This window comes from Gossypium hirsutum, chromosome D12, assembly GCF_007990345.1.
Source record: "Gossypium hirsutum isolate 1008001.06 chromosome D12, Gossypium_hirsutum_v2.1, whole genome shotgun sequence".
Classification (NCBI taxonomy): domain Eukaryota; kingdom Viridiplantae; phylum Streptophyta; class Magnoliopsida; order Malvales; family Malvaceae; genus Gossypium; species Gossypium hirsutum.
Genome location: NC_053448.1, coordinates 26,415,456 through 26,559,634, shown reverse-complemented (window position 1 = coordinate 26,559,634; position 144,179 = coordinate 26,415,456). Strand labels below are relative to the sequence as shown.

General features: G+C 34.7%; 4 protein-coding genes, 1 long non-coding RNA gene and 1 pseudogene across 5 annotated transcripts; 3 read left to right on the top strand and 3 right to left on the bottom strand.

The window, feature by feature from the left end:
- Window positions 1–692: 692 nt before the first annotated feature.
- On the top strand, window positions 693–2,630 carry LOC107945340 (receptor-like protein 44). Its single transcript, XM_016879298.2, has 2 exons — window positions 693–1,975; window positions 2,213–2,630. The coding sequence occupies exon 1, from the start codon at window positions 1,080–1,082 to the stop codon at window positions 1,881–1,883; it is 804 nt and encodes a 267-aa protein (XP_016734787.1). The 5' UTR covers window positions 693–1,079; the 3' UTR covers window positions 1,884–1,975; window positions 2,213–2,630.
- Window positions 2,631–38,777: 36,147 nt separating this feature from the next.
- Window positions 38,778–40,580, bottom strand: LOC107919436 (uncharacterized). The gene is made up of 2 exons (XM_041107971.1): window positions 39,900–40,580; window positions 38,778–39,806 (listed from the first exon to the last, which is right to left on the bottom strand). The coding sequence occupies exons 1-2, from the start codon at window positions 40,578–40,580 to the stop codon at window positions 38,778–38,780; spliced, it is 1,710 nt and encodes a 569-aa protein (XP_040963905.1).
- An 876-nt stretch (window positions 40,581–41,456) lies between these two features.
- On the bottom strand, window positions 41,457–42,743 carry LOC107941167 (uncharacterized). The gene is made up of 2 exons (XM_016874712.2): window positions 42,342–42,743; window positions 41,457–42,221 (listed from the first exon to the last, which is right to left on the bottom strand). Exons 1-2 carry the CDS (start codon window positions 42,741–42,743, stop codon window positions 41,457–41,459), a joined length of 1,167 nt encoding a protein of 388 aa, XP_016730201.2.
- A 17,387-nt stretch (window positions 42,744–60,130) lies between these two features.
- Window positions 60,131–63,133, top strand: LOC107945339 (pentatricopeptide repeat-containing protein At3g49740-like; annotated as a pseudogene).
- A 19,981-nt stretch (window positions 63,134–83,114) lies between these two features.
- Window positions 83,115–85,954, bottom strand: LOC107945338 (pentatricopeptide repeat-containing protein At3g49710). The gene has a single exon (XM_016879297.2). The coding sequence runs from the start codon at window positions 85,482–85,484 to the stop codon at window positions 83,328–83,330; it is 2,157 nt and encodes a 718-aa protein (XP_016734786.2). The 5' UTR covers window positions 85,485–85,954; the 3' UTR covers window positions 83,115–83,327.
- A 47,302-nt stretch (window positions 85,955–133,256) lies between these two features.
- LOC121224087 (uncharacterized) lies at window positions 133,257–136,790 on the top strand. The gene is made up of 3 exons (XR_005921568.1): window positions 133,257–136,218; window positions 136,321–136,383; window positions 136,465–136,790. It is a non-coding gene; the product is annotated as an uncharacterized lncRNA (long non-coding RNA).
- The last annotated feature ends 7,389 nt before the right edge of the window (window positions 136,791–144,179 follow it).

Below are 144,179 nucleotides of genomic sequence, written 5' to 3'. Positions count from 1 at the left end.
ATTATAATTAACTGGTTGCAGATAAATTGATTACACACTCACTCCTTTATCTTTCACCAAATATATCTTCATTTAACTATTTTTTCAACCCACAATTATCAATTTTATATTTAAACATAATTTTAAATTAGGTGGAGCTTCAGCACCATCAATTCACTTATATGATTCGATTATGATAAGCTTGATAACTACAAATTAGTGGTGTAAGAAAAATGGTGAGCGATCTTTACCAACCAAACTTTTTCCTTTCCCTGTTACAAGATCCCTACAACACTCATTTTAAATATGAGTTGGGTTGAATTGGTACAATTACAATTAAGAAAATATTATAAGTAGAAGTATATCTTATATAAAAATATTCAAGTGCAGGTGTTCTCCGAAAAAATAAACAATTGATCATGAAATGTGCTTTATTCTTATGATTAATGATCAAACTCTTAATCACATGATTAAAAGACGAGATAAATAACTACAACACTATAGTTAATAATTAAAAATACTAGACTTTGAATCTTTTAACTTCTTATTTACATGTTTTGGGTTTAAAATTGTTTTTATAGAAAATTTTAAATGGGTACCAGACTTGAACCCCTAATTCAAAGAAGTCATAAAATTTGACATTTGTCGTATGAATATTATAATATTTAAGCACAATGGCTTTATAATCTGTGTTGTCATTATCCTTAGGCCTCAGTTGCGCAGCTCTGTCAGCCCCACCCTCTCACTCTCTCTCTCCCTCTGGCTTTGGCCTCAATATTTTATTAAACACTCTTTCACTTTCACCAAGCCCTTCCTCAACCTCTCTCTCCTTTTTGATTTCTAACCTGCGCCTATAAATTATCAACACAGCAACAGGGAATTTTATGCAAACACCACTGCTTCTTCTTCTTCTCTCTCTGTTCTTCCCTGTTTCTATCATTTTCTTTGCTTTTACCGTCTATATGATTGTACCATTACAATAGTGAACAACACAAGGAGTAGGTGAAAATCCAACAAAAAAAGGAGGAGGAATCCTCCTTCAACACCAAGTTTATATTATTTTTCACCCAAGATTTGCTGTTTCTTTTGGTTTCTGTTTAATGGGTCTGCTAATTGTGTTGCTCCTAACGTGCGCCGCACTTCCATGGGCTTCATCAGATCCGAGCGACGAGGCGTGTTTGACTCACTTGAGCCAAACTTTGAAAGACCCACTGAAGAACCTGCAAAACTGGACCAAATCCACCTTCGTAAACCCTTGTAGCGGCTTCACTTCCTATCTGCCCGGTGCCACTTGTAACAATGGTCGAATCTACAAGCTTTCCCTCACCAACCTCTCCCTCCAAGGCTCCATCTCTCCTTTTCTGTCCAACTGTACCAATCTTCAATCGCTTGACTTATCTTCAAACTCCATCTCCGGTACCATCCCCCAAGATTTACAGTATTTAGTCAACCTGGCAGTGCTCAATCTCTCATCAAACCGTCTCGAAGGAGAGATCCCACCGCAGCTTACCTTGTGCGCTTATCTAAACGTCATTGATCTTCATGACAATTTACTTACCGGTCAGATTCCTCAAGAATTAGGCCTTCTAGCACGTTTGTCGGCATTTGATGTTTCTTACAACAAGCTCTCAGGGCCAATACCAGCTTCTTTAGGGAACAGGAGTGGGGCTTTGCCAAGGTTCAATGCTACTTCTTTTGAAGGAAATAAGAATCTTTATGGGTACCCTTTGCCACCTATGAAAACCAAAGGGTTGTCTGTTTTAGCCATTGTTGGAATCGGATTGGGAAGTGGACTTGCTAGTTTGGTGCTAAGTTTTACTGGCGTTTGTATTTGGTTGAAGATTACAGAGGAAAAAATGGCTGCCGAAGAAGGCAAAGTTAGTCAATATATGCCTGATTATTGAAACCTTAACCTGGGTTTAACTTGTTATTCAACATCATTCAACTCAAATGCTTCCAAAAAAAAAAAAAAACTCGAAAAATTCCAGCCTTCCAGGTACGTCTTATTTAGGGAAGTTGTCTTCTTCTTTTTTTTTTCTTCCTATTTTTGTTTCCTTTTTGGAGAGCTTTCTGTTTTCTTTTTTTAGAATTTTTTTGGGTTTTAATTTCATTAGGATATTCTCTATAATTTTTACTTTCAACAATCATCCACCAATGTATAAAGCAATTATTTACTGTATACGCTTTCCAATTGTTGGGTTTTTTTATATTTATTTTGTTGTTGTTGCTTTAGTCTGCATAAATTGCAGAATCAGTGGGGATGATGAATGAAAGAACTGCGCCCTGGAATTTGGTCTGCTGGTGGCAATGGCTTAAACTAAATTATAGATAAAAGAAGAAGAAATGGTGGGGACTGTGCTTGTAAAAAATCCTTGCATTTATTAAAAAATGCACTTGAACCTAGTTGGGTTTCTTTTTCTCGTGCGAGGTGGTGGGAGACCAGCATCTTCACATCATATGCCTATTCGTATTATCGTCTAATTTCTAAATGGAATGCTTTTAACTAACTCTGTACTTGAATTTTAGATTTGGGTAACTTCAATTAATAGACTAGTGGCATTACTTTAATTAGACAACCCCATGTTTACTTCATCATTAACCTCTGTTTTAGTCTTTGAGATAAATGGAAATTTGGAATCAACTTTTCACCACCATAAAGTTCATTTTACTTATTCTTGAATCAATTAAATGAGTGATCTGCATTATTATGGTGTGTGGGTTTTTGCTTAAGGGACTTGGATTCCTTTTCCTTCAATCAATGTTCTTTTGTCTTTGGGAAATTCATCAGTTGATTAATAAATTAATTTTGGAGCAAAGGAAATTGATTAAAACTCTTTCTCAATTTCGAAATTGAGTAAATTGGTTTCTCTTCAAACAAAAACACAACCAATTTCAAATCAATTGTATTTGATTGAGTAAATTTAACAAGCTTATTCTGCAATGATTATGTAAATGTGTAAATCTTGAAGTTAAATTTATTGCTTTTTTTTTTAGAATTGAGGCCAAAATGACAAAATATGAAAGCATTAAAGATTAAATTTGTTATTATACTAGTCAAAATAACATATAATTGATAGAAGACATTAACGTTGTGATTAATTATCTTTAATTGTTCATTTTTAAAATTGATAGTGGTTAAATTACTTTAATTTTTTTAAAACCGTTAATTTATTCAATTTCAAAATTTAAAAAAAAAAACTGAAAAAGTCTTTACCAATTTAAAACAATATATTAAAAAGAAAGTTGATCCCTACTTATAATCTTTAGACACTAATAAATTCCGTATGGTATAGGGATGGATCCATTATTTATACCAACACAAATTTTTTGATAAAAGAATCAAATTAATTAACATAAACGTATTTAAATATTTTGCTACACAAGAAATGTATCAATTTGTTAAACACTTTGGATGAGAGTTTAAGATTTTGATTAAGTTTATCAAACACAACTTTGTCTTCTTTATTGACAATGAATAAACATGTAAGTATGTTTTAGTGATTCACCATTATATTACATGATTTACTGTACCTAACCTTACCTCTAACTTGAATTTTATCTGTTTGAATTTTATTTAAGTAAAAATATTATCAAGTTACATTAATAGCCAGATTATATTTTGTTTTCTTTATTTAAAAAATGGGTAAATTAGTCTGTGTAAATTAAATTAAAGCACGGATTAGTCTTCTTTGTTAAAACTTTCATCCATTTGCATAGTAAAAAACTAACATGATTGACAGAAATTAGACAATAACATGTGACGTGTCACGTGTACTTTATGCTGGCATATAAAGACCAGTATTTAGCAGCGTAAATAAATAATAAAAAAATTAATAGAAGAACTTCCAAAGTTTTAAGAGAAGAACCAGTATTTACTCACTTTTTGGGGGAAGGGGTAAAATGTCTTAAGGGCTTCATCATACTTTTATTTTAGTGCTCAAATTTACAAACTGTGAACAATATAGAATGGAACCCCCTTTGTTGTTCTTAATTGAAGTCCTTAAAATGCGCAATTGGAAAAGGGAAACACCCTTTGCCAAAAGATGTAACCACTTTTTGTCTTTTTTCAAGACAGCCTCCCTAGAATTTATTTGGAACTTAAAATTAGAGAAAAAAAAAAGAAAAAGAATAGAGGGGGCTCAGGGCTGTGATCGAAGAGAATTAAAGGAGACGCCGAAAGCAGATGGTCAAAAAATTAGCATAGTTTTGTTTGGGTCTGTGTCTCACCCCCTAATTAATGGGGATTCCAAGAATGGCATGCATATCATCATGGCCTGGTCCCCATTTGTTGGCTTAAAATATCACAATCCAAAATAAATATGAATTTTGTATTTATTTTCAAACTCACAAGGTTTGGGGGCTTTGGTTTCAATGCTCATCTTTTTATTATTTATTACCTCTTCCATAGCAAATTTGAGATTAACAAATAATATATAGTGTACATTTTAAAACAAAGTTGAAAAATAGAACTTAATGTGTATTATTTCTAATGTTAATTTCTTTTATTTACCAATAACTCTACCAATTTTATCTTATTTATTTTTAAAGAAAAAAGAGATTCTTGTCCTTTGGGTGGAAGTATAAATATATTTTTATAGTAAAAAGTTAGGTGGGGGCATATCAAAATTCATGTAGGTTAAGTGGAACCCAATCTAATGTAACCCATAATAAGTTGGGCCACTATTAATTGTAAGCCTAATTTCTACTCTGAATGTTCTTATTAGCATTTTGGTTAAACTGGCATGCTAAGCCCAACTGGACTCTAAGTTTGGTGGTGTTTGGAGAATAGATTTAAAAATTTTCTATATTCTTGGTAAAAATATGTATTAAAAGTAGATTTTTTTTACCTCTTTATTTAAAAAATAGGTAAATTAATTGTTGCACACTAGTTTGCTGTTTCATCTAACATACAAGGATGAATTTGTCCATTTTTTTAATAGATGAGGTAAAATACAATCCGTCTCCTAATATAAACACCTTCATGATACTTTTATTGTAAATTCTTACTCTTTAATTGTTGGTTCATTTGTATTTTAAGTTACCAAAAAAAATCAATTGAAATTGAAAAAATAAATAGGCAAATGCACAAATTGATTACACAATTCAAAATCTCTTCTGAGGCTTTTCTTAAAAAGTTATCCACTATAATTCAACAGTAAAAAAATTATTTAAGAGACTCAACTATTGTAGTCCCAATCCTTACAATTAATTATATTCAACTTTCCCATTAAGTGCTTCCACTATGAAAACTTAAAATTATTAGAATTATTTAAAAAATTATCATTATTTGATTCATTATTTTTGTCAATTATGAACACAAAAATTGTTGCTAAATTTTAGGTAGCATTTGACAACTTGGATTTCGCTTTCAAAAAAGAGTTTAAATTGAGTAGTAAATCATTTTAAAATGTAACATAGATAATTTCTCAAATCTATGGATTTGTTAGACGCTTATTTCGTAATGAATTTGAAAATATTAAAATATTTTTGGATTTGACAAATCCATGTTTGTATAACTTTCAAATATATATTATATTGGTTTCCAACTAATTTGTCAATATATATATGCATTTCATTCTTACCATTTACATAATAAAGAATCCAAATATTCAAATTCATGTTTTCAAACAAAGCATTAAAAAGATGTAAAAATAGTCATTTTAATCCAGTCAAAATATTTCAACACAATAGACAAGTTGCATCTAGTTTTGTCGTCGAGTTCTAACTAAGTGTGCAACTGACCAAGGGTGAATCTAAAAGGGGCATATAGTGGCCTTGTCCACCCAAAAAATGATACAATTGAATTGTAGTTCTTCTAAAACTTATAAAATTATAAGTTAAGTTTTTGGAATCTAGTGAGCTGGAAAGGTTCTTAGCCCTTTGCTATAAGTAAAGTTAAGAAAACGATGTTAAGAATTTTCAAAACCTTTTTAGGGGTTCTACATGTTTTTGGAAAATTAAGTTTTTAGCTAAAAATAATGCCATACGGTGTTGCTGAGTGAAAATTGTAATTTGCGAAGCTCCAGGCCTTGTGGGGAGACATTTGGTGTCCAAACATCAAGGTAAAATGTGAAAAGGAATAATATCGATTGATCTTTCGAGGCAACACCATGACGATGATATTTAGGTTCTATATGGCAAATCACAACGGCAATTAGCAAGCTCTATAAGGCGACACCGCGATGGCAATAAGGTCTTCCGGGGCGACACCTCTTAGAGGTTTAGAGTGTAAGACCATAGCTCGGCTATGACGACCAATGGAGTCCGCCAGGACATTAAACATGGAACCTGATGCGTAAGACCATAGTTTGACTATAACAGCATATGGAGTCTGTCGGGACACTAAACACAAGGTAGTCCACTGGGACATTAAAAACGGGGTAGTCCATCAGGACATTAAAAATGGGGTAGTCCACCAGGACGTGAAACATGGGATCATGTTGCATGAGACCATAGCTTGGCTGTAGCAATATAATGTAATCCGCTGGGACAATAAACACAGATGGATAACTCGGGTCCAGTGATCGAATCGGGATAGGGGTGTTACAGTCAAGTAGGTGTCCCGATATCCAGAGTTTGGTATCGCGATTATGAAGGCCGTGGCCAAATTTCCCAACCTAAGGATGGAGTTACAAAATTATAAAAAGTGGGTATCGCGATATCTAAGGTGTGGTATCTCGATACGGAAGACAGTCCATTAACTTCCCTGTTTTTGCCAAAAATTCAACTTTGGTACCAACTTACGACAAGCTTGCAATTTTCAAGATAGATGTAACACCCCCTAACCCCGAACCGTCGCCAGAACAGGGTTACGAGGCATTACCGAACATATTAGACAACTTATGAATAATTCATAATAAAATGACATTCATAGTATAATTGAATAACTAAGTCTTTATAACGAACTATCGAAGTCTAAAACATGTATTAAAAGTGAAATGGGACTCGTTCAAGTACTCCGGAAATTTATTTTTTTTCAACAGCACCTCTGCTTATTTTCACATAAAACCCCCTGCAATTAAAACCGTATCAATTTCCAAACATAACCAATTCAACCAATTCAATATAATATCAATTTAAATTTATCAATGTATTAATTAAATTGAAACTGATAAACTTCTTTCATTATAATTCTTAGGCTTGTACTACTAACATTTTTAACCATTTATATTCAAAACATAATAACCTTTATATACATCCTATGTACATGCCACATTACCAAAAGAAAATATACATCACCAAAAGTTTGCTGAAGTCCGGTCTGGCTTTGGATGCTGGTTCAGTGCTTGACTTCTACAACCTGCGCACGGAAACAACCGTACGCTGAGTATGCATATACTCAGTGGTATCACTATAATTCAATTTATATTTAAATACATTAAATCACACACTCATACTTTTACATTACAATTATCATCACTTAATGAACAATTCAAATTTAGTTTTATCAGTAAATTTATTTCATTTGCCCCTATTAACTTGACTCGGACTCGGCAGATACACAGATTCCAACCAACACACTAGTACTACACATTGTACCTTAACGGTACATAGTTCCTAAACAATAATCAGTAACGGTAGCAGTAACAGTAACAGTATTCAACACACAAAGTGCTGAATGTGTAACAGTAACGGTAATAGTATTCGACACACAAAGTGTCAAATCGGCAACAGTAACAGTAGTCGGCATATAAATGCCTGATCAGTAAGTCGGCAAAAACTCGTACTCTTCCACATCCTATGGCATGCCAACTATATCCGACTAGCCCCACTAGTTAATAGGGTATTTAATTCACTTTTCAGTACAATTTCCATATTAGTTCAGTATCAATTATAATTCCTTATTTCAATCAGTTTCACAGTATTGTAGTAATTCATTACTTCAATAATCTCACAGTTCAATGCAGTACACATAACAATATTCAGTAACTTCACAATTCAATTCAGTACTCAAAACAATATTCAATATTCCATAATTCAATTCAGTATCAATCTCAATTTCAATACCCAATCATAAATTTTCATTTTACTAAACCTTACCTTAAAATACTTACCACACATAATTAGTAAATTAAACACATAATAATGATAAGGTTTGAATTGTAGTGATTCAAACCAGAATTCTCTTTGGATTTAATCCTCGACGATCTTTTCTTTTCCTTTTTGGGCCGATGCTTGAGACTCGATATTAGCTACGAACAATTAAAATAATTTCACAATCATCAGCATAAATACAATTTAATTACTGAAATTTTTATCTAACTTTTACTTTAATTCCAATTTGAATCCTAACTAAACCTATATATTTTTCTTTCTCAATTCATACCTTTTGCTACTCAATTTCTTGCCAAACTCACATTTAACTATCTAATTTTTATCATATTTTCATAATTCCAAATTTATTTCAATTTAATCCCTAAAACTCAAAACTTATAGCTTAGTTTACAATTCAATCCTTTATTCAATTCCAATCAAAATTTTTATCAAATAAACCCTCAATTCGATCATTTTTTTCAACATAAACCCTACTAAAAATTTTATTAACTTTCAAAATTTCAACTTAAATCCAAGAGTATTTCACTGTAGGATTCCAAAAACATCAAATTTATAAGAAAAGAACTTGATTAAACTTGCCAACTAAATTTCAAGCTTTAAAACCCTAATTTTCCCTTTCTTCTTTCTTTCCTTTTTCTTTCCTGCTCTGTTTCGAAATGGCCTCTGTTACTTTTAGCTTTGTTTCTTTTGTTTTATGTTTTCTTTTCTTTTTATTCATTTACTTTATTTTATATTTAAGTTAATTAATAATTATAAAATATCGATTTTAATAACAAATATAATTAATACATTTGTACTATATCATAACCTTACATTTGTCTTAATCTAACTAATTTATCAAATAAATAAAATCTTTTAATATAATGATTTAATTAATAAATATATTTTACTTAAAATTTAAGAAAATATACAATTATATTACAAATGTACAAATACATATATTACACATGTATTTTTATCATATCCATACAATTGGCATATTTTGATTTATTTAATAATATAATATCATTATAATTTAATTATCATAAATTCATATAATATAAATTATATTTAAATATTATTAATTATATAATTAAAACAAATAAAATCTTAGATTTTATTCCCTTTATGCCGCCTCAACTATGCTAAATGGCTTAATTGACATTTTAGCCCTTTTTACTTTTTTTTAATCTATAATTAGACTTTCACTCTTTATTCAATTTGATCTTTTTTCCTAATTACTTTAAATTAAACTAAATTCACTAAAAAAATCTAATTAAACACACTATAAGACTCATAATTTTAATTACTCCTAATAATTATTTACTAACTCGGTTTACTAAGACGGAGGCCCGAAAACACACTTTTTCGGTGCCCACGGATTTTGAGTCGTTACAGTAGATGCATAATTACATACCTACGGAAAACTAATTCAAAATCATACCAACATTGTATATAACCATTTCTCAATCAATTAAATCAAATATGCCACATTTTGGCATTCAAACAAATCAAATAACACATTAAAACACCAACTAATCTTCCATGTTTTCAAGTCATTCAAACTAACATTCATCTATGCCAATACCAAGCTCAAACTATACCTTACCACATTCAAATAAGCCATTCAACAAGCCACACATAAGCCTATTATATTGCCAAATCACAATTATGCACATATATAGGCATTGACTCTCCAAAATTCAAACATAAAACAAGGTTCCCACCAAACAATCCATTCACAAAATATGACATATATAAACACCTAAGTACAAGCCAAAATACCAAGCTTAAAACGAGTAATGGTCTACCAAGTCAATAGAGGGATAGTGTGATCTTCGAGCTGATCTGACTGATGAGTTCCACAAACGACAATCTACAGAAATGAAAAACAACTAGGTAAGCATTTCATATGCTTAGTAAGTTCATAGGTAATAAACAATAACTTTCCTCGATATACAATTAATCTTATTAAAATAAACAACCTGACACAATATACCTGACATAACATATTCACATTAAATAGGTGAGTTCATCATAAATCAAGTTATATAGAAATTCATCATTTATAATGCTATTCAATTTAGTACCATTCACATCGAATTCACATTTCAATACCATATACATTATCGGATCATCATATTCCATTTGACCATCAAGCTCGTAACATGTCATTTTCAATTCACTTTCCATTATTCAACTAGCCCAATGAACTCTAGTAAATAAACTCGGATACATGGGTAACTACACCACACCAGATAGCACCGTAGTGCTAAACAGAGAGCACAAAAGTGCTAAGCAGAGAGTACCAAAGTACTAAACATGACACATAATTACACCTTATGAATTTACCTAAAAGAAACTGCGATAATAAAAAGTCAAAGACTAATATGCAATTTTCCCTTTCATTGATTATCTTCTGGTTGGTTGAATTTTCTATCTATAATAATGATTCATTTCAATTATCATTTCCAAATACTTTATAACATGTTTTATTCATATGACAGTTCAAGTTCATTTTTTGAATGTTCTCTAAAGTTTTGCATTTTATTCAATTTAGTCCCTATAATCAAAATGGTTATAACTTTCAACTTTGAGCTTCGATTTCAAAACCAATATCAATTACATCCTTCTAAACCCTATATTATCAACAATTACAGATGTTTTAGACCAAATTTGAAATATTTACACTTTAGTTCCTATGTTGAAAACTAACAACTTTCACTTTACAAACTTTTTTCACTTCTAAGCTTAAAATCTAACAATTTAGTACCAAAAGCTTCAAGAAATCATCAATGAAAACTTTTGAAAACTTTAATAGTTTTACGAATTGATACCCGAGTTAACTAAATCAAGCTCTCGAGGTTTCAAAAACATAAAAATTACAAGAAAGTGGCTTGGAACTTACCTAACAATTATTGTCAAAACTTGAAAGACTAAGAACCCTAATTTTATTATTTGAAACGACCAAGAGAAGATGATGGAGAGAATGTCTTTCAGTTTTCTTTTTATACCAAGTTTAATAATTAATCCTTAATGATTGATAGAAAGTGTGTTTAACTTAATTTAGTGGAAACATACATTGTTCTCAACCAGCCATCAAAGCAAAAAGGTCTAATTACTAAATTAGTCCATTAACTAATAAAAATCTATAGCAATTAACTTTTACCACTTTTACAATTTAGTCACTGTACCTTAATTAATTATCTGATTGACAAAATTAAAGAACCAAAATTTAATTAAATCTTATATTGACATCGTAAATATTAAATAATAATATTACGGACTCACTCATAAAAAATGGGGTTCCGGAACCACCGTTTTCAACACTACTGACTTTCAGGTCATTACAAGTTGTGAGTGGAGAGACGAAACATTCATCTTTTCTTCATCCTTGTGCTATCCCTAGCCATAAGAGGAAAGAAAATTCCTTTTTTTTTTTTACATTTTGGTCCAAAATGAAGCAAGCTAAAGGTGATGTTAAACCACTGCCTTCATTGTCATGATACTCATTCTTCGATGTCGCAACAACACCCCTGTATTAGTTGTTTTTAGGTTTTAGTCCCTCATTCGTTACCAGAGTTGCATAAGAGCTTATGTAAGCCTACTTATAACTCGAATTTGAATAATTAACGTTTTTTAGAAGTTTTAAGACTCAATTGTTTGCATGATTTGTCTTTTGAATATTAAAATAGAATTGTAATTGTTTCAACAACGAATGTGACATCCCACATCTCGGATCCAACGATTGGGTCGAGTGTAGGGTGCTACAAGAATGCTAGTTAATATTTAAAAATAGAGTTCACATAGTATTAATCTACTTCAAAATTAATAAAAAAATATTTTATTTAAAATTTAAATTAATAAAATTTCTCTATTTAAATATGTTATAATAAAAATAATTAATGTAATTAGAACATAGTTTCTAACCTAGAATTAAGTCATTAAATTTTAAAATTTTAAACTATTTATTTTATAATATTTTATCCAATAAAGTTTTCAACATTTGGTAATTTATGAAAAAAAATTGTAGTAAAAAAATTTATGAATGACTAATTATATATAATTTTAAAATTTTCTAAAATCTATTAACATGAATGATAAGAAAAAGTTTAATTTCAAGGACATAATTATTTATAAGAGACATATGTTATTAAACATTTAATATAATATTAAATGACTGACGCAATTATAATTGTACAAAACACATAAGCTATTAATAAAAAAAATTATATTTATAAATATAAAAGTTTTCATTTTTATAATTTAAAGTTTTAAAATTATTTTAATTTAGATTTACATGTGATATGAAATATTAATATTAATATTAATATTAATATTAATAGGTTACTTTGTTAAGTTGCATGATTTTAAATTAAAGATTATATATATATGAAAATTTATAATTAGTTTTCTACTTATGTGTTTTTAGATGTTAGTAAAAAAAATTACATACTTGGTAAATGTGTAAAAATAATTACATACTTGGTAAATGTCAATTTAATAATTTTAATATATGTTATAAATGATAACATTTTATAACCAAACAATAAAACACTGATGTAAACACGTTATAACATAATATTACTACATGTATGATAACACAGTATTATCACATCATCCAACATACCACATATGTTATTATAATTTTGAAACTAAAAGAAGATATTTAATTACTTAATTTTTCAAAAAGTTATATTACCTACGAATTTTTCATAATTTCATCACTAAAATTTTATTTCTACCAAAACTTATTTTGTTAATATTTGCTATCCATTATCAATATTTTATTATCAACATGACTTTTGTAATGATTAATTAATAAATATTTAAAATTAGATATAATATTTTTTTGTTATTTTGTTATATGTTGAGATGTCGGCTATTTTACCTATTTAATCCAAAAAAAATTAATATTTATAAAAATGATTCTGGTTCAAAAATATTCACCAAAATTATCTGAAAAGAACGGTAAGTTTGGGTTTTGGGAACCCAATGGCTGGCACCACCTTGTGTTTTGGCCCCATCATTACTTGATGATTGTGTCAGGCTTTAAAAAATAATTTTTTTGAATTTGGGACATAAATGGCCGGCACCAGGGTATTTTTTTAAATCGTATCATACTAGTATATAAAAATACCAATATTTGAAAAAAAAATTTGAGTTCTGGCTATCTAATGGCCGACACCAGAGTCATTTAAAAAAAATTGGGTGTTGGCCAAGTACATTTTTTGGGTCCCAAGACACTGTTTTTTTTTTACTTTGGGACACTGATGGCTGGCACCACCTTTTTCGGGTCCCGAAATTTTTTTTTTGTTTTGGGACACCGATGGTCAGCACCAACTTTATTAGATTAAAAAAATTATTATTTTTATTTTGGAACACTGATGACCGGTACTAAGTATTAAAAAATTAGTTATTAAAAAAAATTAGTTTTCTTAATTTTGGGAATCAGATAGCCAAAACCCCCCTCACTCTATATATAGGGGGTGGTTTGGGTTTTGATAATGTAAATGGATGAGAATTTTTTTTTTGAGAGAGCCTTCAAGATGAGAGTATTTTGTAGTGTATCATCAAATGAGTTTTTTAAAATTGAGAGAGCCATCAAAATGAGAGTGTTTTGTAGTGTATCATCAAATGAGTTTTTTGTAATGGATTGCAGATTGGGGGTTTTTTGTAGTGTACAACCAAATTTCGGGGTTGAATTATATACTGTCATGTTTTAACGGAGTTGAATTATATCATATCATGTCAATCGTAAAGGTTATGTCATCAAGGGTAGGAAGACTTTTTGCGCAATAGATGGCTAACCGAGATGTCCAACGCAGATGGACATTATCTATAGTGAAAGAGTATTTATTCCGCAACTTATAAGTGGGGTACTGATGCAATGTAGATCTGATTCAAGCAGAAGACGACTAATTGTGAAGAAACTACTATTCAAAATAATTGTAATATTTCTTTAGAATATTTGTATTTTTTTATATCTGTAAATTTAATGTAGTCGTTTAAGGTTTAAGGTTTAAGGTTTCATTTTTATATTTTCATGTAATAATTTCTTAGAATGTTTGTATTTTTTTGTATCTGTAAATTTAATTTAGTTCGTATTATATGTAGTTTGAATTTAAAATTTTCGTGTATTAATTTTACCCATCTGTTTGTAGTTTGTTGGGTGTTTAAATTTAATTTTGTATGTATTATATAGTTTGAATTTAAAATTTTTGTGCGTTAATTTTACCCATCTGTCTATAGTTTTGTTGGGTGTTTAAATTTAATTTAGTCCGTACTATATGTAGTTTGTGTTAGAGTATGCCCAAAGATCAATCATGGGATGGTTGTAATAACATGATTTATCATGTTTATTAATATAAGGCGTTACCATTATTATTTCAGTTTCTTTTCTGTGTGTACAAATAAACTGTTTTATAATAATATCCTAAGAATAATATGATTATTCTTAAAAGATCTTTAGTCAAGTATTATTATTAGATAGGAAAACGATAATGCATTAAGACTAACATGTAGTTGATTGATGATAAAGAGTTATCATTGATATGGAATGTCAGAATCGATGCATGAATATGTGTGTTAGAGAACAACATATTGGATTGACCCATTATGAGTCTGTTTCCTGGATTATTATGTAATTGTCACGACATTACTCATAGTGATTAATATGTATATGATCCTCAGACTTGAGATCATCATAATCCCAACATCGTGAGTAGTATATTTTGATACAGTCAAACATACACCGTAACTGGTTGTTCTATAGAGGCTAATGTTGGATATACCACAATCGATGTAGAGGGATATGGTTGGTCGATATAGAATAAGTCCCTCCTACATAATGGGAGTAATATCTTAGGCCACTTGATTAAGTGAGACTAGAAATGCATGGCCATGCTCAAATAAGTTGATATGAGATGTCATACTTATTTGTATATTGTAGTCTGCTTAAGGTATCAAGGAACATGGAATGGACTATATAAGTGTGACTATTCCATGACTTGTGTCCAATCCAGAGATAAATGACTTAAGGATTATTGATAAAAGGTTAATCATAAAAAAAAAGGTTATGTCGAATCATGGTCTCTTGTGACTTAGGTAGCAATGTTGCATTGCTAGATGCCACTCATTGTTTGTAACATTGGAATCGTTCTAGTATTACTGCTAACGTTACAGGAACCTACAGGGTCACACCCTATAGTTGAAATGAACGGAATAAACCATAGTTGGTATTATTTTTCGGTTTTGCTTGAATTAAATTAATTATAGAATTAATTTAATTCGGTAATCAAATTTCCAACACATTATGTACAAGTTTGTTGTACGCATAATGAGGACATGAATTTGGTTAGCATATGAATTCAAATAAATATATGGTTTACCGAAATTATATTATAATTAATGTAATTATAATTTTCAGTTTAAAACATTATTATATTTATTTAATTCCTAAAAACCCTAAAATAATAGGATATAAGAATCTCGTTTTTCTTTGTTTTTGGGTCTAGCAGCCGTTAAAGAAAAATTACTTTCAAAACCATTTTGGGGATTTCTTCTGTTCGTAGTCAACTGGGTGGATTACGTAGAGGTTGAAGTCTCGATAGATTGTGGCTTGGTTCGATTGTAGATCAGACTACACATTGTTGAGAAGTTGCTGTCTACTCAGAACAAACATTAGGTAATTTCGTAACTCTTTTCACCCCGATTCGTTCCTCACACATGGATCCGTGGTTAGGGTCGCTGATTATTAAATTTTTCCGCTGCACCGTAGTGGTGCCGGCGATCCAACAGTGGTATCAGAGCCACTTGTATGACACGGACTCGGGTTTAAATACTTGGGTGATGCAATTGTATGAGATGCATGCTTCAATTTTATTAAATTTCTGACTGTTTAAATCGTTTAAGAGTAACCTAATAATCGTTCCTTTTGACAATGGATTAAATGTTAATCATGGTGTTATGGCCTAATCGGTTTTATGTTATTACTGTTAAGTGTTAATAGATCTATGACGGTGCGACGGTGGTGTTGACAGATTCCGATAAGAGTTAACTAGTTAGTGGAACAAGGGTTGTTCCGGCATGAAACCTCAGGGATTAAAATCCTGAAAACACGATTCTGTTGATAACAGTTATCAAATCGTGAGGTTTCATTTTGAATGGGGTATGGGGTTCGTACCGCGGGGGCTCCGCCCCGCACCCCTAGTCCATACCGCGGGGGCTCCGCCCCTGCACCCCCTGCTCCCACCGTGGCAGTTCCCTGTCATGTTTTTGGGGATGGGTATCTGAGGACGGTTTCGGTTGCGGGCCTTTGGCCCGCTCCCTCCACCACCTCATCCCCCATCTTCTTAAAGTATGTTTTTTTAATAATAAATAAAACTTGGTGGGCCATAAAAGTTGAAAGGATATGTTTTAATATACCTTAACAAAAATGTTTATTTATGTATGCTATTTTTGACATGCACGGTGTTTGAAATGCATAGTTATAGCCCGACAGCCCATTTGATAAAAGGTTGTAAATTTATAAATACGGCCTACGTGTCGTGCCTTGCTACTATTCTTTTGTATTTCTCTTCTCATCTTATTCCCTCGTATGTAAAACGAGTTTCTACATATTGTAATTTGTAAGAGTTGCTGTGGGCTAGCCAAGAAGGAAGATGGGCCAACCAGTGTGGATTGATAGCTTGAAAACCGGCTTACACCTTTAGGTTTCCTTTTGGTTCTCCCATTGGCTTAGGTTGCGCCACCTTAGTTTATGGGCTATAACTATTGCATTTATTTATTGCTTTATTCATGTATGAGATGCTATGGATGTCTAAAGCATGCTAAATTTTAACCATGTTAAAATTTGATAATATTGAACCACATTAATTGATGAGATCAATTAAATGGCTAAATTGACTAAAGTAAACCATAATTGGTGAGATGGAACGATCTTAATAAAATCCCTCTATTAAAATATTAAGTCAACATAGCCTTCTAATTTTGCCCTCGTTAAGGCCTCGATCAATACTGTGTAGGTTCTGCTAAAGCGAAGTACTAGTATTTATCTTGGTTAAACGTGAAGAATAAACAAGTGATATTTGCTAGTTAAAATTGGTTAATGATTTAACTAGGTTATTCTAATAGGATTAGAAACCTAGAGGCGAGTAATTTGGATAAATCATAAGATGATTAGAACAAGAGTTGTTCACCAAACTTTAGGAGTTACATATGATGTAATTAGCAAGTGTTACTTACCTAGATAACCATAATCTTGAGAGTAAAGCCAAAGCTGACTTAAGAGGAGGTGAAATATAGATCCTTAACCCACTTGAAATAGTTTTCGAGAAAGTCTTTCTGAAACTAATCTATGAGGGTATTAGTTTTGTAATAAAATAGTGGGAACATCATTTAATTAAGTCCTTTTGATGATTAATATAAATTTGATAAATTTTTCACACGCATAATTTCATTGTTGTAGATATATTATGGCAGCAAACACAAATACACTATCATTACGATCGGTCCTTGAGAAGGACAAGTTGAATGGTTTAAATTTTCTTGACTGGTTCCGTAACTTGAGGATTGTCTTCAAACAAGAACAGAAATTATATATCATTGAATAACCAGTTCCTAACGAACCACCCGATAATGCCTCGAAGGCTGATAGAGATGCTTACAAAAAGCATCTCGATGACATGGTAGACGTTAGATGTCTTATGTTTGCCACTATGAACCCTGAGCTTCAGAAGCAACATGAGGACATGGTTGCTTATGAAATGATTGAGCACCTGAAAGAACTTTATCAGGGGCAAGCACGGCAAGAGAGGTTCGATATCTCTAAGGCCCTATTCCAATGTAAGCTGGCTGAAGGAAGCCCAGTAGGACCTCATGTCCTTAAGATGATTGGCTATATTGAAAGCCTATCTAAGCTTGGGTTTCCATTGAGCCAAGAGTTGGCCACTGATGTTATTCTGCAATCGTTGTCGAATAGCTACAGCCAATTTGTCCTCAATTTCAATATGAATGAAATTGATAAGACTCTGCCACAGTTGCTCAGTATGTTACAAACTGCTGAAGGCAACATGAAAAAGGTTGGACCCAAGCCTATACTGATGGTCCGTAATAATAAGGGCAAGGGAAAGGCCAAAGTTCAAACAAAGCCCAAGGGCAAAGGTAGGCCCAAGCCTGGAAAAGTAAAGGCTGTATTGAAACCTAAAGGAGGGGTGGCTAAGGAAGGAAACTATTTTCATTATGGTGTGACTGGACATTGGAAGTGGAACTGCCCTATCTATCTTGAGGAAGTCAAGAAGGCCAAAATAAGCGGAACGTCTGCTTCAGATATTTATGTTATTGATATTAATTTATCAACTACTACTTCATGGGTATTAGATACTGGTTGTGGTTCTCACATTTGTACTTCTGTACAGGGACTGCAAAGGAGTAAGACTTTGGCTAGAGGAGATGTGGACCTACGAGTTGGAAATGGAGCAAAAGTTGTTGCATTAGCTGTAGGAACATATAATTTATCTTTGCCTAGTGGACTTGGTTTATGTTTAGAGGATTTTTATTATGTGCCCAGTTTGACTAAAAACATTATTTCAATTTCTTGTTTAGACAAAATTGGTTTTGAGATAATTATTAAGAATAATTGTTGTTCCTTTTATCTCAATAATGTTTTCTATGGTTCGACACAATTGATTAATGGCCTCTATATTTTAGATCAAACAAATCCCATCTACAACATAAATACTAAAAGATCAAAAATAAATGACTCAAATCAAACTTATCTATGGCATTATCGTTTGGGCCACATAAGGGAGGAACGCATATCCAAGCTCCATAAAGATGGTCTCTTGGATTTACTTGTTTTTGAACAATTTGAAGTATGTGAATCTTGCTTATTGGGAAAAATGACTAAATCTCCTTTTATTAGTAAAAGTGAACGAGCTAGTGATTTATTGGGCTTAATACATTCTGATGTATGTGGGCCAATAAATACACAGGTTAGAGGAGGATTTCACTACTTCATTACTTTCACTGATGATTTCAGTAGATATGGGTATGTCTATCTCATGCGCCATAAGTCTGAATCCCTTGAAAAGTTCAAGGAATTCAAAAATGAAGTACAAAATCAACTAGGAAAAACTATCAAGACACTTCGATCTGATTAAGGTGGGGAGTATATGAGCTTAGAGTTTGATGATCTTTTGAAGCAATGTGGGATTGTCTCACAACTTACTCCTCCTGGTACTCCTCAATGGAATGGAGTTTCTGAAAGAAGAAATCGAACTTTGTTAGACATGGTTCGATCCATGATGAGTCATGTTGATCTGCCGACTTCCTTTTGGGGACATGCACTTGAAACAGCTGCTTTCACACTAAATCGTGTTCCATCTAAATCGGTTCAAAAGACACCATATAAGATGTGGACTGGAAACGTCCCAGTATTTCTTTTATGAAAATTTAGGGTTGCAAAGCTTATGTTAAACTTCAGACGTCTACTAAGCTTGAGCCCAAATCTAAAAAATGTGTTTTTGTGGGGTATCGAAAAGAAACTAAAGGATATTATTTCTTTAATTCCACTGAAAACAAAATACTTGTTGCTTGGACTGGTGTCTTCCTAGAGAGAGAATTTGTTTCTAGAAAAGGAAGTGGGAAAAAGATTGAACTTGATGAAGTTCAAGAATCACAAAATACCACTGAACCAGAGATAGAACAACAGCAAGTTCCACAAGGGATTGAGGAACAAGTAATTACTGTAGAAACACAACCACCGCGTAGATCTTTAAGAGAACGCCAAGCACCCGAGAGATATGGATTTCTCATCAGAACGCATGGTGACGTTCTACTTATAGATCAAGATGAGTCTAGGACTTATCAAGAAGCGGTGACGAGCCCAGACTCTAAGAAATGGCTTGAAGCCATGAGATCTGAGATGGATTCCATGTATGAAAACCAAGTATGGACTTCGGTTGACCCACCTGAAGGGGTTAAGCCCATAGGGTGCAAGTGGGTTTTCAAAAAGAAAACCGACATAGATGGTAATGTACAAACATACAAGGGGCGATTAGTCGCTAAAGGGTTTCGCCAAGTTTATGGTGTTGACTATGATGAAACTTTTTCTCCTGTAGCTATGTTTAAATCCATCAGGATCTTGCTTGCTATAGCTGCATTTCATGACTATGAAATCTGGCAGATGGATGTCAAAACAACTTTCCTTAATGGGAAACTTGAAGAAGATGTGTACATGACACAACCTGAAGGTTTTGTCAATCCAAAGGATGCTGGAAAGGTATGTAAGCTACAAAGATCTATTTATGGATTAAAGCAAGCTTCTCGAAGTTGGAATCTTCGTTTTAATGATGCAATCAAAGAGTTTGGTTTTATCAAAAATGAAGATGAGCCATGTGTTTACAAGAAAGTTAGTGGGAGCACTATAACATTCTTGGTACTGTATATGGATGACATACAAAGCAAAGTACAATAGCCGATTCTACAACAGAGGCCGAGTATATTGCAACCAGTGAGGCAGTAAAAGAAGCAGTTTGGATCAAAAAGTTCATTACTGAACTAGGGGTCGTGCCTAGTATATCAGATGCTATAGAACTCCGATGTGATAACAGTGGAGCCATTGCACAAGCTAAAGAACCTAGATCTCACCAGCGATTCAAACACATACTTAGGCGCTACCATCTCATTCGAGAGATTATCGATCGAGGGGATGTAGAGATATGAAGAGTGCCTACAGATGATAACATTGTTGATCCCTTGACCAAGCCTCTGACACAGCAGAAGCATGATCGTCACACTAAATCACTTGGTATTAAATATATAAGTGATTGGTCTTAGTCCTAGTGGGAGATTGTTAGAGTATGCCCAAAGATCAATCATGGGATGGTTGTAATAACATACTTGATTTATCATGTTTATTAATATAAGGCGTTACCATTATTATTTCAGTTTCTTTTCTGTGTGTATAAATAAACTGTTTTATAATAATGTCCTAAGAATAATATGATTATTCTTAAAAGATCCTTAGTCAAGTATTATTGTTAGATAGGAAAATGATAATGCATTAAGACTAACATGTAGTTGATTGATGATAAAGAGTTATCATTGATATGGAATGTCAGAATCGATGCACGAATATGTGTGTTAGAGAACAACATATTGGATTGACCCATTATGAGTCTGTTTCCTGGATTATTATGTAATTGTCACGACATTACTCATAGTGATTAATATGTATATGATCCTCAGACTTGAGATCATCATAATCCCAACATCGTGAGTAGTATATTTTGATACAGTCAAACGTACACCGTAACTGGTTGTTCTATAGAGGCTGATGTTGGATATACCACAATCGACGTAGAGGGATATGGTTGGTCGATATAGAATAAGTCCCTCCTACATAATGGGAGTAATATCTTAGGCCACTTGATTAAGTGAGACTAGAAATGCATGGCCATGCTCAAATAAGTTGATATGAGATGTTATACTTATTTGTATATTGTAGTCTGCTTAAGGTATCAAGGAACATGGAATGGACTATACAAGTGTGACTATTCCATGACTTGTGTCCAATCCAGAGATAAAGGACTTAAGGATTATTGCATAAAAGGTTAATCATAAAAAAAAAGGTTATGTCGAATCATGGTCTCTTGTGACTTAGGTAGCAATGTTGCATTGCTAGATGCCACTCATTGTTTGTAACATTGGAATCGTTCTAGTATTACTGCTAACGTTACAGGAACCTACAGGGTCACACCCTATAGTTGAAATGAACGGAATAAACCATAGTTGGTATTATTTTTCGGTTTTGCTTGAATTAAATTAATTATAGAATTAATTTAATTCGGTAATCAAATTTCCAACACATTATGTACAAGTTTGTTGTACGCATAATGAGGACATGAATTTGGTTAGCATATGAATTCAAATAAATATATGGTTTACCGAAATTATATTATAATTAATGTAATTATAATTTTCAGTTTAAAACATTATTATATTTATTTAATTCTTAAAAACCCTAAAATAATAGGATATAAGAATGCCGTTTTTCTTTGTTTTTGGGTCTAGCAGCCGTTAAAGAAAAATTACTTTCAAAACCATTTTGGGGATTTCTTCTGTTCGTAGTCAACTGGGTGGATTACGTAGAGGTCGAAGTCTCAATAGATTGCGGCTTGGTTCGATTGTATATCAGACTACACATTGTTGAGAAGTTGCTGTCTACTCAGAACAAACATTAGGTAATTTCGTAACCCTTTTCACCCCGATTCGTTCCTCACAAATGGATCCGTGATTAGGGTCGCCGATTATTAAATCTTTTCGCTGTGCCGTAGGGGTGCTGGATCGTGTATTAATTTTACCCATTTGTTTAATATTGTAGAATGTTTGTATTTTATTGTATCTGTAAATTTAATTTGTTGTGTACTATTACTTATTCGAATTATTTTTTTATTAAATGTTTCGAAGTCATTTATTCAAACAAATAATTATTTTAGAAAAATTAAATTTATATTAAAAAATAGAATAATTACAAAATAAAGTAAATATTTACAGATAAAAATCAAAATTGTCGTGATCTCAACGATGTCCCCAGCACTAGCGTGTAATGGTCCGGCTGCCTCCGTCGGTGATGTGGTACACCTTGTTGAGGCGTTTGATAGTTGCTCAGTCCGGCCTCCGGTGTCCCGTCCGGTGTACTTAGAAAGGTAGTATAATCATATACACCATAATCGGGAGTTAAGGGGTTTTACGTGGTCGGAGGTGCCGATGGAAAAATATCCTCAGTAGTAGGTGTATGCGCTTCCGAATTGAGCTTCGTGTGGTAGGAGGACAATCCGGACTATGTCAAAAGTTGATGCTCGGGTCGTCACAAAAAATATCCTCGAACGATAGAGGGAATTAGAGCTCGAGCTCGGCATCTGGGTGGTATGATGACGAGCCGGATGCTTCATATTGGGATGGGATTAGGGTTCGAGGCAGAATCGGTTTCGGTATTCCCAAATGGTGGAACTCAGTTACGGCGCGGTCGTACGTTCCTCTGTTGCCATCAGGAAGATTCCGGTTGCGCATCTTCTGAGGTTAGCATAAAATGACCTTGAAATATAAATGGCTTCCCGTGTGCCATATACCATTCTGCGTACTTGCACGTAGAAGAAAACCCTTCTTCTGAGACTTACAAGAGAGGGCATTTCAAATGTCAATCATTCCACAAAAAGATATACGGTTCATTTTTTTGACCAATTTATTGTGTCCCGACCCAAACCCTTTTTGTCCATTCTGTAGACTTATTTGATGTCAATGGAAGGGTTCGAGATAAGTTGTACGCAATCGAACTGCCTCAATACCCAACCTCCATCGTGCCACTCCTCCATATGGAAATGAATCAATGAAACATTTGACACGAACAACTATTGCTGCTCGGTAAGCCATGATGGTATGAACGCCGCGATCCCTTCCTCGACATATGGCATCCATAGAAATTGCATAATATAGACAACACGTTATTAGTTAATTTATTTTTTATACAATTATTGTATTTAAAAAAGAAAGATTCAGAAGCGTATTTTACGCTATCCCTGAAATGAGTCTTGATCATCATACGGTACACAGGTACGGTGAACTATCGCCCGATTCTTGGTACAGTTGCCCATATAAAATAAATAAATTATCATATTATTTTTTTCATGCAAAAATTGAATATACTATACTATAAAATTTAAAAATGGATGACAAAACTGAACTATCTATTTACCTGTTCACAAGTGGCCACACATACGGTTGGTGGCTCACTCATGCCAAAATGACATTTGGTATAATGTCTAAGACTGCAATAGAAGGTAGCAACCAACCATTTTTTTTTGTAGACGGCTTTGTCACTCGACAAAGCTCACAATATAAGCATGCCAATACTACAGAGCCCCAACTAAATCTTCCGGCAAGCTCGAGATCCTCTAATAATGGGAGATATATGATGTGGACTTTATTTTGATTGACGTTCAACAATAGTATCCCACCTATAAGTTGCAAAATGAACGCTTTTGCAGCGTAGATAATATTCATCTACTTTGGATTGCTCGGTAGACACTGGAAATTTTCTCTTAACCAGGTAAATTTAATACTAGTTAATCGTCCTTCCTCATCGTTTGGGGCACTCTTCCAAGTAACCGCTCGCAAGTGCCCCACAGATCAAGCACTTTTTCTAGCCCGGTCACTGCTTCACCGTTTATAGACAGCCCTAATTGGATTGCTATGTCTTGCAATGTAATAGTTACCTCCCCACACGAGAGGTGGAACGTATGTGTCTCCAGACGCCATCTTTCAACTAAGGTCGGTATTAAATCAGCCAGTAGCTCAGATATCTGAATGTGCGTGGTTACCCTAAAACCTGCGACGTTTAGATACGGTAAAACTCTTTAATCGGGAAAATAACTGGGATTATGCAACCAGGTTCTCACAATTCGGTACTGATCCTGCATTTATAGTAAATATAAAATGTTATATTTCTCATTTAAAAAAGAATTTATCATAGTATTTCAAATTAAACGGGACATTTTTCTTCTCGTTTACCTTATTCACATTTTTAGCAATATGGTTGTTGTCATTTAAAAGAATATTAGGATTAGGATCCATCGAGTGATTAATGGTGGTCGGAGGTGTTTAGAGGTGATTGGCAGTCGTCGGTCGACGGAGAACGGCGGCGGTCGGTGGTTAATAGCGACAATCGACGGTGAGTGGTAGTTATCGGTGGTGGTGATCGAGTTTTGGGTTGAAGTACCTAATTTATAGTGGGGGACCATAGTGGCTGAACAGGGGTAAAATTGGAAAAAAAGGAAAAAAATGTTGTAGGCATTGACCTGTTGGGTCACGTGGCAGCAGGCCTAGCCTGCTAGTGCCGGCCAATGAAAGGTCGAATGGGCTTGGTGCCGGCCAATTGTTGGCCAGTATTGACTGGCCCTGACACTGATGCAGGCCTAACACAGGCCCTGACCCATCTTGATAATTTTTTTTATTATTTTCATTTCATTTCATTTCCTTTTCCATTTCCTTCCATTTCATTTCATTTAAATTTTTTTTCATTTAAATTTAATTTTTTTTCTCATTTCAATTTTTTTCATATTAATAACAAGTAGTTTCATTTAAAAAAAGTTTTCATTTCAGTTTTTGTTTTCATTTCAATTTATAATTTATTTTCATTTAAACTTTCATTTCATTTCATAATCATTACAAAATTCATTTCATTTCATTTCATATTCATTTAACATTTCATTTCATTTGAATATTCATTACAAATTACATTACATTTCATATTCATTTAACATTTCATTTCATTAGTTTTTTTTCCATTTAAATTTAATTTTTTTCTAGTATTCAATTTTGTTTTCATATTAATCACAAGTAGTCTCATTTCAATTTATTTTTTTTCAATTCAATTTTTTTTCATTTCATTTCATATTTTTTTCATATTAATTAGAAGTAGTCTCAATTACATTTTATTTAAATTTTTTCATATTTTATTTAAACTTTTTCTCAATTTAAATATCATTCCATTTCAATATTTTAAATTTCATTTAAATTCAAAAATTTTCTTATTTTATTTTTTTAGGCCCGACCTATTGGGTCAAATCAGAGCAGTCTTAGTGCCTGCCAAGCCATCTGCTGGTGCTGGCCACTGAAAGTCCGGTTTGCCAAGCCTGCCGCAAGCCTGACACAGGCCTGTAATGTCATGTCTTGTGAAGTTTTTCTTTTTTCATTTCAATTTCAATTTTCAATTTTTAATTTTCATTTCTAAATTCATTTCATTTCCATTTCTCATTTCATTTCATCTAAATTTGTTTTTTTATTTATTTAAATTTATTTCATTTTCCATTTTAATTTACGTTTTTTTCATATTAATTTTTGTCTCATGGTAATTGATTTCATTTCAATTTATACTTTATTTTCATTTCACATTCATTTAATATTTTAGTTTCATTTCAAATTCATTTCATATTTTATTTTCATTTCATATTCATTTCACTTTATTCATTTTTTAATTAAAAACTTAATTTTAATTTATATATTTTATCTTTTTCTCATGTCAGGCCTTGGTAAGCGGGCTTGAGCTTGGTGTTGGCCAATGTAAGGCCATCTCTGGCAGGCTTGGATTTCTAGACGAGTACATGAGTTTGGAATGTTATACGAACATTCACCGATGTTTGGATTTTCAGGAGTTGGCATTGACTATCCACAACCCGACTAATCTTCCTAGGAGACGTTAAGATCAAAATCAATTCCAGAATGCTGGCTTGCGGGAATTACAACTTGAATGAGATCTGGTTCAGCTATCTTCACGAACAACTCAACCGGGCTGGGATTATCCATCTCGGGGGGGGGGGGATAAATTGCTATCATTGTCCCTAGATCATAATCATTTTCAAGTTCCATTTCTGAGAACTTAAGAGGATCTATTGAAACCAAAAATTTGTAAAACAGTCTCAACATTTTCTTCCCGCAACGGGTTGCTATCTTTGTACTGATTTTTCCTTTTAAATCTGCCAGCAAAACACGCTTGTTGAATCTCATTCCTATTTTTTTCCGACTTTGAAATACACAACCTTCTTCAGTTGTATTTATCATTTCTCCATCGAAATGAGCATAAACAAACAAAATATGGGAACCCATCTTAAAAACTGATATTTTTAATCTCGATTTTCAACTAATAAAGTAAAGAAAAAAGCAAACAAAAACTCAAATGGAAGACAACACCTATATATATCTGATAAATTTGGTGCTGGCCATTTGATTCTCAAAATTAAGAAAACTATTTTTTTTAATACTTGGTGTCGGTCATCAGTGTTCCAAAATAAAAAAAAAGTTTTTTAATCTGATAAAGTTGGTGTCAGCCATCAGTGTCCCAAAACCCAAAAAAAATCGAGACCCGAAAAAGGTGGTGTCGGCCATCAGTGTCCCAAAGTAAAAAAAAAAGTGCCTTGGGACCCAAAAATGTACTTGGTACCACCCATCCATTAGCCAGCACCCAATTTCTTTTTTAAAATGGCTCTAGTGCCGACCATTAGATGGCCATAACCCAATTTGTTTTTCAAATACTGGTATTTTTGTATACTAGTATGATAAGATTTTAAAAGAATACCCTGGTGTCGGCCATTCATGTCCCAAATTCAAAAAAAAATCATTTTTTTAAAGCCTGACACAATCATCAAGTAATGATGGAGCCAAAACAAAAGGTTGTGCCGGCCATTGGGTTCCCAAAACCCAAACTTACTGTTCATTTCAAGTCATTTTGGAGCAGGGTCATTTTTATAAATATTAAAATTTTTTAGGTTAAATAGGTAAAATAGCCTGAGATGTCACTTAAATAATTAATGAAATCTCCATTATTTGTAATAAATTTTATAAAAGAAATCAATTTAAAAAAAGTAGAATTTAATGACGTTAATGACTTATATTTTAACTAAACTATTTTTTTAAACACACATAAATAAAAAAGAATTATTAATTTGAAATTCAAATAAATTAGTCTAATTTAGAAGTAGATTAATATTACATGAACTCTATTTTTAGATATAAATTTAAATAATAAAATAAAAAAAGGATTTATTTCCCAATTAATAATGGGGGTCACGCTTCTAGCCGACAGAGTCATCCTTTAATATTTCAGTAAATTTTGGTCGCTCTATACAGGATTGAATAAAAAATGGAAGAAAACGGTAGCTGTGAGGAATCCAGTTCATCGGAAGTTAAGAGTCATTGCGGTCGGATATCTTTCATTTCTTGGGTATGCTCAATATCAACCACTGTTCTATATACCTCTTACCTGCCATTAACCTCACTTACTTGTATATATCTTCATCAATGTACTAAAATACAAGTTGAAAAGATATAGGTTTGTGTATCCGGTTAGTGGCAAACTAGCAATAAGCGTGCATTCTTCATTGTTTTAGAGAATGCCAAAACCACTTATTTACACACAAGGAATCATAACACTTTGCTTTTGGAGTGTTATCTTTTATTTATATCAATTAGATATTTTAAAAGTAATATTAAATATAATTTATAAATATGATTATATTAAATTATTTAAATGTAATTTACCAATATATTTAAAATTTTGTAATATTTAAAGTATTATTAATTTTAAGTTTTTTTATTTCAATAATACTAAAATAATTTTAAAAAAAAAACTAAATGGTATGGTGTGGGTGGTGGAGAGGCGGCACCACCCTTGTTTTTTTGACCATAATGGTTAGCCTATTATAAAAAAAATATTTTTTTAAAGGTAGAGAGTAGTGGATAGGTGGCACTGGTATAGTGTTCAATATGGGTTAGGGGGTAAAATACGAGTATCTTGGTGGTGTCTCCTTGAGAGGCGACACCATTGTGATTTAACAATTCTCTAACCGCCTGATGGTTGAATCACAAGGGGTTGGGGCTGAATCGATCATGGGTAATAAGGAGACCTTATAACAATGGTCCCCTCAGCCTAGTCTTGTAAAAAAATGTATTTTGATTATATATATATGTAGCGACCTAAAAATTTGGGCACGGGCGCTACTCGAAGTAATTATTGAAAACTTGAAAATCGAATCTCGATTTTATTTGAAAAAGGAGTCGCCACCGATTTTTTTTTAGGTGTGATCGGACACCTACAAAATTCTCCTTTTTTAGAAAATTTTATTTTTAAACTTTTCTAAAAAGAGGTAATTTTAGGTCTGCGTGAAAATCCAGAGAAAATTAGGGTTTGGGAGTCGGTTACGCGTAAGGAAGGTATTAGCACCCTCGCGACGCCCAAAATTGGTATCTCGTTAAACGTGTGTTGTCTTCATTTTCAAAAATACGAGTTCAATTTAATATTAGTCGTGATCCGATTAAAGCACGAGAATTTTAAAGCACAACAACTTTTTTTTTGAAAACACAATTTTTTTTTAAATACAAGCATTTTTGAAACAAGAAACTCTTTTTTTTTAAAACGAAAATTTTGAAACACGAGATGTTTTTGGAAACACGAATTTTCTTTTTGAAACATGAAAATTTTTAAATATTTTTGATAAAATACGAAACACGAGGATTTTTTTTGAAACACGAAAATTTATGAAACACGGTCAATTTTTTTGAAAACACGAAAATTTTGAAAGACGGAATTTTTTGAAAACACGGAAATTTATGAAACACGGTCAATTTTTTTGAAAACACGAAAATTTTGAAAGACAGGATTTTTTTGAAAACACGGAAATTTATGAAACACAGAATTTTTTTGAAAACAAGAAAATTTTCGAAATACGAGAATTTTTTTAAACACGAAAACATGAAAATTTGTCAAACACGAGAATTTTTTGAAAACACGATAACATCAAAAAAATATTCACGAGAGTTTTTTGAAACACAAGAATTTTTTTGAAAACACGAAAACACGAAAATTTTTCAAACACGGAAATTTTTGAAAACACGATAACGTCAAAAAATATTCACGAGAGTTTTTGAAACACGAGAATTTTTGAAAACATTTTTCAAACACGGGAATTTTGAAAACACGAAAATTTTTATTCACGAGAATTTTTGAAACACGGAATTTTTTTTTTTTAAAAAAAGGAAACACGAATATATTTTTTGAAACACGGGAAATTTTATTATTATTATTTTGAAACACGAGAAATTTTGAAAACATGAAAATTTTGAAACACGATTTTTTAAAAAAATGCCGTATTTAACACGAATTGATGATATTCACCCCGACATGGCGATGAAATCGTCGAATTGGTGTCAAACCGAATCAATTTAATATTTAATCAAGATTCTAATAAAACACGAAAGTTTTTATTAAAATACGAGGATTTTTAATATTTTCGATTTTTAGAAGGGCGTCTCGTATTTAACACGAGCCATCGATATTCACCCAACATAGCGATGAAATCAATGGCTCGATGTTAAATCGGTTCGTTGCCTTATGCGTTAAAATGATTTTATTTATACCTATATATATTTTAAATATGCAAACAAAACACGTATAATAATATTTAAAAAAACAAACTATTTTAAAATATTAATTTAATGGATTAAATTAAAAGATTAAGAAATTACCAAAAAACCCTTTTCCTTTTTCCTTTTGGCCTGCTGGGCGTTGGGCTTGGATTCGGGCCTGGGGCCTGCTGGAATCGGGCCTGGGTTGCTGGGGCGTTGGGCTGTGGCGGACTGGGCCCTGCTGTGGCCTGCTGCTGCGCTGCTAGGCCTGCTGGCTGGCCTGCTGAGTGCAGGCCTGGACTGCTTGTGTTGGGCTGCTGGACAAGTGGGACTGCTGTATGGGTGGCCTGCTTTCCCTTTTTTTTTTGCTGGGCTTGGGGTTGCTGTTCGGCTGCTGCTGGGTGCTGGGGGGGCTTTTTGAGTCGAATCCGGGTCACGGTTCGGGTCGGGTCGGTCGACCCGACTGTTCTAAACTTTTTTTTGTATTTTGTATTTTTCTTTTCTTTTTCTATTTTTTATCTTTTTCTTTTTTCTTTCTCTTTTTCTTCTCTTTTTCTTTTTTCTTTTTTCTCTTCTTCTTCGGGCGAACCCTTGCTTGCGCCGCCGCTACCTGCGATGCAGCGACCTGCTGCTGCCGTCGACTACGCCTTGCTGCCCGACGGTGTGACGGCCACGGCACTGCGCTTCCTCTTCTCATTCTTCTCTTCTTTTTCTTTGGTTGCTATGTTTTTTACTTGCTTTTTTTGTTGTTGCTTGATTGTGTTATAGGTGCTGGCGGTGGAGCAACATTGGTGGTGGCGCGGCGGTCTTGGTGGCAGTGGGGGCTTTTGCTTGCTGCTGCTTGATTTTTTGTTTCTCTGCCTTTTTTTTTTGGTTGCTGAAAAAAATAGAAAAAAACCCCATCTTCTCTTCCATTTTCTTCTTTTAATCTTACCATTTTTTGTCTTCTATTCCTTTGTCTGCAGGTGGCTAGGGGAAGGAAGGCCATGCATTAGGGGTGGCAGGCGTGGCAAGCGGGGCACGCAAGAATGCTGGTTGGGGGCAGTCTTGTCATGCCCAGAAGGACTAAATTGTAACGGGTGTAAAATTTCCAGGGGAAAATGTAATTTTAGGAAAATATGGGGCCAAAATGTAAATTTTGAAAAGTTCGAGGGCTAAAATGTCATTTATTTTTTGTATATTTTTTTTAAAAAATTTTATTATGACTATTTAATTAATATTTAAAAATAAAAATAAAAATGGGCTAAAGCCCAAACAAGCTTAAAATCTAATTACTTAAAACCCGATTACCTAAACCCCAAAGACCCAACCATTGAACCCAATCATTAAGCCCAAATGAGGCCAATCCCACAAAATTATTTAAAAAAACATATATATAAAATGAAATAAAATAAAATAAAACACGAACTACATACCGGACAAAATTCAGTGATTACAGCTGCCCCTCTTTGCTCGTCGCTGTGAAACAGAGATAGAGCAAAGACTTAAAAGCACAGAATTTTGTTCGATTGTTAAAAATTTATTATCGTTTTTTTTTTGAAAAATAGAAATTGAAAGTACCTCAACATGATCCGAGTCTCAACTCACCTCTCGCATTATGAGTTGATTTTGGAGAAACGGAAATTTTAAAGAAATACCTCGATATGTGACCCGAGGTTCAACTCACCTCTGGCAATATGAGTTGATTTTTTTGAAAAGCAGAAATTTAAAAGAAATACATCGGTATATGACCCGAGACTCAACTCACCTCTCGCAATATGATCCGATTTTTTTTGAAAAATAGAAATTGAAAAATACCTCAGGATATGACTTAAGGCTCAACTCACCTCTCGCAATATGAGTTGATTTTTGTGAAAACCAAAAATTGAAAAATACCTCGACGTGACTCAAGGCTCAACTCACCTCTCGCAATATGAGTTAATTTTTGATTTTTTTTTGAAAACACGAAAATTGAAAAATACCTCAGGATGACCCGAGGCTCAACTCACCTCTCGCAATATGAGTTGATTTTTGAAAAAAACGAAAATTTAAAAGAAATACCTTGGCATGACCCGAGGCTCAACTCACCTCTGTATTATGAGTTGATTTTTAAAAATGAAAATTTGAAAGAAATACCTCGGCATGACCCGAGGCTCAACTCACCTCTGTATTATGAGTTGATTTTTGAAAAACGAAAATTTAAAAGAAATACCTCGGCATGACTCGAGGCTCAACTCACCTCTGTATTATGAGTTTATTTTTTTGAAAAAAGGAAATTTAAAAGAAATACCTCGGCATGACCCGAGGCTCAACTCACCTCTGTATTATGAGTTGATTTTTGAAAAACGGAAATTTAAAAGAAATACCTCGACATGACCCGAGGCTCAACTCACCTCTGTATTATGAGTTGATTTTTAAAAAAAATAAAAAAAGACATAAATTAAAAATACCTCAGCGTGACCCGAGGCTCAACTCACCTCTGTATTATGAGTTGATTTTTTGAAAAAAGCAGAAATTTAAAAATATAATTCTTGAAAGAAACAGGGTTTCAAAAACATCAAGTGAAACTAAAAAACCTTCTTCTTCGTTGATTCTGTGCAGCTTTCTCCTAGTATTCTTTCCTCTACTGGTATACCTGTATATGTCGTGTATGATGTTATTATGATATGCACATGTTTGTCCTAAATGCTTTTGTGTCTACTTGATCATGCAATGCACCCTGGGCTGCTTGTCACGTGCCCCACTTTTGATTTTCGTGAGGGTCCGCATTCATTTCCTCAATTCTTGACTTTTCTCTCTAGTTTTGTACTCATCCTCAAGTTTGGTAAGTGACCCACATTTCCTCGTATATCACCCTCTTGCCCCCTCATTGAACTTTGTTGTTGCTTCAAGGTCCTTGTATTTATCAAATTCTCATCCAGGTAATGCTCAACATTCCTTTCGTTTAGAGTATGTCATCTTACCATTTATCATTTAAATGAATCAAACACGAGATGCATGAAGAATGGTAAAGTAGGCATGTAAGAAATACCTCATATTCAAATTATTTCAAAAGTAACAAAGAAAATTAGCAAGGAATAGTTCAATAACGAAAGCATCACAAAGAAAGGAAAGTGAATCCAATAGCTACAAATGCTTCAGATATCCAACGCATGAACTTCTCCACGTTTCTTCGTCCTGGATCTTTTCCGAGCACGGTTTCCTGTGTAGAAGATTTCAAGCTTCTGAGAATGCGTCAAATATTGTAATCTCACCGTTTGACTCCCCGTTCAGGTCGTCTTGCTCCTTAAGTTCGAATCTGCTTCATTAGGATGCCCTTTCGGGTTTTCATCCTAATCTTTTTGTTTATCAAGACGCCTTTTTCGGGTTTTCATCTTGGTTTTTCTTTTTCTTTTTTGTTTTTTTTTGTTGTTTTTTATTTTTTGTCTACTTTTTTTCAGGCATAATATTTCTTCACAGCATCTGAGTTCACTGGATTAAGTAATTCTTTCCCATCCATCTCAGTGAGAATCAGAGCCCCTCCTGAGAATGCCTTTTTTACAACGTATGGCCCTTCCCAATTTGGCGACCATTTTCCTCGAAAGTCTTTTTGTATCGGGAGGATCTTTCTTAAAATGAGCTCCCTTCGTGAAATTCTCTTGGCCGCACCTTTTTGTCCTGGGCTGTGATCATTCTTTTCTGATACATCTGTCCATGACAAATTGCCTTCAAGCGTTTCCCTTCAATAAGGTTTAGCTGATCATATCGAGCTTGAACCCATTCTGATTCTTCTAATCTTGTCTCTATCAAGACGCACAGTGATGGGATCTCTACTTCGATAGGCAGAACGGCTTCCATCCCATAGGCCAGAGAAAAAGGCGTTGCCCCCGTAGACGTCCGTACCGAGGTGCGATATGCGTACAAAGCGAATGGTAGCTTCTCGTGCCAGTCTTTATATGTCTCAGTCATTTTCCCGATAATCCTCTTAATGTTCTTATTAGCCGCTTCCACTGCTCCGTTCATCTTCGGACGATAGGGTGAAGAATTATGATGCTTTATCTGAAATTGCTCGCATACTTCTTTCATCATCTTGTTGTTCAAATTCAAAGCATTATCTGAAATGATTCTTTCAGGCAGACCATATCGACATATGATTTCCTTTTTTAAGAACCTACAGACTACAGCCTTTGTCACATTAGCAAACGAAGTGGCTTCTACCCATTTTGTGAAGTAGTCTATAACCACAAAGATGAATCGGTGTCCATTGGAAGCTTTCGGGGAAATTGGCCCTATAACATCCATGCCCCACATAGAAAAAGGCCACGGAGAAGTCATGACATGAAGGGGCGACGGAGCTGCATGAATTTTATCACCGTAAATTTGACATTTGTGGCACTTTCGTGCGTAACCAATGCAATCCCTTTCCATCGTCAGCCAATAATAACCAAGTCTCATAATCTGCCTGGCCATGGTGAAACCACTGGCATGTGTTCTACAAATTCCTTCATGAACCTCTTCAAGTATCTTTCTAGCTTCAACAGCGTCTACGCACCTCAGGAGCACTTGATCTTTTCCCCTTTTGTATAGAATATCCCCGTCAAGAACAAATCCAATCGCCATTCTCCTGATTGTTCTTTTGTCATTCTCGTTTGCTTGCTCTGGGTACCTTTGATTCTTGATGTACTCTAGGATATCATGGAACCATGGTCGTCCATCTGACTCCTCCTCAATGCTAAAACAATGTGCGGGGGTCTCATATATGCTCATTTGGATAGGCATTATTTCAGTTTCTCTGTTTGCTTTGAACATTGAAGCCAGGGTGGCCAGAGCATCAGCCAATTGGTTCTCTTCTCGTGGAAAGTAGTTAAAAGTCACTTCTCTGAATTCTTTGACCAATTTCGTAATGAGATCGTGATACTTGACTAATTTTGGATCTCTCACTTCCCAATCTCCACGAATTTGATAAATGACTAATGCTGAGTCCCCGTGTACCTCTAAAATTTTGATTTTCCTCTTGATGGCTGCACGAAGTCCCATGATGCAAGCCTCATATTCTGCTATATTATTTGTACAGAAGAAATTCAATCTGGTAGTAAGCGGGTAATAGTCCCCTTCAGGTGACACTAAGACTGCTCCTATCCCATGCCCCAATGCATTTGATGCACCATCAAAGCTCATCTTCCATGATTTCTCTTTTGATGACTCGTCCTCTTTTTCTGAAATGCACATCAAATCTTCATCTGGGAAATCAAATCTCAAAGGTCCGTATTCCTCTATTGTTTGACTTGCCAAGAAGTCAGCTATTGCGCTTCCCTTTATTGACTTTTGGCTCACATATACAATGTCATGCTCAGTCAATGGGATTTACCATCGGGCCATCCTCCCTGAGAGTGCAGGTGACTCCATCATGTACTTTATTGGGTCCGGTTTTGAAATTAACCATGTCGTGTGATACAGCATGTATTGCTTGAGCCTTCGAACCGTCCAAATCAAAGCACAACAAAACTTCTCAATTGAAGGGTACTTTGCCTCATATTCTGTGAACTTCTTGCTGAGGTAGTAAATTGCCTTTTCTCTTCTCCCTGACTCATCATGTTGCCCCAGTACGCAACCCATTGAGTTTTCAAACACGGTCAGGTACAAAATTAAGGGTTTTCCAAGGGTCGGTGGTACTAGCACAGGAGGATTAGACAAATACCGTTTTATCTTATCGAAGGCCACTTGGCACTCCTCATTCCATTCTCCCGGGTTATGTTTTCGAAGGAGTCGAAAAATTGGGTCGCACTGATTGGTAAGTTGAGCAATGAATCGAGCAATGTAATTCAACCTCCCTAAAAATCCCCTGACTTCCTTTTGTGTGCGCGGGGGAGACAATTCTTATATAGCTTTTATCTTGTCTGGATCAACCTCGATACCTCTTTCACTAACAATGAAACCTAGTAGCTTTCCCGAGGTAGCCCCAAACGTACACTTGGCCGGGTTAAGCTTCATCTGGAACTTTCTTAGCCTCTTGAACAACTTCTTGAGATTTTTAACATGCTCTTTTTCTTCCCGAGATTTGACAATCATATCATCGACATAAACTTCTATTTCTTTGTGCATCATATCATGGAACAACGTTACCATGGCTCTCTGATATGTTGCCCCAGCATTCTTTAATCCGAATGGCATTACCTTATAGTAGAAGGTTCCCCACATTGTTATGAATGTAGTTTTCTCCATATCCTTAGGAGCCATCTTTATCTGGTTATAACCTGAGAAGCCATCCATGAATGAAAACAGAGAATGCTTTGCCGTATTATCCACCAAAGTGTCGATGTGTGGTAAAGGAAAGTTATCCTTAGGGCTTGCTTGATTCAGATTACGATAATCCACGCACATTCGCACCTTGCCATCTTTCTTCGGCACTGGGACTATATTAGCTACCCATTCTGGATACTTGGAGACTTGTAGGAAGCCAGCGTCAAATTGTTTCTTGACTTCTTCTTTTATTTTTAACAGCATTTCGGGTCTCATCCTTCTTAATTTCTGCTGAACGGGCTTGCATTCTGGTTTCAGTGGGAGCTTATGGACCACAATATCTGTGTTCAACCTTGGCATATCCTGATAAGACCAGGTAAACACATCCTTGTACTCATGGAGCAAGGCGATCAAATCTTGCCTTGTGTTTTCTGAAATGGAAGTCCCAATCTTCACTTATTGTTTCTTTTCTTCATTCCCCAAGTTCACTACCTCAACAGATTCTTGATGGGGTAGGATCTGTTTCTCCTCTTGTTCCACCATTCTCAGTAAATCAGGAGACGAGACACAATCTTCAGCATTTTCGTCAGCTTCGAATTCTCCTAAACAAACAACCCTCTCAAAATCGATTTCAGGATTCATAACGAGATTATTCATGCCATTGATATCTGAGCACCTGAAAGGTGAATGGAAAAAAGCTATAGAAGAGCATTGAGGTATTGGAATCAACACACGATGATATGAGATGATATGAGATATATGCTGGAAAAGGAAATGAAAAGAAGGAGTAGTCGTGAAGTTAATGGAAATGAAAAGAACATGATAATATAAAATAAAATGCATCTTCATTAATGATCATTGAAATGATAAAGAGCAAACATAAGCTCTTACAAAAGGAACCCTACTGTTTAAGGACAAACAAAATGAAGGGTTAACATTGGGCATTACTCTGAAGGGGACTTAGAAACTACAAGGAGGTCCACAGCAGTCCAGTTGTTCAAAACATATCATAGAGGACAAGGGCGTATCATTGAAGCATTCTTAATTGCATCACTCTCATTGTCAATAGCATTTAGGCTGATATTCTGAAGACCCTTTTCAATCAATAATGTGACCTGCGGATTGTCCTGCCCTGGGTACATCACTCCTGCTGATGTAAATGTTCTTGACAAAGGAGGATACGCCAACGGCTCCCATTCCAAATCCTGGCCTGAAGCTCTTGCGATTCTTCTTTATCGATCTTTCTGCAATTGTTTTCTTCTTTGATGTATATTTGGCTTGAACCCCAAGCCGTATCAACCCTTGTGGTGCGTTGGTTTCAAAGCTCTAACCATCCCTTGTTGATATTTTCCCAAACCTTTCCTTGCCCGAGCTCATTTTCCCACAGTCAGCTTAATTCCCATTTTGGTATTCCTCGACAGCTTGGGAATGGGGATCTTATTCCCTTCAGCAACAAATGCTGCATTAATAAATTCCAAGGAGTGAAAAGAACATTCTACAGCATCTTCGCTTACTTCGATGTAGGGTGTATCAGCAGAGATCGATGCAACGATGTCTTCTTCACCATCGACAATAATCAAGCGGCTATCCATGATAAACTTTACTTTTTGATGGAGAGACGATGGAACCGCCCTAGCAAAATGAATCTAAGGTCTTCCTAAGAGGCAATTGTATGAAGGCGTGATGTCCATGACCTGGAACTCGATATCATATACACATGGCCCCACTTTTAAGGGAATTTTGATCTTTCCCATGACTTCTCGCCGTGTCCCATCAAATGCCCTTACTACAGAATGACAAGGCCTCAAATAGGACATATCAACCGGCATCCTAGAAAGCGTGGTCAAAGGTATAACATTGAGTGCAGATCCATTGTCGATGAGCACATTTGGTAATATGTAACCTTTGCAATTGGTTGTGATGTACAATGCTTTTACGGAGCCCCTACCATTTGGCGGTATTTCGTCATCACTAAAAGAGATCAAATTATCTGCATTCAGATTGTTTGCCCACCTATCAAGTTTTTCCACAGATACATTGTTCGCCACATAAGCTTGATTTAACACTTTTAGCAAGGCATTTCGATGTAGCTCTAAGTTTAACAATAGAGATAGTACCGAGATTCGGGCTGGCTGCTTGTTTAATTGTTCTACAATGCTATATTCACTGTGCTTGATAAACTTTAAGAACTCATGTGCTTCCTCCTCATTCACAGCCTTTTTAACTTCTTGCTCAAGTTGTGTTTCAACATCATCCTCAACCTCATACATTGGTGCTTTTCCTTTTTGGCTCGGGCCAGCAACCTTCTTCTTTGGTTCAACCGTCTCGGAAGAATAACACCTTCCGCTGCGAGTAAAATGTCCTACTTCACTGACATCTTCAATCATAACCTTTGACTTTTCACCTTCAGGCGCAATGATATTAACATCATATTTCCACGGTACTGCTTTGTTGTCCTTGTAAGAGAAAGGAGCAGGTACTTCGATTATCAAACTCGGTTTAACTTCTCGACTAACCTCTTCCTTCTTTGCCTCGTAATAAATCACCAAGGGTCTATCGACGCTACAGGGGAAAGCCATCGATTGATCATCAGAGGCACATATTTCTCATTCCTCGGCCCCCTCCACCCTATCAAAGACTTTGACCTCTTTGTTATCCATCATGTCCTGAAGTAATTTCCTAAATTCCTTACAAGATTGGATGTCATGCCCTTGGACGCCATGAAAATCACAGAAACTCTGGTCTTTTGTACTTTCTTCTTTGAGAATCTTACTAGACGGACAGAGCAAGCTATTTTTGATCATCATCTCCCATACCTTCCGCAAAGATGTCTTTATTTCAGTAACATAACCTTTGGCTTGCCAATTGTCTTCGTTTGTTACCGCATTTACATTCCCGCCAGTATGGTTAGGAAGAGGATTTCCCGTCATGTTGCTAACACCGTTGAATCGTAAAACGCCGGCATCAATAAGACCTTGAACCCTCCTTTTAAAAGCAATGCAGTTTTCTATAGAGTGTCCCTGATTCCCAGCATGATACATGCAGTTAGCATTAGGATCATACCACTTCGGGTATGAAGGCTTCAGAGGTGTCATGTAATGTGGGGATATTAACTGTTTTTCCAACAGCTTCGGGTATAACTCTCCATATGATACAGGAATTGGAGTAAACTGAGGTCTTTCAGGATTGGGTCTTACTGGTCTTGGTTCATTTTTGGGTTGGCTTTGTGCAGGCATGGTGTTTGGTGGGAACACGGTGAATGGTCTTGGGTTATTCACAGCATAAACGGGGTAAGACGGAGGTGCTTGATAGTAAGGACCTTGAGGAGGAAAGTAGAAGTTTGAAGGTGGACGATAATGAGGTCGTGGTTGGGCGGGATATGAATTGGGGGCAGAGTGGCTCTCGGTTCCAACCATATGGGCCTCTGCCTCCTTTTTCTTTACGGGAACTGCCCTCTTTGAACTCTCAGGGCCTTCCATTCTCCCGCTTTTGACGGCATTTTCAATAAGTTCCCCAGATATTACAATATCTGCAAAGTCTTTTGTGGCACTTCCTACCAATTTATCGTAAAATGACGGTTTCAGAGTATTGATGAAGAGAACTGTTATCTCTGTCTTAGTTAACGAGAGCTCCACCTGAGCAGAGATATCCCTCCATCTTTGTGCATATTACCGAAAAGTCTCTGTCGGCTTCTTTTCCATCATTTATAAAGTTAATCGATCAGGCACCATATCCGAGACATGCCTATATTGCTCACAGAATGCTGACGCTAAATCCTTCCATGATCGAATTCTCTCTCTACTGAGCTGATTATACCATCGAAGAGCCGAGCCAGCCAAACTATCCTGAAAGCAGTGTACCAACAATTTATCATCGTTTACATAACCAGTCATCTTTCGGCAAAACATGATCAGATGCGCCTTTGGACATCTTGTTCCGTCATACTTCTCAAAATCAGATGCCTTAAATTTTGGGGGTAGGACCAAATCAGGTACCAAACTAAGCTCTTTGGCACTCAAAGCAGAGAAAACTTCAGCGCCTTCTACTGCCTTGATCCTCTCTTCCAGGATCCTATACTTATCTTGAGCGTTATTGTCATCAATTCTCAGCCTTGCTACTTCTACAGGATCATCTAAGTCTGGAACAATTGGATCTGAGGGATTAGCCCCAGGGTTCGATACAAACATTCCTTGTCCTAAATGAGCAGATGGAGCAGGATGTTGTTCTAGGCCTGTAGGTTCCCTTTGGGGGTATCCTCGTTGCATTGCGTGGACATGAGGTGGAGTAAATCCTGGGGGATAAAGTGGGTCTTGATTAGCTCTTGACTGAGGCGGCTCTACGACATCAGGACTCTGCATAGGTCCTTTTCTTTTGACCAAGGCCGTCATCATTTCCATCATTTTAGCCATTTGATCCATTTGCTCGAGTGATTCCTCTCGAGATCTCACCATCAAATCCCTCGCCTCTTGCTGCGACTTGGCCAGTTGCTCCTGCAACTCTCTTTGGGTTCTTTCCATCCTTTCCATCCTTTCATTAAGTTCGGCATCCATAGCTCTAGCTCTCAAGCGCGTCCTATAGGAGTGACGTGATTCCAGACTCGTAGTGTGGTAACTGTGGATTAGATGGTTTTAACCTTAGCGAATGATTAGGGAGATATGAGCATACAATGAATAAATGAATGAATAACTAATGAATGTTAATCATGCGTAAATATGCAAAAATAGGTGTTGATTCCAAAATGGCCCCATACTTGGGCGTTTCATTTATCAAAAGAGTCTGTTACAAAAAGTTTTGCCATATTAGCTTTACAGTTACACAAACTTCTTAGCCATATCGCCTTGCTTCTTTATACGTTCTAGGAACTCCGATATGCTTGACCTTTGGTTTGGAGGGTATTGGCAACTAAGAACTTCAGCTTCATCAGATAATTACACTATTTGCACAGCCGCCTTGCGAATTTCATTGATCAAACCACCGAGATGCATATCCTTTTCTTGAAGGACTCTTTCGTAGGCGCGAATGTCTCTGTCGTGCTGACCGTTCTTGTCTTCTAAAGCCCTCAAGAGGTCATCCAAATGTTGCTGATGAGCTTGCAGTGTACTCTCTAGACTTCGAATTTTTCCTTTTAGCTCTTGATGCCCAGACTGACTAGCCGTTAGTTCTGCAGTCACAGTTTCATATTCAGCGTTCTTCTTCCTCAACTCTATCATAGCACGTGCAGCTCTTTCCTCTTCTTTTTTCGCTTTGGCTTTCCAAAACTTCATCCCACCTTTGATATTACTTAGTTACTCCTTCCATTCTGCTGATGCTTTGCCCAATCCACTATTTCTTATAGTGCCCCTTAATTTCTTGTTTTCCAAATGAAGGTCCCTTAAATCCTTTCTTGTAACTTTAACTTCTTTTTGGACTTTTTCGATTCTGGATTTTTCAATTTCGACATCAATCTTCAGCTGGTAGTTCTCCTCCTGGAGAGAACTGATATCTCGCAACAGTTTGGCTTTTTCACGTTCAAATTCATGTCTTGCAATTTCTAGCTCGGATGGGATTTTCTCTAAGAACGGATTCTGGCAAGCTTCATCAATCGGTGGGATTACTTGACTCTTCACTCGTCGTTGCCTCCATAGGTCATAGTCTATAGTGATAGTATCAGCATAGAGAGCTAATTCCATTAGGTAGATTTGCCTCCAGGAATTCGCAGTATCTCGAACATCTTTCATGTAACCCTCACCCATAAAGGCAAACTCCGATTGTGCCAATCCATCGGTAACTGGTACAAACTGTCGTGAAGCGAACTGTCTTTGAACCAACAATGGAGCATATCCAACTCCTCCCCATAATCCTAGTAAAGGCACCCAGTCTTGGTTTCCACACTTGTATAACAAGACAGAGGGATGGATCCAAAGTGCTCTCCAAGTTATATCTTCGGCATGGAGGTTCTGAAAAACCGAGACCCAGTGTTGTTTAGTGACATCCCTCGGCCAATCTTTTTCAAGGTGTGCTTCCAACAGGGCGAATGTCTTTGAAAACATGTGGAAAGGCGTGCGTTCCACCTTCCAAAAATGGCTAAAGATCCAAACATTCAGTAACTAAGCGCATCCGATAAAACGTCCTTCCCCTTTTCTCCTACAAGCATTTAGGGATCTAAAAGTCTCAACCAAGATGGTTGGGACCGGGTTGACTCTTTGCCTCAACTTTTCGAAGAAATCCACAACCGCAACTTCAATATGCCCAAGAACCTTTGGGAAGACGACCAGTCCGTAAACGGCCAAGGCAAACAAATCTACTCTTTTTAACACATCTGGATGATTCTGAACTAACTCCCGCAGAGAAAACCACGGAACACAACTGGCTTCATTCTTCTTTCTTATTTGTTTTTCAGCCCATGTATCAGTCATCCCCGTCAACTTCAGTAGCTTTTTCTTGAAGGTCATTGGTTTAGGCTCTTTCACATATATCTTGTTGAGTTGCACATTATCGATGCGAAGTAAAGCGGCATACTCTTCTATGGTCGGAGTCATATCTTCCTGATTGAAAGTGAAACACTGATAGGCTGGGTCCCAGAATCGAATCATGGCTTGGATCAATTGCTCGTTCACATCGATTGCTATCAAGTGAGCTATATCCCCATACTTTTCAGTGAAGATGCCTCTAGTATCTGAGTCTCACTGTTTCCAAATCCTTATCAAATCTTCAAGATCATTCTGACGCACATTCGAGGTCACACACTCGGGAAGATCAGAGGTGTATCCTTCCTTCAAACTATCCCCTTTCACTTTTTGAGTCCTCAAAGACCAATCTCGGACTACAACATTTTTCTCGGTTACTCGTGTAATTGACTCCTCCATCAGAAACCCGTTTTTGGCAACCAATATTTAACCAACACCTTCCTAATGAGATGTCTACGATGCATGATGAAAAATAAAATGAAAAACAAATAACCTTGGTTAGAGATCACAACAGATGTAAACAGAAGAAAGAAGAAAAAAAAGACAATTGAAAATTTAACAAATTAAGCTATTCAATCATGCAATTTGGTGGAGCGGACCCGCATTTTTTGCCCCAACATGCTTTACAAGAAACCTACCCCACATACCATCAGACAATCTATCCGGCCCAATTTATTACACAGACCCAATTCATTTGTAAATAAGTGTAAATGTAAAAGAAATAAAAGGTAAGAGGCGTTTCTCCCGTGTACTTATTTTGGTAACTATCAAATGGACAGAGGTTCGGCATGGCTCTAATTGGGTGGCTCGTACGGTTCACTATATGTGGTTTTGGTTCTAGAAAGGTACTCGAATCGTCCATGCTGTCACCTACTAAGGTTAGTACGGAGCCTTGGTTATCACCCGTCATGGGCTTGTGAGTTCAATTCGAGGGATTACATTTACTTATGCCTATGCGGAGGGACAAGTTAACTCACGAAAGCATAAGTCATATGTAACCCGGAAGTAATTTACTAGCCTGTGCGGAGGGACGAGTTAACTCACGAAGGCGTAGCGTTTACTTCCACTTAGACGGACGGAGCCCGGGTAGAGAGCTCATGTTATGCAAAAATGCAAGTGCACGGTGTGTGGAGAGAAACTCACAAACCTTTTTATTTTTATTTTTCTAAAAAACAAACAAACTAAAAAACCGTAAAACTTAGAGCTGACAAAAAAATAGAAAAATAAAACACGTTAGAAAATTATTAGTTTATAAACCGAATGCAAATGCATGACTTTTAAAAAATAAAATTCAAGGATCACGATTAAAAATTAATTTGAACAAGAAATTTTGAAAATTTTGACAACACGCGTTTAACATCAGACTCGACTCTCGAAAAAAAAGTCCCCAGTGGAGTCGTCAGTTGTAGCGACCTAAAAATTTGGGCACGGGCACTACTCGAAGTAATTATTGAAAACTTGAAAATCGAATCTCGATTTTATTTGAAAAAGGAGTCGCCACCGATTTTTTTTAGGTGTGATCGGACACCTACAAAATTCTTCTTTTTTAGAAAACTTTATTTTTAAACTTTTCTAAAAAGAGGTAATTTTAGGTCTGCGTGAAAATCCAGAGAAAATTAGGGTTTGGGAGTCGGTTACGCGCGAGGAAGGTATTAGCACCCTCGCGACGCCCAAAATTGGTATCTCGTTAAACGCGTGTTGTCTTCATTTTCAAAAATACGAGTTCAATTTAATATTAGTCGAGATCCGATTAAAGCACGAGAATTTTAAAGCACAACCACTTTTTTTTTAAACACAATTTTTTTTAAATACAAGCATTTTTGAACCAAGAAACTCTTTTTTTTTTAAAAAACGAAAATTTTGAAACACGAGATTTTTTTGGAAACACGAATTTTCTTTTTGAAACATGAAAATTTTTAAATATTTTTGATAAAATACGAAACACGAGGATTTTTTTGAAACACGAAAATTTATGAAACACGGTCAATTTTTTTGAAAACACGAAAATTTTAAAAGACAGAATTTTTTGAAAACACGGAAATTTATGAAACGCGGTCAATTTTTTTGAAAACACAAAAATTTTGAAAGACGGGATTTTTTTGAAAACACGGAAATTTATGAAACATAGAATTTTTTTGAAAACAAGAAAATTTTCGAAATACGAGAATTTTTTTTAAACACGAAAACATGAAAATTTGTCAAACACGAGAATTTTTTGAAAACACGATAACATCAAAAAAAATATTCACGAGAGTTTTTTGAAACACGAGAATTTTTTTTGAAAACACGAAAACACGAAAATTTTTCAAACACGGAAATTTTTGAAAACACGATAACGTCAAAAAAATATCCACGAGAGTTTTTTGAAACACGAGAATTTTTTGAAAACATTTTTCAAACACGGGAATTTTTGAAAACACGAAAATTTTTTATTCACGAGAATTTTTGAAACACGAAAATTTTTTTTAAAAAAAAGGAAACACGAATATATTTTTTGAAACACGGGAAATTTTATTATTATTATTTTGAAACACGAGAAATTTTGAAAACATGAAAATTTTTGAAACACGATTTTTTAAAAAAATACCGTATTTAATACGAATCGATGATATTCACCCCGACATGGCGATGAAATCGTCGAATTGATGTCAAACCGAATCAATTTAATATTTAATCAAGATTCTAATAAAACACGAAAATTTTTATTAAAAATACGAGGATTTTTTAATATTTTCGATTTTTAGCAGGGCGTCCCGTATTTAACACGAGCCATCGATATTCACCCAACATAGCGATGAAATCAATGGCTCGATGCTAAATCGGTTCGTTGCCTTATGCGTTAAAATGATTTTATTTATACCTATATATATATTTTAAATATGCAAACAAAATACGTATAATAATATTTAAAAAAACAAACTATTTTTAAAATATTAATTTAATGGATTAAATTAAAAGATTAAGAAATTACCAAAAAACCCTTTTCCTTTTTTCCTTTTCGGCCTGCTGGGCGTTGGGCTTGGATTCGGGCCTAGGGGCCTGCTGGAATCGGGCCTGGGTTGCTGGGGCGTTGGGCTGTGGCGGACTGGGCCCTGCTGTGGCCTGCTGCTGCGCTGCTGGGCCTGCTGGCTGGCCTGCTGAGTGCAGGCCTGGACTGCTTGTGTTGGGCTGCTGGATAAGTGGGACTGCTGTATGGGTGGCCTGCTTTCCTTTTTTTTTTTGCTGGGCTTGGGGTTGCTGTTCGGCTGCTGCTGGGTGCTGTTCTAAACTTTTTTTTGTATTTTGTATTTTTCTTTTCTTTTTCTATTTTTTCTCTTTTTCTCTCTTTTTCTTTTTCTTTTTTCTTTCTCTTTTTCTTCTCTTTTTCTTTTTTCTTTTTTCTCTTCTTCTTCGGGCGAACCCTTGCTTGCGCCGCCGCTACCTGCGATGCCGCGACCTGCTGCTGCCGTCGACTAGGCCTTACTGCCCGACGGTGTGACGGCCACGGCGCTGCGCTTCCTCTTCTCATTCTTCTCTTATTTTTCTTTTGGTTGCTATGTTTTTTACTTGCTTTTTTTGTTGTTGCTTGATTGTGTTATAGGTGCTGGCGGTGGAGCAACATTGGTGGTGGCGCGGCGGTCTTGGTGGCGGTGGGGGCTTTTGCTTGCTGCTGCTTGATTTTTTGTTTCTCTGCCTTTTTCTTTTTTTTTGGTTGCTGAAAAAAATAGAAAAAAACCCCATCTTCTCTTCCATTTTCTTCTTTTAATCTTACCATTTTTTGTCTTCTATTCCTTTGTCTGCAGGTGGCTAGGGGAAGGAAGGCCATGCATTGGGGGTGGCAGGCGTGGCAAGCGGGGCACGCAAGAATGCTGGAAAATATGGGGCCAAAATGTAAATTTTGAAAAGTTCGAGGGCTAAAATGCCATTTATTTTTTTGTATATTTTTTTAAAAAAATTTATTATGACTATTTAATTAATATTTAAAAATAAAAATAAAAATGGGCTAAAGCCCAAACAAGCTTAAAATCTAATTACTTAAAACCCAATTACCCAAACCCCAAAGACCCAACCATTGGACCCAATCATTAAGCCCAAATGAGGCCAATCCCACAAAATTATTTAAAAAAAAACATATATATAAAATGAAATAAAATAAAACAAAACACGAACTACATACCGGACAAAATTCAGTGATTACAATATATATAAAGAACAGAGAATAAAGAAGAGAAAGGAAAATGTAAAAAAAAAAGAAAAGAAAAGAAAGTGATAACCTTTGGGTGGTAGAGAAGATAGAAGAGAAAGAAGGGGGTAAAAATAAGAAGAAGATAACAGCAAAGAATAGAGAAGAGTAAGGAGAATGAAAAAAGAATGAAAAGAAAGAGAGGAGGAAGCCATGTAAAAAAAGGGGTGTTTTGGTTGTTTTAAGGTTTTGATTGTTAAAAAAAGAAGAAAAAGAAGAGGGTTTTGGTTCTTAAAAACATGGAAGATAAAAGTTTAGGGAAAAGATTAGTGTTTTAGGGTTTTAAAAGGGAGTAGCCAAATTATTTGATTCTGAAAGGTATTTTTTTTAGTAATTATTATTTATTTGTTTTGTTCAGTTTAGTGTTTATTGTAATTTATTAATTCTTTAATTTTGTTTGTTCAAGGAGGAGAGGAGGCAACACCTAATTTTTTATTTAAAGGTAAATTTATTTTTGTGGTTATTTATTAAATATTTTTGTAATTAATTCTTTTTAGTACTTATTACTTGTTTGATTTTGTATTTGTAGTTTTTGGCCTTTTTTACTTCAATAATACAAATAATAATGATAAAATACCTATATGATATCCCACCACCATTATTTACGAAAATGGCATGGTATGGGTGGTGGCTGATAGTGGATAGGTAGCACTGTTATACAAGTTAATGGTGCTCAATACGGGCCAGGGGTGTAAAAAAATAGGTATTTTGGTAGTGCCTTCCTGACAGGCGGCACCACTATAGATTTGACTATTCTCTGATTGCTTGAAGGCTGAATCACAGGGGGTTGGGAGCTGGGGTTGAACCAGTCACGGGTAACTAAGGGGACCATATATGGTTCCTTCAGCCTCAGCATAGTAAAAAAAGTGTTTTGATTGTAAAAAAAAAAAGAAAAAGAAAAAGAAAAAGAAAAGCTGAGAATAGAGAAGAGAAAGGAAAAGGTAAAAAAAGAGGAAGGAGATAACCTTAGGGTGGTAGAGAAGATAGAAAAGAAAGAAGTGGGTAAAAAGAAGAAGAAGATAACAACATACAATAGAGAAGAGAAAGTGGGTTTTTTACAATAATATTATAAAAAAATAAAAATTTACCAAAATATTATAACTTTTTTTTATTTACCAAAATATTTTTTTATTTACCAAAATATATCAAAAAAAACTTAAAAAAAACTTGCAAAAAAAATCAGATCGATGTGACATTTTACTGGTCACGCCAATGGGATTGGCTGCACCAAAGGTGCCAAAACCATTGGTAGCACCAATGGTGCCAAACTAATTGGCGGCACTACTCGTATTATAAATACGACCTCTGTCCAGCTGAAGAGAGAAAAATCAAAAGAAAAAGAAGAAGAAGAAGAGTTGTTGCGGAAAAGAAGAGAAAAAGAGAGAAAAAGAGGAGAAAAAGAAGGTATTTTTTTAAAAAATAATTGATTATATTGTTGTTATTATTTTGTATATTTTGTAATATTTTTTGTTTTAGTTTAGTTATTAAGATTAATAAAACTCAAAATAATAGTATTAGTTATTATTATTATTGTTGTTGTTGTTGTTGTTGTTGTTGTTGTTTGTTGTTGTTGTTGTTGTTGTTAGTATTAAGATGTTATTAATGTATTAAGATGTAACTTAGTAATATTATTGTTAGCAAAAAACTAGTATTATTATTATGGTTACTTATTATTTTTATTTACGAAAATAAACTAGTTAGTAAAAAACTAATATTATTATTATAGTTAGTTAGTTAGTTATTATTTTTAGTAAAATTAATAATTTTAGTGTGTATTATTTTGAGTATAAAATTAATAATTTTAGTGTGTATTATTTTGTGTATTATTTTAAGTATAAATTTTTTTTAAGTAATTTAGTTACCGTTCGAGAATTTTTATGAGATTTTGTTTTTTTTGACAGATTAAATATTGAAGATAGATGCTAAGTTTCTTGTATGCGTTTATTTCGATGGAGTCATATTGACAACAAGTGTTGGATGTGTATTTGAATGTCGGCAACAAATAGCAATGAGATTTAATAGAAATGTATTGTTCGATGAAATGAAGGCAATGATTAATGCAAAAATCCATAGACGTTGTGGGAGAAGGATATCAAAAATTTTCTACAGGTTTCCAGTTTCGACAAATCCGGTCAAATTCAGTGAAATGAAACTTGTAGACGACGAAAACGTGGAAACAGTGGTCGATCTCTACTGTGGGAATGGGAATGAGAAGAATGCACCGATTCACTTATTTGCTGAGTTAGTCGGTATGGAGCAAAATGCATCTGATGAAGAAGACGGGGTTGAAGAACCGCGGATGGTGGCTCCAATATCATACATTGATAGTGAATCAACTATGGGTGGGATCGGTATCGACCTGAATATTACACCCGATGTTGACATGGTTGGTGGTGAAGAAGAAGGTGCCGGCGAAGAAGAAGGTGGTAGCGATCATTGGGATGAAGAGGTCGATAGTGACGCTGATCCCGATGTGGACGATGTACTTGATGATATTGACGCTGAAGATGTCAACAACGATGAAGGCATTAACGCTTCTTCGGTCGGGGAGCAGATGCGGCGTATTGTGATACACAATAATCCTGGGCCACACATGTCGCTCATAGACCCCGGCGCATCGTATGTATCTGAGTTTCCGGAGTACCCTGAAATAGTTCATTCTCACGGGCTGGCCGTAACATCTGATGATGATGAGTTATTCATAGGCCAGAGATTCAGCTGTAAAGAAGAGTGCGTATATGCCATTAAACGGTACAGCATGAAGATATCGGTGGATTATAAAGTCTTCGTGTCTACTCCGACAATATATGTTGAGGAGTGTTGGAAGGCAGCGGAAGGCTGCAATTGGCGGGTATGAGTTGCATTCATTAGAAGTTCTCAGATGTGGGAGATACGAAAATTTGTTGGTCCTCATACATGTACATCAGCACGTATGACAGAAGATTATGGAAAACTTGATTCGAAAACTATTTGTACGTGTATCATGCCAATGGTGAAGGACATGCCGACCATTAAAGTTTCGGTACTCATTATGGAAATGCAAGCACGATTCCAGTATCGAGTCTCATATCGGAAGGCATGGATAGCTAAACAGATGGCGATGGAGCAACTGTATGGAGATTACGATTCGTCGTATAACGAGCTTCAATGTTGGATAGCTGCTATGCGAGAGTACGTACTGGGGACTGTGATTGAGTTCCAGACAAGTCCATATTACGGCCCGAATGACCTGTTACAGCCGGTAAAGAGGATTTTTCATCGGATGTTCTAGACGTTCGATCTATGTGTGCGGACATTTCCCCACTGCAAGCCACTTGTGCAGGTGGATGGGACCTGGCTGTATGGAAAATATACACAGAAACTACTTCTTGCAGTTGCTCAAGACGGTAACAGAAACGTGCTCCCGATAGCATTTACTATCGTAGATAAAAAGAACATTGAGTCTTGGGAATTCTTCCTCACAAATCTGCGGAGGTATGTTATTAGGAACGATAACATTTGCACCATCTCCGATAGAGGGAAGGGTTTAATTGCAGCTATTAGGCATTCTGGTGTGCCGTGGAGATCCATTTACTGCATTCGTCACATTACGTCTAACTTCCATAAAGATTATAAGAATGCAGACTGGAAGAGACAAGTCGTGGCAATGGGTAAATGATAACCTTATCTTTTCAATATAAGTTGTACTGTTTGATGTTATCGACTTACTAGAACTTATTTTTCGTATGCAGCGTACGAGTTAGAACCACATATTTTCCGACAAAGAATGATCTGACTTGAGAGTGACATGGAGGGGCAGACAAACACATCTTTCTGAGAATGGTTGCGCGCAATAGAGTCGTGGCAGTGGGCTCAAAGTTTTGACGAGGGCTTTCGTTATGGCCACATGACCACAAACTTAATGGAGGGGATCAACGCTGTCTTGTTGAAAACACGTCATCTTCCGATTGCATTGGTATTTTCTGCTACTTTCTACAGGCTGGCTACTTTGATGCCAAGAATGGGTCTGCAGCAAGTCGACCAGATTCAGGCGGGACATGTGTTTGTCGAACATATCCGGGATGCAATGGTCGTAAACCATCGGTTGGCGAGGTCAATGAGCGTGGAAATATATTCACAATGATTGGAAATGTTTCGAGTTACTGAGAACATCGGTCGTAGACCTAGGTCCTACGGAGTTAATCTTCGGAACAGACGGTGCGAGTGCAGGAAGTTCGAAACACTTCATTATCCCTGTGCGCATGTCATGGTAGCGTATGCTAAAGTCAACCTTGATGCTGAAAAATATGTCGATGATATGTACACGCTAGAGCGCACATTGCGTGTCTGGGAGAATGAGTTCCCTGTCCTGCCAGACCTATCTACGTGGGAGGTGCCGCCGATCACTTTTGAGCTTGTCCCAGACAGAGGGCTACGGAGGAATCCAAGGGGTCGTCCGCAGTCAAGCAGAATCCGTAATGAGATGGACATTAGGGAGAAATCTGACGGAAAGCGTTGTGGAATATGCAGGTTAAGTGGTCATAGCCGGAACAAATGCCCTAACCGAAACTTTCATGTTGGGCAGTCGTCGGGATCGGGTCGAAATTGAGCTAATGCTGTAAAATTTTTATGTATATTGTTATAAAAGGTAATTTTATTAATAATAAATTTTTTTATTCGGCTAATGCTTACGCTTAAATTGTATCCAAATTGTTTGCAGATTAAGTTATAAAATACCATGTGCGCATTTGGAATTATTAAGATTATAGCGAAAATAGAGGCATTCATAATTCGATTAAGCTTTAATATAATTAAAAAATAGGATAATGGATATTTATACAAAAAATTCAGAAGTAACCAATAATTAAAATACAAATATTAAATTTATACAAAAAGTACCCTAAACCCCTAAAATTGATGGTTCGATGGTGTTGTCCGGGGGGTATACCTACGCGGAGGTCGACGCTCACGGCCTGGGCGACGACTAACATCCTCATCGTCCGCAGCTAGGGGAGTGAAAAACATAGAGGAAAGGTCGTGTTGCTCGTTCGCCGCCGACGAACTTGAACCATCATGAGTCCCATAAGGCTGCGGATACGTGTTGGACGGGCCGGGCATGCCGTACTGCGGCCGGGGGGATCCAAACAGTTCAAACTCGTAGGCGTATTCGCCCTCTGCGAAGCTCGGATAATATTCACTGACCACCAAATCCGGACGATAGCCATGTGAATCCACATTTGACTGTGCTTGTCCGAGAACTGGCTGGGGGTCCTGCTCGGGCTCTGCCTGTTGCGGAGAATAATATGCCGTCGGATCTGGATCCAGCTCACTCGCTGCGTCCGATCTCCCAACTTGCTGCACGTAGGGGGGATTACAGTCGATTTCCCTCTAAGTAAATACGGCTTCCCGCAGCTATGGTACCATTGTGTATACTCCAATGATGGTTGCAGGTCGGTAGCCATAACCATCTAAGGAATTCGGTGCAATCGGTCGTTCCACAGTGCGATGTATTTCCGGTGCTTAATTCCCCAGTCCAATTGAACTCTTCCTCTCTTTGTCAAGCCGTGATCATCCCCCAACTAGGCCGGCGAATCCGGGATAGGTTGGATGCAGCCAAACTGCCGAAGCATCCGATCACCGTGATACCACTCGACGACGTTGAAATTTATAATTTGTGTGTTAGTACACTATATGTGGGAATCAACAAGTGCAGACGAGGGTACGACATTTGTAATTTCCAACCTCCGGTATGGCATCCATATAAACTGCATGAGTAATAACATTGTAACAAGTTAGACCGATAACATGTGATTAAGATATAGAAATAGAATAGATGTCATGAATATTAGAATAGCAGCTTACCCCTTCCCGGGCATGCTGTTCAATCCTGAGGCGGTATATTGGGACATCAGACGACTTCCCGATGCCAGGACGGGTCGTCCACCTACAAAAAAAAGTATAGGGTTTAGGGTTGGTAACATTACTCAATATATTATGACTACAAATAATGACAATTTAGCGTCTTATCACATGAGTGGCAGTGGATACAGATAGGGTTGGTGACTAACGCGTGCCAAAAACGACATCCGATAAAGCGCCCACGACTGCAGCAGTATGAGGCATCCGCTGATGTCTTTAACCTGCGGCTTTGTCGCCCGACAAAGCTCCCGATAGAGCGTTGCTAGAATGGCGGAACCCTAGCTATACGACCTAGCAGTAGAGAAATTAGCTAGCAGGGGCAGGTACGACAAATGCACACAGTCGCCGTTTGCATCAGGCATGAGTACTGCCTCTATCATATGCATGATGTACGCTCGAGCAACGCACATCAACTCACCTTCAGTGGCGGTCGATGATAATTGTCTAATTTTGGCTTTTAGCAATGTAAATTTGATGCTGGAAAAATATTTGTCACCGTCCTCTGGCGACTCTCCTAGGAGTTGATAGCAAATTGCAACCGGATCGGTGAATGACGATACTCCCATTATGGGACTCCCGTCAATTGGGAGGCCCAGCTGCACTGCAACATCCTCCAAGGTCACCGTGCACTCCCTGCACGGAAAATGGAAAGTATGAGTCTTCGGACGCCACCGCTCAACTAACGCAGATAATAAATCAAAGCGGAAGTCGGAAGACCGGATCAATGCTACTGACCTAAATCTGGCTACCTCCAGATACGGCAGCAATCGATCATCCGGAGCCATCTTTAAAACACTCACGTGGCCCCTTAATACTCGGAACGAGTCCTGATAGTGTTAAATTATAGAAAAATATTACGATAACATAATTTCTTTGTATATACTGCGTATATCCTTTTTAAATAAATAGAACTCCTGATTAACAAATAATAAATCATACCGCGTTATTAGCCGCATCAAATATGTGTCTAATATTGCTTCGAATCAATCCAGCCATTGCAATGCCTGCAAGTTGAAAAAAAAGTTAGTAAAAAATCTTACTTCGGCCATTTATTCGTATTTTTTTCTCCGCATTTTATTCCTTTAAAAAATATCATAATTTCAAAATTTATAATTTTACATTATTCCAGTGCATAATGTTTGAAATTTATTAATCTAGTGTGTTACTTAAATTAATTTTCTGTAAAAAATAACCCTTACCCCTGCCCTTTGCTCGTATTAATTTTCTGTAAAAAAATAACCATCACCCTTTCTTTTGCAGGTTTTTTTTTATATATTTTGGTAAATAAAAAAATATGTTTTGGTAAATAAAAAAAACTTATAACATTTTGGTTATTTTTAATTTTTTTAATATATTTGTAAAAACCCATTATTCTGGTAAATAAAAAAATTTTATAATATTTTCGTATTTTTTTTTTATTTTTTGTAATATTTTGGTAAAAAACCCGAAATAAACCCTTTCCCCTGCCCTTTGGTCGTATTATTATTTTCCCGATTTTTATTACTTTCAAGAAAAATATATTATTTTCATATTTTATTATTTTATATAATTTCAGTACATTTTGTTTCAATTATTTGTATAACTTATTTCTGAATTTTTAAAAAAAATTTACTAATACACTCTTACTTTGGCCATTTGTTCGTATTTTTTATCCGCATTTTATTATTTTTAAAAATATCGTAATTTTTTATTTTATAATTTTACATTATTTCAATTTATTATGTTTGAAATTTATTACATGTACATTTTTCGCATTTTATTATTTTCGATAAATATACAATTCCCATTTTTTTTCTTTTCGTATTTTATGTTTTCTTAAACATACTTCTTTGTCATTTTACTTTTAATGCTATTTTTCTAAAATTTAAATTTCAAATTCCTAAGTAAATTTCATAAAAAAAATCCCTATTCAACTTACAATGTACATACCATTATTTTTTCATTCTAAATATATTTCATAAAATATATATGTTAAACAAAATAATAAAATAACTATAATGTACGTAACATAAATTTTAAACACACAAATATTAGAAAAAATTTTAAATTTATAAAAAAAATACCTTTTCTTTTCTTTTTTTTCCTTCCTTCCCTCTTCTTCTTCTTTTTTTTTCCTCTTCTCTTCTCATTTCCTTTTCTTTCCTTCTTTCTTTCTTTTTTCTTCTCCTTTCCTTTTCTTCTTCTTTCTTTCTTTTTTTCTCTTCTCTTCTCCTTTCCTTTTCTTTCCTTCTTTTTCTTTCTTTCCTCTCCTTCCTTCCTTCCTTTCTTTCTTTCTCTCTCCTTCTGGTCCCCCCACCACCGACCCCCCTAATATACACTGGTGCCGCCAATGGTATTGGCACCATTGGTGCCGCCAATGGTTTTGGCACCTTTGGTGCCGCCAATCCCATTGGTGTGACTAGTAAAATGTCACATCGATTTGATTTTTTTGTAGGTTTTTTTAAGTTTTTTTGATATATTTTGGTAAATAAAAAAATATATTTTGGTAAATAAAAAAAAGTTATAATATTTTGGTAAATTTTTATTTTTTATAATATTATTGTAAAAAACCCAGAGAAAGGAGAAGGAAAAAAAAGAGAGAGGAGATAACAATGTAAAAAAAAGGGTGTTTAGTTGTTTTAGGGTTTTGGTTGTTAAAAAAAAGAGGGTTTTGGGTATTAAAAAAAGGTTAAAAGTTTAGGATTTTGAAAGAGACCAGCCAAATTATTTTATTTTGAAAGGTATTTTCCTTTTAGTAATTATTATTTATTATGATTGATTAATTATTTAATTTTGTTTGTTTCAGGAGGAGAGAAGGCAACACCTAAATTTTTAGTTAGAGGTAAATTTATTTTTGTAGTTATTTATTTAATATTTTTGTAATTAATTCCTTTTAGTTCTTTTTATTTGTTTGATTTTGTATTTGTAGTATTGGGAGTAGTAATTTAATATGGTTTACATTTCTAAATATTTGTTTGGATTTGTGATGTTGTGTTCTTTATTAATTAGATTTTTAATTTTTATTATATATTTCAGTTTACCACAATAATTAAAAAAATAATTAAATACCAAAATTGGATACCTTACAAATTAATTATTGAAATGGGTCATTTGTTAGAATAATAAATATCGAAGTGGGTTGCTTGTTACAAATTTGTACGGTGAACCATGTTGATATTTAATTATTTTTATTGGATTATTGTGGTAAAAAGAGCCAAATATGCCATAAATTAATTGTCTTCAAGTTGAGGAGAAATTATATGAGTATTTTTAATTTTTTATAAGAAAAATAATTTATACATCTTATGTTAAATTGATTAAGCTGAATTGAATTTATAAATTTTTTACAGTTCACATGCGTTGAATATCTGTTACGTTATAAAAATTTGTTTTTAGATAAAAAAAAAGAGATGGTTTCTAAAAACTATATTATCGACTTACATTAGTGTATCCCAAATTACGTTGTTATTGATTTGTTTATATGGGTAAAAGTATTATTAATTCTTCAAAAAATAACAAATGGTACAGATTTCATTTTCGTTATTTGTTCATGCGATAATTAAAATTTTTATTTGAGACTACAGATAGCGAAATGACATCTTTGATGACAAAAACAGATCACACATCAGATACGATTGTTGTGGTTGTACTAAAATTGTTATTTGTTATTCACGGGTCCCATTATAAAGTTCCACGTCATTTTTTCTTTAATTTGGATATATTAACTATTTCGGTAATTTAATATGGTCAATGTCTGTACTGCATACTGAGGGGTCGTGTCAACGATGGGATTATTTGTCGAATCCTCATCTTGTGACATACTTAGAGGCATCTAGATTCGGGTCAGCTGTAATGATCCGTACGTTTGACTTGAAGTACAACTTGATTTTGACTATGGTCGAGAGCTGAAGCCCGGAGACTCACACATTTCATTTGTTATGTGGGGGGTACTTCATCATTCTGAAAGATTTTACACTGCAACTCGAGTTCCCAATCAATGGTAGTGCGGTCACGGGTGTAAGTACAATGTCCGAACCCGCGACCCTTTGCTATGACTTATTAGGATAATCACTTAATGATGGTGGCAAAAATTTACGAGTTAAAGATTTTCGTGGTTAAATGCGAATTTTGAGTATTTATCGAGTATTGCCACTAAATAGGAGGTCATTTGCGCCGCTCGAGCATATATAATGCATATGATAGGGGGTGTAAGATGCAAACAACAACAAGGTCCACTTGATGTACTTGCCCCTATCATCTGATTTATACGATGCCCGTTCGTATAGTTGGGGCTTAGCAATACTAGCTACATTGTATCGCGAGCTTACAAAGCGTCTGGATTTGAATTAGCTATAATGATCCGCACATTTGACTTGAAGTACGACTTGATTTCGGCTATGGTTGAGCGCTGAAGCCCAGAGACTCACAGATTTCATTTACCGTGTAGGGAGTGCTCCATCATTCTAGAAGATGTTGCATTGCAACTCAGGCTCCCAATTGATGGTAGTATGGTCATGGGTGTAAGTACAATGTCCGAACCCGTAACCTTTTATTATGACTTACCAGGACGCTTGCTTGATGATGGTGGCGAAAAATTTAAGAGTTTAAGATTTTCATGGTTTAGGGCAAATTTCGAGTATTTATTGAGTACTACCACTGAATGGGAGGTGATTTGCGCAACTCGAGCATATATAATGGATATGATAATGGGTGTACTTATGCTAGATTCAAACAACAAAGTCCACTTGATGTATTTGCCCCTATCATCTGATTTATAGGCTGCCCGTTCGTATGGTTGGGACTTAACAGTACTAGTTACACATTGTATCACAAGCTTTGTTGGATGACAAAACATTGTGCCGTAAACATAGGCGGGTGCCTGGTATTGCTACAATATTGGGCACTTTATAGGATGCCATTTTTGACATCAGTTACTCACCAAATATATGTCTTCCCATTCGTGAATAGGTGATAAAATTTAACCATTAGAGCATAAAAAATTTTGATTTATTTATGAAAATTTGTTCTAACAAGTTTACTTTTTTTCGTAAATGGAGTTCTTTTTTGGGTATCGAGAGGTCATATACACTTTCTATTTACCGATAGGTGATTAAGACACATATCGGGGAGGGGGTAATTTATACTAATATTCATTATATGTAATTATTTTATTTGTTTAATTTGACTCGTGCTATTATAACGATGTTATTAATTGTACAGTTCATCTGGATGTCATATTCCTTCCTAGATATTGCGACTATTATTCCTTCGTCTACTCACATCCATTCACACTTTTGGTGCATTAAGGCATCTATGTTAAATTTCTCAACAGTCGAGTGGTATAATGGGGATCGAGTACTGCGACAGTTCGAGTGCATCCAAGATTTCCAGATGTTCCACAGAGTTTAGGGGTTGTACACTTAATTAACAAAAAAAGGGAAACAAGACAATAATTGGGCATTAGAGCACAATGAATATATTGTATTGTAGAATGATCGGATGGGGCGGAGACCTCGGATGGATTATGTATTTGATTTGCGACCCTCAGAGGAGTACTAATGCTGGTACATGGCATGTGGGAAACCTTTTTTATTTGGTGGGCAAACGATGCTAGTCCCTCCACACATGCAACGACTAGGGCACCTTTCGCATTGCCTGCCACATTCGCCTCCTACACCCGATCAAGAGCCCGAACCAAAGGCAGCACCTAAACCTGAATGGTCTTATTCACATTCTAGGGGTAGTTCTTATCATCCGGACTTGAGGGTCGATAATTATATTTTGGGCTCGTCGGGCTATGTGTATTAGTTGGAGATTCTCGATTCCAGTTCACATCAGTCGGATTCGAGATTATTGATGATGTTTGATACCTTCAGCCTATTACCACCCTAGTACTCAACCCTTCCTGAGCAAACCTTTGGGACATACGATTTCTCGAGTATGTTTGGCACACAACGTCTAACAAACTGATCCTTTCATTCATATCATCAACCGAGACATTTCTATTAAATCTCATTGCTATTTGTTGACGATATTTAGATATACATCTAACATTTGTTGTCAAAATTACTCCATCGAAATAAAGGCATGCGAAAAATTGATTATCCATCTTCACTAAATCTGTAAAAATAATTAAATTTCTCAATATACAATTTCAAAAAAGAAAATACTACCAAAAAAATAAAATTAATATCTAGTAACCTTATGTGATAAGTCATTCCTATTTAACCAGGGTTTGTCATAATCGTTCAAAAACACTTGTTAAATAGGAATGGGTGCCGCCTATGACAAACCCTCCACAAAGTGCCACTTATGACAAAGCCTCCACTGGTACCGCCTCTTAGACACCCTTCACCCTTTAGTATACTGGTATCGCCTATCCACTACCCTCCATCCTTAATTTTTTTTAATAGTCAAATGATTGACTGTCGAAATCAAGGGTGATGCCACCTCTCCACCACCCTCACCATACTATTTTCGTAAATAATAGTGATGGAATATCATTTTGGTTTATTATTATTATTTTTTGTATTATAGAAATAAAAAAACCTTAATTTTACAAATAATTTATAATAATTACTTTAAAATAATTGTTTTTTAAATTTTCAAACGTCCACAAAATTTTTGACAATGATGGGAAATGTTTAAAATTAATTAACACTTTTTCACGTGCGCTATTCAAAAGCACTAATCTAATGCTTTTCAAAGGCTCTCTTAAACAACAACTGCAATTGGGTACAAAGTTTCATTGTGTTTCAAATTCATTTTTGAAGAAAAAGCACTTTTGATTATAGAGTTTTTAGTTTTTAAATATAAAATTATCAAAATGCTTTCATTTATTTCATTTCAGTAAAAAAATTACTAAATGTATATTTTAATTTTTAACTTAATATTTAGCAATGAGCATGTAATTTTATAAAAAAAATCTTAATTTTCTCTAATATGATTTACATGTTTAAATTAAAATTTACAAATAATTTATATTAATTATTTAAACGATATTTAAATTTTATATTTCATATGTTAATATATTAAATTATTTCAATAGCATTTAAGTTATTTTTTTTTACTTTCCATTTTTTGAGAACAATGAAAAACACTTTAAAAAAACATTTTTCAACTGCAATAACTAGCCCTAGCCCTTAGTCTAAAAGTTAATCTCCACAAGAGCACTACCCGTCTTTGAAGCAATGAAAACTTATGGGAATCCCTCCCATAGATCGCAGAGACAAACTTGACTGCGTTATGCCATTCTCCACATTCCTCAGGTTTTTAATCACTACTATACGCATAGGCATAGGCTCAGGCTCCTCCTCTTTTGTCGACTGCAGCCCAAATCCAACCGCTAGCTTCTCGCTCTAATGCCTTTCAACTTTATTGCTGAATTTCTTCCATCATCTCCACCCCCTACCCCATGCATTCTTTTCTTCACCTCTTTCCTACTACCACCCGCTCTCTTCCTTGCTCCACAATCTCCCATGCCCTTTCTACCCAACAACTCAAACCTGTCTTAACTACCATAACTGAAGCTTCTCTTAACCAACATCACTTGATCCAACTCAACTCTCGCCTAGCAAGTCTAACTCGCTCCACTCGCTACCAGGATGCCCTTTGTCTATTCGATGAAATTCACTGTCTACACCACAATGTTAAGCCCGACCACTACACTCTCTCCACCGCCCTCAAAGCCTGTGCCAGTCTTCCTAACCTCGAATTCGGAACTAAACTTCACGCCTACGCCATCAAATCCGGCTTCAAACCCTACTCTCATGTCTCCAACACTCTCCTTTTCCTCTATTCCAAGACCCATCATTTAGCTTCCGTTGAAAGGGTTTTTAATGAAATTGAACACCCGGATGTTTATTCTTGGACTACCATGTTGTCTTCGTGTTCGAAATTGGGAGGAATTTCTTATGCTTGCGAGGTGTTTGATAAGATGCCTAAGAAAGAAGTGGCAGTATGGAATGTGATGGTTACCGGGTGTATGGAAAATTGGTATCAAGTCCATGGGTTTGACTTGTTTAAGCAAATGCATTTTTTGGGTTTGAAGCATGATAATTATAGCTTTGCTAGTGTATTGAGCACCTGTTATATTGAAAATTTGGGTTTTGGGAGGCAAGTTCAAGCTTTGGTAGTTAAAACTGGGTTTTTGTTTCGAGCTTCTGTGCTTAATGCTGCAATTACTATGTATTTTAATTGTGAAGATGTTGAAAATGCGTGCCGGGTTTTGGAAGAAGTAGAGTGCTCTGTGTACGATGGGATTACTTTTAATGTGATGATAGATGGTTTACTGAACGTAGGAAGAGTTGAACAGGCGTTGTTAATGTTTAGGGAGATGTTAGAGGCTTGTTTGGGCCCCTCTGAACTGACTTTTGTCAGTTTAATGAGTTCGTGTTCATGTCGAAGAGTTGGGGATCAAGTATATGCACAAGCTGTGAAGTTGGGTTTTGAACAGTCTACCTCCGTGAGCAATGCGGCAATAACTATGTATTCTACTTGTGGGGACTTAAATGCTGCTCGATTAGTTTTTGAGAGATTGGAGCAGAAGGATATTGTGTCATGGAATACTCTGTTATCAACTTATGCCCAAAGAAGCTCTAGTAGCTCAGCGTTTGTTATCTACATGGAAATGCGAAGGTCAGGGATTGAACCGGATGAGTTTACTTTCGGGAAGTTTATTGTTATGCTCAGAATTCATAGAAATGGGTGAGATGATTCATGCCCTTGTGTTTAAAAATGGACTCATTTCAAGAGTCCAGGTTTCCAACGCATTGGTTTCTTCATACTCTAAGCATGGGGAGATGAATCAAGCCTATCAATTATTTCAAATGTCTCCCAAGAACTTGATCTCCTGGAATACTATTATATCGGGGTTCTTTCTAAATGGGTTCCCAGCTCAGGGCTTAGAGCAATTAACCAAACTGTTGATATCAAACCTCAGACCAAATTCATATACATTTTCCATTGCTATTAGTATTTGTGCCAGCATCTCATCCTTGAATAATGGGAAGCAACTTCATGCTTACATCCTCAGGCATGATTTTTCTTCAGAAACTTCTCTAGGCAATGCTCTAATCACAATGTATGCGAAATGTGGAACTTTAAATTGGTCTTTGAGAGTTTTTAACGAGATGATTGCAAAGGACTCAATCTCTTGGAATGCCCTCATTTCTGCTTTTGCGCAGCATGGAGAAGGTAAAGAAGCTGTAAATTGTTTCAAGGCAATGAAAGGTGTAGGTAGGGTTAAACCTGATCAAGCAACATTTACTGCTCTTCTTTCTGCTTGCAGCCATGCTGGTTTAGTTGATGATGCCACTTGGATATTAAATTCCATGGTGAATGAGTATGGCTTTGATCCTGGAGAAGATCATCTTTCATGTATGGTTGACCTTCTTGGTCGGGCTGGGTATCTTGATGAAGCTGAAAGAGTAATAGACAGCAAGCATATTGAACCCTGTTCTAATATCTGGTGGACCTTGTTCAGTGCTTGCGCAGCTCATAGTAATCTAAGGCTCGCGAGAATTATTGCTAAGTTCCTCCTTGAAACAGAGCAAAATAATCCTTCAGTTTATGTGCTTTTGTCAAATACTTATGCAGCTGCTGGGCAATGGGAAGAAGCAGCTAGAGTGAGGAATCCATGAAAAATGTTGGGGTGATGAAGCAACCTGGCTCAAGTTGGATCAGTATATAGATCCCTTCTGATGCCATCTTCTCTCTTCCCTATAGAGCAAAGTCATTTTTCTCCACGTAGTGTGTCAGATCCCCGTGATTATTTGTCTCCAAAATAACTGAACAAAACTCTTCCTGAGTTGGCAAGGGTGGGCTCTGATGGTCTAGTTATTTTTGCAGGTTCTTTTTAGTTGCATATAAATTATAAAAGGGATAAAGCAACATTTAGTCCTTGAGCTTGGCAACTTTTTCAACTTGGTCCCTAAACTTTTTTTGATCCAGATTAATCTTGAAACTTGACAACTTTTCCCAATTTGGTCTTTGAACTTGGGTTTCCTTAAGGTATAATGATGTGACTTGTGACATGTAATCATCTGAAAATTTAAAATTTTTATATAAAATCTAAAATTATTAAAAAATTCTAAAACTTTTTAAAACTTTATAATTTTTTTTGGGTGATGATGTGAAACTATTTTATAATGTCACGTCATCATACTTTAACAGAATTTAAATCAAGGACCTAATTGGAAAAGAAACTGTCAAGTTTGAGGACTAAACGTTTAATCCCATTATAAAATTAGAGTTACTCTGGTAGAGAAAGTGATATTGGCTATTTGAGATTATTGCTTCATAGATAAAAAATTGTCTGGCATAACCACACAACTATGCCCTCTATGTCTGTCTAGCAATGCATCAGCAACCTCCATGGGCTTGCGGTGAAGGTTAATATATTTAATCTTTCTCTGGTTCCTTTTTATGCCATGGCTGTTGGCAGACTAGTCACACACCTCACCCCTGCAAGCCCAAAATGCATATGAATTACTATAATAAGGTAGATGCTAGACTAGCTGTTGGAATCCCTATAATTAAGGATAGAAATCTGTTGGAATCCCTATAATTAAGGATAGAATTCTTACCTTATTATTAATAGTTCCCTTGTAAATAGAAACTAATCTCAGTTACTGATTCTTAGGAAATTAAGATTTGTTTCCTTTAAAATGATTATTCCTCTCTTTATAATCTGTAAACTAAAGCAATAGAATAACAACAGAATTTTTTCCTTTGAGTTTTTTCATGGCATCAGGGCTTTAGGATTCATTCGATCCTATTTTTTTTCTCTAATATCCCTTCCTAAAAATTCCTTCGGTTTAGTCCTTCAATGGGTGATATCAATGAAAATTTCTCTGAAACTGAGACATCACAAATAACTCAGAATATCAATCAGGGAATCACTCAAGGTGAAATTAATTCCTCCCTTATAATCACCAATCATCGGCTAAATGGGAAGAACTTCTTGCAATGGTCTCAATCGGTTCTTATGGTTATTCGTGGTCGTGGCAAATTAGGGTACATCAATGGAGAAATTCCACGACCAACCATAGCTGATCCTACTTATGCCACTTGGGAACTCAACAATTCAATTGTAATGGCTTGGCTAATCAATTCGATGGAAGGCCATATAAGCCGCACCTATCTTTTTTTCAAAACTGCAAAAGACATGTGGGATGCAGTCAAAGAAAACTACTCAGATCTTGGAAACGCCTCCCAAGTATTTGAGATCAAGCTTAAGTTAAAGGATATCCGACAAGGAACACTCGAGGTGACTCACTACTACAACAATCTGAAAATTTTGTGGCAAGAACTGGATATGTATTATGAGGCAGATTGGGGTGAAGGCGTAGAACACAACAGGTTTATGACCCATCTCAATAATGAACGTCTTTATGAGTTTTTAGCAGGACTGAACCGTGAGTTAGACGAGGTTCGTGGCCAAATTCTGGGCAGATCACCTCTTCTAACGATCGGTGAAGCATTTGTAGAAGTTAGAAGAGAGGAAAAGCGTCGTCTTGTCATGATGAGAGATTCAAAGGAATCTAAACCTATGACCCCGATTTCTAATCGTCCTACTGAATCCTCTGCACTCATCTCCAAAGGTCCACAGCCACAAAAACAACGTGCTGGAAATGATTCTGGATCAACAGACCATGGTGTAGTCACTGCAATCGTGTTGGTCATACAAAAAAAAATGCTTCAAACTCCATGGCTATCCTGAAAAAAACAGAAGGATAATAAGACTGCCATGTTATTCTCCACTACTGCTGATGATGTTCTGGATGTTCGCTTAACCAAAACACAACTTGAGACTGTCCATAAGATACTTGGTACTCCCACTACTCATGGATATCTAGCCACTCAAGGTACTGCCCTCAACATTGCTTTTGAATCTAATAATCAATCTCCTTGGATACTCGATTTGGGCGCCTCCGATCACATGACAGGTGACTCCACGTTGTTTCACACCTACACTCCTTGTCATAACAAATCCCGAATCCGCATAGCTGACGGTTCTTACTCACCTGTGGCTGGAATAGGAGAAGTACAAATGACAGAGAGTTTCTCTCTCGATAAAGTCCTACATGTCCCAAACTTGTCCTGTAATTTACTTTCAATTAGTAAACTTACTAAGGATGAAAAAGTTCTTGCTGAATTTTCTATAATTGGTTGTGTGATACAGGAACAGAAATCGGGGAGGATGATTGGCACTGCTAAAGTTGATGATGGACTATATATTTGGAATAAAAACAGTACACAAGGGGGATTGACTCTATCCACTTCAAAAGAGGACACTATTATGTTATGGCACTGTAGGTTAGGACATCCAAACTTTATGTATTTGAAAAAACATATTCCGCTGTTATTTCGAAATAAAAGTATTAATTCATTGAAGTGTGAAATTTGCCAATTATCTAAACATACCCGTGTGCCATACCCATTAAAACCACATATTTAGTCCCAACTTTTTTCGCTAATCCATAGTGACTTATGGGGAGCCAGCCGAGTGAAAAATATTCCAGGGGCTAGATGGTTTATAACATTCATTGATGATCATACTAGGGTCTGTTGGGTCTATCTACTCAAAGAAAAATCTGAAACACCCAAAGTATTCCAAAATTTTCACTCAATGGTTCGAACCCAATTCAACTCTACCATACATACCCTCTGTACTGAAAATGGGAGAGAATACTTCAACTCTGTCTTAAGTCCATACCTTTCTGACCAAGGCATTATACACCAAAGCTCTTGTCCTGACACTCCTCAACAAAACGGGATCTCTGAGAGAGAAAATTGCCATCTCTTTGATGTGGCTCGAGCCATAATGTTCACTATGAATGTTCCAAAATACTTGTGGGGAGAAGCTGTCCTCACTGCCTGTTATGTCATAAACCGAATGCCATGAAAGATCCTCAATTTTCGAACACCTCTAAATACTCTTTTAAAGGCCTTCCCTCTATTTCATGTTCCTAATCTTCCAGCCAAAATATTCGGCTGTAAAGCTTTTGTCCGTAACCATCAACCTAATCAATCCAAACTTGATCCTCGAGCCCACACCTGCATCTTCATTGGATATTCCCTTACACAAAAAGGCTATAAGTGTTACTCACCAATATTGCACCGAATGTTTGTCTCTCGGAATGTTACCTTCTTTGAAAATGAACCATACTTTGCAGCATCTCATCTTCAGGGGGAGATTTTTAATGAAGATGAGACCCTTAATACTCTCCTCATTATACCTCATGGTCCTACTACTACTATCACAAACAAACCTATCCTAGATTTAGTTGTTGTTTCCCCTGTGTAGCAAGAATTTAACATCGTCCTTCCCAATAACAATACCTCTACCGAAGTACAACAGCCACCTGATCAAGGAAAACAACAAATACAGGTTTACTCCCGACGGAATTGTTCTCCTGAAACTGATACAGCAGTGCCAATTACATCTCTAACCGAGGACTGTTCTGAAAAAGAAGTCCCACCTCCGTCACCATCCATCTATCTTCCAATTACAGTTCGAAAGGGTACAAGGAGCTGCACTCAATATCCTATTTCTCGGTTTGTATCCTATAGAAATTTATCTAAGTCTTACAAAGCTTTTGTGGCTAATGTTGATTCTGTAAAAACTCTAAAAAATATAGAAGAGGCTTTTGAATCAGCTGAGTGGAGACAAGCTGTGATGGAAGAAATGAAGGCCCTCAAAAACAATGAAACATGGGAAGTCTCGAATCTATCTAAAGGGAAAAAAATCATAGGGTGCAAATGGATTTTCACTACGAAATTTAAACCCGATGGCCGTATTGACCGATACAAAGCTCGACTTGTGGCTAAGGGATCCACCCAAACTTATGGTCTCGACTACAACGAGACGTTTGCACTGGTTGCCAAGCTAAACACCATTCGGGTCCTGCTATCTCTTGCTACCAACCTTGATTGGCACTTAACTCAATTGGATGTAAAAAATGCTTTTCTCAAAGGGGAATTAAATGATGAGGTGTACATGGATTTCCCACCCAGGTTTGAAGAAAACAAGGACCAAGTGTGTAACTTGAAGAAGTCCTTGTATGGGCTGAAACAATCTCTACGAGCGTGGTTCAGCCGATTTGCAAAAGCTATGGCTAGCATAAATTACATTGAAGGATAGGCAAACCACACCATGTTCTACAAGCACTCGGAAGAGGGTAAATGCTGCATCCTTATCGTTTATGTCGACGATATAATATTAACCGGAAATGACTCAAGTAAAATTTTGAGATTGAAAGAATTTCTTGGTACAGGGTTTGAACTTAAAGACTTGGGGAGTCTTAAATATTTTCTTGGTATGGAGGTAGCAAGGTCGAAAAAATGTATCTTCATTTCCCAAAGGAAATATGTTCCTGATCTACTGTCGGAAGTTGGTTTGATGGGCAGCAAACTAGCCGAAACTCCTATGGAGTTTAACCTTAAATTGGGAACTAATGAGGATGGAGAAGAAATTGACAGGGGGAGGTATCAACGTCTAGTAGGAAAGCTCATCTACCTGTCTCACACCCGTCTAGACATAGCCTTTAGTGTGAATGTTATTAGTCAGTATATGTATGCCCCGAGGGAGAATCACCTGGAAGCTGCATATAGAATACTAAGATATCTAAAAGGAACTCCTGGTAAAGGCCTGTACTTTAAGAAGACTGTCAACCGAAGCGTGGAAGTCTACACTGATGCAGACTGGGCAGGTTCTGTTAATGATAGACGCTCTATAAGCGGCTATTGTAGTTATGTTTGGGGTAATCTCGTGACGTGGAGGAGCAAAAAATAGTCTGTGGTAGTACGCAGCAGTGCAGAGGCAGAGTATCGAGCACTATCTCATGGTATATGCGAAGTTTTTTGGATACAAAGACTTATGGGAGAACTAAAAGTGCCTTACACCAGACCTATGAAGATGTACTGTGACAACCAGGCTGCTGTCAGCATAGCACATAATCCTGTGCATAATGATCGGATCATCACTTTATAAAAGAAAAAATAAACTCAGGAGAAGTATGCATCACCTACCTACCTACTAGACAACAAGTTGCAGACATGTTAACTAAAATTTTGAACAGAAACATGTTTGAAGAACTTATTGGCAAGCTGGGTTTGATTAACATCTACACTCCAGCTTGAGGGGGAGTGTTGGAATCCCTGCCAAAACCATTTTTAAAATTGAAAAGAAAATGGGGTTCGATTTTGAAAATGGGAGTCGCCACTGATATTTTATTAGGGTGTGACCGGTTTACCAATAAAAATGATTTTTTGGTCTACGAATTTCAAGAAAATAGGTTTGGGAGTCGGTTACGCACGAGGAAGGGTTAGCACCCTCGTAACGCCCCAAAATTGGTACCGAATTGATTGTTTAATGTCTTAGTGTCAAGGGTTTTAAAAGATTTAAAAATACGATCCTTTGAAAAGGAAATTTGAATGAAACGAATCGGAAGATGAAACTCATTTATTTCGAAGAAATAGATTGTCACACCCAGTAAATTAGAGTGTAACATTTTAAATCCGTGAAATTAAGTTTATCTCTTGACCTTTAAAACTCATGCATTTTGAGAAGGATATTTGATTATTTGGGTCAAATGAGAAAATCAAAACCCAGTAAGTTAGGGTTCAATTTTACAAAATTCCTAAATATCAAATATTGCCTTTATTATTACTTGTTAAAAGAATCCTCGTCTCGAGAAAATAATATGTCAAATCCAATGAGTTAGGACACAACCTATCGAATTCCCGAGAATGAGTTTTTTTCATTTATATTTTAATCAAAAAAGGATATTCGGCTTCTTAGATCCCGAGGAAGATTGGAATCTAGTAAGTTAGGACACAATCTTTTCGAAAATCCCAAATGCCGAATATTGTGTTATTTTTAGAAACTTTTGTGTGAAATAACTTTGTCATTTGTAATCTTTTGAATGAATAAAAAACGATTGAATAATAATGTAAAACGCGAATTGATAATTCGTAAACTAAAGCATTCTCTAATGAATAACAAAGATTCAATATATACAAATAAACAATGTCATATACGTAAGAGCAACAATTTTATATCCTACATTATGCAAATACTAACATCCATATTAGCAAGCAAAATGAATAAGAAGGCTAAAAAAGTAATAAGCTAATTAAATAAAATGTATCAAGTTTTAAAATAAAAAAAAAACCAACACGAAAGAAGGGAAGTTATGTTAAAATAAGTTTAAAATAATATATATATACATGAAAGTTTGAAATAAATAAAAAATATAGTTAAAAACAAATACTTCATAAAATAATAGTATCCCAATAAATAAATATTATATCAAAATACATAAAATTATATACATATATTAATTTAAATAAATAATACATGAGGAAGGAAAGATTTAATAATAATATAAATAATAACATATATACATAATAATGTATTAAAGTTGATGTAAGCAAAATATATTAAAGTAGGTTTTTTTTTTGTTTTTTTAAAAATAAATCGTATGTATGTATGTATGTATAAATAAAAAGATATAATAAAAATTCGATAATATATTATATATACATGTATATAATCAAAACGGTTTAATATATGTATAAAATAGTATCGTACATAAATGTTAACACTTAAAATAATATTATATAATAAAATAATGCATATACATAAAAAATTATATAGATAAATATATGAACTAATAATAATAATAATAATGGTAGTAGTAATAATGATAAATTAATATTAAAGTAATTATTTTAGTAGCAAAAACAACAAATTACTAATTGGGAATTAAAGCAGAAATTTAGGGGTAAAACTTGGAATAAAATGAAATGAAAAGGACCGAATTGAAATTCATTTAAAATCAGGGTGACTAGCACCGAAATTAGACGCACAAGTCCCACGTGGCATTCAAGTCAGATCATTGGAAACGGCGTCGTTTTACGTTTTATAAAACTAAAAAATATATAAAAAACCTAAAACCTAAACATCAGATTCCCCTTTCCCTTTTCAAAGAAACCTAGGTACCAACCCCAAGTATGGCGCCGTTCTCGAGTCCATGACCTCCACCAAGACCCCGATTGCGACGGAGAGGGTCAGAGATCAGACGGCTTTCGAAAACAAGGTACGATTCCCTCGTTTTTCTTTTTTATTGTTACGCATAGAGAAAGAAAAGGAAAAAAATAAAAAGAAACGGAGAAAAAAAGAAAAATAAAGAAAAACTGTAAATCACCTTTCAAATTTTTGGTCTTTGTTTTCTCTGAAATTTTTGTTTTTTTTATTCAATATGTGTGTGGGTAAAAAAAATCTCTTTTACAGATTCGAATGGTTTTTTTATAGCCGAAACGAAAAATGAAAATGAAAATAAAAATACAATCAAAATCCTCTATTTTCTCATTTTTTCCAATTGCTATCTGTCGTTTTTCTGGTTGATACTGCGTTGTCCATTTTTGTTTGTTGCAGGTACGACCGTACGGAGGGTGGACGTGGCGCAACGTGTGGTGGCATGGTGCGGTTGCTGCGGCGCTGAGAGCCGAAAGTTGCTAGGGTTCCTTGCTCCTGTTTTGCGTTTTGGGCTCAGTGGGCTAAAGGTTTTTAGGCTAGTGGGTTAATTGGGTTTGGTGGGTGTTTTATAATCTGGACATTGGACTTTTATATTTTTATTTATTTGGTTTTTTGTAATGTATGTGGGCCAGGCAAATTTGGGTTGTTACAGCTGCCTCTTTTTGCTCATTGTCGTGTAACGGGAATGAAGCAAAGACTTTAATAAGGCCAAATTTGCCTGGTCATGGGGGATCTTAGTGTTGCTCTTCTTCAAGTAGCCTTATTCCATCCTACTGTTTCTTCAAAGGTATTGGAATTGGTGCTTCGATCCACTCCACTACAACGTCGGGGAAATAGGGTTTGCTGCTGTGTATTCTCAAGGAACAAAATTTGTTAAATTTGGTATGCTTCACTGCAACTTCAGGGAGATAAGACTTGTAGCTTCAACTTGTTCTGTTGCAACTTTAGATAAGTCTGATGCGATCTACTCCTCTGCAACTTCAGAGAGATAAGATCTATCATTTCGATCCGCTCCACTGCAACTTCAGGGAGATAGGATTTGCGGTTCTAATCCGCTCCACTGCAACTTCAGGGAGATAGGATTGGTTTCTTGTGTCTACTCCACTGCAACCTCAGAGAGACAAGACGGGTTGCAATCTGCTCTACTACAACTTTAGAGAGATAAGATCTGTAGTTTTAATCAGCTCCTTTGTAACTTCAAGGAGTTAGGATTATCGGCTTGAATCTGCTCCACTGCAACTTCAGGGAGATAGGATTATCGGCTTCAATCTGCTCCACTGCAACCTCAGGGAGATAAGATTTGCCATCTTCGATCTGCCCCTCTGCAACTTCAGGGGGATAAGACCTACTTACTCAGTCTGCTCCGCTGCAACTTCGGGGAGATAAGACCTGATGCGATCTACTCTACAGCAACTTTAGAGAGATAAGATCTATTACTTTAATCTGCTCCTCTGTAACTTTAGGGAGATAGGATTATCGACTTCAATCTGCTTCCTTACTCTTGAAGATAAGATTCGCCATCCTTGATCTGCTCCGCTACTGCTTAGGGAGACAAGATCTGTAATTTCCAACCTATTCCACTACTGACTAGGGATATAGGACTTGTGACTTAAATCTACTTCCTTACACTTGAAGATAAGATTCACTGTCTTCGATCTGCTCCACTATTTTTAGGGAGACAAGATCTGCAATTTCCCAACCTATTCCACTGCTGACCAGGGATATATGACTTGTGGCTTAAATCTACTTCCTTACACTTGAATATAAGATTCGCCGTCTTCGATCTGCTCCGCTATTGCTTAGGGAGACAAGATCTGTAATTTCCTAACCTATTCCACTGCTGACCAGTGATATAGAACTTGTGGCTTAAATCTGCTTCCTTACACTTAAAGATAAGATTCGCCGTTTTCGATCTGCGTCGCTATTTCTTAGGGAGACAAGATCTATAATTTCCCAACCTATTCTACTGCATACCAGAGATATAGGACTTGTGGCTTAAATCTGCTTCCTTATACTTGAAGATAAGATTCGCCGTCTTCGATCTACTCCGCTATTGCTTAGGGAGACATGATCTGTAATTTCCCAACCTATTCCACTACTGACCAGGGATATAGGACTTGTGGCTTAAATCTGCTTCCTTACACTTGAAGATAAGATTCGCCGTCTTTGATCTGCTCCGCTATTGCTTAGGGAGACAAGATCTGTAATTTCCCAACCTATTCTATTGCTGACCAGGGATATAGAACTTGTGGCTTAAATCTGTTTCCTTACACTTGAAGATAAGATTCGCCGTCTTTTATCTGCTCTGCTATTGCTTAGGGAGACAAGATCTGTAATTTCCCAACCTATTCCATTACTGACCAGGGATATAGGACTTGTGGCTTAAATATGCTTCCTTACTCTTGAAGATAAGATTCGCTGTCTTCGATTTGCTTTGCTGTCGATGCAGGAAGGCAAGATCTGCTATATTCACTGATCCGTTCTCTGGGGAACATGACCTGTATAATGAACCTAATTATGCCTAATGATTAGGATGACATGATCAAAATAAATCAAATGCTCCTAACTAGACATGTGTGAATGGTGTTTGCATGAGTGCAGAATTTTATTTTTTCGAAGAATAATCCCGCTTAGGTTGTCATTACTCGAAGTTTATTAAAGCTTTAACGCTGACGGGCTACAATGCCTTCTTGCTTGACCGGCATTTTCAAAGAATCGCTTAGTCAGATTGGCCCCGTTGTAAACTTCAAAGTTCAATCCACTGGGACGAAAAATCTGTACCATTATTCTCCCACTGTAACCCAAGGGTAGAAATATATGGCTTTTCTTCAATCATTTCCTATCACAACTCAAGGATACAAGATCTAAATCTTTCTGGTCCCTTACACCATTCCCAATATGTCGTACCGAAGACTCATGTGCAAATGAAGACTCTCTCCTCTGAGGTAACCTCTTCCTATTGCCTGATGATTATTGCTTTCTTATTTATTTAAGCTTTGTCATCAACATGACATCCTTGTCATTTTGTTCAATCAATGCATTTGACAACAAAATCCAAAGAGAAAGTCCAAATTTAGACTCTTCCTTCTCAAATTTCTAACCTTTAAATTTGGTGTGTTCTAAACAATTGTCTTGTTTCAAGTTCCTATATTATTTAGAAACTTTTCAGAGTAATATACAAAGCTTCCTTTGTGAAAGTTTTATTAGTTCATTAATAATTATTCCAATGCAACATGTTTGCAAAAAGGGTCATAAGAAATGGATAAGAATAAAGTTGGTTCTGAGCATAACCCAAAATGAATAAATTATCCAAAATAGTAAAGAAGGATAATAAAGAAATTGATTGAGAATGTATATCTTGGAAAAGAATAAAATATTCCAAGAACAACAAATTCAATATAAATATGAGAATTGGGTGCCCCAGATATCGCAGCTTGAACTTCCTTGTACAAACTTTAAGAAGACCATTCTGAGTTTGACATGTGTTTAGGAGATATACAGTGCTTTGTCGATGCCCCAAGATGTCGCCTACCCTTTCCTGTTGATTCAGGTATAACAAGATTACCACATGCCCTAATCTGATCAAGATACGAGTTGCTCTGATCACTTCATGCCCCATTCTGATCAATATTTGAGCCGTCCTTTTCGGGTTTTCAACTCAAATCCCCTTTGGCCTAAGGTGCCCTTTGCGGGTTTTCCCCTTAGCCTCTCTATTTTTACTTTTTTCATTTTTTCATTTTTCATTTTTTTGACTCAAAGTCCCATTTGCAGGTTTTCACCTTGGTCCTTTCTTCTTCTTTAAACGAAGTATTTCTTGACTGGATCCAAGTTTATAGTATTAGCAATCTTACTCAGGATCAGTGCTCCTCTGAAAAAGATCTTCTTTACAATATAGGGACATTCCCGGTTTGGCATTCATTTCCCTCTAGAATCCCTTCGTTGAGGAAGGGTTTTTTTCGACATCCAGCCCTCTCGTGGAATTCTTTGAGATGACCCTGTTTATTATGGGCTTATATAATTTGTTTCTGGTACATCCAACCCTAATGAATAGCTTTTAACCCTTTTCCTAAGTCCAACTGATCACATCGCGATTGGGTCCATCCTGCTTCATCTAACTCTAGCTCAACTAACACCTAGAGAGAGGGGATTTCAATAGGTAAAACTACCTCAATCCCGTAAACCAAAGAGAAGAATGTTGCCCCAGTACATATGTCTGACAAGCAAGGAGGGCAAATGGTAATTTCTCATACCAGTCCTTACAAGTCTCATTCATTTTTTCTTTAATTTTCTTGATGTCCATCTCTAGGCAATTCGGTGACGAATCGTGGTGTCTGTTTCTGAATTGATTATAGACCTTAGCTATCGTGCTATCATTCAGGTTCAATACATTTTCCAATACCATCCTCTCTGGAATTCTATACCGGCATATGATGACATTGACGCATGAAATAGCCTCTATCCCTTTGATGAAGTAAGTGATGATCTCAATAGTGAAGCAATGCCCATTAGAAGCCTTCGATGATGATGAAGGCCATGCCCCATTTTGCTCAAAATTTGACTCGACTTTTTCGTGTTTCCAACTTAAATCCACCTTTGGTCAAAGCGCCCTTTGCGGGTTTGTGCCTTGACCTCTCCTTTTTTTTTCTCTTTTTTATTTTGATTTTTTTACTTTGATCATTTTTTATTTTGATTTTGATTTTTTTGATTTTGTTTTTATTTTTTATTTTTTTGATTAAATCTGAACTCACAGGATTAGGCCAACCCTTCTTATCCCTTTCGAGGAATCTTCTTTGATATCAGATTTCTTTCATGTAGCCTTCTGGGGTGAAACTACGATAGAAAACTTCTGATCTTCCTCTTCAATCAGGATAAAATCCAACAAAACTTGAAGAGATGGAAACTCGACTTCAAATGGGCAAAGCTACGTTGAGTCAGCGAGAAAGACATTACCTCGGCAAAGAATTGCATTGTTCATACTGTAAATTTCTGACATCGCGATGTTGTGCAGATTTCATTATTAGCTGTTAAACCGAGCATATCCTGGTATAACCATTCAAAGACATCTTTGAACTCTAGAGGTAACTCAGCAAGGTATTGTTTCGTCTTTGCGGTCAGGTCAATTCTAATATTTACCAAGCTCACAAATTCTAATGATTCCTTGAGTGGTAGGATTTGTTTATCCTCTTGCTCAACCATCCTTGACAAGTTCGGAGATAAGCTACGATCTATGTCATTTTCAAAGTCATGAGATCCCTCTAAAACATATCTCGCTCAAAAGGAGATTCGAAGTCTGCAGCGGTGTCATTCATGTCATTGATATCTGATGACCCATAATAAGTATCGAAGAATATACAAAAGAATGTATCAATTCATGAATAATTATTTGTACCATATGATTATGAATGAATGAATAATAATTTGGAAGAAAATCCAAAAGAATGAAAGAATCTGGAATTAAAGAATGAAAATATTGGCTCAGCAATAATTGCAAAGATGTATTTCATTAAAATAATAACATTCAGACATGAGCCTATTTCACAAAGGAATTTCTATCATTTTTAGGCTAAAAACAACAAACTGTTCTGAACATTACTCTAAATAAGCTCTAAAAACTACGGGGATTTCTTTCGCAAGCCAATTGCTTAGAACACTCCAGATTTATAAGGGCAAATATCTAACAAGGTCCTTTTTCATTTGTGTCTTCATATATGTCATTGGTGTGAACACTTCCCAACATTGTGTGTATGTTTTTCTCCTCTTTAATTTCCTCACAGAGCTTCATCTCCTTGTCGTCCATCATGCCCAGAACCAAGGCATTGAATTTCACACTCTCTTAGGTCTCGTACCCCTTCTCGTGATGGAACTAACAACGGTTCCTTGTCTTTCCATGGTTTCCTCCTGAATTAGAAATAACTAATCCCCTTCCTGCTCTCACGTCTACCCCATTATCAGTATGATTAGGTAGTAGATTTTCTGCGCTAGACGAGTCATCAAATCTGACAACATCCATGTTAATGAGTTTTTCAACCAGTTTCTTGAAGGCAACGCAATTCTCTATTGAATGCCCCGTAATTCTCGCACGGTAGTCGCATTGTGCGTTCACGTCATACCATTTGGGATACGGAGGTTGTATGGGTTTTAAGTAGAATGTGGACACCTTATGTGCATCGAACAAGCTTTGATACAACTCTCTATATGACATCGGAATTGGTGTGAACTGGAGCTTCTCAGTACCTGGTTTCACTCCAGATTCTTGTCTCAATGAGCCTTGTTGATTAGCAACCACCTTCCTTGGTTGGTTCATTGTAATTGACTTGTTTTATGTACTCACATGGTTCAATTCATTCTCCTTTTTCTTTGTGACTGACCTTCTATTATCCTCCTTATTCCCCTTCCTCCTTGGGGCCTTTGTAGTATCTGGATACTCCACCATCGACCGTTTTGTTTCTGCTGGGTTATCAAGAGCAACAGGAAAAAATTTCCTCAAATTGGATCCTAGGCCTGTCAAACAATTTACTGGTGTCGATGTACCAGTCTGATAATGTTAGGATTTGACAGTAAAGAGTGCCTCGTGTGAACGCCCATCTGGCTGGATCTGTGCACTTATTGGAGTACAATCTAGGGAACATGCAAGATCCTCAATATTAACCCAAAAGTGGACCACTGGGTCTTTCACTTCTTCTAACTCTCCAGCTAGCAATCGGTTGAACTGGCTCATCATAGTTCTCTACAATTCTAGCATCTGATCTCTCATTTCCTGTTGAAATTCAGTCAATTGCTCCTGCATCTGTATCTGCATTTGCTCTAATTTTTTTATCCTTTGTTCCATTTCTCTAGTCTTTGCTTGGATACCGTAAGGGTGTTAGGTTGACTAGTTGAAATAAATTTACTCAATTAGACTCTTTTAATGGATTTTAATGATGTCATGTAATGCAGATGCATGAAATGAATGCCTAAAGAAATGTTAATTCTCATTCAATTACATTTAGAAAACTTTATTAGAAAGCAAATTCATTTACATAAAGAAGATGCATGTACGGCCTCTCCCTTATATTCCAAGAGACAACATCGATCTTTTTCTTCATCCGCATGCTTGAAATAATCTCGCCGATAGATGCCACTGCTAGCTCCTTTTCTTGATATTGGTCGCGATCCATCATCTGCCCATCTTCATAAGGCTCATCAGCTTCTTTAAGGGGGTTGGAACGTTGAAGGCTCTTAAACAATCGCCTTGGGTCCTCAGGCCACGAAGCAAGGTCACGAACTCTTCTATCGCTTTTCTTGTGTTTCTTAGAATACATTCAGGCAGCCGTACTATTTTTCACTTTATCAAGGAATTCGTATTCCATGACAAGCTTTCTAATTTAGTAATGGAACTTGAATTAATATCTCTTTCCTAAGATGCAAATGCAATGCAATCAAAACACAACAAGAGGGGTTAGTACAAAATAGAAGCAAACAAGGAAAACAAAAGTACCTAGTCAGGTAACCACTAGGGATTTGGAGGGGCTCTACCTAGGATGGGTTCCTAAGGTCTTCTACATGCGGTTTGGTTCTAAAGTTGAGGTGCCCGAACCAGCAGAATCCTCGATTCTCACCCATTATAGGCTCATACCGACCGAGTTCGGTTCAGGGGAATACATTTCCCTATGGCTGCACAGAGATGAAAATCTCACGAAGACATAGGTGCGGATGTATCCCGAAAGTGATTCACTATCCTTTATGGAGGTGAAAACCTCACGAAGGAGTAGCTTCTCACTCCCACTTAAAAGGGTAAGACTAAATAGTCTTTATGCAATATGATGCCAAAATAAAGAGCTCAATTTACAGTAATCATGCAAACAAATGTAAAGTGAAGATCGTAATTTTTCAAATCAAATTTTCAATTTTTGATAATAAGACAAAAAACAATCAATTTTGTGGCTTGACTCTCTAACAGTCCCCAGTGGAGTCGCCAAGTTGTCGAAACCATTTTTAAAATTGAAAAAAAACGGGGTTCGACTTTGAAAATGAGAGTCGCCACCGATCTTTTATTAGGGTATGACCAGTTCACTAATAAAAATGATTTTTTGGTCTACGAATTTCGAGAAAATAAGTTCAAGAGTCGGTTACGCACGAGGAAGGGTTAGCACCCTCGTAACGCCCCAAAATTGGTACCGAATTGATTGTTTAATGTCTTAGTGTCGATGATTTGAAAAGATTTAAAAATACGATCCTTTGAAAAGAAAATTTGAATGAAACGAATCAGAAGATGAAACTCATTTATTTCGAAGAAATAGATTGTCACGCCTAGTAAGTTAGAGTGTAACATTTTAAATCCGCGAAATTAAGTTTATCTCTTGACCTTTAAAACTCATGTATTTTGAGAAGGATATCTGATTGTTTGGGTCAAATGAGAAAATCAAAACCCAGTAAATTAGGGTTCAATTTCACAAAATTCCTAAATATCAAATATTGCCTTTATTATTACTTGTTAGAAGAATCCTCGTCTCGAGAAAATAATATGTCAAATCAAATGAGTTAGGACACAACCTATCGAATTCCTGAGAATGAGTTTTTTTCATTTATATTTTAATCAAAAAAGGATATTCGGCTTCTTAGATCCCGAGGAAGATTGGAATCCAGTAAGTTAGGACAAAATCTTTTCGAAAATCCCAAATGTCGAATATTGTGTTATTTTTAGAAACTTTTGTGTGAAATAACTTTGTCATTTGTAATCTTTTGAATGAATAAAAAACGATTGAATAATAATGTACAACGCGAATTGATAATTCGTAAACTAAAGCATTCTCTAATGAATAACAAAGATTCAATATATACAAATAAACAATGTCATATACGTAAGAGCAACAATTTTATATCCTACATTATGCAAATACTAACATCCATATTAGCAAGCAAAATGAATAAGAAGGCTAAAAAAGTAATAAGCTAATTAAATAAAATGTATCAAGTTTTAAAATAAAAAAAAAACAACACGAAAGAAGGGAAGTTATGTTAAAATAAGTTTAAAATAATATATATACATGAAAGTTTGAAATAAATAAAAAATATAGTTAAAAACAAATACTTCATAAAATAATAGTATCCCAATAAATAAATATTATATCAAAGAAAATAAAATTATATACATATATTAATTTAAATAAATAATACATGAGGAAGGAAAGATTTAATAATAATATAAATAATAACATATATACATAATAATATATTAAAGTTGATGTAAGCAAAATATATTAAAGTAGATTTTTTTTTGTTTTTTTAAAAATAAATGTATGTATGTATAAATAAATAAAAAGATATAATAAAAATTCGATAATATGTTATATATACATGTATATAATCAAAACGGTTTAATATATGTATAAAATAGTATCGTACATAAATGTTAACACTTAAAATAATATTATATAATAAAATAATGCATATACATAAAAAATTATATAGATAAATATATGAACTGATATAAATAATAACACTAATAATAATAATAATAATAATAGTAATGGTAGTAGTAATAATGATAAATTAATATTAAAGTAATTATTTTAGTAGCAAAAACAACAAATTACTAATTGGGAATTAAAGCAGAAATTTAGGGGTAAAACTTGAAATAAAATGAAATGAAAAGGACCGAATTGAAATTCATTTAAAATCAGGGTGACTAGCACCGAAATTAGATGCACAAGTCCCACGTGGCATTCAAGTCAGATCATTGGAAACGGCGTCATTTTACGTTTTATAAAACTAAAAAATATATAAAAAACCTAAAACCTAAACATTAGATTCCCCTTTCCCTTTTCAAAGAAACCTAGGTACCAGCCCCAAGTACGGCGCCGTTCTCGAGTCCATGACCTCCACCAAGACCCCGATTGCGACGGAGAGGGTCAAAGATCGGACGGCTTCCGAAAACAAGGTACGATTCCCTTGTTTTTCTTTTTTATTGTTACGCACAGAGAAAGAAAAGGAAAAAAATGAAAAAAAATGGAGAAAAAAAGAAAAACAAAGAAAAACTGTAAATCACCTTTCAAAGTTTTGGTCTTTGTTTTCTCTGAAATTTTTATTTTTTTTATTCAATATGTGTGTGGGTAAAAAAAAAATCTCTTTTACAGATTCGAATGGTTTTTTTTATAGCCGAAATGAAAAATGAAAATGAAAATAAAAATATAATCAAAATCCTCTATTTTCTCTTTTTTTTTCCAAATTCTATCTGTCGTTTTTCTGTTTGATGCTGCGTTGTCCATTTTTGTTTGTTGCAGGTACGGCCGTACGGAGGGTGAACGTGGCGCAGCGTGTGGAGACGTGGTACGGTTGCTGCGACGCTGGGAGCCGAAATTTGCTAGGGTTCCTTGCTCCTGTTTTGCGTTTTGGGCTCAGTGGGCGAAAGGTTTTTAGGCTAGTGGGTTAATTGGGTTTGGTGGGTGTTTTGTAATCTGGACATTGGACTTTTATATTTTTATTTATTTGGTTTTTTGTAATGTATGTGAGCCAGGCAAATTTGGGTTATTACAATCCCTATAATTAAGGAGAGAAATCTGTTGGAATCCCCATAATTAAGGATAGAAATCTTACCTTATTACTAATAGTTCCCTTGTAAATAGAAACTAATCTCAGTTACTGGTTCTAAGGAAATTAGGATTTGTTTCCTTTAAAATGATTATTCCTCTCTTTATAATCTATAAACTAAAGCAGTAGAATAACAACATAATTTTTTCCTTTGAGTTTTTTCACCAGCACTTAATTACCAGCCTCTTGAGCAGTATTACCATTTAGAACATTTTCCTAGAGGCTATAGGTGCAGCCATGGGTGACTTTTCGATGGATGTAGTCCATACTCTCTATTTTCTTTGGCAAGCTGCAAGATGAATCACAGCATTTCTCCCCTCAATAGATTCGATCCTTTCTTTGTTTCATTTGAAATTTAACTGCTTTCCTTTTGTTGTTCAGGTTACCCTGACTGACCACCAGAGGGCTAAAGTGGCAGAATTATCCAAATTTAGGAGGTCGGTCAGTCTCTATCTACTCCTCATAACAATGGATTTCGAATTAAAATGGTTAATAATTTAAATAACATTTTATCAAAATTGTCACACAGCCTTTTTGTTCTGTGAATCTTCGTTTTGGGATATTGATCGACTTTTAATTAAAGAAAAAATAGTTCTTCTAACCAAAGTAGTCGCTTTTTTGTGAGAACTTTAAGTAGTCTAAATATTTCAGCAAGAAAGAAGTCCAAAAGTTTGAACTCTACTAGCATATATTCTTTCACTAAATCAAGGACTAGTGCAAATTTGATGTCTTGAGATAGGCTGCTAGGAACAAAGAAGACATCAATTATAAAAGGATATGGACGTGCATTATTATCAAAATGGTTACTTTTTCTACTTATTCTCAGCTGTGATCTCTGTTTCTGAATTATCACTCATCACTGATATTAATGTGTCAAGTTTGGCTTATCATTGACATAACTTGTTTCATTCTTGAAGGCTAAAATGCAGAGTTCTACTTAGTGGATCCGGCTTTCTGTCCAGACTAGTTTAAAAGAAAATGAAGCTGCCATTAAGAAGTTCGACCAGGCTTGATGCGAAATCCCCAAACTAGAATTCAAGTTCGAAAGAGTGAACCGAATTCAAAGCCTTGAATTGAGGTGTGCGGTTTCTTTGGGTTATCAAACCTGAAAATTCTAGAAACTAATGGAAGTACTTGGAATAAGAATGAGTGAATTAAACAATAGAAGTAAGAATTGAAAAGAGAAGTCCTTGTATCAATTCTAGTATCAGAGCCTATGAAATGACCATGAGTGACGAAATTACTACTGAACCTCGAAAGGAGGTCAGTCTCAAAAACATATTTCAAAGCTTCAATTTGAGATTCAATAGATTAATTGAAAAATTGATGAAAGGTTACAAGGATTCGGTGATTAAATAAAAACGAAAATCAACAATCTTTTTAGGGCTTCTTGGGTATAGAGCTGTTACTGAGTTGAGCTATTCATTCAAGTTCAAAGGGTAACTCAAATTTGAGATGATTTGGGTAAAATTATTAGATTCGAAAAATAAGCTTGGACAAAAATTTAAATTAAATTTGTTTAAAATATTGGTCGAACTCGGGCTTGAACATTTAAGGATTAAGCTCGATGTTACTCTTTTCGAATTTTTTAATATATTATATTAGATAATTTTTGTATATTATGTAATTTATATTACATACAAATTAAATCTCTAATAATATATAATATTATAATGTAAACATTTAAAAAAAATTAAGATGCTATATATAAAATATTAATAAATGAAAAACATATATTATTATTGAATATTAAATTAACAATAATATTTTTTTCAAAAAATTTAAAAAATAATGTGGGTGGACTTAAATAGGTTTAGGTTAATCATTTAGAGCAAAATTTTAGGCTTATCTTTTGAGTCGGGGTAGACTTGATCTAAACATAAAAAAGGTTAATATAATGTTTAAACGCAGGTGGTATGCTCATCTAGGGCATGGTATTTTGGGGCTTATCTTAATGTGAAAGCAAAACCTTTTACCCGGCCTGGAAGTTAGGTTGAAAGAAATTATCTTATTGCTAATTTGTATTTTAAAAATGTGTAAAAAGTTGGTGTCTTATGATATTAATGGCGAAAAAATGGATGGTAAATTTTGTAAGTATTGGGATGATGATTGTATAGTTTTGGCATTTGCTGTTATACTGGATCACAGCGTTAAGTTGCATTGTTTACAAGATCTGTTTGCTAAATAGAAATGCAAGTGTGATGAAGAATTGATGCAACTTTTGAAGGAGTACAAGAATGAGAGCACATTGTCAGAGAAGTAAGGAGTGCAAGTAAAATCAGATTTGATATTGAATTTTAATTCATCCAGAAGTGGGACAAATAATTTCTACTTTCTAATAGTTTTGATAATATTTACAAATATTAATTATAAATTTTCATTTTAACACTTGATTTTTACGATTCATTTTTATTAATATATTGTATTTGGTTTAATGTATTTTTTCTTCTTACTTTAATTTTATTCGCAATGTTATCATTATTACGTATAATAATTTCTGACAATTATAAAACTAATTAATATATATTGTATAATTATATATTTTATGTAATCATTACATTTAAATTTTATAGATTTAAATAATTATTAATTTTATATTTTATTTATATTTTATGAATTAGATTTTTCTTGAGCTCAGACTAAATCCATCTCGGATTCTAATTGTTACGAATTTGAGCTTTCTCAAGCTTCTATATTTTCAGATTCAAATTATTTCGGCTTCAACTTTCTGTGTCTTGAATCATTGACAGGGGCGACCTTCCAGGTTTGGGTTTGTTCTGCCTACTATAGTAAAATTGAATTCGATCATTTAATATTAAATGTACGTTTCCATATTAATAGAAGCCTGGTTACACAAGAATATTAAAGATCCACAATCTGTTCCAATCCTAATCACCCATGTTATAAAATTGCTGAATTGGTTCAAATTTATCCCTCACCAATCAGGTAGGTTAGGATATTTGATTTTGAGGTCACCAGCAAGGTGTCTAAAAGCATATTACCAATAATCTCCACAAGAGCACTGCCCGTCCTTGAAGCAATGGAACCTATGGGTATCCCTTACAGTGATTTCCCTCCCTGAAACAGCAGACATAAACTTGATTGCGTTATGGCAATCTCCACATATCCTCAGGTTTTTAATCACAAGTATAGGCTCCCCATCTTTTGTGGACAGTAGCCCGTATGCAACTGCCAACTTCTCGCTATGATGCCTTAACTTTATCTCCTTCTCTCTGGCTTCTATCTCGTCCTCCTTAACTAAACTCCACCGCAGATCCGAAACATACCCAGCTAACCTGATCTTCCTTCCCATCTCCTCCAAGTACTTGTAAATCTCTTTGATCATTGGGTGCGAAATATCTTCGGCCACAAACACATGAATTCTTTTATTCACCTCTATCCAACTACAACCTGGTTTCTTCCTCACACCTCTGTCGCGCATAAGCTTTCTAACCATAGCCGCTTCTTCCCATTCGCCGCTGCTGGCATACATGTTTGCAAGCATGACATAAGGTACAGCATTTGAAGGTTCCAGTTGAAGAAGCTTGTTTGCTGCCTTTGATGCTAGTTCCATGTTCCCATGTATTTTAGATGCACCAAGCATTGCAGCCCAACCAATTGAACCCGGGTTAAATGGCATAGTGTTTATGAGTTTCTCAGCTTCATGTAGCTTGCCTGCTCGACCAAACAGATCGATCATGCATGAATAGTGTTCCACTTCTGGTTCAATTCCAAACTTCTCTTTCATAATCTTGAAGTACTTCTGACCCTCCTCAACTTTTCCTGTATGAGCACATGCTGAGAGGACAGAGATGAAGGTTATACTTGTAGGGGAAATATTTCGTTCCAGCATGTGGTCGAAAAGAGTTAAGGACTCCGTTCCAATCCCATGTTGTGCATAACCAGCAATCATTGAATTCAAAGAGACCGTATTATGCTCCGGCATCTTATCAAATACCCGTCTTCCATCAGGAAGGTTTCCACATTTTGAGTACATAGCAATCAGGGCATTATGGACTTGAATTTGATTAGGGACTTCAGATTTGATTGCCAGTGCATGAATCTGTCTTCCCTGAGAAGGCGATGACAAATTGGAGCATGCACTAATTACATTTACAAAGCTACAATCATCAGGGCGATATCCGATACGCCGCATCGCTCGGAAACACTTGAGAGCCTCCTCAGAGAGTTCTTCGTGCAAGGAATACCCCGAAATCATAGTGTTCCAAAGAACCAAATCCAGTCCCGAAACCTCTTCAAAAACTTTCCCACAATCCAACATGCCAGCTCCACATTTCGAATACAAATCAATCAAACCACTGGCGACATGAGCATTTTGATGAAAGCCAGTCTTGATCAACAGAGCATGAAACTGAAATCCTCCTAACAGGTCCTCTAAACTTGTAAACGCTGTCAAAACACTAGCCAAAGTAAACATATCAACATCGAACCCTCTCCTAACCATTTCCTGAAACAATGCCAGTGCTCTTGCACCCTCTTTATGCTGCCCATAGGCCACGATCATGGAGTTCCAAGACACTTCATCTTTACACTCTCCCATCTCATAAAACACCCGCTTTGCTTCCCTTAAAAATCCCTCTTTGCTGTAACAGGAAAGCAACGCATTGTTGACCGAAGCATAAGAATCAAACCCACAAAAAACAACAAAGCAATGCACCTGTCTAATCAAACACATGTCATTCAAACTAGCCGTGATGACCCCAGATAAAGTAAAGCCATCCATTTCAAAACACAAGTCTCTCATTTTCTTAAACAATTCCAATGCAGGTTCAGTCCGACCACAATCCGCATAAGCGGAAATGAGAGTATTATAAGAAACAAGGTCTGGGTGAGGAATCTGATCGAACAGGTTGTGGGCAACGGAAGGGAGTGATTCCTTGGCATAGGCAGCGATGATGGCGTTGAAAGAGAAGGTATTGGGATGTTGGGTTTGGAAAAAGGCGTTGTGGGCAGTGGCTAAAAGGCCGCATCTGGAGTAGAGGAGGATGAAATGATTGGAAAGGTAAGTTGACGAAGGAATGAGGGATTTGATGTAAAGAGTGTGGAGGGATTTGCCTGTTAAAATGTTTCTGTGGCTTATGCATGTTTTCAATAGGTTGCGGAAGTTTTGGATGGTCCATGGGATTTGGGTCATTTAAATTGCAAATTTGTTTGAACCCTTTTTCATCTATTATTTCCCAAAATCAATGTGCAAAAGCAGAATATCCTCTATGTTCACGAAATGGGTTGTTAAGGATCAACCCAACCCTGGTATTTGATTGAAGAATTATTTTATATTTATTTTTAATTGAAATAGCAAGCCATTAAAATTCACAAAACTACCCAACACTACACTTGGCCCCTTTGTCTACTAACTTATGCGCCTGCTTTGGGTGGGAGAAAGAAGGAAAAGGTTAGAACCCAAAAAAGTTTTGATTGAAGAATGTGTGATCAAGAAAATAGTTTTAAAGTTTTCCCAGTATTTCATGAAAATGTGCCATGAGGAATTCATATATAATATGCTTAAAATAATAAAGTTGTAGATATATTAACTTTTCAAATATAAAGTATCGATTTTGTGATTTAGTTAAGAAAATCGTAAATTTAATAATAGATCTTAGTATCAAAGATGAACATTCCTTCCTCTAGGGTTCAAGAACTTACACTTGAAGATGAAATCTCTGTTAGCAGCTTCGTCAAAATGAAAGACATACAGATTATTTTTCTACCCAAAACTAGACGTCATGCATTGTTTAAACGCCTTCGTCAGTTTCTTAAGAAGAATTTTCACTAGTTTGAAAGATACCAACTAGTTCTAAAAATTTTGGTTGTGTTGTATAATGTATACCTCTTCATCTATGCGAATTAGAGTGCTCCTTATTCTCTATTTAATTTATTCATGTATATTTAAATTATTTTATTCTGAATCTCCTCATTGGTGTTTGATGTTAGGCTATGTATCCTTAGTATATTAGTTTTGCACAATAAGTAAATGGTTGAAGTAATAATTCGCTCATTGGTTACATAAGGTTCTACCACAAAAATTCTTAAGGTCATGACGCGCAAGATATTCATATTAGGACTATTGTTTGATAGCATGTCATTTAGACTAGAGAATGATGCGGCTCAAATTAAAAATCCTGCAAGTTTTTAAACTATGACAGTATGGTAATGCTGTGGGTCTATTTTACCTTGGCCGCAAGTGTTTACTAACTCTGGTACATAAGGTGGGATTTCCTAAATAGGACAACAGATTACATGCCTGTTTCTATTAATGGTTAAATGTTAGGTATTGAGAATTCCAAAAATAAAAACCATTTCAAAATATAAATTAATAGATAGTACTAAGCATGGTCGTATCAATAGATATCAGACATAATTTTATTTCTTTAATAAACAAGTAAAATAAAAATAAAATAAGGAGATTTTAAAATAAAAAACTAACAATAAAATTAAAACAAAGTAAATTAAAATAAAATATAAGAAACTCGCTGAGGAAAATCTCTAGCCAAAAGTAAAATCTCCGTTTGATTCATAGATTCAACCATCGATGCAAAGTAACTTCAATATCTTTAATAAATTAGTTCTAGTTGTTGACTCAATGCTGAGCAACCAATTTATCCTTACTTATTTGGTAACCAAGAGGCAACTCGTTTGAAATTACTTCCCTAATCGATAAATAACCTTGTAATTTAACGCCCAAGATTTAACTTACCAACAACATTAAGAGCACGTTTGGTTCGCTGTATTGGATTAGAGGTGTATTGGATTAGAGGTGTAATGGAATAGAGGTGTAATAGCAAATCAACTGTTTGGTTGAATGTAATGGAATAGAGGCGTAATAGTAAAACTGTGTTTGGTTGAATGTAATAGAGGTGTAATAGCATAATAGAGAAAACTAAAATGACCAGAATACCCTTAGCATAAATTTGTTTTGGTAAATGATTATTGTTATTGTTATTTAAATTTTAATAAGATTATTTATTATCAAAAATAAATAATTTAATCATATTTAAACATAATTATTATTTAATATATTTTAATTAAAATATATAATTTAATAAAATTCTTAATAATTAGCAGAAATTTGTTTTGGTAAATTATTTTATTTAAATTTTAATAAGATTATTAATATCAATAATAAATAATTTAATCATATTTAAACATAATTATTATTAAATATATTTTAATTAAAATATATAATTTAATAAAATTCTTAATAATTAATATTCTTATATGAATTTACTCAAACCATAATATATGATACTGTAAAATATAAAATAACATAATTATTATTAAATATAATATAATTAAAATATATAATTTAATAAAATTCTTAATAATTAATATTCTTATATGAATTTACTCAAATCATAATATATGATACTATAAAATAAAATTTTAAATAATTAATATTAAATATATTTTAATTTAAATATATGATTTAATAAAATTTAAAATAATTATAACTAATAAATTATATTTTATGAATTTGTATAATTTAAAATAATAATTATTACATATAATTTAATAATAATATAAAATTTCATAAAATTCTTGATAATAAATTTTCTTATATGAATTTATACAATTTAAAATTATTAATATTAAATATAATTTAATAGTGATATATAATTTCATGAAATTGTTAATAATAAAATGTTCTTATATGAATTTACTAAAATCAATATATAACTTGAACATAATTAACTTATATTAAGAAAAGGTTAGATGAAAATGAAATTGTACATTATAATCCATATGTTATATAGTTTTACAACATCAAAAAGTTTGAACATTGATATTTAATGGTAAGAAAGAAATCTTCTAACCCATTCCAATCGGGCAACTGAAGGTAAACTAAAGAAAACGATCATTTGAGTTGGATGGTCAGGAATTTTACTCAATGCATCATACCGCTGATCGTCGGTTAAACCTTCAATTGACCATAAGGCTGAATATAAGTTTGAAGCTCTCTCTTCCATATTTTGATGTTCTTCTGACCGCTGCTGAACTACCACCTCGGAGGCAATACTCCTACTGATTTGCTCGCCAACGGCCTGGATTTTGTCCCCCAACAAAGTGGCAGCTTCATTAAATGAAGAAAACACATTATCACGAGCATGCTGCATCTTCTTTCTCTTGTTTGAAGATGAGGAACCCCCTTGGTCTCGATCTCCTCGCGGACCCGTACCAGATACATGCATGTCGTCTAAAGAGACGTCAGCTTCGCAGTCATAGAATGTGTTCCTCTCTTCATTCATATCTGAAGTTCGTACATCATCAGCATGTATTTCTTCAAGAACATCAGTAGCTGTTTGAGCATCTCTCCCAGTTGCTCGATCTCTTGCGTATATGGTAGTAAGCTGGTCATCGTCAGGGAAAGTACGAAATCTGAATTGGGCGGCTTCTTTGTGACTCTAAAAAAATGAGGAAATCATATTAGTCGTAAGTTTGGTAAAAATAATATAATAAAGACTTGAAATAATCTTACCTTTAAATATGACTCCCAAACCGCATCTTCGGCAACAACGAGCTGCCTATGCTCTCCCAACCAAAACCGCTATTGTTTTGGCCATTAAGCATGTCGTAGACGATTGACCACTCCCTTTTAAGTAACCTAATCCTTGATTCAATATTAGGTTTCGCCTTCAACATTGCATTTGGTAAAACCGTTTGTAGCATTCTTTCTAACTCGTTCAAATAACCGGCTTTGAACCCGGTATCAGCATTAAATGTTCCAACATTGTGCAGGTCCACCATGCAGGAAACTAATGCTGCATCTTCCTCGGGAACCCATTTTCTCTTGCCTGCTCGTGAAGCTTGAGAAGAAGCATTTGATTTTGGAACACCTGACATAATGATCTTAAGAACAAAAAAAACAAATTATATTAATTACTATTTGAATATCATGATTCAAAAGGTCAACAATTTATAAAATCTAAGGAATTAAGTTGAATATCATGAATCAAAAGCTCCATACCACAAAAAATTGAAAATTATAACACATGCTGAATTAGAAGAAATTTTATTATAATTCAACAAGTTTAGTACAATACAAAAATCAATACAAAAGTTTCACAAACTAATTTCTAGATGCTTGCCATTCATCGAACATTTGGTTGGCTAGTTCCATCCTCCAAGTAGCCCAAGCATCGGATGGATGAATATTTGTGATATTCGGTTCATCGTCATCCACCACATTAATTGTAGGTAATCCTTCTCCCACCTCCACTTCAATGGGATCAATACTCATATGGGTTCGAATAAAATTATGGAGCAAACAACATGCAATAATAATTCTATTGTGCACCCTTACAGGATAGAACGATGGACTCCTAAGTATTCCCCATCTAAGTTTTAATAAGCCAAAGCATCTTTCAATAACATTACGTGCTGAGGCATGTTTCATATTAAAAAACTCTTGCGGTGAACTTGGCTGATAACCCTGACGCCACTCGTTCAAATGATATCACTGTCCTCTAAATGGTGCAAGAAATCCCTCACAATTTGTGTATCCAGCATCAACTAGATAATAACAACCTATAAAATAAGTTTCATATTAAAAAATGATTAATTCAGCACACAAAGTTTGATCTTAATGAATAAATCAAAGTCCTCTAACTATACACTTTACCATGAGGAACTTTTAATCCATGTCTTCTACTAATGGCATCTCGAAGAACCCGTCCATCAGCAACTGAACCTTCCCAACCAGGAAGAACATAAACAAATTGCATCTCAGGTGTACAAACACCTGGCATATTTGTTGCTATGTCACCTTTTCGCGTCCGATATCTAGGTTTATCAACTGTTGGAACCCTAATCTTGATGTGGGTTCCATCAAGAGCACCTAAGCAATTCTATTATGACATGATATAAAACCTTGAGTTAGAATACTAATTTAAATCTAAATCAAGTTAATGTTGTTGAAGCTATATATAAAACTCAGTCTAATACCTTAAACCATTTCCACCTTGTGTCAGAAGAATCGGCTGTAATTGGCTCCGGTTTTTTAAATAACACATCTTGCAAGCGTATGACAGCATTTAAAACACTATGAAATGCTCTGCTAACAGTTTCCCCGGACCTTCTAAAGTGATGCTTGATAACCCGATTTTTCAGGTGATGGGAGATGATATGTAAAAACATTGCTACTTGCTCGTCAACAAGCATGAACCTTGTCGACTTTAATCCCCCTATCGATTCTAACATCTCACATAGTTTAAAAAAGGCAGCTCTATTCATCCTAACTTGTTCAATACAGGTCTCGTCACTAGCATATACAAGCCTCTTCACATAATCCCGTTTTGCATAAAAATCTACGGTATAAGACCTAATCCTTGGTCTATGTAATCTAAGGATGGCACCCATTCTAAATAAGAACCAAATCGCGATTCTACAGATTTCCAACCATATTGTCACAGCAACACTAATTCTTTTACGCCTCACAGTTTGTGCAATTAAAGGCAGACGAGCCATTACTGCAACAATTTAAATTTAGAACACACTATCAAAGAATTGAAGTTGCAATTACACATTATCAAATAAAAAAAAACAGCACAAATTTAGAACACGCGAAGCAAAAAAATATATAACTTTAATCTAATTCATAGTTAATATTAAAATCTTTTTCACCGGCTTGTACTTCTTCCATTTAATTCAAAGGCTTCACACTCATGTATCCATAAGAAATTAACTTGGTTTTTCTTATTTGTTGTAGCTCACATTCATGTTACATGTATTAAAAGGAAATCATATTATGAATGAGATAAGCTTTATGTATGATGCAATCAACTTAAAATTTAAGATAGAATTAGGTAATAAATTTTAGCCTAATTAATCTTTTATAATTTAGACAACATTATTTTCATTATATGGAAAAAAACATATTAACCATAATATTAAAATGATATACAAGATTTGTTTTATAATTAAGATAACATTATTTCTATTATAGGGGAAAAGTAATGTTTTGAATCAATTAACATTTGTTTTAAATAACGTGTATTGCGTATAATGAAATCTAATAAAGTTAATTAAAATCACCCAAATTAATTGACCTAAAATGATATCGTATAAATATATTGATTAGTTACTTAAAGCATGTTCAATGTTTGAACATTATAGTTTGGACATTTAAATTTAAATTTAAATAAAATTTCGTATAATGAAATTTAAGATCTAATAAAGCATGTTCTAAGTTTGATCATTGATTAATTTTTTAATTGAAGATTAGTTTAGTTAATGTTTTCTAATTTCAAAATAAATAAAATGAAGATTGAAGATTTAGTTTAATAATGAAATCTAAGTTTTAATAAAACTTTTATAACATTTTAAATGGTAATTTCATTTTGTAAAAAAAAATATAACTTTAATCTCATTTATAGGTAACAAATTTATTATTAACAGTATTGTATTTACATGTACAAATATTTGTGATTTGAAGCCCATTATTTGTAGGCATAATGCTTTTTAAAAAAAAATGTTACCTATTAGTAAAAACATATAACCTATTTTAAATTAAAAAAAGAACAATAATTATGCAGCAATAACCATAACCATAATTCAACAAGCTTTAATGAGCATTACAAAAATACAAACAACAGAAGCTGCTACAGAAGCTGCTAAAGAAATTAACCATAACCATATTCATTTGGGAAACACCAGAAGCTGCTACAGCAATATAGCCATGGAATCAGGGAAAACATACAAACAAAACCATGAATACCAATGGAAAACTAACCTGTAATGAGCAAATGGGGGACGAATGCGATGTGGAAGTGTTGGAACAAAGAACCTGTAATGCAAAAAGTGCTCGGATCAACCTTTTTTTTAAAAAAAAATAATTATGCTATAGCTAAATATAGTATATCAAATATACTAAAAATATTAGCAACAAATAGTTCCCAATTGCCAAGCTTTTGGAAGCAGTGTCCTCTTTTCATTACAGTATGAGAAGCTTAACCCTTTTTCTTATATGAATTACAAGAACGCTGGAAGCAGTCATGGCACAACCATAAAACCAACCATATTATCTAAATTCAGTACCTAACATCCTACATGTACTAAGTTGCACTCAGTTAATACATAACAAACCACTGGCCTCTAATTCCTCCACATTCATCCCCATTACCAAACAACACAATGCAGGCGTATGTATCATCAACCGAGCAAAAAGATTCTAATATACTTCAAAAGTGATTTGATGCTCATAATTTCTCAATCAAACCTAAAATAAAAAGAAACAACAACAATTGATAAGCTAATTCAGCCAATGATTTGGCTAAAGAATGTAGGAGAAACTGAATTTGCTTTAGATATGCAATCATCAAACATGACCAAAAATTTCTAGTTCTAGTTCATAGTATCAGCAATAACATGACCAAAAAAGGCAGGCAGGCATATAGACACATACATATATCATATTTGACAAAAAAAAACATATACTAAATCAGTGAATTAAAACAAGGTAACTTATTCTATCCATTCCGACCTTAACTAATGAAATCAGAGTAGATACCATAATTTTAGAAATGTAACCCCTCACAATATAAAATATGAGTAACCCGTACGTAAGTGTGGGGAAAGAGAGTAGTAATATTAAACAAGCATTCATTTGTTAAAAACAGATGTATTCTTTTCCTCTTCTTCCAACCAAACCTGCCTAACCCCTCCGACATACAGACAAAGACAACGCAAACAGATCACAGAAAATATCAGATACAATCTAGGCAATTTTTTTGGTTAAGATATCTTGAATGAAAGTTATTCATTTATAAAAGCAGTATATGTTCAACCAATGGAATAAATACAATAACATATCATTGCAAAAGTAAAAGAAAGCTTCATAAAACATGAAGGAAGGAAATTGCAATTAGAATGCATACTTGAAAGTGAAAATCTCTTTCTTTTCAGGGTCACTCTAGCAAGATCGTAGTTTCTTTTTAAACCAAATGAACAATCTAACTACAAGGTTAGCATGCAAGAGGCTACTGATATACAAGAAATTAAAAAAAAAACAACGCATCATAAACAAATAAACAACAAAGCAATACTCTTACAGAATTTTCACAAATACAACAAAAGCTTCTCTTTGATTTTCATGGACTTCACCAGTTTTCACATATCTGCTTGCAGAGTGTTTGTGAATTTGACAAATTATGAACAAGATATCTACTCTCTCTGAAATTACTGAATTGCTGGTTACTTTAACAAAACAAAAAAAATTGAAATAATGTGCCATCTTTGGCTGCAAAAGAAAAGAGAAAGAAGCTTCATGAATGCAAAATTTGTCATGCGAAAATGGAAATATGATTTTTAGAAGTATATGCTTTAAACGTTTTGATGTTGGTCAGCAAAAAAATCAGGATTTATAAATTACACCGCACCAAATTTATATGAAATCACCATCAAATACCCCAATGAAATCAGCTTTAACACCAGTGCATCCATATACACAATAATCTTACAATTTCAACAGAAACTACTGAAGAGTAAAAAATATTCATAATAATGCACAAATCTTAACAATTTGATAAAAGAGTGTCGAACAAAGAATTGCCAGATTTATTTGGGTCCGAAATAAAAATCACCCGATCTTGGATTAGAGGTGAATAAGCAACAATGAATAAAATCCAATAGCAATTTCAACAGAAACTACTGAAGAGTAAAGATTCATACTAATGCAATACAATTTTATAAAAGATTGTCGAACAAAGAATTGGCAGATTAATTTGGGTCCGAAATAAAACTCACCCGATCTTGGATTAGAGGTGATGACCCGAAAAACGCTTCACTCTTTTTTCAATAGATTCAGCTATCAGGTATTTCCAATTTTGTGAAAATATTGAAGAGCAGTAGAGAGTTGCAGATAGGGTTGGGAGGAAATGGGAGGAGACAGAGACTGAAGAAACGATGAGGACAGAATAATAAACAAAAACGGTGGGAGATGGAAGGAGAAATTTTGAGGACAGAATAGGAGAGGGTCGGGTAGGGAGGGAGGGTAAAACAGAGAGCAGGGGACGGAAGGCGGACGTAATAGGTATTACAGGGATTTGGGAAGGGATTACAAAAGCAGCGAAAAAGGGGATTAGGTCGGGATTTGTTTACGCCCGTAATGCCTATTACAGCGAACCAAACGCCGGATTAGAGGCGTCATGTAATACGCGCGTATTCGGCCTGTATTGTATTAGGTAATACACTGAACCAAACGCCTCCTAAGAATGAGAGAGACCTAATTCTAACCAACAAACTCACATTAATAGAGTTCATTTAAGCTAGATCACACATCCGCACAACATAATCATAAACTACGATATAAACAATTATGCAGTTCATCACTAGTATTAGAATGTATGCAGGAACTACAAATTTAATTATTTTAATTGACAAAGTAACCATTCTAAGCTATCATATACAGGTGAATATGTAACAAACCTGAACAATTGTAATTTAAACAAAAGATGTAGAGATACTAAAGAACAAAGAAGAATTTAAGCATGAATTAAGTTTTACGAATTTATTAAATCAAACGTCGAAAATCTTTTTACTAGACAAAAGGGCTTAGAAGCCCATAAAATAAAGAATACACAAAAAAGCAAAAAAATACTAAGAGCGGATATGCCTCAGCATCTCCAAGTTTTATTTATAAGAAAAATAATAATATAATGGAGAATATACAAAAGTATCATTAATTAAATAAAGGAGAAATTTTCTAGGTTTCTTAGTAAGTTTTGGATCAAATTTCCAGGCCATTTTAGATGCCTTTTTAAAACTTTTATGGGTTGAATCCATGAAATAACTTCAGCTAGGTCTTTTAATAATTAAGAACATAAATAACATAATTTAAGGAGAGAAATATTATAAATAGATAAGAAATACTGCACTTATCAATATTGTCACACCCCAAACCCGGTCTAAACGTTATGACCGAATCTGGTGATGTCACATTGTAACACCCCTTACCCGTATTCGACGCCAAAATAGAGTACGAGGCATTACTAGAAGACATACATTTGCATACGTATGAAACTGAGTTACAAAATTTCATCCGAATTAAAACTTTTAAATTATTAATGTGCTTTTATAATTCTTTACAACATATCCTCAAAATATTATATTCATAACAAATAGGGCCTACAAGACCCGATATTTACTCATGTAATTTAAAACTTCATTTCCATTTCATTCAATTCACAATTTCTCATGTTCACAATTCAAATCAATTTCTCAATCCAATATATATATTTCAATCATCTAAGAATATAATTCAAGTTACACGAACTTACCAGACTAAATTGCAGAAATACCAAAATTCATGGACATTTTGGTAATTTTCTATTTTCCTCGAATTTTCACCCAATCTTGATATAAATTAATATTTCATTAAATTTATTAATTTAAATAATAAAAAAAATTCATTTCATGCAATTTGGTCACTTTTTGACATCTTTACCAATTTACCCTTAAAATATTACTTTTATTCAATTTAGTCCTTGAACCTAAAACATGCAAATTGGCCATTTTTAATGAGAACTCATGCTAGTTGAATAATCATTTATTTTCCTCCTCCTCCTCTCCATTCCACATCCTTAATGTATAATATGCTTATATGTACCATTATCTATAATTCCACCATTTATTTATATATTAATTCAAAGCTGTCCACTTGATTCTTAGTCACTCAATTATTTATATCTTGAGGTATGGAACTCCAAATTAAGATCCGATAAATTCATATGAAACTATACTCACATATCTTCTTACCATAATATTTTTAGAATTTTTAGTTTAGCAAATAAGTACAGTTTATTCTTTAAAGTTTCTTCTGTTTCACTGTTTGACAGTTCCGACCCCTCTTCACTAAAAGTTAATTATATCTTTGTACAGAATTTGGATGACGTTTCCATTTGTTTCTATTGAAAATATACTCATTCAGGATTTTAAACATATAAATTTAAGTCTATAATTATTTTTATTCAATTTTTTATGATTTTCCAAAGTCAGAACAGGGGAACCCAAATTCATTCTGAACTTGTCTCACAAAATTTATTATATCTCATTATTTACAATTCCATTACTTACACCGTTTCTTCTATAAGAAACTAGACTTAATAGTATTTAATTCCATATTTTGTTCATCCTCTAATTTGAGTTCTAAAATTTATGGTGATTTTTCAAAGTTAAGCTACTGCTGCTGCCCAAAACTGTTTTAGTGCAAGATGTTGATTACTAAGTTTATAACTCCCTAATTCCCTTTCTCTATAATATTTCCCATCATTTTCACTTATTTCCCTTCACTAATATATCAAGAACGTAAGAATTTATTTAATAAAACTCTACCATAACATCATTTCCATGCTTTTTCAACAATAACAAACTTAAAAATATATTGAAATCTTGGTGTTCTTACCTTGTGCTATTGATTTCAATCTTTAACTTGATTTTCTATCTCCTCCAACTTTTATTTCTTGAATCTAACTTGACATTCTAGCTCTCCATTATCTCTTATTTTTCTCTCTTGGAAGCTATGGAAATTCTTTTGATTTCTAGGTGAAAATAGTGAATTTTTGGTGAAAGGACCAAATTGTAAAGAAAGCAAAAGTTTCTTTCTTCTATTCTCTTCTAACATTGGTTGCGTGGAAAGATGATAATTTTTTCATCATCTTTCCTCCCTTTTATATTAATCATTTAATAATAAAATAATACTAAAAATCTTAATAAAATATTAATTAAATAACATTTATGTAATTAATTAATTAAAAATATCACAAACATCATCATTACCTTCTAGAATTCTCTCTCTCCCTATTTAATTATTTTTCCCTTCATAACCTTTTGAAATTCCATCCTTGAGTCATCACTTAATTTGGTAAAATTGTAATTTAGTCCCTCAAAATTCTTCACCTTTTCAATTTGGTCCTAATTCATCCATTTTCCTTAGTTTCTAAATTATTCCACTCTTAAAATATTTACACTATTGGTCCTTCAAATTTTTTGTATTTACACTTTAACCCCTCAAATTTTGAGTATTTACTCTTGGGCAACAAAACTTTTCTCACTTTTTCAATTGAATCCTTTCTTGAATTAATATGTCATAATATACTTCCCAATGTTGACATAACTCAATATTACCCATTCTATCATCTTATTTTCTTATTTTACTATATCAAGGATATTATCTTACTTTCTTATTGTAGTAACTTTCTGGGTATTACAAATATACAATCAAAATTATTGTAATTAGTAACTCCCTAAGAAGCTCTACTAAGTTAAATTGGTGGTTGAATTAAATGATTATTAATATGTGATTTTCTGTATGATTATGGATTCATAAATTAACTAGATGGATTTCTATATTATCAATAGTTGTTTTGTGATTGCCCCGTAGTGAAATAAAACAATAGGTGTGAGAATTTTTATTATAATGGTTGCAATTTTTTAAAAGATTTATTTTTAAGCTATTTTTTAAAGGTTTTTAATTTAAGAAGCACGCATAATATATACATGTTTAAAAGTAAATTAACAATATTTGTTTATTACATAAAAAAAAGATTTATGGTTACTTAGTTTTTTAGTTCAATATGACACCAACACCTTTTAATTAATATTTTTATTGAAAAAAAAGTTATCTAGAAATAAATTCAAAGATTGGAAACAAAATTTGCACATTGTTTTGAGCTTTGAGAACCATAAGTTTGTTATTGACGATGAACGCCTACTGGAAACATAACTTGAGACCCAATCCTAATGGAAAGAGGTTAAAAATATATCTCGTTCCTACATAATTGTAAGTATATATAATACTTTACAAAAATATGAAAGTTATATAGGACCACTAAAGAGATCATGGACAATTTGCAAGTCATGTTTGGAGGCCAAGTTGTTTTGGCTTAATAGTCCACATTAACCAACTTAATGAACTTTAAACAAAATTTTGAGACTATAATGAAAGATCACATGCTTATGCTTACACTTATGCTTGTGGGATCCTTTGCAAAGGTAAAGCACAATGGGGTTAAGTTTAACTATAATACCTAAACCTTGTCTAAGGACTTTGCAAGCTTTAGGACAACCTATAACTTAAGAAATAGGCGATTGAATCTTACCAAACTCATGAAAGAACTTTAGCCTCATGAGCTGATGTTGAATAATGTGTCACACCCTAAATCTTAAAATTTGTATTTTGGCTAGCTGACAAGACAAGCATGGGTAGGGATCTTGTAAGTTAGTTCATCTATCATCGAAATTAGACTAAGTTTAGGGCAGATTTGTCCGACGAATTATTTTGCTGTGATATGCTATCTAGTGTTTTTTCACTTTTCTTGCGTTTGACTAACTCCTATGTTTGGCGAATTCTCTCATGCGTGAACACGGCAGTGGAAATTTTTTTTATAGCGGAGTTAATCATTCAAGATTTTATCTCGGGGTAGGTAGGACACATATCAGTTACGTGTCAAACTTTAATTAAGGAATGTGTCATTTGCATGGCACCTGTAAAGTCTTAATAATGGTGATTAATTAGTGGAATCGTGTGCATGAATTATGATTAGGGATCCTGCTTAGTGAGAGACATGGGCTAAGTTTCGTATATTTATAGAACTGAAGTTTAAAAGAAGAGACTCTATTTTGCTTCATTCTTTTAAATATTTATTTCTCCCTAAAGAAGTTAGAGTGTTATTCATTGCTAAAGAAGAAACCATTTTGCATAGCTTTTCTAGAAAGTACCCTTGTTCAAGCCAATTGCCGATAATCTTTTGAGTCCTTAGTTGTATAGGAAACTTGTAACAGTCCGTTTTCACTGAAATTGAAACAGTGGTTTCGGGACCACAAATCCGAAGTAAAAAATTTAATTTATTATTATTTTATTACCTACAGCATGATAATATTACCGTAAAAAATTTGTTAAGAAATTTTACCGTTTACATGCTTAATTTGATAAAAAGGACTAAATCACGTAAAGTGCAAAAATAGAGTTCTAATAGCTAAATTATTAAATAGTTATAAAACTTTAAAGTGGAAGTCCTTAAATTAGACCATTTAACTTGATAGTGGATGTACATGGCTTGGCAATTGTGTAATTATTAATGTTTTTAAAGGTTAAATTAGTAAAAAGGTAATTATATGTTAAATTAAACAAAACCAAAGTGAAGTATCATCTTTTTCTTCTTATTTTCAACCGAAAGTTGAAGCAAAAGGAAACCATTGTTGAGCTAGTGTTCGGCTAGTCTATTTCTTTGGTTGGTAAGTGATTTTTGTCCCGGTTTTTAATGATTTCTACGTTTCAGGATCGTTGTAGCTTAATCTAGCTTGCCTGAGGACTAATTTGCAAAACTGTTAAACTATTACGGTTTTGCCATTGATGAACATGCTTGAGCTTTGATGTTTGATGATACAAAATAAATGGTTGTTGTTTGATAAATAACTTTTGTAAAGGAATTTTTGATGAAATTATCAATTAGGGGTTAAATTGAAAAATGGAAAATATTGTGTGGTAAAATTGTGAATTTGTGAAATATATGGGCTACTATTAGTATGTATAGAAATTGACTAGGGTTGGGTAAAGGAAAAATTGCATGAATTTCATTTTCCGAGCCTAGGGATTAATTGCAAAGAATTACAAGTACAGGGGAAAAATAGTAATTTTGCCAAAATTTCATGTTGGACCAAATTTAATGTGAAAAATATTAAATTGAGTTAAATTTATCCATATAAATCAAGATAGACCTCGTGCGGAGTTAGATCGAGGCAAAGGAATAATCGCCTCCGTATTTACGTATACTCGTCGAGGTAAGTTCGTGCAATTAAATTGTGTAATTCTATGCTTTAATTGAATTATATATAATTTCCATGTATGAATACTGATCGAATATCTGAAGACATACGACGATTACTGAGTCCTGTTTGAACCTTAGGAATTCGTAGGATACAAATGATATGTCATTACCAAGTCAGTGAGTTACACGGGTAAGGACACGGGCAGGGACACAACTGTGTGCCCCTATTTCGAATGCCTACACGGCCTAAGACACGGGCGTGTCTCTTGGCTGTGTGACCTCTGCAGCTTTAAAAATTTTCATTATTTTCCGAAAGATTCTCTGAGTTGCCGTTTTAGTCTCTACTTGTTTCTAACATGTATTTAGGGCATCGAGAGCTTGTATAAGGGACAGTATGTATGATTTTGATTGATATGTTATGAAATGTTTGAAATTTTTGTCTGTTTGATTCGTAATCTTTGGTAATGCTCCATAATCCTATTCGGTGACAAATTCGGGTTAGGGGTGTTACAAAACTAATGGATAGTTGCAAATGTTTAAATAGGTTTTCTTAGGAAGTTCTTGATTGAAGATAAACTTCCTTTTTAATCATTAATGCATATTGCCGATTATTTTATTTTTGTTAAAAAGATTCAGTGGTTTCTATACTTGATAGAGATATTTGACTATTTTTAGCTAAAGAAACAGGAGAAGACCCTAGTGTAAAAGGGGAAAGAACACATAGGGTAGATAGAGCTTACTCTAAAGATTTCTAGTGAGTTCGTCTTCACTTTTGTGTTTAATTAATACACGTATAAACTAATCTAAATGCGGCCTGTCCAGTTAAATTTGTTAATCTTCAAAGTGTGCTTATTCTGAAGCAGGCCAGTCACGTAAAATGAAGGTATAATATATGTTAAGTACTACTGTTGTGTGTTGATGCAAGTACAATCTTGTGATAGTGAAGACCAAATATGAACTCAAATGAAAGTGCATGTGTGTTTAAAATGGATATTCCTTCCTTGGAGCACAAGCTTCATATCAGGGTTATCTGAGTTTGCCTCTGAGGTTGGTGTGACGGGAAATTTTGGGGACGAAATTTATTTTTAGGGGGGAAGAGTTGTAACACTCAGATTTTTAATAACCCAAAAATTTGAAATGATTGAAGGAAAAAATTGAAAGAGACCCCAAGTTGGCGGTCTCTATTGGAAGAAATGATAAAGCTAGAAACTGAATTGGACATAGATGAGAACCAATTCTGGTTCGGTTGAAATGGTACTAGCCGGTTTCTTAGTGGGAGCATCATAATTAGTGATGGATGGTTCTCATAAGGTTGGTGATAGTGTGGGAAGGGCTATAAATAGCTGGGAAATGGCTTTTCAGGGATGATTTTTCTTCTCGATTTTGTTTCATTTTCTTCTGTTCATCATCATCTTCGGCAGCTCGAAGAAGGAGGCTATGGAAGGTTCTGCATGAAACAAGCTTTATGAGGATTAAGATGAAAAAGTAGGGAAACCAACAAGTGGGTAAGGTTCTTAACCTTTCTCAGAACCATTTTAAGGGTTCTACATGTTTTTGGAAAAATGGGTTTAAGCTAAAAATATTGAATATAACCCATGATTTTTGGTTGTAAATGCTTAGATTCCAAGAGAATGGAAGCTCCAGCACGCAAGGAAGCTAAGATGTGGGAATGATGAATTATCAGGTGAGTTCCTAACTCCAAACTTGCTGTTATGGTCTACACTTTTTAAATATGCTATGTTGCATAAACATGAAGCATGATGATATGTGCATGCATTGCATGACTGTGGGAAAAACCTTCATAGGATAGATGAATTTAGGAAGGGAAATGGGGAGTGAACCTATTAGATACCACCTCGGGTGAAGCTTCGAGACTTGCGGAGGGAGCACTACAGTGTTCGAGCATTAAGGTTAGGTGATGTAAAAGAGGTAATTGGAGAAGGATATGAGAAATGAAATCATGGTAAGGTATCTTCCGTGATGACAGTACCGATTAGTCCTTCGAGGTGACATAGTGATGACATATATGACGTAAGAAAATAGATGAAAAAGGCTGTGACAGTCTGGTATAAGGTATATGGCATAAGATTATAGATGAAAGATGCCACGACGGCATGGTACAAGGTACAAGGTATACGGTGTAAGACCATAAATGAAAGATGCTATGACATCCATGTATGATGAGTAAGAACATGAATGAAAGACTCCATGGCATAATGAGGTAGTACGCTAGGATGGCGAAGTAGTATAAGGCCATGGATGATAGATTTCATGACATCTACAGAGAAATTCCGCTGGGACAGTAAACACAGAATAGATAATTCGCTGGGATAGTAAACACAGAATAAAGAAAGTCTGCTGGGACAGTAAACACATAATAGATAACCCGTTGGGACAATAAACACAGAATGGAGAAAGTTCGCTAGGACAATAACCATAGAATAGATAGTTCGCTGGGACAGTAAACAAAATACAGAGATAGCCCATGGCTACAGTAAACACATAATAGATAGTTTGCTGGGACAATAAACATAGAACAAATAAAGTCCACCGAGACAGTAAACACGAGGTAAGTCTGTTGGGACAGTAAGCACGGGGTAAGTCCGATGGGATGAAAAGAACGAGGAAGAAGGGTATAATACCATAGCTTGGTAGGGTAATCCATAGAGTCTATTTTGGGACAATATGGAAGTACGCTAGGACCTTAAGTGATGAGCATATGGCCAATGTGCCAAGTACGAGAAACCACGCAGGCGGAAGAAGAGTTATAAGGAAGTTTAAGTAGCGGTTAGTAGATCTTTAAGAATCTGCCAAAAATGATAAAAGCAATAGAGATAGCTGTAGAAGCCAAAAAGGCATGGGCAATGACCCAACAATAATTAGAAGAAGTTAGGCCATGTGAGAGCTGAGAGCTGGCTTAACTATGGAAAAGTATTCAAGGATCACAAGTAAGGATTTATCATAATGAGCCAACAGGGGTAGCTCAAGGGAGTGCTACGCGAGAGAAAAATCTCATGCTAGGGATGAGAGTTTCTCTTCCAGGATAAACATTCTTTCATGGGGACAGAATGTTTGTCAAGACTATACCTCTTTAAGGATAGTCTTTTATGGAAACATGCCAAGAAGCTAGCTCGGAAGGGAGAACTTACGTAAGAGGGGAGGCAGACTAGTATAGTTTGATGAGCAATAGCTTACTAGGACGATAAATCAATTGTTCAACATATGGGATAGGTAGGGGTCCCAGGTTAGTCTCGTTCATTAGATGGATTACTTGAAGTAATCCCGTAGCTGTTACAAATAAGGAGTGAGAATGGGTTCGCTAGAGTGGCGAAGTTTGTTGTAAGTCAGCATAATACGAAAATGTCAACGAGTCATTCAGGAGTATGGTATGTAAAGATGGAGTCTGCCAAGGACTGGTTCAACCATTGGAGACTGCCAAGGAAGGTAGGTCTTAAGGACCCTTGGATGGGAAGTCAAGAAAGCTAATATGGAGGCACGATATGGGAAAACGGGCATACAACCAGGTAAGTTAGAGGTCCAAAAAAAAATCTATATGTGGGGTATATGAAAGGAAGGGAAAGGCAAGAAGGATAGGACTCACTGAATTGATGAGGTGTCTGGAACACTGTTTGGTGGAGAGTCCGACCAGAGGAAGGTCTCATGGCGAGCCAAGTAGCTCGTAGGATTGGGTGGAGTTTGCCATCTTGGTAAAGAACACTCACCTTGAGTGAGCAATGAGTAAATTTATATTTAGTTTATTTTATGTTCGTTACCCTCTTGTAATAGGGATGTTTATGGGAAGTAAAGGAATTCACTAAGTTCAATTGAACTTGCAACAGTGTGATTGATGTTCACAGGACTTGCAAGGATGATTAAGGACTTCGAGGAGGGATCAAGCTAGTGTTGGAACGCCGGAACCCCTACGGCGCAGCGGGAAATTAAAACATTCGACGATCCTAACCATGGATCCATGTGTGAGGAACGAATCGGGGTGAAATAAAGGTTTCAAAATTACCGAATCTTTATTCTGAGTAGACAACAACGGCTAAGCAACGAGTAATCTGATCTACTATCGAACCAAGCCGCAATCTATCGTGACTCCGGCCTCTGCATAATCCACCCAGTTGACAATGAACGGAAGGAATCCCCAAAACTATTTTGGAAAAGACTTTGCTTTGACAGCTGCTAGACCCCAAGCAAAAAAAAATGGGATTTTTATATCTATATTTAGGATTTCTAGAAATTAAATAAATATAAAACTGTTTTAAACCGAAAATTATAATTACATTAATTATAATAATGATTTCGGTAAACTATATATTTATTTGAATTTATACTAACCAAATTCATGTTCTCATTATGCGTACAACAACCTTGTACATAATGTGTTCAATATTTGATTATCCAATTAAATTAATTCTATAATTAATTTAATTCAAGCGACAACCAAACACAATACCAACTATGTTTTATTCCGTTCATTTCAACTGTAGGGTGTGACCCTGTAGATTCTTGTAACGTTAGCAGTAATACTAGAACGATTCCAATGTTACAAACAATGGGTGGCACCTAGCAATGCATCATTGCTACCTAAGTCACAAGAAATCATGATTCAACATAACCTTTTTATGATTAACCTTTCATGCAATAATCTTTAAGTCCTTTATCTCTGGATTGGACACAAGTCATGGAATAGTCACACTTGCATAGTCCATTCCATGTTCCTTGATATCTTAAGTAGACTATGATATACAAATAAGTATGACATCTCATATCAGCTTATTTGAGCATGGCCATACATTTCTAGTCTCACTCAATCAAGTGGCCTAAGATATTACTCCCATTATGTAAGAGGGACTTATCCTATATCGATCAACCATATCCCTCTACATAGATTGTGGTATATCCAACATCAGCCTTTATAGAACAACCAGTTACGGTGTACGTTTAACTGTATCAAAATATACAACTCACGATGTTGGGATTATGATAATCTCAGTCTGAGGATCATATGTATATTAATCACTATGAGTAATGTTGTGACAATTACATAATAATCCAAGAAACATACTCATAATGGATCAGTCCAATATGTTATTCTCTAACACACATATTCATGCATCGATTTTGACATTCCATATCAATGACAACTCTTTATCATCAATCAACTACATGTTGTCTTAATGCATTATTGTTGTCCTATCCAACAATAATACTTGACTAAGGACCTTTTAAAAATAATCATATTACTCTTAGGACATTATTATAAAACAGTTTATTTATACACACAGAAAAAAAACTGAAATAATAATGGTAACGCCTTATATTAATAAACATGATAAATCAAGTATTTTATTACAACCATCTCATGATTGATCTTTGGGCATACTCTAACAACTAGATGGAGTGAAGATCAGGGATCGTTAATGAATCAAATTATACACATAGGAAAGGGGTACCATTGGAGGCTTCACCTCGGGATCAGTAACCATGAAGCCAGATATCATACTTAGAATCTGGATTTTTAGGACAGATGATCCTTAGCTAAATTTTAAGAATTTCTTTGTAAACAATTAATCTAGTTAAAAATTGAGACTATAAGGATTTAAACATTCAGTGGCTTAAACATTATAGGGTTAGATTGGTTAACTAGACACAATGCCGTAGTGGATCGTCATGCTAGGGATGTATGTTTGGTAACTGTAGAGGGTAAGGAAGTTTTGATGCCTGACATACAAACCAGTTTGGCGAGTAGGATAATTTCTGCAGTATTCACTAGAAAATTGTTGGTTAAAGGCGCAAATGCTTACTTAGCGTACATTATGGATTCGTCTGAATTGAGAAAGGATATCAGTCAAGTTTCAATTGTAAGAGATTTTTTAGATGTGTTTATAGGAGAGCTTTTAAGGATGCCACTAGATAGAGAGGTAGAGTCTTCAATTGAATTAGAGCTTGGTACAACACCCATTTCCTGTACTCCTTATAGGATGGCACTGCTGGAACTGAAAGAGCTTAAGATATAGTTGCAAGATCTATTAGACAAGGGATTTATACGCCTGAGTGTTTCACTATGGGGAACGCCAATTCTATTTGTAAACAAAAAGGATGGGACACTTCACTTGTGTGTTGATTACTGTTAATTGAATAAGGTAACCATGAGTAATAGGTATCTACTGCCACGAATTGAAGATTTTTTTGATCAGTTGAGTGAAGCTATAATTTTCTCTAAGATTGACCTGCGTTTTGGTTACTATCAAGTGAATATCAGGGGTGATGATGTTCCAAAGATTGCATTTTGATCACGATATGATCATTATGAATTCTTGGTGATGCCCTTTGGCTTAATGAATGTGCCCGTAGTCTTCATGGATTTGATGAACTAAGTGTTTCAACCCTATTTGGATCAGTTTGTGGTAGTCTTCATCGATGATATTTTAGTCTACTCAAGAAGTGTGGCTGATTATGAGGAGCACTTAGGAATTGTACTAAGAACATTGCTTGAATGGAATTCACCCAAGAATGTCGTTGAAGTTCGTAGTTTCTTGGGTGTGGCAGGTTATAGTAGGAGGTTTGTAAAATGATTTGCAATGTTGGCCACACATCTCACACATTTATTGAAGAAGAAAAAGAAGTTTGAATGGACTGAGGCTGTAGCACCCCTAACCTGTATCCTTCGTTGAATTAGGGTTACAAGGCATTACCTAACACAACACAGTCTAACACAGTCATTTATCATAATTCATGTCTACTAATCATATATCATATACAAATCATACTTCTTTTCCGTGCAAACCAATTTCACAATACAATTCATACAATGAAATTTAACTAAGTCATAACCATTTTACTATTCAAATTTCAAACCAACTAACATACATCGAATCATATTACATTATAACAAAACACATCCACCAACTAAATCAATACTTATGCCGAATCTTATAACCAAATATTATCATACATATATACCTCGAAACATACTTCCCTAAAGAGCTTATAACATGACCAAATATACATTAAAATTAGTATCTCTAACAAGCCATTTCGCATCGCAACTTATATAAAATTCAAAATTTGCCATAGTCTATACATGCCATATGTCATAATATCAAGCTTTCAAAATACCAAAATGGCGATTGATAGTGTGACGATAATCCTTGACGATCCCCTAGCTTGAGCTAGCTTTATATATCTATAATACAATGGAAAAATGCACAAAGTAAGCTTTGGAAGCTTAGTAAGCCATAACCAAATAAATCATCACAATGATATTTATAATTCAATTCAACTAGGTCGAATTTAAATAAATCTCAAACACATATACATTTAACTATCTCATATAAATTCATATTATCCTATTAAGTACTAAACTTACCTTATTATTTCATGAAAATATAAACTTCACACATACCTAAACCATTTAGCTCAAATTCACATTTGGAATTGTTAAGAACACACAGAAATCATATAAAGCTCGTACAATGCCATATCCCGGATATGGTCTTACATGTTAACGTATATTGATGCCACTGTCCTAGATAGGGTCTTATATGAATCATATACGATGCCAATGTCCCAGACATGGTCTTACACGAAATCACACTTCGAAAGTCCTAATATCATGACATCAGTATCCTATACATTTCCTAAGTTTCATTCGGAGCTTTCGACTTCCTAAATAAATCAATTCATGCACGAAACCAGTCATCCAATGCTCAAATCAATTCGGCAATATATATCTATATACATTTGAATTCAAAAACATTTTTTTACTTATAAACTTACCTCGTACGGAAACTAACGGATCGGATTAACTACTCGTCAACTTTCGATTTCTACCAAGCTAAATCTGATTTCTTTCTTTCTTGATCTATATGAATTCAAATTTAACTCATTTAATCACCTATTCATTCAATTTCATCCAAAAATACCTATTTGGACATTTTTATACTTTAGCCCCTAAAGTTTCACTATTTAGTCCCTATTTCACAAATACACAAAATTCACACAATTCGATATAACACAAGCTTAGGAAAATTACTATAGTGCCCCTAGAAGCCCAAAAATTTCACTTATTTCACATTTCAACCACTCAATTTGCATATTTCATAATTTAATCTCTATTTGACATTTTTGTCAAAAATCACTTTAGAAAACATATTAATCTATCAAAAATTATTCATTTTCCATCATAAACATTCAAAAAAATCAAGCTATAATCAATGGCAACTCAAAAATTCATCAATCAATTAAAAAATTAGGGTATGAGCTAGCTAGAACACGAAATAATGATCTCAAAAACGTAAAAATTATCAAAAACCGAGCTCAAACCGTACCGTAATCAAGCGATGTGTGTGCCGAACACTAAGTGTTCATCAATGGTGTCTTTCTTCTTCAATATTCATCCAAGGAAGAAAAGATGGACAAAATGTTAGCTTTGGTTTTATTTATTTTATCATTAATTTACTTATTTACTATTTTACCATTAAAAACATTAGTAATTATACCAAATGCCACTCTACTATCATCCACTAACTCACAAATGGCCTATTTTCCAATTAAGGACCTTTAATTTAATGTTCTATAGCTATTAGACACCTTTAGCTTATGAAACACAACTTTTACGCTTTACGCCATTTAGTCCTTTTTACCGAATAATCATTCAAACAGTAAAATTTCTTTACGAAAATTTCACACATATATAATCACATGCTGTAAATACCAAAAATAATATTAAAATAATTTTTTGACCTCAAATTTGTGGTTCTGAAACCACTGTTCTGATTTAACTAAAACCGGGCTGTTACAGAGGTATGTTAGAGAAGTTTTTAAAAGTTGAAAGCAGTACCAACAGAAGCTCCGGTCTTAGCCCAACCTGAATATGGTGTAGAGTATACTATTTTCACTGATGTGTCATTAAATGGGTGTGGATGTGTACTTATGCAAAGAGGTAAGGTGGTAGCATATGCATCTTACCAACTTAAGCTGCATGAGAAGAACTATCCAACTCACGATTTAGAGCTAGTAGCAGTGGTTTTGGCGTTAATGATTTGGACACTATTTATATGGGGATAAGTGTTGTGTGTTTTTAGATCATAAGAGTTTGAATTATCTGATGGCACAAAAATATTTGAATCTACACCAACGATGTTGGATGGAAATTTTGAAAGATTATGATTTGGCTATTGAGTATCATTTTGGAAAGGCTAATGTGGTGGTAGATGCCTTAAGCAGAAAAATAGTTGCAACTAGCATCCCTTCGAGCAAAAGCAAGTCTGGTTGATGATGGCTCATTTTTGGCAGAGTTAACTGTTCGACCAACCTTCTTCTCTCAGATTTTGGAAAAGCAATTGAAAGATGGATAGTGTAATGTTTATTAGCAGCACGTGGTATTTGGTGATGTAATGAACTTCAGCTTGGGATAAATGGGGAACTTCTGTTTATGGGAAGAATGTATGTGTCTATTGGAAATGGTTTTAAGACAAGAGTTGTTAAGGGAGGCTCATCAATGACCCGTCTCACTCCATCTAGGAAATGTTAAGATGTATTAGGATTTAAGAAGTCTATATTGATGGCCTGGAATGAAGAAAGAAATAGCAGAATACGTTTTCACTTGTTTGACTTACCAGTAGATTAAATCAGAACATCATGTTCCCTTAGGTAATTTGTATCTTTTGAAGATACCAAAGTGGAAATGGGATAAGAACATCATGGATTTTGTATCAGGTCTTCTTCTCAGTCTTTTAAAGAAGAATTTAGTATGGGTGATTGTGGACCGACTCACTAAATAAGCTCATTTCTTACCTGTACACACCAATTATTCATTGGAGAAGTTGGTTGAGCTCTATGCTTATGAAATAGTATGCCTTCATGAAATTCCATCATCCATAGTTTCAGACTGAGATTTAAGGTTTAGATCAAGGTTCTGGAAGCAACTCTAAGAGTCATTGGGAACCAAACTATGATTCAATATTGCCTTTCATCCTTTGTCAGATGGTTAATCTGGAAGAGTGATTCAAGTCTTGGAAGACTTGCTTAGAAGCTGTGTGATAGATTTTCGGCTGAATAGGGAAAGTTACCTACCAACGACATAATTTGCATATAATAATAGTTATCATGCAAGTTTGGGCATGTCACCATTTGAGGCATTGTATGGAAGGTGCAGATCACTTACCTATTGGATGGAACTTAGGGAAAAAAATTGGTTGGTCCTGAGTTAGTTCGGGAAACAGAGGAAAAAGTTTCTATCATCCACGATCATCTAAAAGTTGCCCAAGTGTAACACTCCTAACTCGTAGCCGTCGTCAGAATCAGATTATTACTAGAAGTTTACAACTCAAAACAATCAAATATTTTAATCATTTAATAACTCAACATCAATCATAGCAAAGTCAATCAATATCATACATATTGTCCCTTATACGAGCCCTTGAGGACCTAAAAATACATTAGAAACAAGTCGAGACTAAATCAGAAACATATAGAATTTTTCAGAAAAAGAAGAAAATTTTCAAACTGCGGGGATCACCCGATCGTGTGACTAGGCCATGTGACTTACACGGCTGAGACACACGTCCGTGTCTCAGGCCGTGGGGCATTCAAAATAGGGACACACAGCCGTGTCCCAGCTCGTATTCTTGCCCGTGTAACTCTTTGACTTGGGTCACACGGCCAAGCCACATGGCCGTATGCCAGGACGTGTAACTCTCGAAATGCAACCTTAAAAAAAAACTACAGGGAACACATGGTTGAGACACACGCTATTGTCTCTAGCCGTGTGGATGAAAAATAGGTCATTTCCAAGCCAATTTTCCACATATAAGTAAACATTCAAAATGCACCAAATAATGCATCCACAAGCTAAACCAAGAAGGTATATATGCATATAACCAATATGACCAAAAGGCACCTCAATCACAACAATATAACATGTATTACACAAGTGTATAGTAAGCCAAAATTTACAACCAACTTGTAACAAAGTTTATACCAAAACTTACCACTTAATTCACATATCAAAATTACATTGATTATACTAAATTTACCATTTCATATCCATCAACCAAAAACATTAACACAAATAATCTCCTATGTCAATTACATTCAAGCATATTAAAGAACATCTCATAATATGCATTTATATTAACCATTCTAAATTCTCATCATTCAAGCACCATATACTAAAATATCTAACATTATAAGGCCACATACACATGCCAATATAACAACAAATCCATCACTTAAAACACCATAATTACAAGCTAAAACATAATGGCTATATTAACAACCAAAACACCTATACATGTGCATATTTAACCAATTATCACTTAACTTGTTTTCATGCCAAAACATAACGTAATTGATACATAACAACCATACCAATTTTGGTCATTTCAAAACATACACCAATTTGACCATATTAACCACAACCAACAAGCTACCAATAGTACCTTAAGTACCTCAAATCCAAGGCAACATTTCCTGCCATAATCATAAACCAAAATGACATATATATATCAAACTCATCAATTACACATTAGAAATAGTCCACCTATACATGCCATTATAACCACGACCAAAGCATTAAAATCTACCAATAAATTGATAGATAGTGTGATGAATCTCAGACTAGCTTCCAACTCGATTGAGCTTCTAATAATCTAAAAAGTAAAGGAAAAACAAATGCGTAAGCAATGAATGCTTAGTAAGCTCGTATAAACTTTGGTCATATCAGTCCATTTCAAATATGAAATTTATACATATCAAGAAAAATCCTATACAAATACTGCAAGATTCATGAAACCATATTCAACAACTCACAAAGTGAATAAATCCACAGCATCACATATACATAACATCCCTAGTATAGTAGGAATTTATAAATCTCAAACCCTTTCAAATTTTCTTATTTTTATTTGCATTTCATTACTTCCCATTGCATTTACTTTCTTTAGATTAAATAACAATATCAATTCAACTCATCTTTCCCTTTTTCATCATTTTACACTTCAAGTATGAACTTACTATTTCATTACCCTTCCACATCCGTTTCACATGCATAACACACAAGACATAAGAATAACATCAACCATAGCCACAAGCTAGTGCCTTTAAACATAGCTATTTTGGAATTAACCACATGATTAATCATTTCATAAGAAATTACATAATTTAAACCTTACCACTCTTTCATGAACATAAGCATATTTCCATTTGGGAACTTACCATTTCATTGCATAACTTTATAAGTAAACATAATACAATCCAACCAATAGCTTGACACATGCCTAAGCATCAAACAACAACACATGTTAGCATACTTGAACATATTTCATATGAATTCAACATGGAAAACCATTATACTTGAATATGATTCAATTGGATAAAAAATCCTTCATAACATAACATGCTTTCCATGTATCTCATCGTTTAAATGTATTTCATATATACTTGTATTTGTTCATATTAAACATTTATCGTTTCCTTTCCAATTCATGCCCGTTGAACCGTTTAGAATATCGTTGGATAATTGGGATAGCTCACATAAAGTGTGCTAACTCATATAACTGTAATCAATAAATTCCTGTACATATATGCTCACACAAGCTGTGAATAAGTATGCTCCCACAAGCTAAGAAAATGAGCCTGCTCACATGAGTTGTGGGTCGGAACGTAGCTACACGATGCTGCTCACACGAGCTATGGAGTATCTGCAACACATGCCGAACCTTAGCCATTGGTAGGATGTTCAAGACCAGTACCTGAATCATGTAAACCCTAATGACATGTTACTTGTATCTTATGAATTTCTAAGGTTCAAACGGGGCTCTGTAATCGTCATACGTCGTTGGCTTTACATCGTTTCGTTACAAGATAATTTGCATACTAACATATATATTGATTTGATCATAATATAATCACATATTAACATTCAATTTAATCAAAATTATATATAATATAGTTCATACGAACTTACATGGCTAAATTGTAGAAATGAAAAAGTACAGGGGCATTTTGGTAATTTTCCATTCTCCTCGATTTTTCACTCGATCTTGATCTAAATTAATAATTTCATTCAATATTTTAATTTAGACAGTAAAAAAATATTTTATGCAATTTAGTATTTTTTTAAATTTTTACAAAATTACCCCTAAAGTTTTAGTTTTATTCAACTTAGTCCCTGAGCCTAAAACAAGCAAATTAACCATTTTTACCTAAAATTAAGCGTAGCCAAATACTCATGACATCCAATACAACACATTATTGCAACAATTTCACATCAAATCCTTGTACGTTTACTATTTTAACAATTTAGTCCCTAATTAAACAATTCATCAAAAATAATTAACAAAATACTTTTAAATACCAACTAATATTTTAAATTCATCATTTAACATAAAAAAATCACTAGATTCATCAATGGAAACATTCAAAATCTTTAACAGTTTCAAAATCGAAGGTTTGGGCTAGTTGGACCTAGTTGTAACGATCTCAAAAACATAAAAATTATTGAAAACGGGGCTTAAACGGACTTACATGCATCATCACAAGGTAAGCCGAAGCTTCAAGGTCTTCCATGGAGTTTTGATTCATTCAAAATCGGTGAAGAAGACATTAGGATGATGATAAAACATTTTGGTTTTAATTTAATTTAATTTAATTATCAAATTACCATTTTAACCTTGATTAATAATTAAATAAAACACCAATCTCATGCCCATAATTTTCCACTAACTCCTTGAATGGTCTAATTACCATTTAAGTCTCTTTTCCTTTATTCAATTAACCATTTAATCACTCAAATAAAAAAGTGATCAAATTTTAAATCTTTTACGATTTAGTCCTTTTTAATTAATTAACTATGGAAACGTTAAAATTTTTCAATGAAACTTTAATACCACCTTAATGACACTTCGTAAATATTTATAAAAATATTTACGACTTGATTTATAGAAACAAGGTCCTGATACTCATTTTCTAGAACCACTTGACCTTACGGTCTTATCACTTGAACTTAATAAATCGCTTATATAACAAAAATTACTATATCGAAAACCTTTTTAAAATCATTTTTGACTCATAAATATTAAATAATAATATTTACAAACTTACTGATCAGATTTGGTGGCCTCAAAACCACTGTTTCCAACACCACTGAAAAACGGGCTGTTACACCAAGATCGCCAGAAAACTCGTGCTGATCTAAAAAGGAAACAAATCTTGTTTGAAGTGGGTGATAAAGTGTTTTTAAGGGTTTCTCCATGGAAGAAAATCATAAGGTTTGGTCAAAAAGGAAAGTTAAGTCCACGTTTTGTAGGACTTTATGAGATATTAGAACAAGTTGGACTAGTGGCGTATAGGTTGGCATTACCACCAAATTTATCGATGATTCAGAATGTGCTCCACGTGTCTATGTTACGAAGGTATAGATCAAATCCATATCATGTGGTGCAAGTTGAAGACATAGCAGTATAACTAAATTTATCTTATGAGGAGGAGCTTGTCTGCATCTTAGCTAGATAAGTGAAAGAGCTAAGAAATAAGAGGATCCCATTGGTAAAAGTGTTATGGAGGATTCATAATACAAAAAAAGCTTCTTGGTAAAGGGAAATTTTAATGAAAGAATGATATCCTTAACTTTTCATAGGTATGAATTTTGAGGATGAGATTTTCTAAGTGGGGGAAAATTGTAACAGTATGTTCAGTAGAGACCCAATATTCGGTTACTGTTTGGCGTATAGTTGGTAAAGTCAAGGGTAGAATTGAGTAAGTAGAATATTTGTTTTAGCTAAGTTGAGTACTTTGTGGGATTCGTCATTTGGAGAACTCTGAGGTTTGAAAAACTCTAGGGTTTGGCAGACTCTTCTGTTAAGTATCCTTCCATTGCAAATGTTTTTGGTCAAACTCGATATGTTCATAGTTTCATTATACTTGTTTTTATATTTAGTGTTGGATGACTTAGTTAGTTATGTTGGGATTTAGTTAAGACTTAGTTAGAACCGAACTAGAATACAGTAGATAATTTGACCTAAAACTTGTTATGTGCGTTTAATCAAAGGAATCAAGGTGTTAGTGGAATTATCTGATTTTTCCACTAAATCTTTTCTATTTTTCATGAGCATATAAGGATATGTTGGCCATCAGGAATTACCTTTACATCTTCTTCTTCCCTGAATTTCTCTATAAGTTTCTGAAAAATACCCTTAAAACAAAGAGCTTCTTTGAAAAGGATTCGCAGACTGTAGCTAACACCTACGTTTGTACTAGCTTACTGCTTAAGAAGCTAACAAACGTCCTAGTGTGTAACGCCCTCGACCCGACCCGATCTACCAGATCTGAATCTCAAGTGTTACGTCCTTCTTACAAATGTAACTAAAAATTTCCTCTTTCTTATTCATGTAAACATCTCTCTATGAGAGTAACAGAGTCTCTTATTGGCATATAATGTATAGTTATATTTACACTTCACCTATGTATAAATTACTACCTAAGGCTACTACAGAGTTACTTATCAAAATACAATGTATAGTTATCATTTCAACTTAATAAAATATCAGAATTTCCTACTTTCTCTATAAATCTACTATGTATATCTTGCAATACTACATATTTATTTAGGAGCAGACTTTAGCTATAAACATATTGAATTTCTACTCCTAGACTTTGACACGCCACTTGTTTTCTTCTATATGCATAACATCCCAGCACACCGCTTCCTTGGCGCAGCCCTGGCATCGTCCCTAGGTGCATTTTCCTTTACAGACCTAAAAATAGAAAGAAATTTTGTAAGTTTGTAAGAACTTAGTGAGCTAAACCTTAGAGTACCTTTTTCATTCATTCTACATTGCATATGTTATTTTGCACATATTTGGGTATTTCTTGACCTTTTCTTTCTTTTTTGGCGAGTATAATATTGAGGCTACCATATTTCTTTCGTTCTTTAGAACCATTTTCCTTCTCTTTTGCGTACTATACTTAACATCTCTTTTCCGCCTGTATTGTTTCTTAAATCTTATCTTTACATAGTCCTTAACCTTTTCACTTACCTTATTGTCAGACTTAATAACTTATTCCATACTCATAAATCTTATCATTATCAACGGGCGGGGTAGACTGTGCCCAATACTTATCTCAGAATTTTCCCAGATCTTCCTTACTTTAGTGCACTCTCTATTCTTACTCTTAACTCATATCTTTGCCTCACCATGTACTCTGGTACACACTTGCCTTTCTATTCATCCATTGTAATTTTACGAGGTTTGCCACTCACTTGGTGTACGCCCAATGGCGTTGTCTTTAGATGATCATCATGAGATCCATTCTTTAGATTTTTCCATGAAGGTGTCTTTTTAACAGAGTTTGCCCTAAGGCATTCCTTTATCGGAGATAGCCACATAGACATCCTTTTAACAAAGATCACCACAAAGGCTTCCTTATAACAGAGATCACCAAAATGGCTTCCTTATAACAGGGATCACCACAAATGCTTCCTTATACTAAAGATTGCCACAAAGGCTTTTTTTTAGAGATAGCCACAAAGGCTTCCTTTTAGAAATAGCCACAAAGACGTTCATTCAGAGATAGGCACAAAGGTCTTTTATACGAAAATTAGTGTTTTTAACGATAGGGAGTTACCTAAACTCACCGTTATGAGGTTTGCCCCTCATCGCTGGTGCTCACCCAATCGTCTTTTACGCATTCCATATGATCACATAGCCTAACCATGGTTTTACACTATATGGTCTTTAGAGTGCTATGGACTTTTCCTTTTAGATATTCGTGTTTTTAGTCCCAACGGACCCTTTTAGATGACTCTGGAGATAGACACAGACACTTTATGGAAACTCATACTTGACATACTTACTCCTTTCAACTTTTTTATGACAGATGCATTCATGCTCATAGACTTGTAACACATTCCCTTAAACTTCAAGAATAGAACCTTCATACAGTGACTTACTCATGATAGAATTTTTCACAAAAGACTTGTTCATGTCATCAAAACACACATATGCACACTTTACTCATTCAGACACATTAACCATTTTCCATACGAATCATTCGTGCAAGTTCATCAGGCATACATTTCACAACAAAATTATCACACCATGCATTTTGGCTTATTTTCACAGAAGGTTCTAACATGCATAATACATTTGCAAGAGTCATCTTAGAGATGCACCTTATAACCTCAAAGGTAGCTTAAACTTTAGATCTAGCCCTTTTTTTCTTGAAATCAACTGCTCGAGCTCCAGATCCTTAATCCAACTGGATGTTATGGCTTCATCTCCTTGTCAAACAGAGACACTTTGTTAAAGCTCATTCGAGTAACCTTTCACCTATACTTTAAATTAGACATATCAGTAAGCCTTATTTCTTCAAGTGTACTAACAGATCTGTGTTTCCTTAGCAGACAAAATCATAAAACGTACCTTGTTAGGATAGAGCTTCCTAGCAGAAATTAGGGGTTTTAGACTCATCTAATGAGAGGCATCCTTCATTTACTTAGCCCCTTCGTCCTAAAGAAGGGAGAGAGCCCTCCTTAACTTAACCTGAGTGTCCTTTAAAACCTAACTCAAGTTTTCATGGGGACTTGATAAATATCATGTCAAGATTGAGTGGCTTATCAAAATCTGCCACATCTAAGAGACTTACATGATACTCCTTCAACATTTGACTCTTCTGGTTCACGTTTGGTGAGTTCCCAACCAGCTTCTTTAAAAATCAATTCGTACGGGACCACATTGGTCACTGGAGGTATTATGCCTTCTAGTGTGGCCTCATACCTCATAACCATCCTTTTTCATAACCATCACTTTCACTTCGCTTATCATCCTAATATGACTAGGAATATTTGTCTACTTATTTCCATATCAGAGTCAGCCTATTCTATATGCCAAAAATAAATTTGGGAGAATACTACTGCTTAGTCAAATATTCCTCTCTATGATTCCTCAACCGTTCTTATTATAGAGGGCCGTATTAACAGAACATTCTTGGTTCGCCTATTCGATACACCAAGATGGGCCTTTTTGGGCGAACACTAAACTTATCGTATGTCTTTATAAGTAGGTGCCTTATTCAAAAACCTATATCCTTACCATTATTCTTGATTTATCATAATTAATTTTTCCTAAGATTAGCCATAAGCTTTGTTCCTTCTGAATCCACCAGACCAGAGTGTCATTGGTGTACTCGAAAAGTAACTTATACTTAATCCAATCTTAACGTCGGACACTTAAAACTATCCCCTTAAGCCTTATTCCTATGGACTATATTTCAAACTTTTAGGACTTCACCCAAGGGCATACTTATGAACATCTGTTTCTTAAATGAATCCATCACTTTACTTTTCAAAATTCATTCCAAAATTCTCACTTCTAAAACAACACCCAAATACTAGGGTTTCATCAGGCGGGATGTTACATAGCGATATGGGCAAATGACCTACTGTGTAGATCACTATATTAGAGTTTCTGGTGAGTTCCTTCTTACTTCCATGTGTGGTAAATTCCATTATTGTATAAATTGTGTAAGGTAAGTAATCTCTCTCAGTACCGCGTGAAGAATGTTTGTGTGAGTGGTGGAAAAATCTAGTGTCATCTGTATGATTATAGTTTGTCTGTGTTATGAAGTAAATACCATCCTTCTTACTTAAGCCAATACCATCAGTGTATGATATGTGTTGATGTGATATATGATGATGTTATATGTGATGAAGAAGAAGGGGGATATGTTTGTGATGCCTCCAATAAGGCAACTATAGTGCAAACTGGACTGGTAGATCACGAGAAAACATACTTGGATGAACTAAAATGATTTGAGGGGTTAAGGAGGAAGGATGTATACAAATATGACTGTCTGATATGTTCTAATTCTGAATTTTGGGTACGAGGCTGTCATAAGGATGAGTTATATGTGTCATGTTAAGTTGATGGATAGTAACCGCCCATGTATTATGTAAGTTGGCGTATCGAATCTGTTTATAGTCTGTAAACGCCATATTGTTTAGACCCTTCTGAAAGGTTTGGTGTTCTTGAGTAGTAATGTGTTTGACTTGTATGTACTCTCTCGTTAACTTTGGAATTAACTAAGTTCGTATGAACTTACTCAGTTATCTTTTCATTCCAAGGACTTTTAAGGGACTATGTAAGAGCACTGTTGATTGTGAGCCTTCTATAAATTTATGTATCATGCATGTTGTGGGCAAGGTGGTGTGTAGAAATGTTTTATGTCAACTCTTGTTATGAAATGAAATTTTTGTGAGACTCTGTTGTATGACATCTTTTGTTAGCTCTAGTAATATGTATAAGTGTTTTTATGCAATGAGATGGTTTAAGAGATGGTACTTTAGGCATGTACGCCAAACTGTTTGAATGTTGTTTTCAACTACCAATGATGTACATTAAAATTTTGATAAATGCATTAACTCTATTGACTTTTATTAGGCTTCCGCTGACTGCTTCATTTTTTTAAGTGCTATTGTCTCGGTGTATAAATATTTTGATTTTTTTTGATTGTCGTATTAAGGACTATGCCAATATCAGAAGTTTTAAATAAAATTTAAATACCTTTGTTAAATTCGTATAAGTTTAAGTTGTGGCACACCATACTCGGATCCAATCATCAGGTTGGGTAAGGTGTGTTACAAAAAAATATATTGTTACTACACTCTGTCTTAAGTCTACTTATGAAAATTAATTAATTAATTTAACATAGACATATTCTAGAAAGATTAATTGGTTTTAATAAGTATGTTTGATTTGGTTAACAAAAGACCAAGTTCCATGGAATTATCCCTAACATCATAAACATTGTTTTAATAATTCTAAGTTCAAGAATAAAATTAATCTAACACACCTATGTCATATTGATTAAACTTATTAAAGATTTGCTTTCACCTTGTATTTTTAATTTAATATAATTTGTTACTTAGCTATTTTTTAGTCTAGGTAATAGCTCACTTTCCTCAAAATATTTTTCCACTACCAATTTGCGTAAGTATATATTTAATAAATATTTGCTTGTTCAGTCCTTGTAGAGACAATAATTCGATATACTTATCACTTTATTACTTGTTACGATTGTGTACACTTGCACATTACCGTCGTTCCAAGTTTTTGGCACCGTTGTTGGGGACTGTGAAAAAGACATTATTTGTGAGATTATTAATTTTGCATTTTGGTTTATTTTTTGAAGTTTAATTTAATAATTTGTGTTTTTTTTGTTTTAAAGTGTTTATGAGTATTAACCAAATTATTGACTTACTCTCAATAGATCCCGAAATTGAAAAAACTTTTAGAAAAAAGCAAAGACAAGCAGTTCAAAGATGGACCAAAGAGGTGATGAACCTTGAGAACCAAAACCAAGGAAATTGAGCAAATGATGCTCAAAATCCTATCCTTGTTGTTGATGGTAGGGATTGAGCCTTGAGACAGTATGTCGTGCCAGTTTTTCATGAGGATAATTCGGGAATTAGAAGGTGTTCATCGCATGATTACATGCAAGTGTACACAGTTGTACAAGTAATAAGTAGTGAGTAAAGAGTAGCATCTCTACAGGGACTATGTGGATATTATTTCCAAAGTTAATTTTAATCAATTTGGTTAAAAGACAAAATGAAGAATATTGTTGATGAAAATCACAATTTAAGTGCGAAATGTAATCAGTTGTCAAAATACCCACAAAATAAAACAACATACATTGCAGAAAATAATCAGAATAGGAAATAAACACAAGGAATAATATAACATAACATGAATAGACTAAAATAAAATATTTCACTTTAACGAGAATTCATTAGTAGTCATAAAAAAATATCACAAAAGATTCGAGGCAATATGAAAATTCATTAAATCCATTTTAATTAAAGCATAGGCTTATTCCAAAGTCTTATTTTGATCCTAAGTTAATTAGCATATCCCTATGTAAAAAAACTAACTAAGAAATCACCCTTCCGGACATTTACACAGTTTATGCATACAACAATTATCTTCCAAAATTGACATGATATGCACCAGATAGGTTTTATGTCTATTAACTATTACCTCTTCCTAGATTAAATAGTTAATTCAATAACCTACAAATGCTGGTCATACATTGACTAGTATAATCATTAATTGAACCCAAATGAATGAAATAATCATTTGCACAGAATATTCAAGAAACAAATACCAATAAACTCACATTAAGATTTATATCCATTTTGAATAAGCAAAATTAAGTCATGTTATAATAAAATGAAAATATAAAGATGAGATGCAACCTTGTCTCTCGACATAGAAAACAATAATGAACAGTAAAGGGAAAGGTAAGAAAGAGTAGCTGAGGGGGCTATCCACAACCATTTCACAATGCGAATAGTAAACTGCTGAATACAGGAGGCTATCTGCAGCTGCTCCTTGCGACTTCCCATGGTGACTTTCCTCCTTATTTTTAAGTTAAAAATAACCTAAACATCTTCAAGTCAACCTCCTAGTTGCTTTTACTTCGGCAAGTGATTTCCTTATTTTGTGGAATTCGAGTGTTAGCAAGCTATGAGAAAGGAAAAAATACTCAAAGGAATTTTTCTCTAAAAACTGATGTGAGAAAATGGTGTGTAAAGTTGTGTGCTTTCATGAATGAATGAAGGTCCCTTTTATTGTAGATGATCCCATGTCAAAAATAGTAGCTAAACCTCAAAGAAAGTTGGTTGACGGAGATGTAGGTAAACTAAAATCTTTGGACGAAGGACTAAATTGTAATAAATTAGACTAAATTGAATAGACATAAGAACCTAGGAAGTGATGCCCTTAAGGGAATATCTAGAAAAGTAAGGTCGAAAGGTAATCTTGTCGCACACACGTTCATTAGTCATTGATTAACAGGTGAGGTTGGAAGATAAATCAGACCTAATTCGTTTAAGTTGGTAAAATGGAGATCAAAAGATAAAATGGAGCCACTAAGTAATTTACGTGATTTAAGGCCCTTGTTCGAGGTTCGATGAACCATATCAAAATCAGCTAATCCCCATTAGTTATTTATTGGATAGTCCTTTAATGTTACATTCTTTTCAATTTAGTCCTTATAGTAGAACATTTAATTTTCTTGCAACCTTACATTTTTATGAATCACCGTACTATAAAATCGTGTGAGTAGCCACTTAGACTCTATTGTATATGCTAGTTATTGCTTAATCACCATCTCCTTTGGGTTTGACCCCTTGGACTACTTCTTTTTCCATCGGAATTATAAATATTACAACTGACCTGTACGCTTACAATAAAACCGAGCTTTAAAATATTGTTTTATAAATTCATTGTTTTAATGCGCACATGCGAAGCCGGTCAAAGTTGTTGGCATCGTTGCCGGGGAGGCGATGTAAGATTGAGTAATTTTTAGTGTACACTTTTAGGTAGAGGTATGTAGCCAATGTAGAATTTATAGATACGACCTTGGTTTTTGTTTTTTTTATTTAGTTGTAATTTTTAATTAATTTTCTTCACTCTTTTATGCTTGTAGAAGGCGTTGTATGACTCGAACCGGTAATAGTGTCTTACGGTTTGAGTTGAAATCGAAACATATGATCTCATTTGCGAGGATGGCACAACACCTGAAAGATATCCTACCTTCACAAAGAGAGCGACCTCTCGAGAATCCGCATGGAGAAATTCAACAACCACTTCACTTACCCATGGAGCAACATACTTTGCGTGACTACGTGATGCCCATTTAGATGTTGTTCGAGGTAGCATTAATCCCTTGATGATTAATATTAACAACTTTGAAATCAAACCGGACATGATCCAAATGATACAATCAAACCTTCAATTTCAAGGGTCAATGAATGAGGATCCAAATCAACACCTTAAGTGGCTTTAAACCATTTTTGATACTTTCAAGTATAATCGGGTAGCTTTACCATCCCCATAGAGATAGGTGGAGTGAGTTTCGGGAAGGCCCTATGTAACCTAGGTGCAAGTATCAACCTCATACCATTGTCCATTTATAGGAGGTTAGGTTTGGGAGAGCTTAAGGAAACAACAGTCACTTTGCAATTAGCCAACCTATCTTTGGAATGTCCCAAGGGAGTCCTTAAAGATGTATTAGTGAGGGTTAGGCAATTCATTTTTTCTGATTGACTTTATTGTGCTCGACTTAGAAGAGGATATCAAAATTTCTATACTGTTAGGGAGATCTTTCTTGGCCACATCTAGAGCTGCTATAGACGTGAGAAAGGGTGAGTTAACTCTGGACATAAAGGGACAAATTGAAATTTTCAACTATGTTGAGCCCGGTTTTAGGTCTAAGGAGGTTTCGCCATCACAAGGGTATGAGTGTTAGGTAGTTGAGACGAGACCTTTTCGTTCTAAAAAAATTGGAAATTTTATGGAATGGTGTGGTTTTTTAGGTGTTTATGCGCCATGCAAGATAATCCAAAATCGAACAAGGATAAGGAGTACCTGATGATTTTTGGCCAGACTCAATCGCATGTTGAACAATGGGTGTACCCGAGTGTCAAGGACACCAATGAAGCATCATTTCAGTGGTGTGACTGATTGCCCGGAATTGAATTTTTAATTACCGCATGTGGCGACAATACCAAAAAATTTATAAATAATTAGATGTTTTGAGCATGGACTCTAAGTTTTTTGCATGTCATGTAGGGTTTGAATTCATTGTTAACTGCATTTTAGACTTGTTAGGATATAATTTTGATGATTGAGAAGAAAAATGATGATTTTGTAAATGTTTTTAAGGATAGTTCAGTGGACTCAAAGTATCCAAGAGGGATAGCGCAATTTCTCTGACAATTTCAAGAGGGAACCAAATATCTTTTAGTTATCGCAATATCCCTAGAATTTCAAAAGTAAAAGGAATTGGTTTACACAGTGATATCACGATACCCAAACTTTGGTATCGTGATATCTCAGACAGAATAGAATGTGAGGGGTCCAAAAATAGGGGATATCGCGATATCCACTATAGGGTATCGCGATATCTAATTCAGGTCAGGCAAACTAGATATCATAATTCACATGCTTTGGAGGCTTTTTAAGCCTTCAAACAGCCCAAAACCCCCATTCCTCTCATTTCCCCCAAACCCTTCACCTTATGAGCTAGTATCAACCCACCTCTTCCACATTATTGGAGAAATAAGGAAGGAGAGAGAAGGAGAAATAAGGTGGTGAGATGAAATGATCACATTTTGGGAGAATTGGGAACAATGTCAGGTGCTATACTGCCATAGTGCTTGAATCATTTTGAGATGACCTTTCTTTGAATCCATGCCAATCTCAGCCTCAGAATGTTACAAGCCACTAAGTTCCATGTGACCTTGGCATCTCTTTTATAAACAAAAACCAGATTCTTTCATTCATAGGTACATCATATCTTCATGAATTATTGTGATGGAATAATGTATAAAAATTGATTTTCGTAAACTACCTCTACTGTTTGCTCTGTAACTTTTTAAACTAAGTTAATTTGCTCTCAAGGTTAGGAGTTTGCAATGCATCAATTTTGAGTTGTACAATAAAAGGACTTGATACATAGTGCATGCCCATTCACCAATGATCAAATAAATTCATTGTTCAAGAGCCACCTTGTTGAATGTTTTGTGTGTTTTCTTGAGGAAAAGAAAAGACTTAAGTGTAGGGGAGTTGATCTACCACAAATCGATGTGGAAAATTTGGCTTTTTAGACGTACTTTAAAAGCTTTTTCTTGAGCAAAATAGCGTATTTAGCGTAGTTTATTTTTATTTTTATATTTTCAGTTAATAAGTGGAAATGTCTCATTTTCACATATTTTGTGATCCAAATTGGCCAATAGCATCATTGGTTGGCCTAATGTGTAATTGAGTGATGTAGGGACGTATTGGAGCTCGAAAACGAGCGAGAATGGCACCAAGAAAAAAGTGTATCGCAATATCCACACCTTGGAATCATGATACCTCCAACAGTATAGAAGAGTGAAGACTCCTTTCAGTGGTATCGTGATATCCTCTGTGGGTATCATGATATCCACCTCCTAAGGAAGACCCCAAGGTTTGACACTTTTCGAGGTATCGTGATATCCACTTCTAGGTATCATGGTACCACCTTCGTTAGGGGGACAAACTTGAAAAGAAAGGGCAGTGTTTGTCTACCAGGTCCACTAATAACCCAAGGGCCGTGTAGGGGCATTTTTGGCAAGTAAAAGTCACCAGAAGACACCTTAAAACAACCAAAAATTTCTAAGGAGGAGAGACACACACATTAGCTTAGTTTTAGGTTTAGTTTTTCTGCACTTTTTTTAGGGTTTTAGCTTATTTTCTCTTCTTCTACCTTAGTTTAGAGTTTATTTTTATGTATTTAATTCTTGTTCTTGATGTTCTTAGTGTTATTTAAGTTAGTTATTACTGTAGCTAAGGTTTATTTACACTTTCAGTCCCTGCACTTTGCTTTCAAGACTCTTTGAGCTTTAGTTTAATGTATTTCAGTTTATTTTAGTTTAAAACTGTTAAATCTTGTTCCTTTTATGTTTCTTGCTTTATATTTTCTTGTTAAATGCTTTAAGTTTCATTTTTTTTACATTTTCTTTCATAAAAAATCTCAACTTTCATATTTTTCTTGAGCTTTGTTTTCATGGCTGCTATGTTTTCCATTTCCATGTTTATTTGTTTCACCTTGAGCATGAGTAGCTAAACCTTAATGGAGGTTGGTTGATGGAGATGTGGGTAAACTATAATATTTGGACAAATTACTAAATCGTAATAATTTTGACTAAATCAAATAGACATAAGAACTTAGGAAGTGACTCCCCTAAGGGAATATCTAGGCAAGTGAGGTCGAAAGTAATCTTGTCACACACTCATTCATTTGTCCCAAATTAACTAGTGAGATCTAAGGATAAATCAAATCTAATTCGTCTAAGTTGGTAAGATTGAGTTTAGAAGATAAAATGGACTACTTAGTATTTTTTATGATTTAAGTCCCTTGTTCGAGGTTCGGTGAATGACATCGAAATCAGCCAACCCCTATCAGTTATTTACTGGATAGTAATTTAATTTTACATTCTTTGCAATTTAGTTCTTAAAGTAGAACATTTAATTTTCTTGCAACCTTACCTTTTTATGAATCACCGTACTATAAAATCGTGTGAGTAGCCGCTTAGACTCTATTGTGTATACTAGTTTTTGCTCAATTGCCATCTCTTTTGGCTTCAACCCCTTGGAATACTTCGTGTTCCATCAAAACTATAAATATTACAATTAGCCTGTACGCTTGCAATAAAAACAGTCTTTAAAAATTGTTTTTATAGATTTGTTGTTTTAATGAACACATGCGAAGTCATTCAATTGAGAACGGAGAATAAACGCAATTATGAAGGATGTGGTAAAAAAAGAAATTATTAAGTCGTTAAATGCAAGTATAATTTATCCCATCCCAAATAGTTCATAGGTAAGTCCGGTCCAATGCGTGCCAAAAAAAGGAAGCATGACGGTCGTGGAGAATGAAAACAATGAGTTGATACCTACCAGAACGGTTACAAGTAGGAGAATCTATATAGATTACCAAAAATTGAATAAGGTAACTCAAAAGGACCACTTTCCTTTTTCGTTCTTGGACCAAATGCTAGATAAACTCGCGAGGTGAGATTATTACTGTTTTGTAGACGGTTGCTCGGGATACAACCACACCCTTATTTCAACTAGACACCGCACCTTATATTCAACCAAAGTAGCACCTCCCTTAACCTCCACCATCAACAGTCGTACACTTCCAAAAAAACCAGCCACACGTCCGTAACTTTCTTCAGCCACTAGTCGCTGCATCTTGCTCCAAGCTGCCGCACCCTTCAACCACCGCCTAAGCTACCATCGACCACCCCTAAAAAATGACGCCCTTTCCTCCTCATCTGATATAAATTTTCATTAGTTTGTAACAAAGGTAGTAATGAACTTGTTATCAAATGTTTTCATTAATTTAAATTGTTCATCTTTTTGTTAAATAAAATTAAATGCGTTAAATACTTGCTAACAAAATTTGGAATATTATTACTTGTGTTGGTTTTTGCTTTGTTAGAATTCAGGTTCTTTTGAGTTACAATATGTCTCGGAAAATAACATGTTCCATAGTCCAACTTGCAAGATTGCAAAATAAATTCCATTCTGAATAAGCAATGGCGAGATACGAAAGCATCTTCAAGAAACAACAAATGCTCCCAGAAAAGGGATTTAATTTATGAGTTAGTGATCATACTAACTTCATGGAGAGCATTCAAAAAATTGCTGAAGCATTAAATTAGTAAGTGTTTTGTGATGAGAAGCTGATCTTAGATGTTGAGTTAGTTCTGCAATTTTATGCAAATCAGACCTTATCTATTGCAGCAGAAGTTATTGTCCGAGGAGTTAAGTTACATCTTAATTAGAAAGCTATTAATGATTTCTTTGACTTACTTAACTTCGAAGATGATTATTATTCTTCTATATTGGAGAATTTTGAAAAGGAGATGTTGCAAGAAATTCTATGGGAACTCACAATTCCCAAATATAAATGGATTGTGTCAAGACTTGGGAGTCATACTTGTCTCAGAGATGAATTGACACCATTAGTGAAGGTAGGGTTTTATTTCATCTGTGTTAGTTTAATGCGTATCTCACATAGTACCACAATTTCTATGGAATGAATGGTTTTGTTATATTCCATTATGACAATAAAGACTATTAATGTGGGAAAGATTATCCTAAAAGAAATTCAAGACTATGCTACAGGACGCTCTGGTTGTATGAAAGCTTGTATCTATGTATGCTACAAGATGCAATACTATGTATGAAAGCTTGTATCTATCTAGTTGTAGAGATTGAAAGGTATAATCAAGGAACGATTAGTAATTGGGACCTCGCTAGAGTAGCAGGAGATGCTATCTTTTAGAAGCAGTTTAAACTGATTGATGAAATTGAAAAAGAGGAAATTCCTGCAGAGCCAGAACCAATAGAGTCGATTGAAATTCTTGACTTGGAGGAACCTACTAAACTAAAAAGGGTAACTGCAACACTTAAAGCTAGCACCATTCCACTGAGTGAACAGTCAAATATAATGGACATTCTGCAACACATGCAATGGCAACAACAAGCTTTTTGGAGATTCTAAAAAATACAGGATGATTTATTCAAAGATACATTTAAGAAAATATTTCATAACCCGTTTGTTTTTGTGCCTGAATTTCTAGACTTTATATTTGAGCCATGGACTCCAGTTTCAAAGAAGGAACAAGATGACTCAAGCAAGAAAAATAATGATGAAGCAAAAGATGGGTCAGAAACTGAAGGTTCTACAAATAAACAAAAAAGGCGGGTATTTACTTTAATTTACTTTTTTTAGGATACATTAAATTTTAGGATTTTCTTTTTAGTACTTTATTTCTATCTTTTACATAATAAAACATTAAATTGGAAGCATTAATAAAATTGAGCAAGTTTTTTTTTATTAATTCTTAAAGTTGTCAAAAAAATAAGAAGTGTGGTAATGGGAATGAACATGTCTAGGATAGGATCTGTCAAGGAAAGGCTTGGTATTTAAACAATGAGGACATTGTTTATCTTTCAGAGGGGGATCAGAAATTGAATTTTTCTTTTTCTTCAAAAACTTGTTTGTCCTGTCAAATTATGATTAAGTAATTTTTTCTCAAAAATTTAAATTTTTGTTTAGCTATGTTAAACTTTAGTATAAATAAAGTTCTATTATCTCAATAATTATTATGTTAGCTAGATTATGACGTAAATGTTGATCTTAATAAAAAATGTATAAGTTAAACCATGAAATTTTTACTTAGAAAAACTAAGCATGCATGAAAGTTAAGTCTTTAGAATTGACTTAGTAAATTTCTTGAGGTGAATTCCTAGGAGGCATGGTAATTTGAAAATGATTTAGGCAAAATCTTGTCGGGCCGTTTGAGTCTGTCAATCCAACCTTAATTAATATTTATGCCTTGAAACTCAACTTTGAGACTATATGGCTTGATTTTTTTGAACCTTACATTAATGAGTCATCCTTTCTCTAATATTTATCTTTAAATTGTCCCAAACACTAGACTTAGTGTATTTAGAATATTTTTTAGAATAAGTTTGGGGGAGTTAAACAGATGCCAAAAAAAATATGTACTAAAAAATAAAGATGTACAAAGAACATGTGCATTCAAATTCAAAAGTAACTGGTGATTTTGGGTTTTGTATTTCGAAGGTCCAAGGCAAGTTGAGTCTAGGGTTTTAGCTTAAAATTTATCTATCTTTAGCACCCAAAAATTTTAATTTTGGGTATTGTGAATGTGTGACACAAACATCAGTCAGCTTTAGTGGTTATGTGTTCTAGGAGTGTTTGGGAGGTCCCAGGTTCAAGCCAGAACTTGGGGAAATTTTGATATTTTTATGAATATGCCCTATCTTTGGTCAGTAGACTTTTAAGTAAAAGTTGGAAAATAATTAACAGAATGGGCCTCTTGATCTGGTGGATAAGTGGAGTCTTGGGGTGAGTGAGGTCATGGGTTTGAATCTTTGGGACGACAAAGGTTGTATTTTTGCTCCTAATTTTGGTAAGAGTTGTGTTGAATTGGGTTTCTGAGTGGTGGATGTGTAGTGGGAAGTGGGGGAGAGATTTTAGGAGTGAATCAGGGGATTATGAGGGAGAATATCCAAAATCTGATCACTTTTTCTTTTTTCAAAAAAAAAAAGAGTCATTTTTCTCTCCATCTTTCTGACGTTTTATCTCCCCCACATCTACCAAAATTTTTTTCTTCTTTGCTTCTTACTCGATTATCTTTTCTTTTCTTTCCTCTACTGTCGAAATCCCTTGTTCCCTCTAAACCATTCTTTTCTCTTGATTTCGTAGCGTTAAGCAGTACTTGTGCAAATTCAGTAAGTTGTTGGGTATCATTTTAAGAGATTATTTTGGGTTCAATAGTCTAATTCTAGGGTGTTGGCAGCAACATTTCGCGAGGATTAAGGCTCTCATCTTGATTTTCGTAAACGTACCGATTTGAAGTTTTTGCGATAAGTGTTCATCATTTTATAGGTGAGTATTTTGGTTTCGAGATTTTGATTAATCATTAGGTAAGATTGATTATGGTGTTATTTGTTCAATTATAGGCTTTGGAGTGCTCGGGGACTGTTTTAGCATCAAACAAAACCAAGTGTGTACCTGAAACACAAAAATAAGGGATTCGGCAAAAAGCCGAAATTGTTTGCAATTTGGATAGTAGTAGTAGACTAAATTTGAAAAATCACCATAAATGTGGAAATTAAATTTGAGTCTAGTTTCTCATGGAAGAAATGAAGTAAGAAAAAGAATTTCATATTGTGAGATATTTGAATTTTAATGAGACTGGGTCAGAATGATTTCAGAATCCCCTATCTTGACTTTGGAAAATTATTAAAAATTGTATAAAAATAATTATGGGTTAGAATTTATATGTTTAAAATTTTGAATTAGTCTACTTTCAAGATAAACAAATGAGAGCATCATCCGAATTCTGTACGAGAAGATAATTAATTTTTAGTGCAGAAAGATTGAAACTGTGAGATAGCATAATAGAGGAAACTTTAAAGAATAAACTGTACTTATTTGCTAAACCAATAATTCTTAAAATTTTATGGTAAGAAGATATGTGAGTTTGATTTCAGGGAAAATTTGCGGATCTTAATTCAGAATTCTGTAGATTAAGATACAAATAATTTAGTAACAGTGACTTAAGTAGACAACTTTGAAGGATCATATAAGTAAATAGTGGAAACACATATGAATAATTAACTAGCATGGGTTACATTAAAATGGATCACGAGGCCAAGGCAAATTTTGGTCATGTGGGCCGCACGGGCGTGTAAGCCCACACGGGAGAACATCATGGACTTGTAGGCCCATTTTCACTGTTTGACTGATAAGGTTGCACGGGTCGCCCAAGTCGACTTTGAACCTACTGTATGGTCAGTAAGTTTACCTAGACCCCTAATTAACTGAAATAACTGTATGACTGATATGATTAAGCTTGATGATGTCCCACTGATTCGATACTGTATGCCCTGTTTACATGCATGATATTATGTTATTGCGTGTCATATCTGTATATTGCATTGCATGGGTTGAGGGATTATAATGTTCGGAGGAAGTGTACTGAAAGGCCTCGAGCCTAATTTACTAGCAACTCAGCTGCAAACTACTGTCTAGTGCCGTATTTGGTACTACTTGGTGTGTAGGGATGAGTGGGTTGATTATATCTTCACATGGAGTGTAAGGTTGGACGGAGATGGTGTGTAGAGGATGGATGGGTAGGATTTTTGTGACTACGTATCTGTTACTACTACTGATACTGTGATGGGCTAAAGCCCTACCGCATGACTGTTTTTGTACTGAGATGGGCTAAGGCCCAAACTGGACTATACTGATACTGAAAAGGGCTTAAGCCCAAACTGTGATTATTTATTTACTGTCTATTCATTTGTATTGGGATTACACACTGAGTTTACGTAAACTCACCCCTTCTGTTTAATCTGTACAAGTAATCCCTAGATTTAGGTAGATCGATGCGGCGGATGACTCAGTGGTGGCCACATGACTTCTTTTACACTGTTTATTACCTATTTATGGTTTTACTTTTATTTGGGAGTATTTTGCTGTAATTATGGCCTTTACGGATTTTGGTTTAAATTTTGTTTTTATACGGTTTTATGATTTAAATCTGCTAGTGTTAGGTAAAACTCGGGTTTTCAAATTGAATTAATGTTTTATAAAAAATATCACGAATACGCAAACTGTTTAAAAGCTTCCGCAATAAGAAAATGTTTTGAAATTGAATAATGATTTGTAAATGAATAATGTTTTGGAAACGAACGACACGATTTGAAATTAAGATAAGGTAATGAAAAATATGGTTAAATAGAAAAGGGGAATTAGCGACGACATATTTTTCGAAAAGCACTACCTTGGGACATGGTCAGATTTGGCCATAACGTCTAGGCCGGGTCTGGGGTGTTACACTATCTTTTACCTACCATAGCCAAGCCACATTACACCATATTAAGGACCTATTGATTTAGATTTCTGTGCCAATTAAATTAGTGGATAGAAACTTCTAAGCTCAACATGTGAAAGCATAATTAAACTTAAGGATTACAACTTAGCTTTAGATAAGGGAGTAAAAGTTAATTGGTATGAACTAAATACATATTTATTAGGAGAAAACATTGAGCCTTTATTCTTGCTATCATGATAATAATTGAGAATAATTGAATAATATGTATACTCAGGTTGCATAATTATAGAATTTTTATTCTTGAGCATAATTGTACTAAACTCATAATTGTGGGAAGATTTTATTTTTGAAGGAAACTTTCCAAAGGTGATTTTCTTAAACTTTTAGTAAATTAAGCATTACGCGAGATGAGTAATGAATTAAGTTTGGGTGGTGTGGAAACACTGAAAAATATAGACTTTTTCAGCACATTTTGAAAATTAATTCGTGCAAATTTTAAGTGTTTTTATCGGATTTTGTGCTTTCATTATAAAAAAATTAAATTGGACATGATTTAAGATACATATTGAATTTTAGTTATTGTGATATTAAATTTACATAATTTTTCCAATTTTGAGAAGTTTTTCGCAATGAAAGCAAAATCAACTTTGAAGTCACCTTAGGAAGATTTAATTGCTAGGGAATTTTCAAAGCATTAGCTGATGGATCAATAGCCATGAATATCTCAAATTAATATTCTCAGACTCTTTAAAAATTAGTTTGATCTGAGGTAAAACTGGGTCGATAAATTCGGACAGCTTGATGCAGAAGAAAGGGCCCAGAATGACCAATCGAGGAAAGAAGAAGGATGACCCCAAGGATCAGCCCAAAACCATCTAGCCCTTACCTAGAATCAGCTCCAAAAGTTGATTACAATAATTTCAAAATAGTCTCTTAACTCTTTCACAAATTTGTTCCAATCCGTCCACTTTTTAAGCCTTCCATTTATGGCACGAAGCCATATTTAGCAAAGCCATCCCAACCTTGCCTCCTACTATCAAGGGCTGACCATGGAAGGAGAGAATTAAGGCTCTCACATGCTATGTTTATCCTCCTCAAACTAGTATAAATAGCCACCCTTATTCCCTTTCATTTCATCAGTCATTCATTTACCATTCATATTTTCCTCACCTATCTTCTCTTATTTGCTCTTCCATTTTCTCTTCTCCCATTTCCAATTTTTACCTCTTGAAAAAGAGCCTTGCAAGCCTTTTAGAGTAGAAATATTTGACATTCTGGAAGGCTTTTGTTCTGTAGAACAAAGCAGAGAGAAAGGGATGCATGCTAGTCTAACTTCGGAGAAACATTGGATTTGTCTTCCAGTTTCATTCTCTTATTTCTTTTTAATTTGGTTGAGATCATAAACATGAATGCTAATTGTTTTGATGCTTTCAATTTAATTATATGACTTATATTTTATTTGTGTTAGATTGATTGCATTCTATCTACTTAAATTGTTGAAATCATGTTTGTGATGTTATAGGCCTTGGTAATTTGTTCAATTAGATAAAATCATGCCTATGTTATTCTTACATTATAAATGTAAGGTTGCAATTAAATTAATTATGTAATCAGAATGAAATTATAATTAATTAATAAAATATCTAATTGGTACATGTTTAATCTTCTTAAGTGTAAAATTAGATTAAATTAGTAATAGTATTAACTGATATTATCACCTTGCATAACCTAATATTGTTGTGATTAAATTTGTGTCAATATATATATTGTTACTACACTCTATCTTAAGTCTACTTATGAAAATTAATTAATTAATTAATTTAACATAGACATATGTTAGAAAGATTAATTGATTTTAGTAAGTATGTTTGCATCGGTTAACAAAAGACCAAGTTGCCATGGAATTATCCGTAACATCATAAACATTGTTTGAATAAATCTAAGTTAATGAATAAAATTAATCTAACACACGTATGTCATATTGATTAAACTTGTTAGATATTTGCTTTTAGCTTGTATTTTTAATTTAATTTAATTTGTTACTTAGTTAATTTTTAGTCTAGGTAATAGCTCACTTTACTCAAAATATTTTTCACTACCAATTTGTGAGTATATATTTCATAAACATTTGCTTGTTTAGTCCTTATAGAGATGATAACTCGACATATTTATCACTTTATTATTTGTTACGATTGTATACACTTCCACATTTCTGTCATTCCAATCCTAAAGTGATGAAAAATCATATTTTATAAAAAATAATTAAAATGCATAAAAATAAAGACAGGAAAATGATTTGTAGAATTTATCAATTTTAAAGATAGAAGACTAACTCACTTTGATGGTCATAACTAACTCCTATTTCAAGTTCTATTCAATCAACTAGTCATTAATCTACTAGGATCTCTCGATCTTCCACTAAACTAATCAGTCAGCAAGAAGTACTTATCTCTCGACCTCACCTTCTAGACCAGATTGGGGTAAGGTGTTTATGAATAAGCAATACCAATTTTGGGTTCATTTTCACCTAAATGACTTCGTAGGGTTTTTAGGCCGAGGGTTTTAAGTTCTTATTATCCCAACCAGTTGATCCGCTAAGAAACACTACATAAGAGTCAATTACTCCCACATCCACTTGTTGATCTCTCGTTAAAAGATTAGTTCCTCATTGATCTAATAAACATCATCAACTTGATTAAAGAAATAAACATAAATAATAAATAAATAATAGAGTTTAAGAATAATCTTGATATATATTGATAAATGTTTGAACAATAATCCACAAAGAGTTAATAAATCCACAGATCGAGTTCCATGAAAAATGAAAACAAAAGCTAGAATGGAATTACAAATGAAAATAAACATAAGTACAAAATAAATTAAAGAGAACTAAAAAGTAAAACTAAATAAAGTCGCAAACTAAAACTTGAATAAAAACTCCCTATGAAGTGTTTAGAGCTATCTATTTATAGGCTTAGGGTTGGTCGTCGTCCATTGACCTAATTCGACTGACATTTTTGCATTAAAGTTTGTTCTGCGGCCCAAAACGCCCTTGGCTCATTAATTCCCGTCGTTAAGGAGATGTCGCGACACCCTCTTCCCTGTGTTGTAACATTGATGGAAGATTACAAGCTCAGGCTGGGCGGTCTCGTGACACACTCTATTTATGTCGTGACACTGAAGGCAAATTGCTCCTTTCTAGTGTTCTGCTCACTATGTTGTGACATTGACACTCCGTGTTGCAACATTGCGGCTAGTGTTGTGTCTCTATGCCTCTAAATGATGTCTTGCACACTCATCAAATATGTTAGCCTTCCTTTAGGCCTTTTGGCCCTTAAGGTTGTATAAATGACTCAAATCATGCTTTTTATTATTTGAACTAAAATTAAAAACTAATTAAAAACATAACTAAATTTCTTTTATACGAGCTCCTTAAGTACGAAAAATGGTTTAATCTACTAAAACGAATTGCGACAGCTTATCAGGTCAGGTCGTAGTCTTCTTCATTACTTGAGAAGTTAAGACTAGGTGTAACGCCCTGAATAATTTAATTTTATTTCTGTGAAACTTGGCACAAATGTGTATTTGCTTCAGTGGTTAAGTGTTTTGGGTGTGTGTATGAGGTCTTGGGTTCAAGTCCCACTTTTGGAAATTCTGTTATTTTTAATCCTAGCCTTATTCCTACTGAGTAGGCTTATGAAATATTATTTGTAAACTCATATCAGAATGAGCCTACTGGTTTGAGTGGTATGGAGTTAGTGTGTTAGAGGTCCTGTGTTCGAATCCCTGCGTGAGCGTGAGTGTTAATTTTTGTCTCGGTTTTCTAAAAGAGTTTGGATAGGTTTGGAAGTCTGTGTAAGTGGATGAGAGAGTGGGTAGATGGGATTGGGTTAGCAGGAGATTATGCCTAAAATTAAGGGGATTGTGGGATTCTATTTGTTTTTTATTCTTAATTTTTATTTTTATTATTTTTTCTCTCTCTTCCCAAATCCCCTCTAACGTTAGTTCTTCAAATTTCTGACATTTTCCCCTTCTCTGTAAATCTTTTTTTTGTTCTTCTTCAATTCTGTTCATGAATCTGTCGTTCAATGGTGCTATTGGAATTATCGGGTTCTTTAATCTGCTTGGTAAGTAGAACTTCTTTTGTTGTTAACGTTTAGTTTTTGAGATGTTAGCGATGTTAAATGGTAGCCAATAATTGGTGATTAATCGATGAAATCTGTGATTAGGTGAAGGTTATGAGGCGTAAAATTGCACTTCAAAGGCTTAGTACGCGTACTTTGTCGTCGGCGGTAAGTCAGTCTTGTGTTGGATTTTTGTTGATAAATTCGTTAATCAATCTTCTAAACTGGAGTTGGGTATTCTATTTTTAGGTTTCGAAAGTATCAGGATTTCGCATCAAAATCGTACTAGGTGTGTACTCTTAACACGAAAAATTGAGCTTTGGTGAAAGCCAAAAATAGAGTTTGTCGATGCCACACAGGCTTGTGGCTGACCATGTGGTTGGCTGTGTGTGAGACACGGTCGTGTGACTGATGAAGGCGCGTGGGTTTTGGGACAGGCTGTGTGGGCCACACGAGCAAGGCTAATTTGGGTGTATGGGCCCATACAGGCAAGCCACACGGGTATATGGGCCCAGAATTCTAAAATCTTTCCTAGGGTTGCACGGGTCATACCGATCGACTGTGGACCTACCATAGGGTCGGTAAGGGCTAACCAAACGCTATTTCATGTGATCTGATGCTTTGATAGTCTGATTTGAGTAGGAAACTGATATGTTTTATTGATTGTACTGTTAAGTATGTATTTATCTGAATACAAACGTGTTAAGCATGTTTATTCTGCTATTTTTAGCATCTGTATTCTATATCTTTGTTTGGGGTGGGATTTGTATATGTGGAGTAAGTGATCTATGCGGTGACCTTTCGCCTATATTCTGGCAGCTTGACTTTGTATTAGCTGTTATGTGTCGCATGACATTGTATGGTGTGTAGGGATGGGCGAGTGTTTTTAACCGCACATTGTGTGATGGGATGGTCAGAAATGGTGTGTAAAGAATGGGGTAGCATTCTCTATATCTGTTCTGTTAATATGATTATGATATCTGTATCTATTATGGACTTTGGTCTAAATCCATATATGACCGTATATGAAATATTGTGTATGTCGCATGACTATTTCTGTTGGGTTACACACTGAGTTTACGAAAACTCACATCTGTTTGTCTATTCTTTTCAGGTAATCCATAAACATCGGTGGGTCGCTGCGACAGAGGCTTAGCAGTGACCACTTGACAGGAACCTGTTTTCATTTTTATTGTTTAATGGGTTTTACTAAAATTTCTAACTTTTGTGAGAGTTTTGTAATTTTTTGACTCTCCGGACTTTTTAGACTGTTGGGTTTAATTTTTTGGTCTGGTTGCTTTATGATTTCTAAACTGCGACGATTTGACAAAATATAAATTTTACGCGAACAAATGTTATTTTTGAAAACACGAGCGTAGTTTTGTTTTAAACGATTTTTCAAACTTCTGCTACGAAATGATTTAGTTAACCTTAAAGGATAACATGTAACGGTCAGTAATAAATATATAAATGAATACGTTTTTATTAAAATTTGATGTTTTATCAAAGAATCAACAATTTCAAAACTCTTCTTCGTGACACTCCCAAATTCGGCCAAAACGTCTAGGCCGAGTTTGGGGTGTTACACAAGGGGTGAGCATATAATGGCCAAGTGTGAGTGAATAGTAACATGAACAATCAATAATTTCATTACATTTTTGTACATGGCATATCTTGTTAACATTTCAGTAACGAACCTATATGTGATAAGTATGATGCAATGCAAAGGAGGATTCCTACCCAACCATCCGTTACACACCATGACTTCCCCAGAATTCGTCTATCAATCACCAATCAATACTAGTTGAAGCTCGATGTGGATAAACCATCGATACAATAGTGTATTTAAATTGCCAATAAATATGTAGACAAGCTTTCAGTAATTTTGTGGATTAACCACCAATAATAATTTGTAGGTTAATACATTGATTGTAGGTTGTGAATACACAACATGGTTGTAGAGAAAAATTGCCAATAATGTGATAAAATTGACAATCTCCTTGGTACTCCCGGTGTAGTTTACTAAAAATATCAATCACGGTACTCCTTCAGAACTCCTCTATCAACCACAATAATCCACTCCATGCAAATGCATTATGACATACAATCAGTGAGCAGTTCATGCTTTCAATATCAATCACGGTACAGTGGCATGCTTAACATGCATATCAATAAACAGTGTCGGTGTACACTTTGCATACTTTTCGTTTAACAATAATATCAACATTTAATTATGCTCTCAATACATGCTTGATTTAGATTTTCACTAAATCATTCCATTAATTCAACAATTTCATTGGTATGTAACATACGATACAATCTAGTCATCCCTAGTACGCAGTTTGAGTAGTGGCACTGTAGGTCGAACATTACACAGTCATCCCTCATTCAATGAACTCGCTATAAACTCAATTCAAAGCATGTCACAATCAGCATACATCAATCCATAACTTTGGCAATCAATCAGACTATCAAGTATTACAGTTACACATACAAACAATCCCGGTATAGGCTTAACCATTTAATTAGTAGTTTTAAAGTCACATACCTTGTCTAGAAACTTTTAATATGCCAAATAGGCCATTCAAACATGCCCAACTAGAAATAAGTTTATAAAAATTTTAAATTTATAATAAGAATTTAATAATTGATTAAACAAGGTTAGGACCCGTACCTTGTTACGCACGTCGCATCACTAAGTCGTAAGAGCTCGCACCTAAAACATAAATAATACTAAAAAATTTAGTATCTAATATTCAAGTTAAGGCCTTAGAGTAATCGAACAAACCAACAACCATTAACGAAATCGAAACAATACAAGATCTCGCATAGATCGACAGTTAACACTGCCCGATAACCAGATCTGAGTTGTCGGATAAACAAAGTTGGAGACCACATCAATTAAAAACATTTAGATCAGATCTAAAAAGAGGATAAATTGGGAAACTTATGGGGTGGCAATTGAAAAGAAAATGACAACCCAAAATAATGGTGTTCCAAGGGGCGACAACACTACAAGCAGCGATAGAAAAAAAGCTGACTTGGGGGCACAAGGAGGGATCTTTGGGCAGAAAAAAAAATTTATGGCTGGAACGATGGTGTATTGGATGTCAGGAAAGTATCCAAAAATCAGCACACAAGGGAGAGCAAAATAGAAGGAAAAATATAACTTATCGGTACCACTACGAATAGAGAAGAGGGGTGGCAATGGACAGCAAACGGAGGCTAAAAGGGGCATCACAGAGGTGAGTTTTAGGGCAGCAAATGGGATGATTTAAGAGGTTAAATGAGTAGCAAGGTGCCTAGAAAAATAACTGCATAAACTTAAGCAAAGGGGGCGACACAACTATGGTGAAATCACTAAAGAAAGAAGAAATTTTTATAGAAAGAAAGAGGGAGATGATAGGGACGACAAGAGCAATAAATGAAGTGAGGAAAAAGCTGAAAAACTAATGAAAAAGTAGTATAAATACCTAGGGTTACTAGGCTGGGCTGAACAAAAATAGGGGAGTGAGAGCAAAAGAAGAAAACATTGACAATTTGCAAGGGAAGGGAATTGAACTTGGGTTCCTAAGTTAATTAGTCTATCTTATTGTTATTTTTAACCACTAAGCCGATAGCTTATCCTTGAAATAATTTTACCAAATTGAAACCAAAAATTTGGGATGTTACAACTCTTTACCCCTTAAAAAATTTCAGCATTAAAGTTTACCTTATTCGAACATATGAGGACATTGTTGACAAATTGAGTCATCTGGTTCCCAAGTGGCTTCCTTGGTGCCATGGTTCTACCAAAGGACTTTAACCAAAGGAATTGGTTTCCTTCCCAAAAACTTAATTTCACAATCTAGAATCTAGACAGGCTCTTCTTCAAAAGATAGATCCGGTCTAATCTCGATCACTTCAGTTGGGACAATATGAGAAGGGTCAGATTGATATCATTTCAACATCGTGAATGTGATCCAACTCTGGAGGAAAATCAAGCTGATATGCTACTGGACCAATCCTCTTAAATACCTGATAGGTTCCAATGAACCTTGGGCTTAACTTAACCTTCGACCAAACCTCAAAACCTTCTTCTATAGAGAAAGCTTAAGAAAAACTCAATCACCCATACTGAATTGAATGTTCTTTTCGGTTAAGTCAACATAGGACTTGTGTTTATCCAAAGCCGCTTTTAATTTGTCCCAAATTAGACGGACCTTATCATTAGTCTCGAAAAATAAATTCAGACTCAAAATTATTTTCTCGCCCAATTCAGTCTAACATAAAGGAGAACGACACTTATGACCATATAGAACCTTATAAGGTGCCATCTGAATACTGAAATGGAAATTGTTACTTTAGGCGAACTCAACCAATGACAGATGCTCCTCCCAAGTATCTTGAAAATCAATCACACAGCTCCTCAACATGTCCTTTAAAATCTTGGTGACCCTCTCAGACTGTCCATCTGATTGCGAATAGAAAGTCGTATTGAAATCCAAATGTGTACCCAAAGCCTCATGTAAATTTTTCTAGAATCGAGACGTAAAACGGGGATCTTGATCTAAAATAATTGACACTGGCACCCTACGCAATCTCACTATCTCTGAAATGTAGAGCTTAACCAGCTTTTGAAGAGAATAATTAGTGCAGGATGAAATGAAATGAGTAGAATTAGTCAATCTATCGAAAATAACCCAATCCAAATCTTTCTTAGTAGGTCTTAAAGGTAACCTACTAACAAAATCCATGGTCACTCTCTCTTATTTCCACTGTGGAATTTGGATCAACTGCAATAATCTAGACGGAAACTGATGTTTAACCTTAACTTGCTGGCAAGTAAAAAACTTTGATACATAGTCCGTTACCTCACGCTTAAGACCCGACCACCAATAAAATTCCCTCAAGTCACGATACATCTTACTACCTCCAAGATGCATATCATAAGGGTTATCATGTGCTTCTCGAAGAATAGACTGTCTTAAATACTGATCACTCAATACACAATGTCTGCCTTTGAAACACAATATCCCATCTGAATTAAATCTAAAATCCTTAGTTGAACCATCTTTAACTTGCTTAAATGGAGGCGCTAACAAATCATCTAATCGCTGCTTATCCCTAATTTGCTAAACCCAAAAGGCTTTACTTGGAACTTACCAAGAATACCTCCTTCATCAACCAAATTTAAACAGGCGAATAAGGCCCTAAACCTATACATTTCTCTTTTGCTCAAGGCATCAACAACTACATTAGCCTTCCCAGGGTGATACTCAATCATACAACCATAATCCTTTAGCAGTTTAATCCATCTGCGCTGTCTCAAATTAAGCTCTTTCTAAGTGAAGAGATACTTGAGACTCTTATGATTTATGTAAGTAATACACTTCTCACCATACAAGTATGTCTCCAGATCTTAAAAGTGAAAAAAACAACCGCCAAGTCCAAATCATGAGTTGGATAATTGCAATCATGTGGCCTATGTTGTCTCGAATCATATGCTACCACTTTTTCATCTTGCATTAGAATACACCCAAGCCCAACATGTGATGCATCACTATATACCATATTGTCCTTACCAAATTTTGATTGTATCAAAATGGGAGCCTCAATCAACATAAATTTTAACCATTCAAAACTGTCCTGATGTTCATTTGACCACTTAAAAGGAGTTTTTGTCCTTAACAACTAAGTCAAGGGGTTATAATTAAGGAAAAACCTTTAACAAATTTCTGATAGTAACCAATTAGACCAAGAAAACTTCGAATCTCAGATACGTTGTTCGGTTGCTTTTAACCTAAGATATCTTCAACCACTTTTGGATCCACACAGATGCCTTCAGAAAACACCACATGTCCCAAAAACATAACTTGCTCCAACCAGAACTCACACTTATCGAGCTTAGAAAAGAGCTTCTTTTCACGAAGAATTTGTTGAACTATCCTCAAATGCTCATCATGCTAAGATTCTGACTTAGAATATACCAATATGTTTTCAATGAACACGACGCTGAACTAGTCAAAGAAAGGTTGAAAGACACGATTCATGAGATCCATAAATGGAACCGATGCATTAGTTAGTCCAAATGGCATAACTAGGAACTTGTCGTGACCATAATGAGTCCTAAATACAGTATTGGGTATGTCAGACTCTTTCACCTTAAGCTGGTATACCTAGATCTTAAGTCCATCTTAGAGAAGACGATCACACCCCTGAACTGATCAAACAGATCGTCGATCATTGGAAGAGGATAATTATTCTTTACAGTCAGCTTATTTATCTATCTATAATAAATACACAACCAAACTATCCCATCTTTCTTCTTAACAAACAATACTAGTGCGCCCCAATGCGAAACACTAGGTCTTATGAGACCCTGATCTAAGAGTTCTTGAAGATGGACTTTTAACTCCTTCAGCTCTTTAGGTGCCATGCGGTAAGGAGCAATGGACATTGGTTGTCACAGCCTAAATTTGGTAGACTCGATTAAAAGACATGTATATGTGAAGTTATTTGTTTGGCGTAGTGTAGTCTGCCCATTTGTAGTCTTTTGGAAAGTAAAAGTTGGCATAAAGTACCCGTCATATAAGTAATTGAAGATATTATCTTAGAGTATTTTGTTATTTAAGAAAAAAGTATGATAAACGAAAAGTAAGCCTGGTGCAAGTTACCGCCAAAAGTATAGTACACCTGATTTGCTTGAGCATTGTGCTAATTGAATTTTGTAATGTGATCTGGTTAGGAATCAATTGGATTGACTGTTCAAATAATATTTGTACAAGATTCTCATTTATATTTCTCTCAGATTTTGCAAGCCATTTATTAGGACAAATTCTGGATAAAGTTGACACTTGTCAAGTTCCACTAAGGGGAACTAGATATATATATATGGAGAGAAGGGTCTGTCTAGAGGGTTTTTCTTCTTTCAATACTACTTTCTGGTTTTTCTTTTTAAACTTATATGTTTTCCTCTCCTATACTTAGCTAGAAGATAAATGAGTGGATGTTCCATGTACTGTTGCTGCTGTTGGTTCGAGAAGGATGTTTAAGTCTGGAAATCCAAGCTACAATATAGGTGAGCATCAGGTGAGCCCCTAGTCTTGACTCTTATAATCGTTCTAGAAATTTCTTCATATGGTTAATGTTCCAGTAATAATGTATGATTTTTTGAGTGATTACTGAATGTGTTTATGTGATATTCGTATAGTATCCATGTGAATACAGTTGTGTGATGTGTTGCATGTATGGGTGCATGTGATTCTGTAAATCAACTGTATGCATGTACATGGAACATATACTATGATGCATGATCGTGTTGATTCGGGTAAAGCATGTAAGAAGTATTATTTAGTTAGGAAAATGAGTACAGCTTACATGAATGTGTACTTATGCTATATGTATGATACATTATTGTAAATGTTGGAGAATGGGGGTTTAATGGAGTGTCGGGAGATTATGTGATGTGAGTTTTGACACAACGTGGTATGCAATGAAGTCTGTGAAGACAGTAAACACAAAATTTGGTACAAAAATTCTGAGAAAAGACCATGACCATGATACATTCTAGAATAGGGGGATGTGTAATGTCCTCAACCCAATCTGATTCACTGGATCTTGATCTCGAGTGTTACAACACTAGAAGAGACATAAATTTACAATGGATTATTACAACTCTAAACAATTTACAAATTGTTATGAACACATAAGCAGTGAACATACATATCTATACATATACAATGAGAAGTAGAGAAATTTAATTATCACATTTATCATCTTATATCGTAACAAATTACAATTATTCTAAATATACACTTCTATACAATATTATTTATTCTTATGTATCACAAAACATGCTTTGTGTAACACCCCCTACCCGAGACCATTTCTGGAGTCGAGCTTGAGACCCTAAAACATGCAACAAAGATGGTTCGGGTCCCAACCGGGAACACTAAAAATTTTCCGATTACTTAAACAAATAA

Bases quoted from the DNA above. Each gene is read 5' to 3' on its own strand.
- LOC107945340 (XM_016879298.2), top strand. From the start codon at position 1,080: ATGGGTCTGCTAATTGTGTTGCTCCTAACGTGCGCCGCACTTCCATGG.
- LOC107919436 (XM_041107971.1), bottom strand. From the start codon at position 40,580: ATGGCTAAAATGATGGAAATGATGACGGCCTTGGTCAAAAGAAAAGGA. The intron at 39,807-39,899 runs GTGCCTGATCGA...ATCTCTGCTCAG, and splicing joins ATAGGCATGTCTCGGATATG to GTGGAGCTCTCGTTAACTAA.
- LOC107941167 (XM_016874712.2), bottom strand. From the start codon at position 42,743: ATGATTCGATTCTGGGACCCAGCCTATCAGTGTTTCACTTTCAATCAG. The intron at 42,222-42,341 runs GTCCCAACCATC...CATTTTTGGAAG, and splicing joins TGAGGCAAAGAGTCAACCCG to GTGGAACGCACGCCTTTCCA.
- LOC107945338 (XM_016879297.2), bottom strand. From the start codon at position 85,484: ATGACCCAAATCCCATGGACCATCCAAAACTTCCGCAACCTATTGAAA.